Below are 144179 nucleotides of genomic sequence, written 5' to 3'. Positions count from 1 at the left end.
CTGTCCTCGACTACTTTCCCAGGCCACAAGCAGGGAGCTGGATGGGAAGTGGAACTGCCGGGATTAGAACCGGCGCCCCTATGGGATGCTGGCGGGTTCAAGGCGAGGACTTTAGCTGCTAGGCCATACCGCCGGGTCCGCCTATTCTTACTTTTTAAAAACATCTCCATGCTGTTTTCCATAGTGGCTACATTCATTTGCCTACCCACCAACACGTAACATGTTAGAGATGCCCCTTTTCCACTTCCTCATCAGCAATTGTAACGCTGTGTTTTGGTTCACAACCATTCTGAAAAGGGTGAGATGTTATTTCATTGTGCTTTTGGTTTGCATTTCTCTGATGGTTAGTGATGGGGAACACTTTTTCATATCTTTGCCGGCCGTTTATATTTCTTCTTTTGAAAACTGTGTATTCAGGTCTTTTACCCATTTCTTAACTGGATTGTTTTGTTGTCAGTTTTTTTTTTTTTGTTTAGTGATACATTTTGCATGTTAATCCTTTGTTAGACGTGTAGATCGCAAAGATTTCTCCCACTCTATTGGCTTTTTATTGATTGTTTCCTTTGATGTGCTGAGGCTTCCGAGTTTGTTATAATCCCATTTGTCTAATTTTGCTTTTTTTTCCTGTGCATTATGGAGCTTATCCAAGAAGTCACCACTGATGCCAATATCTTGAAATGTTTCCCCTATATTTTCTTCAAGTGCCTTCACAGTCTTGCATCTTAAATTTAGGTATTTGAGTCATCTTTGCTGATTGTTGTATGTAGTGAAAGATAAGGATCTAATTTCATTCTTTTACATATATACATCCAATTTGATATTACTATTTATTGGAGAGATTTTCCTTCCCTATTTTTTTTTTCTGAATGGAAAAAATGGCAGCTAAAGGAACTTGCCCAGATTTAGTCATTTGAGCTTTAATTCTTTTGTAAGAAAACTAACTCCTAATCAGTCGTTTGTTCTAGGTGTTATGCTGGCCACTAAAGAAAATGGCAGGCTTGGTCCATGCCTTTATGGGGCTTATAATATAATTGTGAGCATAGATTAAAAATTGCTAAACCAAAAAATAAAACAGCAAAAATTAGGTAGTTGATAAAACCCTCCAAAGAGAATACATAGATGTTGGGGTATAGCATAATTAGGGGTACAGGGTGGGAGAGTCTCATTTGATCTGGGATGCTGTATTGTATGTTGGGAAAGGAGTCTTTTTTCTTGAAGACTGTAATTATGTGATTTTCTTTTACACTAGGTGAGCACAAAGTAATCCTCCTTAATAAAGTTGATAATTAGCTTCACTCAGAGCATTTTTAATAATGCATATTAAATATAATCCTCTTGCAAATTATTCTGCCATCCAATATATCATATAGCTTGGAAAACAGCATGTAGAAAACGAATGCCAATGTAAAAAGTCAGATTAAAACAGATAGGCTATCACAGCTATCGTATGGCTTGGATTTTGTAGTTTTCTTGCTGTATCGCCCGTATCAGAAATCCGTGCCTCAGCTGGCTCCACTGCTCTGGATCTGAAGAAAAGTTGTTTCTTTCTGGGTTCATTTCACCTTCTAGATCCACCCAGTATTTTGATTATCAGTTAGAACTTTCCCTTTAAAGTTGTTTTCCCAATCTGAAACTTTCTCACCCTGCCACTGCTGCTCTGTTTGAAGAGGGGACTGCTCTGGAAGTCTCACCATTCTTGTGCTTTTTCACTAACTTTTCTAAAGTATCTTGCTGTTTCCTCTTTAACTTTTTTTTTTAAAGACTTATTTTATTTTGATTAGAAAGTCACATATACAGAGAGGAGAGACAGAGAGGAAGCTCTATCATTCATTGACTCACCCCCGCAGTGGCCACAAGAGGTGGTGCTGAGCCAATCTGAAAGCAGGAGCCCAGAGCCTCTTTGGGGTCTCCCACACGGGTGCAGAGTCCCAAGACGTTGGGCCATCCTCGACTGCTTTCTGAGGTCATAAGCAGGGAGCTGGATGGGAAGTGAGGCTGCTGGGATTAGAACTAGCACACATATAGGATCCTGGCCACATGTAAGGTGAGGACCGTAGTGGCTAGGCAACTGTACTGAGCCCTCCTCTTTAACTTTTTTTTGGTCAACTTCACTTGAAGTTGACAGATTATGCTTGAAGAAACTAGTCCCTTTGACTTGATCATTGCTCTGTCCCTGTGCAGACCTGGCTGGCAACTGCCCTGGAAAGCAGTTTTTTTAAAAATTATTTTTATTTTTGATGATTTTTACATAGTTGATTAGGTTGATAAGGGTCAAGGGCTACAGGAAGGTGGGTGAGATCACCATTTCCATGTTCTTTTTTTTTTTTCCCTATCCTGTATCTGGGGGAAGGAGGGAGAAAATGGGAAAAGCCACACCCAGCCTCCCAGCCACTCCAGGGTCCCCGACGTGGGGCATGCGCTGAGGGTCCTGCTCAGGAGGTTCTGATAGTTCAGCAGTTCTGAATTACTGCCAATCTCACCACTCCAAGCAAAATGAAATCTCTCCAGAATGCACTGGCTGATACAGCCCACCTTAGAGTCTCTGTTTGCCCAGATATTCACTGCCAACACTTGGCTGGGGTAGGTGATCAATTTGTTCTGTCCTCTGTCCTCTGTTGTGGTACCAGGTGTCCTCTGCAGACTCCAATGTACTGCTGTATCCTCCATGTGCACTCACACGTGCCGTCTACTGCTCCATCTAAGCCACCAAGGAGGCCCAGCTCTGACACATGCATGCCACGATCAGACCATGGAACCTGTAATTCTCTCCATGGTCGGGGTTCTGAGTCCAGCAATTCAGTTGGGGGGAATCACTGCAGAAAGTTCATCTGAGGTGATCCCAGGTTTGACTCCTGTGTGTGCTTGTCAATACAGGGTCCAGCACAGTCCATCGCCCCAGTTAACTTATGCATATGCTGGTAGTTGCAATTGCTGGGTCAGTTCTGTCTCCAGCCTTGTGTTTTATGCAAACCAATGGGTATAGCAGCCCAGCCCAATCCTGCCCACACAGATTTGGCCTTCACGTACACCAGTGGAAGCTGCAGCCTAGTTGGAATGACCCGCAATAACCCCCATCAGCCTGTCCCCTGCCCTGGCTCCTGTGCTTGCCAGTTGTGCATTGCCAATTGGTCCAGTCCGTCCCACAATGCATTCAGCTCTCATATATGTCAATGGGTCTTGAAGCCTAGTTCAACCCAACCAGCCTCGCTATCCAGCCCACACACATGCCAAACAGATGGTGCCACTATCTGTCTAGCCATGCCTGCCCCAGTCTTGCTTCTCATGCTCACCAGGTGGAGTGGCAATTCAAGAGGGAGGTGGAGCTAAGTTTTGATTCAAATGCAAGGTAGTATGGTCCCAAAGCCGTTTCTCCCATTACATGTCTGACAACTGGGCAACTTTGTGTTGGGTTTTGGACATAACTCTGATTCCTAATATTTCCTAAGGATTCACCAGGTGCTGGGCTCTATTCAATTTTCTGTTGCTGCCTTTTCCCCCACTTTGCAAATGAGAAAACTAGGAAGTAAGAGAAAGTTGCAACTTGCCCAAAATGACACACTACCACTTTTTTTTTAAGTCCCAATGTTCATGTCCACAGGAGTTAGACTTTACAGCCTATGCATACCTCCTGCACTTCATTCCCAGAGAACAAGGGGTTTTGTTGTGCTCCTTAGAAATTACTTAAACTAAGGTAGTATGGCTGGATGGGGAGACATGCTCTCCTCCTTTATGTATCTGCAGCTATAGTTTTTGTTAATTTTTTAAATCACTTTTCAGCTTCTTGTTTAAGATCAAATGCATATGTTCTTATCAGTTCATATCTGTAGTTGTTTAAAACTATATCATCTGTATCTATATATGGATACAAAAAGACTCAGCCTTGACTCCATAAGTCAAGGATAAAATAGATGTGAATAGAACTTTACTTTGAAAATATTGTTTGTTTTTTAGATCCCAAAAGTGCTTTTAGGTAATTTTGAAATATAAAAGATAAAAAGACAGGAATAAAAATTGTAGTAATAGCAAAGAGAATTAACCCAATAGCCCCTAATAAAGTGCCGAGTATAATTACATACACACACCCATACGTATGTATGTTTATTGATGAAGTCACATAGGTAATGCTATGGGGAAACTTCTAATACTGTCCCATTTTACAGATGAGGAAAACGAGGTAAAGAGTAGATAGGGGAAGTTCTTAAGGTCACAGGTTGTCCTGCCTGAGATGTACGTTCCCTGTCCTGCCACCTCACACCTACTGAAAAAGAGATTTAGAGTTTTCTCTAAATACTTGGGATTCTACTTAGCCTATAATTTTTAGATTCTGATTTTAATGCAACATTTTTTTCATGGACTTTTCTTTCCATGTCTGCAAATGTGCTTCAAAATAATTTTGTAAGATTTACTTATGTATTTAGTTGTGTGGCAGAGAGGAGAGGGAGGGAGGTGCAAAAGCAGAGCACAGATGCATCTTCTGTGTTCCTGGTAGTTAATCCACCAGCAACAGGCGTGAGCGGAGGAGCAAACATTAGGATGGGATCTACTTCTTAAAGAGTTACAGTGCTTCTTCAGGGGCTGGGAGAGATGAGCGGGCTGGTGGGGGCATCTTTTTTGACAGCTCCGACTGCTCGTTTCCAAGCAGATGGGTCACTCTGTGCTTTTTTCCAGGCGATTATTTTCAGGATGATTGGAGATTTCAATCAACCAATCAAGCTTTTATAGAAGCCATTTTCCTTGATTATGTCTCCAATTCTTAACTCAGGGCAAGATTTTCCTTAGTCTGGCTTGACAGCCTCAAGTTTTCAATTAATTTTTCTCTTTCCACCTTTTGCCTCTTGCTGTAGCATTCACTCGGGAGGAGGCGGGGGGAGCTGATGTGTTCATTTGCTCTTAGAAACTCCCAGAGTGTGTGCATGTGTGTGTGTGTGTAAGTTAGAGAGTTTCAAAGGCATTTGAAAGTTCCCTCTTGCCTTCTGTCAGTGGAAAGCATGCCGCAAAAGAGCACAGGGCCTAAAAGAGTCACAGTCTCCTGGCTTCAATACACATACCCAAAACATACCCCTTCCTCTGCTCTGCTTGTATTGGTATGCAGTAAGATTCCCCATGCCCAGAGCAATGAGAACAGTATTTCATGGCTGAAACAATGAATGAATGTTAGTAAAGCCAAGAGCAATGCCGAAAGGTAGGTTTTTAGCCACGAAAGAGAAGGGCCAAAGGGAGGCTGGACAGAGGCACTGTTGGGTGCAGTACAGTCAGGGACCCTTGTACCCAGGATCAATGCAGAGGTGTGGAGAAGGCCATATGCATCAAGGGTTTCAAAGGCAAAAGTCATGTCCCTGTTTGAAAATAAACTGATGATTTTTAAAATTATCATGGATACATCTCTATTTCAATGTGATTTAGTCCATGTAAATGATTGCTTTTCTTTCAAATAAGATTTTGTGCATAATATGTAAATAAGATTTTGTGCATAAAAATGTTAGGTAAATTGGTTTAGAGACTATGGAGGTAGCCAAGCTCTTGATGGTAACATGTAACTGTCTTAGGATTGAGAGACATTAGTGTTGTGGAAAGAATTTCGGAATCCAGTCAAAGGAGTAAAATGCATGCTCTGTCTCTGACCACATTAGTGTGTGTGAGGAATCTACTACATATCACCAGCTCTCAGTATTATCATCTGCATTCTCATCTGTATAATGGGCATGCAAAACCTATTTTTCAGGCATTGCTGTTGGGTTTACCAACATTCATTCATTCTTTCAGCCATGAAATACTGTTCTCATTGCTCTGGGCATGGGGAATCTTACTGCATACCAATACAAGCAGAGCAGAGGAAGGGGTATGATTTGGGTATGTGTATTGAAGCCAGGAGACTAGAATTTCTTCTGAGTCTCTCACATGGGTGCGGAGGCCCTAGTGCTTGGGTCATCTTATGTTGATTTCCCAGGAATGTTACCAGGGACTTGAATCAGTAGTGGGGCAGTCAGAATTTAAGCTGGTGCCCAAATGGAATGCCAGCATTGGAGGTAGCAGTTCAACCCCCTGAACAACTTCACTAACCAGTGACACAGAGGGAGCATCAACTGCCACATTATAGACAATCTTAGTCTGCTAGAGCTGTCCTCACAATGCACCACAGGCCGGGTGGCTAACGCAAGATGCATGTGCTGGTCAGAGTTGTGAAAACTAGAAATCCAAGACCAAGGTGTTGGCACAGTTGATTCTCATGAATTGTTTGTCCTAAACTGACAGATGGCCACTTTCTTGCTGTGTCCTCACATGATGATTTCTTGGTCAGTGTGTCCTCTTCTTAAATGGACACTAGTCCGATTGGGTTAGGGTTCAGCTGTGTGAGGAGTCACTTGAATATCGACCCCAAAGATTGACGAGACCCTGCCGTTTTGGGCCAGGCACCGTATCGAATACCTTCTCCTGGGTCTCATCGTCCTTCCAGCGGTTTGCATCTGCAAACTTTGTGCCCTTTTGGTTGTCTACCAATCCGCTGTAACCTCTTAACCCTGTTCTCACCAACCCACCGTAACCTCATAGCACCACACCTGACAGTCCTATCCACCAATCCCTCACGGTTCTACCTTACCCGCCCTGGCCGTAAAGGCACACGCCCGTGTGCGTGCCACCCCTTTTCTCCTTTGCCTTCCCCCTTTCGTGTTGCCCTCCCCCTCTCTCCCTCTTCCCTTGGACCCCACTACTGCCATTATGGCAGGAGATGTCTCTCTCCTTCTCTCTGCCTCTGCTCTCGTACCTACGGCTGCCATCCCTGCTAGAATCAAACCTCCTGCGTGGCTCGGGTTTGTGGTGTTTCGGGTTTGTGGTGGCAGACAGAAATGGGCTTATATTGAAAAGCCAAAAAGGAGCTAACAACCTGTGTGACCACATTTTACCTTAAATATCTCTTTCCAGTAGTCACGTTCCGAGGTGCGGAGAATAAGGACTTTGGCAAATGGATTTTGGGGGACGTTCTTCAGTCTGAAAGAGACAGAAAATGTTTGATCCTTGCAGTGTTAAGAGCGCCTAGGACTCGTGCTTGACATGGCTAGCAGTAATAGGAGGAGATTGCAACTGTCTCAGTGGTTTGCTTGTACACACGCAAAGTCGAGTGAGGGTGGGTGGAGCAAGGCGCTGGGGAGGAGGGGATATTTCCGAGGTGGAAGCCACGGTCCTCGGAGCCTGTTCTCTCCACTTCTCCGGAACGATACACAAATACACTCAGAAGCAAGAGAAATCCAAATTTGTCCATTTTGGCCTCTTTCTGCGTCCTCTGGGGACGAGTTTGCTTAGAATGCCTTAGTTTTCCCACCTGTTAAGTGGAAAGAACAAAACTGACCTCCTGGCTCCCCACGGCGTGTGGTCATATGTTACTTTAGCAGACTGGTGCAGTTGTAGCCTTATTCCATTCCTCCAACTCACCGAAAAACACATCTCCCCCCCAGAACACAGTACCAACAAGCTTGCATTCTGAGTATCAGAAAGCGCTGGTTTGGGTTGGAGCTATTCGCTCACTTATGATCTGAGATTATTCTAAAAAGCCTGTGCAGCTTAGTCTAATTGGGTAATTGGGATGTTTCCAGATGAAATTCGACTTGTATTTCTAAAAAATGCTTTGAAGAACTGGTTGCCATGGTGCTGCTCTGCTGACAAGATCCTCCACTGGCTCCCGCTAAGCGGCAATAATGGGCTTCTGTTTATTCTAAGTTTCGGGTTACCCCACCTGAACACGGTTCTGGGAGGAAACAGGGTGTGAACCCGGAGGAATTAGTGAAGTCCTTCCCAGGCTGTCCTCCACTAGGGGAGGGGGTCTCAGGAAGTGCATTTTTCATCCCAGAGGAGCTGGAAAAGTTGAACACAGCAGGGGCCCAGATGGCAAGAAGGGACTTCCCAGACCGCTTCCCTCCTGGGCAGCTGGGGTTGGGGAAACACACCATGGCGCATTTGCGACACTCTATGCTGGATGATTCCTTTCAGGTTAATGCTACTAATCCCCTCATATTTGTAGGCAAATAGGTGTCTGGCAGAGAGAATTGCCTTTATTGAAAGAAATAACATGGTATTAGAAATTCATATGAATGTTTTCATAGTATTAATGTGTTAAAATTTGAGAAGGTCTTCGCTCAAAGTCAATTTTTCAGCCCAATGGACGTGATTCTTACCCATGGTCCTTAGATTTCTTGTACTCAAGTGTTTATTATAAGAATGTGAAACATCTTCCCCAGATGCAGTATTTTTGGCTTCATCAGAAGTTTTTCTAGTTCCTCTTCATTCAAGTCAATATTTACCTTGGACAATGCTTTCTACCCTTTTGTTTATAGTTCCAGAATTCTCCAAGACAAACTGATTATTCGTGACTTTCTGGCCTGGATTACAATTTAAACATACCTTATGTTAACGTTTTTAAGAATATGACCCACCACCACCAGCCCCCCCCCCCCCAGACTGTTTCCTCTACTGCTTTTGAAAGATTCATAATTCCAAATCTTCTGTACTCACTTCACGCCTTGCATTTCCTCTCCTATCGGGTATGGGTGAAGCGCGGCTGTTTTGTAGTTTTGTAGTCCTGGCATATCAGCATGTGGGCTTTCTCTTCCTTTCTCTTTAATATTCGTGGACCCCTCTTTCTTGCCAAGGATGCTTCCATCACAAGGCATGGTGCCCTCAACCTTTGACCACTCCCGTGGCTTTGCCAGAGAGAGCACTGCTCCACACTACTTATTCCCTCTTCTGGAATTTCAGAACATTGATACAACGGGCACATGACCCCTGCGTCTATCATTTAATGACTCTAGCTGAGCCCCTCCCAACGTGGATAAGGTCACCCCTCTGGCTAAACACACACCAAAACAACAACGTGCTTTTATTTTCTTCTTCTCCTCCTCCTCCTCCTCCTTGCCTGAAGACACATGCAGGGAATGAGTATGTTCTGTCCATTGGCTTACTCCCCATTGCCTGCAACACGTGCATCAATAGCAGGAACCTCAACTCTCTCCTGTGTGGGGCAAGGGCCCAAGCACTTCAGCTGATATCTGTTTTAGCCCAGGACGCTTAGCAGCCATCTGGATAGGAAGCAGGGTAGCCAATGCGCAAGCATTCTGATACAGGATGCAAGCATCCCAATTAGTGGCTTAACTTACAGTGCCACAATGCCTGTTGCTAAAGCATACAGCTCTTGAGAGACCCATGTACACTGAGCTAATCCCTTCATCAGTCAGGATTTTATGAATCTACATTTCTCTATACATGCCTTGTAGTTGTAGCTGACTTGAGGTTTATTGAGCATTCACTTCTTATATTTGGTCCTTTAAAAAAAATTATGAAGGAGATCCAAAAGGCTCAAATGACCCGTCTGAGGTCACACAGTGAGTAGAGTAAGACAAATGACCCGTCTGAGGTCATGTAGTGAGTAGGGTAAGACAAATGTTTGTCTTAGTAATAGACTCTTTAAGTTCACACTCATTTTTCTGTTTCTTTAAAATATTGTACTCATTTTTGATTTGGGGACATGGCTTGTGTAGTTTCCTTACTTGAGATACCCCAACTTTTCTTTTAGGTATGTTGAATTCTTGCCCATTTTTTAGACCTCAGTTTGATTTCACTTTCACTGGAAAAAGTCCATTGGTTCCCAAATCAGGGCTGGAATTTCTTTATGTATACTCTGTGTCATCTTTAAAAACACATCAGTTAGTTTTTTCACGGTGTCTGTCATATAATGAACAGTTAAATTATTCACCATCGTATCTATTACCCTTTTATAAGTATCTTGCTGTCCATTGTATCCCCATTGTGGAATAAATGAATGAAGGACATTATTTTCTGGTTGATATGGTCTTGGGTAAAAGAGCAAATGCCAAAAAGAGAGTCCAGAGGACTTTAGACATGCTCAAACCCAAACTCGTTTTCCTGTGTGCAGTGCATGTGGCCATCTTTTGTTTGTCTGCCAAGTGTCCTTCTCCTCTTTGCCTCTACTTCCTCATTTCTCCTACGTAGAACTGCCCTCTTCCCCCACTTGACTAGTGTTACTTAGGTTGTGTCACATACCCTTCTGTGCAAGGAGGAAGTCTAATAGGTGTATTTCATCTCCTGGGTGCAGTGAAACACTGAAGAGTGAGTTTTAACCCAAGCTGGACATATAAAGGGAGCCAAGGGAGTTTTACTCCAAGTCTTTGGACAGAGGTTCTTTTATTTTGAGGATTGCAAGCAACAGAAGTGAGCGTGGAGCTGTGGTTCTTGAGAAAGTTGTTCAATCATCAGTGAAGTCAACAGCAAAGCTAAGTGCAGCCAGAGCTAAGCGATGATGACATACTGAATGCACAGTAGAGATGCCACTTGAGAACTCAGGCTCAGCAGTCCTGTATCACACCGCTCTTGAGTTCCCAAGTTTATGACATGATAGATTTCTTTTTGAGTAACAACTCACTTGAGTTGCATTTATGTCAATCACTAACAACTGGCAACCTGACTAATTCACTGTGAGACAAAATACCATGCATTTTCATTGCTGAAATTAATACTTTTCCTTCCTTTACAGTTTTGCTTTATGATTGTGCGTCTTCACATGTGCTTTTGTGATCATGTTATTTGTCTTGGGTGGTTGATCATGAACAGCATTAGTAACAATAAATTTGAATTTGGCGTTTTTTTTCTTTAAGTTCAATGCCATGTTCAGGCACCCTGTTTGTGTAAAGCTTGTATTTGAGGCAAATATACATATAGGATTCTTCTTCAGGGAATGGTGAGGATTTTACACCAACTTTTCACCCTCACTCCTGACACCTGTTGGCTGATCTCCTGAGGCAAATCACAGCAAGGGTGGAGGTACAGGGATTGCAGTGGGTAGCCTGTGATTTCTGAGTAATGTATGTAAAAAATTTCTGGGAAAATCGGAGCCAATGGATTGAACCTGAGTTGCTTCCTATATCAGCGCAGATGAGCCCTTCAAACTCTTTTAGGAGCTTTCTTCTTAGGTTTTAAAGGAATCATCAAGACTGGAAGTTTATCTGGTTGCCAAGGCTGATGGACACGGGTCTCCCCAGTGCTCTAGTGCTCCAATGCCTGGGTCCTTTGGTCCTGAGGATGGAGAGTTGGGGACATGCCCATTTTCTGGGCCCCCAGCCCCACTCAAGGAGCACCAGCAAAGCTTCCTTGGTATTATTTGCCATCATCAGTGCACTCACCAGTGGCTTCCTGTACCCAATTAACAAAGTCATGTTACTGATTAAAGCAAGGAGGACGAATTTTCATTCACAGAGATTCAGTCTGCTTGTTACCAAAATGTACTATAGGCTTTAGAACTGTCCCCAGGAAATGGAATTAAGTTCATTTTAATGTGAAAAAATGTTTTGAGAGTTCGATGTGTGGTGACCCAGTTAAGCCACTGCTTTCAATGTGGACATTCCATATCGGAATGATGGTGTCAGTCCCAGCTGCTCTGCTGCCAGACAGGCTTCCTGCTGATGCTCCTGGGAAAGCAGCAGAAGGTTACCCGTGGCTTAGGGCTCCTGTCACAACTGTGCATAGTGTTCAAGATGGCATTTCACGAGCCTGGCTTCCCAACCTGGCCTTTGAGTTCATTGTGAGAGTAAACTCATGGGTAGAAAATATCTTACTCTCTTTGTCTCTCCCTCTCTTTGTCACCCTGCCTCCTAAATGAATAAATAAATAAATGCAGCTTTAAATTTTTTTTTGAAATCCGCACCTAATTTTTTTCATAGTGTGCATTCATGAATTTTTTGAAGACTCCTTTTTTTCTTTCCCCTCTGGAAGGCATCATTACTTGTGGTTACTGTTTCACAGACAATAGTTCCCTGTCAAATGGTGTTATTTGGGAGTAACATTCCTTAATAAGGTCACAATGTCAAATACATCAGGCAGTGTCACCAAATCCAAGAGACAAACTGTAACATCTGAAGTTAATGAAATTAGAATCTAACTAACATCAACTTGCAAAAAAGTAAAATGACATGTTTGAAACAGAATATTTCATACTCACTGTTTATACAAGTGCCTCAATTATACACGAGGGTGTCACATAAGAATGCATGAATGCTACAATTCAAACAAAGAGCAATATGCTTTCTATAAGATGATTTCTTACTTTGTAATGAAACAACTTTTGTTTAATTTCCTAGAAGTTTGAAGGAATTTTAGGAAAAGTTTTTTGGTGGTTCAGTGAGTTATTTTTATTATTTGAAAGGCAGAGCTGATCTGCTTTTTTCTTTACAGTTGCTTGTAGTGAGCACCATGTGCTGGGCAACTGCACACCCAGCTGTACTGGAGCCTCTTATGGTGGTGATGCTCCATGCCATGAATCTAGTAAAACAAGAGGTGACATGTAAATATCTGTAGACAGAAAGTTTGCAATTAGCAAAGGCGTAACATTTTTTTTTAAAGATTTATTTATTTTTTATTACAAAGTCAGATATACAGAGAGGAGGAGAGACAGAGAGGAAGATCTTCCATCTGGTGATTCACTCCCCAAGTGAGCACAACGGCCGGTGCTGCGCCGATCCAAAGCCGGGAACCAGGAACCTCCTCCAGGTCTCCCACACGGGTGAGGGTCCCAAAGCTTTAGGCCTTCCTCGACTACTTTCCCAGGACACAAGCAGGGAGTTGGATGGGAAGTGGAGCTGCGGGGATTAGGACTGGTGTGCCCATATGGGATGCTGGCGGGTTCAAGACGAGGACTTTAGCTGCTAGGCCACACTGCCGGGCCCACAAAGGCGTACCATTGCCTGTACGTGCAATGCATTCTTGCTGTGAACTGTATTCCTAAGAACTAAAATCTCCTTTCCTCCTTCATGTGGTTGGCTTAGACAAAGTTTAGCCCATGCTTCAAACTGGCATGCTGAATATATGCTGTAGGTTTTTTGTTCATTTGTCTGCTAGAAAGAGTGGGAGAGAGAGAGTCTACCTGCTGGTTCACTTTCCAATAGCCTACAGTGGCCAAGGCTGGCCTAGGCCAAAGCCAGGGACCAAGACCTGAATCTGAGTTTCTTTTGTGGGTAATAGGGATGCAATACTTGAGCCACCCCTGGGTGTGCATCAGTAGGAAGCTGCAATGGAGATTAGAACTGGAACATGAACCCAGCACTTCTATAAGGGATGGAAGCTTCTCAAGCAACAGCTGAACTGTTTCTCAGCAAGGTTATTTGCCATCTCTTCTCATTGGAAATGTTTTTTCCCGGCCCTTGTGCCCTCTGATGCCGTATTAGTTTTTTTATTATTTTTTTATTGGAAAGGCGGATATACAGAGAGGAGAGACAGAGAGGAAGGTCTTCCGTCCGATGATTCACTCCCCAAGTGAGCGCAACGGGCCGATACTATGCCGATCCGAAGCCAGGAGCCTCTTCTGGGTCTCCCACGCGGGTGCAGGTTCCCAAAGCTTTGGGCCGTCCTCGACTGCTTTCCCAGGCCACAGGCAGGGAGCTGGAAGGGAAGCGGGGTTGCCGGGATTAGAACCGGCGCCCATATGGGATCCCGGGCGTGCAAGGCGAGGACCTTTAACCACTTGCGCCACCGCGTCGGGCCCCTGATGCCGTATTAGTAAGACTTGGATTTAAGTGGAAGGACAATGAGAGAATCCCGGAGTCCTAAACTCCGGCTCCCCTCTTCACACGCTCTCCCTAAGTGCTTGCAACACAAGTCTTCTGATGATGAAGCCGTACTTGCTTTCTTCTGTCTCAGTGTCATGTGCATGTGACTTCCCTAGATAGTACCTAGATTCCTGGGGCACTAGGACAACTTCACCTTAATTACATCGATATTGTGTTTTATTTTTTACTATTATGATTTTAGTTTAGTTTTTAAAAGATGTACTTATTTTTATTGGAAAGGCAGATATATAGAAAGAAGGAGAGACACGGAGAAAGGTCTTTCACCTGCTGCTTCACTCCTTCAGTTGTTGCAACGGCCGGAGCTGAGCTGATCTGAAGCCAGAAGCCAGGAACCTCTTCCGGGTCTCACATGTGGTTGCAGGGTTCCAAGGCTTTGGAACATCCTCTACTGCTTTCCCAGGCCACAAGCAGGGAGCTGGATAGGAAGCAGGGCTGCCTGGAGCATGAACTGACACCCATATGGGATCCTGGCAAGAGGAAGGTAAGGATTTATCCACTAGGCTATCACACTGGGTCCACATGAATATCTTATATTGAGTCCAACCTGAAACAAAAAAGAATAGTGTTTTATTATTATTATTATTATTTTTGGCTAGTCCCCAGTTAACCTGAACATTCAATTAGGCCGCATCTTCCAGACACTACAGTTCATTGATGTTTAACTATGCACATTCTTGGAAAGGCCAAAGCAGATGAAACTGACATTTGAGAGCTGTAACTTCTGCCAGAATAGAAATAAGAATGCATTTCTGATCACTCATTTTGTTAGAATTTTTCTGATAGAAATTTTAGGGATATGTCTTGGGATGAAGTTGAATTTTTGATACAGTGTTAGTGGATATTTTCCCCCAAATGTAGCTCGCTACATTTACAAATAATAAACTAAATACATGTATATGTTTATTATTAATATCAATATATTATATAAATAGTACATATTATATATGTATAAATAGCATACATAAATTATATATATATAGCTTTGGAATTTCATTGCTGATTGCTTTCTTGATTCCCTAGAAGAACTTTGAATGTTTGGTTGTAATCACTAACATCCAAATGACTTTTGCATTGGAGAATTTTTTCCTAACTTTATTCTGTTATTCATGAATCCAACAAACGATTGTGCTGGTAGACCCATTCTGCTTGGTGACACACTCTTGCCAGAACAGTTGGCAGATGGCCTGTCTTGCAGGGGATGGCGGTGGAATGGAGAGATGCAGTGGGAAGAGTGAGTCCCACTGATACGAAGCCAGATTCTTTTGTTTCCCAAGGTTGAGCATCCTGTCTCGTAATGTTTTCTCGGTCATGAGGTAGGCAGTCTCTCTCTGCCATTTTGTATTTCTTTCCCATTTAAAACTGTTTTATCCTTGACATTGATAACTTGGTCTAAAGTATTGTCGGAGGAGTGTCCAAGGTGTTGCTGTTCCCTGAGAGGGGTACAGCTTGATTCAATCACTGATAAAATTACAACTGGAAAACAACCAGTGGAGGGAAGGAGACAGGTGCTACCCGAGTGACGTGAGTAACCTTGTCACCATGGTGTTACTAAAGCTGATGCTGGCTGGGACACAGAGCATCTGCCTCTTCTGAGATGTGTGTGGTGCTGTTTCGCTTGTGGTTTTTATAACCACGTGTTGCTTGACTTTACTCTTGCACACTGTACATTTTTCTCAGAACATACTTCCTTATGCTCTGGGTCTTAAAATATAGCAACCCCATGAACAACTGATTTGTATCTAGAAATCCAGACGTTACTTTTTATTTATTTATTTGTTTATTTATCTTGGTAATATTTGTTTTAAAATGCTATTGAAAGGCCCAGCGCAATAGCCTAGCGGCCAAAGTCCTTGCCTTGAACGAGCCGGGATCCCACATGGGCCCTGGTTCTAATCCTGGCAGCCACGTTTCCCCTCCAGCTCCCTGTTTGTGGCCTGGGAAAGCAGTCGAGGATGGTCCAAAGTCTTGGGACCCTGCACCCGCGTGGGAGACATGGAAGAAGCTCATGGTTCCTGGCTTCAGATCAGCTCAGCTCTGGCCATTGTGGTCACTAGGGGAGTGAACCATTGGATGGAAGATTTTTCTCTCTGTCTCTCCTCCTTTCTGTACATCTGCATTTCTAATAAAAATCAAGAGTCTTTAAAAAATGCTATTGAAAGAAGAGAAACTTCTGCTGTTTCTAAGGGAAAAAAATAGTCCCTTCACAGAAGTTCTTACTGGAGAGCTAATGGCCTTTAGACAGGAAAAGGCATGTCCGTGCATATTTAGTCGTCCAAGCTCTCAGAATTTTATCCTTGAGTTACTTGACATATTTTTTATAAAGTTCTTTGCAGGATCCTTAACTACCAATGATTCTTTGTGCAGTTATGAATGGCTCACCCCCTCTTAGAAGCGTCTTTTTCTATTGGAGTTGCTTTTGATGGCTGCAAGATGGAAAATGACAACGTCACCCAAAAGGTTTCATGATATTGGAACCACCTTTGTCTCTGACGCCTAACGAATATTCCTGGAATCCTGACATCAAAAGGGTCTGTTTGTGAGCAGAGCAGCAAGTTCCAAAAGGTTGTCAGCAGTTTCTTACCCACTGGGGACACCTGGACAATGTGACACTGAGTTCCAATATCACACAGGAATGTGGGAGTCCTTTCCTTGACAACTTCTCTTTCAAGAAGAGGATGCCCGGCACTTGCTGGACTGACTCCCACAGCAGGGAAGTCGCTCTCAGCATGGTGTGTTACTTGAGGGTTCTATGATTATGTGAATAATCACCCTCAAACTGAAGCCTGCCTCTCCGACTCCCTGGAGCTCCACGGATTCTTTTTCTGTCTGCTGCACAGAAGGGGCCATATCCTACCCATTTGCACCTGACAGAACGTCCATGCTCTGCCAAGCCTTTTTTTTTTTTTTCCTTTGGAGTGATCATCTCTAGAGTACTCATAACTGGGAAGACATCGTTTGGGTCACTGTTATTTGTAGAAATTACAACCAGTGACCATCTATATTAAAAAGATCACAAAAAGCCAACAGTCTTCAGGTGAACAGAAATGTGTTGTCCAAACTGTGCGTGGCTGTGGTACCCAAGGCATGTTCTAGACAGAGTAGAGCATGCCCAGCCTAACCAAGTCCTTTCTGGAACCTTTTCATGTTCTTGTTTGCGGAAGAAATGGACATCTTCAAGTGCCAAAGTGATTCAGGCTCTTTGAGCCTCAGATCTGATACTTCTTGGGATATTGAAAGAACCATGGAATATCAAATTTATCTAGACTCCAATTGACACAATGCTTGGTTCCTCTTTATGAATTTGTTATGTCTGAGAACAAGATCCCAGTCTTACATGCCTCTCTACTTCTTCCTTTCCACTTACAGCTTCCTTACAGCTGAGGACCGTGCCTCCCCTACAGGCACTGTGCCCCTGGTGCCACAGTCTCTCTGCTCCAGCCTTTATCTGAAACAGGGAGGAGCCAAAGATCCAAAGATAATGTGTTTCTGCAACACTTCGTACAATCAAGTCTTCTTAGAAGTTCACACCGGGGGAAGGGTTGCTGAAAAACACTCTGCTTTTTAGTGATGCTAATCTGCAGTTTCCTGAAATACAAACCCAAAAGGAAAAAAAAAAAAATTGCCTCGCATGAAGCAAATGGAGAATGAAGTTTCCCAACTTCTCACAGGGCTACCTAATGTTGACCCAGCCAAAGGAGGAACGCATTCTCTTACTGAGTCATCGGCCACAACTTGTTCAAGTTCCTCCAGCCGTAGCTGCACCCGGAGGAGTGGGACAGAAATTCTGAGGGAGAACTTTGATTTCCCACAGATTGTTTGAGTCTTAAATGAAATTTGGAAAGGTTCCCTGACATCAAAGGCTGTTCTTTTGGCTAATCGATAGAGTCTGTTATGCCCATCCCTCACTGGGTCCCCCCACGACTGGGAACACATGTCAGACTCTCCTCTTGCCAGTAATTTGGAGACCCATGACAATAAACTATTTTTTTTTTCTAAATAAAAGAAGGGGTGGGACTGAGGAATGTTAATGCAACCAAGAACAGCAACAATTTACTCTCTCCTGAAAAAAAAAACATACAAAAGTCTGATCAATCTGTATTTGAATATCATCTGCATAATTTGAAAATTGTGAATTAAAAGGAGTAGGTTCAACTTGCTATCCTGCTCATATTTCCATCTGGAACAGCTGCCAGGGTCTCTCGGAGTTGATTTTGTTCAGTTCTGCAGGGCCGATTTGAAACCCAGGCAGAAAATGAAAGTGAGCAAATTTACCTCTGGCATTCAAAGAAACGCTTTTGGTCAAAGTGAGTATTTCCGACCATGACTCATTTTCAAAAGAAGCATTGAATTCGCTTTGTCATCTTTGCCTGGATCGGGCTCAATCGGCTCTTTTATGATTTTTAAAATAGCCTATATGGCTGGGATGGCATTTATTAGACTTTAGCTATTCAATATTGCATTTCAATGTATAAAAGTCACTGTTCAATTGAATATGGAGTTTTCTAAAGAAGTAAACCTACAGAAAAGAAATTTGCAAGAATCTAAAATAAATGAGTTTGAGGAAGATCAAACTGCCCCTTTGGCTGTTTCAAAGATCAAAAGATCTTTCTTTTGTAGAAACCAGAAGCAGTGTGAATAGCTTCTCTCCTCTACTGCAAAGCCCCATTTTCCCACTATCATTGATAGCTTGGGACTACATCATAATGATGGCAAAGTCCTTGGGGAAGAGAGTAGAGTCTTATTCTGGAAAAGCACCCTGGACTTCAGCTTCTGAGATAGTGGCTTTTTCATTAAATTGAGTTTGGGGCTCAGTAGAATGAGCTGATGTACATCTGTCCTCAGCTGCTTCAGGAGAGGTGGTGGCCTTGAAGGGCATGACGGTGTGTCCTGCTCATTGCTTCTAAAGATGGTCCCAGCTTCGTTTCCACCTCAAGGGGAGGCTGCATTAAATGTAAGAATGCTTTCTCTGGCTTCCTTCTACTCTAGCTGCAGCATGGCCCGAGCAAGTCTTTGTCTTTCTAGATCTCAACAAATTCATGTGTAAGGTGCAGTAGCAATGTGTTTCTCAACGGTATAACCTACTTCTAACTCAGGGTCTTTGTTTACATCATTCCTTCTGCTGGGCTAGCTTGTGCTCAGTCCCAGCACTTAGTTGTATTGGCCTTTTGTTCTGGGAAAAAAATGTCATAGTGGAGAGCATTTTGTGTGAGTGCTGTTGTCACATTTGGCTTCCTTTATAAAGAATTAGGAAACATAGCTTATTCACACATATTTGTAAATGAAAACAAAATGCTTGTTCAGTGAATGAAATTAATAGAGCCCAGCACATAGTGGTTAAGAAGTGGCAGTTTTGGAGAGAGTGTTGTAGCAAAGTGCATTAAGCTGCAGTTTGGGATACCTGCATCCCATACCAGAACCAATTTAAGTCCTGGTTGTTCTGCTTCTAATCAGCTCCCTGCTAGTGTGCCTGGAAAACAGAAGACAATGACTTAAGTACTTGGGTTCCTGTGCCCATGTGGGGGACCCAAACAAAGGTCCTAGTTCCTTGCTTTATCCTGGCCCAATCTTGGTTGTTGCAGGCATCTGTGGAGTAAGGCAGCGTGTGTAGGCCCTCTCTGTCACTCTTCCTTTTCAAATCAATAAATAAGATATATATACATATCTGTATACATACATTTAAAGAAGGAAATGGCAATTCCTGTTTTTTCCCCTGTACTATGAGCTTCTGGTAGCTGGGAGGAAACTGGTTCCTCCATGAGCATCGGAGATGCAGCCTCAGCAGAAGAGCTGAGCCAGGAACACGTGTGTGGATGCGCAGGTGGCATTTTCAATCAGCTCTGTCCATCTGTTTACTTTCTTCCGCTGTCTGCTACTGTCTTTTTTTCAGATAGTACATTATTGACCTGAAGGAAGATGCTGGAGCCCCTGTTCATCACCTTCTATCGCAGCTTCAGGCTTGGCATGGTCTTTCTAGTTTTGCAGAGTTCCACTGGATCTGTCTGAAGTCCAACACAAGGACCCAAATGATGGTTGCACAAAGGGGAAGTGTTAGAGGCGTCAGCTTGCTGAGTCTTAGATAGTAGGCTTACCTCACCAACCCTTGCAATCAGCAGCAGCATTGACAACTATCAACAACTTCCTCAAGATTTAAAGACATCTTTGCCTCCCTGTCTACTGAAAAGCAAATCCTCACCAACATTCCAAGTTATTCATGCATGGATAATCACCACTAGAATTTGTGTGTGTGTGGGGGGGGAGTATTTGGCTAAGGCAGTTGTCCACTATAATCTACTCTATTAATTATTACCTATTTATTATGAATTAATTCATCAACTCATTTCACTTGAAAAGATGGAGGGCTGAATAAGACACTTAGGTGCTTTTGTCTCTGCAGCATTTCTGTTCCAAGTTTCGTTGCGGAACCAAATCCAGCTTCTGCTTTTGTTTCTAACAGAGATGGATTTCACACATAGTATGAGGAGCTTACAAAAGCCACCAGCTGAACTTCCAGGAGTCCACCTCAGAACAATACCTTGGGACTGGCCCAGTGGCACAGCTGCTGCCTCAGGTGATCATGTGGTGGAACAGGTCATCTTGCATGTCTTTTTTTTTTTAACCTGTAAAAATAGATGCCCTTAACTTGCTGCTCAATAGACACAGGCTAGGCTCTGCATCTGGAGACTGTGTTACAGCTCCCAACCACCTCCACGATGTGCTGGTTGGAAGAACTAGCAGAGTGCAGCCTCCACTTCCATGTGTGCCTACCCCTCCTAAATCTCATGGTGCCTTCAGTGCCCGCTTTCCTGATGCTGGGTTTCATATAGAACTGAAGCTGCAGGAGACTCTGGGAAGTGAGCCCTTCAGCTTTCCAGCTTCTTCAGAGCCTTGTAGAAACCATGAAGATTGAGTGGAATAATCTACAGAATCCCACACCTGGGCTCCAGGCTGACCGTGGCAAGAGAGTATTTGTGAGAGAAACAAATAGAGAAAGGGCAAGTTCATCACATTGCCAAAGGTTGATCTTGGTTATTAAGATTAGGGGTTTTTGAAGATCAGGCCAGTGATACATTATTGTTTTGGGGGGCAGATGCTTTTGGGATCTGCATGTACACTTAAATATTTGAACAAATAGCCTTGTCTCCTTGTCTCCTATATCACACCCTCCTTCCCCCGCCCCAGCATTTAGGATAAGTATGCTATAGTTCCCTCCTTGGTGGAGGAAGAAAGATAAAAGTTCTCCTGTGCCCAGACTAAACCACCAGAAAGTAGTCACTCTTTAGGCTACTGTCCAATTTGGCTTAGAAATCACTTCCATGGCAGTGAGTGAAGAGAGAAGCATTTGACGCTGCCCTGAAATGTGCAACACTTTCACCTTGCTAGTATGTCACCGTTTCCTAGTGGGAAGGCCTGAGTGGAGCCTCAATGTCACACATTTAGAGGGATGTCACGGAAGCACCTCTGGGCCTCGGAAGCAGGCAGTTGGTGTTGCTGTCCTGACATTATCTTTTTAACGTTCAATCCAGAAAACACTTTAAGCCTTAATAAACATCTTTTTCCTTTAATAGTGTTGATTCCAAGCTAATAAGGCAACCAGCAAATCCAGCAAGGTAAATTTCTCATTAACAATTTATTTAACTTTGTTAAAGAGAGCAATTCCAACTTCTGCTAATTGAGTTTGTAACAAAAACATGGATCCATTTTATGGCCACCCTCAGGACCTTAATCAAACTCCAGGAAAGGTAAGGCCAATCTTATTACCAGACTAAAGGTAAAAAAATCCAGGGTGGCATGAAGGGTGTTGTACACTATTCAGTTGCAAAAACTTCCACTGGATTATAAAGCTAAGACACAGTCTGGCATTTCAGAGTGTTTTCAATTTCATTTGCTGGAGGGAGTACCCTTTTGACATGCAGCTAAGGTTGGACATGTGTAAGACTTTGAAGACGCTGTCTTTGGTTATGTCGGTGATGTGTTCAGTTTCTCCTGTATTTAAGCTCTCTCTGTGGAATATGGAAGAGTGAGCTGGGGAGACCTGTGAGAGGACGTGCCCTTTTCAGCTGATCTGAAACCTTTCCATGTGGCTCCTGGAGGTGGCTGTAATTCAGCAGTCTCATAATGAAGGATCGAACAACATTGTCTAAATTGACAGCCCTGTGGGCAGAGAGACATGCGGCTTGTCTGTGATCGGCCAGTGATTGCGTGGAGGTGGTTTCATAATTCTTCTTGAGATTCTGTTGCTTTTTCTTCAGACTTGCCTCTGGAAGCCTGATTAAATGCGTATTATTTCTTCTTAAGTGATTTTACAGGTCGTTCATTTTGGATTTATGAGCATCAATATGTTTTAAGAGGTATTAGCAAGTTGTACTGCTGCATACTTGTTCTCTAAATCATTAACTTTACTCTCGATCAGCATCAGATAAGAAATCATTCACATGTTACTTTTTTCTACTGTGCTTTTATTCTGGCAAAACATATTTTTAGGAACACTTTATTAACGTGCCAAGCACTGTGCTGGGTTCTAAAAATCTTCCACTGAGTAAGACAGATACAGTCCTTGTTCCAACCACATTATAGAAATTGAGAAATAAATATTTTGTAATGTTTGTATTACTGTGAAATTATAGGGAATAAAACAGAATCTGAATATTTCCTATTGAACACTCCATTCATCATCATATGGGCATTCCGGTGTCTATACGCAATGACATGAACCGTATCTTGTTCCTTTGCATCTTTTACACATATGGTTGTATGGAATCACTTAAAGTTGGAACACTAAGGGGAATAAAGGAAATTACTCTCTGTCACCTTCTCCTGGGGCACCTGTTCTGCAGCATTAGAAATTGTCCAATCATTTTTAAGTCTGTAGCATCAAAAGAGAGAATGAATCAGCAGTTGCTGACAGAAATCCTTACATTCTATGTTTCCAGAGGTACATCACAGCAATTACACCTGCTTACTAAGATTTCCATTTATGCATGTCCCTGTCACAGGGGTGAGGTATAAGGGGCTGGGATCAGCTGAACTGGATGATGGGAGTATGCTAAAATGAGTCAACTGAATGATGACAATGAACAGAATCAAAAAGTCCAAACTAGATAACTGGAACTACCTATGCAACTGGAGATCCTGAGACCAATGGGAACAAAAAGAAACCAGTCACAACAAGGTCAAGGGTGAGAAGAATGAGGTGGCAGGATCAGAAGGAGACTATGGGGCCAGTGTTGAGGCATGGCAGGTTGAACCTCCACCTACGTGCTGAATTCCTTATGGGCACCAGTTTGAGTCTCATCAGTTCCAATTCCTATCTAGTTCCCTGCTTGTGGCCTGGGAAAGTGGTAGAAGATGGCTTAAATCCTTTGGGCCCCTGCACTCTCATGGGAGATCTAGATGTTTCTGGTTCCTGGTTTCATATCAGCTCAGCAACAGCCGTTGTGGCCATTTGGAGAGTGAACCAGCTCATGGAAGTTCTCTCTCTTTCTGCCTCTCCTGCTCACTGTAACGCTGCCTCTCAAATAAAAATAACAAATACATGTTTAACATTTTTAAGAATATAAAAATTTCCTTTAAAAAAGGAGACTGTGAGAAGCGATGAGGGCTATATTTGTCTGAACCCATATTTGTAAATATTTCAGGTAGAGAGTGGTAAGATGAAAGGCTTCTGAGACAGCCACATGCACAGTGCCTGCTGCGGGAAGCCAACAGCATTGAATCTGAGAGTGTCTTGTCTTTTGACAACTTGTTCAATTCACCTACAAGTTTGGGAAACATGCATGAAAATGGATGTTGGAGAAGAGCGAAGAATGTCATCATTTTCTTAAGAGAAAGCAGTGGCTTGCTCAAAACAGAGAAGACCTGAGCATGGTAAGTAAAGACTTGACCAAACCCATGCCGACCGCTCTCATTTCGCCCTCCCTATAGCTCAGGCGCAGAGCGGTATCTTCAGAGATGATGGTTGTCTTTACTTGACAAGGTCGTCTAACTATGTAAGGTAGACCTCGAACTTGAGTCAAAATCACCTTGATCTAGTTGCAGTTCTTTTTCCACGATGATATCTAGTATTCAAAAGATAGCTAAAAGTAAGTAGATGATGAAACAGAGCATAGTAAACGTCTTAATCCACAGAGACATGAGTCTAAGCGTGCAGCCAAGCCTTTGGGGGTTTTGGCAATTGCCCGTGGCCACCTCCATCGTGGCCCTTCTGATTCTGATTGAGCATGGGAGACACGCGGCTCCACACCCTCTGCATGCCTGCTCCCCATCACGTGGGCTGCAGTCTCTGTGTTCCTCGGGATGGTTACAATCGGGGAGAGCCAGGAGACATTTTATTCAATATACACTCCACTCGTTTGCTGAATTATCTTCCAAGAACAAATCAGAAGTTTTCTGCTGTTCTATTTGTTTTGCTTTAGTTGGGAAATCTAAGAGAAATGTGTTTAACTCACCATTCATACTTCTAATTAAAACTTATTACATTTAAAGGTTTCTGTCATGAAAAAAAAAAGACAAGAAATATCCTGTGGAAGACAGCTTTGAGAAGGCCCAGTACACGCAGGATTGCTTGAGAACAAGGAGGGTTAAAAAAGGCAACAACAAAAAGCCTGTTCTTTCTTTCTTTTCTTTTCTTTTTTTTTTTTTTTTTGCTTATTTAAAAAAACACAAAGAACAAGTCCAACCATCTCCAAATGTAGCTTAATCCATTTTCAGACTCTATACATAATGCATCGAGATTTTGTACAAAAGGAATTTGAGAAGAGTGCTTGCATGAAATCATTTTTGTGGATTAAATTTGCAGTTCAGCACATTAGACTCAAAAAAATACCCAAGACATGTCGAGAGCTCCATGCCTTTCCTTATCAGGTAAATACTTTTTAAGAATGAGCTGAGGGCCCGGCGCAGTAGCTTAGCGGCTAAAATCCTTGTCTTACACACACCTGGATCCCATATGGGCACCAGTTCTCATCCCAGCGGCCTCACTTTCCATCCAGCTCCCTGCCTGTGGCCTGGGAAAGCAGGTGAGGATGGTCCAAAGCCTTGGGACCCTGCACCCGTGTGGGAGATCTAGAAGAAGCTCCTGGTGCTGGCTTCGGATGGGTTCAGCACTGGCCATTGTGGCCACTTGGGGACTGAATCAATAGATGAAAGATCTTCCTCTCTGTCTCTCCTCCTCTCTGTAGATCTGACTTTCCGATATAAAAATAAAATAAATCTTAAAAAAAAAAAAGAATGAGTTGATTCCAGAATCTTTGTATGAGAAAAAAAAAAGGAAGAAGGGATATGGTCTATTTCCTGTTTAGCTTAAAAATGACTAGGACCCATTAAAAAGCAGAAAGTGTGGTTGAGAGAATGAATCTAAGCAGGCTGCAGAACCTGAGGTTATTTCTCACAAAGCCCACCAATCCAACGTGGAAAAGCGAATGTGGGGAGACATTTCTGATGAAACAAGCTCCCACAGGTAACTCGGCCATGACGACACAGCCCAGTCAGCTTTGGTTGCGAGCTGAGTTGCCGCTATGGAAGAACTTCTGGATGCAAAGCTGAGAATCAATCATCCAGATGTCTTCACCCAGTGGGTGCCAAACAACATTAAGACCACATCTGGATGTCTGCAGCGCTAAAGGCAGTCTTATTTCCTGCTGTGTAAAGAACTGGTTTTGGGGATCTTGGCAGCACACTGTCTATTTTCTCCTACCCCAGAGACTTGACGCCACTGGAGGAATACGCACTTTATGACAATCAGGTTAGTTGGAAACACCCAAAGAGCAACCCACTTCTGGGCTGTTCATGGTGGGAGGCTGTAAATTGACTAGCAGAGTCTGACCCTTAGACACCGTTACTGTTATAAACTATGGGCTATCCAAACAACCAAGAGAGCATCTAAAATTTTCTATAATAACTTTCATTTTTTTTTCCAAGTGTTGAAAAGTTCCCAGCGGTGTGGCTGGTTGCCTGGGCTACAGCGTTGTGTTGACAGCTCTGGTCCTTTGCCTGGCAGCTGAAGGTCTGGACAGTGACCAATGAGAAGGGAGCTTTCTCCTCTGAAGTTTCCATTAGGCTGGTGATTCATTTTGAAACCCACATTTTATGAAAGTTGTGAATTCAATGCAATGTAGCTGTTGAGGTGTCCACATTCAAATTGGATTTCATTAAGTTTCTGGTATGATTAAATGTCTGAATCATAAGTGCTCCACATTGGAGTTGTGTGCCTTCGGAAGACTGACGGCTTCGATGAGTGTAATTTGATGCATGGGATTGAGAGAACAAACCTAAAGGGATGTCACCTAAAATGTAACAAAAACCTGGGAATTTAAATTTGAGAGGCGAGATGGGTGGTCACTCCCAAATATACAAAATAGACCTGCTGTACAGCAGATATATTTTTCCCCTTCAGAATACTTGATTTTGATGTTAGAAGAAGTTTAAAAGTATGTCATTACGGTAGTTTGAGGTACCCAAACATTCGTTGAGTTACTTGCTGAAATGAAATTTCTGGGTTTTATTTTCTGAATCTGAAGGGCTGGAGTGAGATGTTAGAATTCTGTACCTCCCTGGGAATAAGACTGACTTAATTGCTTCACCTGTGTAAAGGTTTTGTACCTCACCCACAACTCGCCTTACAGCTTGAGGTAAAGAAAGTCGAGACCTGGAAGTAGGTTTCTTCATGCTTCCTCAGTGCTGACTAACTCAGTCCATATGCTAGCAGTTGGTATTTATGATCTGGAAGTCACCAGTATTGTCAAAGTCACATGGGTCATGCCAGGAAAGAAAGCCTTAAGAGTAGCAAAAAGAGTGCATCAAAAATGACTTCTTTCCAGGGAGAGAATTGAAGGATCTGTGGTTTGATCATGGAGTGCGTGTGTCAGAATGGACTTCCTCAGTTGCTGAAGATGGAGCAATGAATGGCATGACCAGATGCACTTGAGGGACATGACAACCATTCCATGGAGGCCTGCAGAGGATTTCTAGCACCATGGAGGGCAAAACCAATTGGAAGCTTTCCCAGCCAAGTGTTGACAGCAAGTATCTGGGCAAATGGAGACTCTAAGGTATACTATGTCAGACAATAGACCTTGGAAGGATTTCATTATCCTTGCAGCGATGAAATCAGCAGAATTTCAGAACTATCTAAAGCACTTGAGCAGAACCCTCAGAGTATGCTCCACATCGGGGATCCTAGGATGACAGTGGGTGGCTGTCCCCCATTCCTGGGTCTGATGCACTTAGGATGCTGAATGCGGCATCTTCCCTGCTCTCTCTATTTCCCCTAGATAAAGAAGAACAAGAAAATTGAAAACAATGGTCTCATCCGTTCCTCCCGCTTCCCCACTTTCCTTGATCCTTCCTCCACTAATCTGTGGTCCTCATGGATGTACATCCTGTGGAAACATCATCAAAAATATAATATTCTGACATGATGTTTGAAAAGTTGAGGTATGGCTTATGGCTTAACACACTAGGGTTAAATGAGAACTAAATATTTGAGTCCATTATAGGCAGTTCCTAATAAGTATACAAGACATTTTTATTTTTGTAGTTCCATTTATGGATATTTTGGCTTTAAATATACCAAAAATTAACTGTTCGTGCATTTAAATCCCAGAATTGAAAAAGATTCCAGAATTGATGAAACTAAACACTTTGACATCCTTGATGACAATTTGTACTTACTCTTTCTTTTTCTTTGTTTAAGAGGCAAAGACTTGGAGCCAGACAGGCAGACAAAGCTCTCTTCTGCTGATTCAAATGCCTGCAAAGACGAGAACTGAGCCAGACCAAAGCTGAGTGTCGGCTACTCACCATAGATCTCCTATGTGGATAACCCGGAACCAACTAGGTGGGTTAAATTAGAGTCAAATTCAGACACTCTGGTTGCAGGTAACCAAGCTGGAGTTCTTATTAGCTTAAGCAATGTCACTTAATTTTTAAATTTGCAAGTTGTATTTTCTTTCAAAGCTTTTCTGTTGAATTATCAGCATTTTGTATTGATTTTGAGGAACTGTTTGTATATTAAAATTGTGAACTCCGTATTGGTCATACCTCTCTTTCTGACAGAATTTTTTCCCTTTATTCTTATTTATAGTGAATTTTCGTCCACATGGCACAGATCAAAATTACCTACAGAAACATTTAACTTTCTTTTTTTGTCTATTCTTTGTGAAAATTTCAATTTTATTTGCTCAAGCTCTATCTTAATTTCAGAAAAATAATCATTTATATGTTTTTATATCTATCTTGTAGTTGTTGCTAGCTTTTGTGTTTACTGTCTTTACCTGTTTGGTATATTTTTTTAAAAATACATAACATGTAAGTACCCACAATAAACATTTTTCCCGAAAGAGCTAATTGTTCAATCACTGTTATTAACACAGTTTTTGCTTTCTCATTGATTTGTAAGAATAAAGTATGGTATACTTAGGTATAATAGTAAATCCTTTTCAATTTTAATGGATACACTAGCATACTACTATAGTTATTTTAATCTCCATTTTTAGAGGAGAAAGCAGACTTGGATAACTTAAGCTGCTTATCTATTGCAATACACAATTGAGAAGGGAGTTTCGATTGGACAGCAAAATTGATATACCGAGCCACTCAAATATTTTCCCATGACAAAAATTCTGTTTCATTAACTTGGCTTCTATTCTTTAAAGCTGTTTAACTTCAAAATGTTTAAAAAATCTGCAACTCCTTTCCTGGTATTACTTTTGTTTTCATTGGTCTTCTCACCAGATCACATATTATGTTGATCTCAGATGCAAATGTATAAATATCCATGGAATTATATTAAATCTTTTTGCATATTGTTGCGAATATACAACTTTCCATTATATTTTTCACTCTGATTAATATTTGGATTATGTTTTAGCATTTATATTTTTGACTTCTTACTCATACTTCAGCTTGTCTTATGAATTTTCAGTATAAATAATAGTATAATCTAGAAATGATAGTGATTTTAGTCTTACACGTACATAGTTATCATATCATGTAATTGGTAGAAGTGGGGAAGTAAAATATTACTGGTAAAAATACGTCAACCAGCCAGTATGCTTTCAAACCTTCTGATCTTTCTTCCATGAGGTCCGTCTGGTACCCAGTCAATGTGAGCATCATGCTAGAAACCAGAGCTGAGCACTGAGCAAAGCTGGAGTAAGCAGCTCTTGTTCCTCCAGAGGTGTGGCCTCGGCTGGAGACAGGCAAGAACAGGGGCACAAACCATTTATTCAAATAAATATCTTTAATTGATTTTCACTCTAATGGGGATGCATCTGTTTCCATTTTAAACCAATTTGAAATATTCTTTAAAATGTATTGTCCTAAGACAATTTTCTAGGTTTTTAAATTTTTTTTTTTAAAGTCAGGAATATTACTAGAACTTTAAAAGCTTTCTCAACATTGCCTTCTTTGAATTATTTTCTACTCATCTATTTTATAAGAAGTAAACATAGAGCTTTAGTGGAATAAAGTGCCACGACACTGATCTCAACCAAACGCTGACTGGCATCTTGCTCTAGAAGCCAGCTCTGTACTGCAAGGATGATGTGTCTATTTACCCGTTGCCGGGGGCCTGGCAATATATCTACTCTAGACTGGAAGCTTCTTCAGAACAAGAACCATTTCTGGGAAGTCTTTTCTGGTTCCCTGGATCAAAATCTACCTGCTGTGTCCCAAGGACTACTGTGCCGTAGAGACTCACAAACCTCCCAAAGAGGCCAGGAAATTCCCTGGGCTTCCAGGGGGTTAGTCCAGAAACTGGATATGCAATGAAAGTCAGACTGCAACCTAAACTTGCCAGAAGTAGTGTTGTTTCTTATTGGCACACAAAGTGGAAATCAGAATGTATGGAAAACACATTAAAAAAAAACCTCATCTGTGATTTCACTATAAAGAGAAAATCCCCATTTTGTTTGAATGTTTTATTTTTGCTTACTATTGTCTCTCACCAACACCTATTCTATTCAGTAATAGCCATTGCCTTTTAAATTTCTAGAACAATTTCCCAAAGTTGCACTGCCTCCATTTTGCATGTTTTATTTTTTCAATTTAACTCTAGCTTGTGAGTTTTGCTTGGGTAATTCATCTGGCCATGCATTGTGAAATAGTTTTAACAAACAAAGGAACCTAGAAAGACACCATGAATAAAGACACTTAACTAAATCTGAAATGGCCACACTTGGTTAAATGAGTGATGACCATGTTATCAGAATTTCAGCAGGAAGGAAACGGTAATAATACAATATGAAGCTAGAACCTGAAGAACTGAATAGAGTTGGTTCCCAAAATGCATATCTGTTTTTCACAGACATGTTGGAGTGCAGTAACTTATTCTAAGACAAATACTTTTATACCACACCCACACAGATAATAATCACCTAAGTTGTACAACCGTTGAAAAAGAGAACAAATCTATCAAGGGTCTATCATTTATCTGTGTAAATTTAGAAATGAAGAATGCTGAGACTGTTAGGACTTCTCAAGGTACTCTATGTCATTAAGATCACATGATGAAGTAGAAATGGCAGCTGCCAATCCAACAGCCAGTCTGTTTTTCAATATATTTTTTCCATAATGGAATCTCACTTGTGTTCAGCTATTGACTGCCCATCTTTTTAAAAGACTATTCTGTAGCTCTATGTAGTTGGGTGACAAATCCTAACTAACCTAAACCTTTTATGACAATTCTGCTTCCCTTCCTAATGTCTAGTTTACAGTTGTTCATGTGACACAGATTTGGTCTTTTCCTGTGAGAATTTGGGGGAAAAGTTCCTTGTTTTTGGGGAACTAAAGGGGGACAATTCTGAATAAAAGCCCAGGCACTCAGGAGAGCAGCACAGCGGCAGTGAGCATGTCGTTGAGGTGCTCCAACTCCAGCCTTCCTTTTGGGTTAGACAATAGAGTACATTTTTGTAATTGTTTGAGCCATTTTGAAGTTCAGATTGTGTTTCCTTGCAGCCAAAAGTGCTTTAGCTGAATCCAGTGGTCACCCATCATCACAACCAATGCCCGAGCATATATGTGGGAGGGAAAAGCTAAATTCTATGCCTGTTTCTAACTACATGATCTGGCTGTGTGTTATATTTAAATCCACAAACCTACTATCTAAAGCGGAATAATATATCAGACATTCTTATTAGTCTATAAAATTGGTTTACAGTTCATATTCATGGCAGCCAATATATTGGCATTTGCTCTAGGGAGGGATTTAGCTAGGTAGTAAATAAATAATTTTTAGTGAGTTAGAGTATATTAACCTGAAGAAAAGACCTTGACCTAAGGAAAAATATTATATTAATAATGTAGGCCATTGTTTATATGTCTATTGTTTTAGCGACTCAAAAGCCTATCACACATATTTTAAAAAGCGATTGGTGTCACTTAAAAGAGAAAATATTTAAGATGTCCCCTGTAAGAAGCTCCTGAGTGTGAAATTCATTATAGGCTCAGTGGATTATTCACAGAATGTTAGTTTGGAAGGGATTTGGGCTTACATAAACTAAGAAGTAATTACTTTATAAAGTAAAACTAGAAGCGAGCCCCAGCCAATGAATTTTCCAGTTGTTTCCCCAGTTTTTAGATATTTGTCCAGAAGAGACATGCTGCATATGCATAAACACTGAGGGCACATCCACTGAGTTCATGAGGGCAGGCTAACTTGCTGTGATGGATAGAACCACGAACGAGGCAGTGTTAAGAACTGGGAAGTCTGTCTCTGGCTCATGAGACAGTCTGGCCTTGTGCTCCTGGTGGGGGTGAATCTAGGCCTTGCGGTCATTCAGAAGCTCAGGTTGGTAGATACTTTGTGACTTTGTAGTTTTTACCATCCCCACTCCATATAGCCAGGGAAATGAGACATTGTCTAGTGTTGAGCAGTGCCCTTAAAGGAGCACATATCATTTTGATCTATCTTCCGGGGATTGGGACTTAGGCACACAGTCCCACTTAGCTGCAAAAGGACCTGGGAAATGAATCCAGCCATGAGCTTTGAAGGAACGGAAGAAGAGATTTTGTTGTACAGCGATCAACATGTCATGCGGTGTAATAGCAGGAGCCCTGGGCTGCTAAATGTCCCACCGGGGAGACAGCCCCATCTTAGCTTGCCTCTTTTCCAGCCCCCTTCCCAACTATGATTAGAGTCATCTTTGCAAGGAAAGCATGCCTACTCTTACCATCTGCCTCCAAATCTCTACTTCAAATCCTCCAGTAACATCTTAATGTCTTTAGGAAAAAAGCAACAATCTATCTCGACTTTACTTACCCGAGAACTTTCACTTTTGAAAACGCTCTCTCATTTACAAGGCTTCTTTTTCACTGGCATCCTGTTATATTTGTGTTGTTTTCACAAGGATTTTGCACTTGGTTATTTCTTTTTCTGAAAACTCCTTCCCTCCATTTTTTTTTTGTTTGCCAAATGACCAATTAATTAATCTTTTTAATCCTTGAAGAGTGAATCTCCTAGTGGGAAACTTTCTTGAGTTGGTCAGTCTCCTCTGAGTAAATTCTCATCACATCAGTGCAGGGCACACCTTTTAAAATAGCATCTGTTGTGGATCTTTTTCTTTTTCTTTTTTTTTAATAGTTGTGTCATTGCTTAAAATCCATCTTTCTTCCGGGACTACAAGTTCCACGAGAGCGGTGGTTCCATGTCTTTTTGCTGGTGTGTGCTTGGCAAAGCTGCTAGTACATGAATGGCAACTGAAAAACAGCATCAAATATGAGCATGTTTAACGAATGAGCAAAGAGCTGGATTCTAATATGGACCTATTTTTCTGGGTTCCAGTTGCTTCATAAGAGTTAGAAAGATAAAGCTCAGGTTTTTCAGCACTACAGTCTAATGGTCCTGCTATTTTAAAATTGAATCCCATGGATCATTACTTCTGTTTAATCACTCAGACATACTGCCTAAGCAGGGATAACAAGCTATGAATATGGAAAAGTGTAGTGCGAACAATTTTCATTCTCTCATTTTGTATCTTCAGACATTACTAATTCGTTATAAACTTTATCCTAATTCACAAGTTCTAATAGCAATACGAAATATAATTTTTAATGAAAAATAGTAACATCAATTATACTGAAATAAATAAGGAATGAAAATCCGCACAAATCCTGTTGGACATTGCAAGAGCTTGACTCCTGTGTGGGGTTGGAAGATTAATGTCCCTTCCTGCATGTTACAAGTAGAAAGTGCTAGTACATGTGAAAAACTCCACACCTGCCCTCATGGGACTAGCTGCAGTCAAAATGCAATCACACTGGAGATGTGGTGTAAAATTATCTTTAGGCATGTGAGTAAGGAGTATGTGAAACTTAAGTAAACTTTGTTTAGATATGTGTAGTTGCATATATCTGATATATATCAGATATCTTAGATATATATTTAATATGTATTAGATATATTTGCATATGTCAGATATATACGTCAGACACAATATATTAGATATGTGAAAAATTATCTTTAGGCATGTGAGTAAGGAGTATGTGAAACTTAAATGAACTTTGTTTAGATATATATGCTTGCATATATCTGATGTGTATCAGATATATTATATTATATTATATTATATTATATTATATTATATTATATTATATTATATTTATGCATATATCTGAAAAATCCCCAAAGCCCTGAAGTGATTGTAATCCCTAGGATTGGGATAAGAGATGATAAAATGTGCTAAGGTAATTTTATTTTTATTGAATGTGGACCTTGGTTTTATGAAGGTCATTGACAGTGCCAAGCATAATATGTCGTTTGGTATAAGAAAATAGATGCCTTTTTCCTCTTTTGATTTTTGTTTTTCTTCTTAAAAAATTCGCTAAAAAAGAATTCAACAAGTAGTAAGTAGAAAGGCTGCTGTTCCTTCAGAGTACAGACACTGGATATAAACAAGAATCAACACTCAAAATGTCAAGGTCACTCCTATACAATATGGATTTTGTTCTCAGTGTATTAGCGTAATAGTTGCCATAAATTAATATTCAACAAGGATGATAATACTCAGTTTGTTTTAACCTTATTTTTAGTGATATTAGGTAATATAGTTATTATGAAGTCTCTTGATTTTAAGAGGCCGGGTAGCATTCACAAATTCATTGCGGTTTCTATGATATAAATATAGGGCAAGGAATAATCATTTATGGAAGACTGACCCAACTCCAGACTTCTCTCTTTGTGAAAGATGGGTCATTCTACAAATGGTTAGTCCCTTTATTCAGTATGAGATGATGAACTGCATTATGATGTGCTGTAGAGAGTCAGGTACTAAAGCAAATCAGTCACTCTGAGTTTATGGAGCATGAACAGGCTTAGAAAGTTTCACATTCCACGCTGGAACTGGAAGAGGTCTAGGGAGGTCGAGACCGGCAGAGTTTGCAATCACCTCTTTACAGCAGGCTTTGTTATAACTCGCTCCTTTTGTACGAGCATTTCCCCCATCTCTAGTTTACAAGTGGACTATATTCCATTCTCTATGTGCCATGGAGGCAGGGTTGTCATTCCGTCACTCGCTGCTTCCCGGGATGTACATTGGAAAGAAGCTAGAATTAGGAGCAGAGCTGGGAATTGAACCCAGACACTCCTGCATTATGGGAGATGAGCATTTTAAGCACTAAATTTTGTTCTTAATGTTAAGTACATAGGATTCTTTGGGTTTAGGCATTCCCCTGATAATACATCTTGTGGCATAGTTCTGCATGTTCTCCTGAAAAACTCAGGTTACATGCGCTGACCAATGTGGGGAGCAGGAAGAGCCCTAGCTTGGGAATCAGGGCTCTGAACTAGCAAGCCAGCCTGATCACTTTCCAGGAGTGTGACCCTGAGTGCTCCTCTTGCCTGGGGCTCACTTAGGGTGATGAGAAGTTGTGCTTGACAACACAACACAGAGCCTTCCTGGCACCAAGGGATTTCAGTCCAGCTCCCTAAGTCACCCTTCCAAGGAGAATTCTGAGATCATCCCAGGTAAAGTGGCTGCATAAACTTTTTGTTCCACTTTTTGGATTATTCATTCCTGTCATCTTACCTGAAATCAACCTATTTACTCACCTGTTTGTAATGTGCCACTAGATTATAAACATGATTCATTCTATGCAACCAGGAATTTTGCCATACTTATTTCATTCCAGTAACTACAAAGTACCCAGAATAAATTAGAAGGTAAATGAAAAAGAAGAGACAAATACCATTGTGTTTGGAGTGACCACTGGAGACATCTTCACTGAACATTCTCTGAAGTTAAAAATCAAATTGAATAACAAAGAGAAATCTCTTTAGCAGCTGTGACAAATAAAATATGATGAACTGACCTTCTTAGCAAGGGGTACTTTTATGAAAAGGAAATAGGCTTTTGATATTCTGTTTGGGAATTTGTAAATTCCAACATCATGGTGCTGTTTTGATCTAGATTCATTTCGCTTAGAAAATTTAAAATAATAAGGATTGTGGCTGTCACCAAGGGGCCCTGACTTCTTTTACTTAATAACTAATGTCCAGGAAAAAATGACTTTGATGTCCAAATGGGGGAGGTCTACCTGGGACTCTGAAATTTGACATGCCAGAAGAATTGCACCTCTATAATTGTTGGGAAAAGGACCATATTTATTTTCTGGGGGAACAGAAGCATAATGAAATATAATCTAAGAACATGCAAACTTATTATCTACCAGGATGGTTGAATGGTTATAATCAAATGAAGGCTAGCAATAGGGCTTTGTATTCGGATTTTAGAAGAACGACCTTACATTGCATTTTGGTGCAACAGTATTGGCAAATATATGAAGTGGTGGCAGACTCTCGTTTGTTTATACCATAATGAATGTATTTACTCTTTGAAACTTATTAGGTGGGCTAGGAAAAATGTCTTCCAAATTATTTCTGGAAATGGAAGCCGCACATTTTCATACAAGTGCTATGGGAAAACTGGCTTCTTGTCTAGCTGATAGTTTGATATTTTTTAATGAGCTCTTTCAGAGAATGCCTTTGTGACAAAGACTACACAGAGTGGGTGGATCCTGTGACTTGGCAAAAGTTGTTTCTTTTTTCTGGGAAGTGATGCATCAGTATCATTTGCGGTAGGAATCTTTTTATGAGAACACTTGCTAGAAGTTGCGCTATCAGGATGTGAACTTTTCCCAAACACTACTCCATTTTTTTCCTTCCTCTTAAAATTTATCAGTAGTCTCCTATTTTCTTTAGATGAAGAATACCACCTGTGGTACAGGCTGTGATCCTGTGACATCTCTGGTCCTGGCCAATTGCTCAGTCCCAATCGTGCCCTAGGCTTCCCTCTTCACCTGACACATGACTTCCTTCACCTTCACTTGCCTAGTAACATTCTACCTGTGTTTCAGATCCCAGCTCACATGTCTTCACAATATGAGACCAGGCTCCTTTATTCCACAGTCTCAGAACTCTCTGGAGTGTGTCCTCAATATTGCCAGTATTAGCTCTTTGTAAGATTGTGAACACAAAGAACAAGTCTGCCTGGCTCACCACTAAATGCCCAGGCACTTATGAGGGACTTGTTGAATACAAACTATATGAAAGAGTGAATGGATGCAGAAGGGTTACGTATCCTATTCTTATACATCTTCTATTTCATGTGCTGATGATATATCAAAGCTGTTCCTTTTCGCTGCTAATAGGGGATGAACATAAAAGTCCTGTATGTGGGTTTTACTTATTTTTTTAAAGTTATTTATTTGAAAAAAGAGAGAGAATAAATTCCCATACACTGGTTCACATTACAGATGCCTGCAATGTCTGCACGAGTGCAGAGTAAAACCAGGAGCTGGAAACTCAGTCTCCATCTCCCATGTGCATGACAAGAATCCATACATAAGCCATCACTGTGGCTGCCCGAGTCTTTGCTGGCAGGAACTAGATCAGGTGCGGGAGCCCAGAATCCAACTCAGTGAAGGGGGTTCAGGATACAGGTGATTTGCCCCCTAGGTTAAACATCCACTCCAAGTATGTGGACTTTGTAATTATTGCACTTACTAGCTGTATGATCATGGGAAAATCGCTTCAGAGTTTTCTGTATTCTAGTTTCAACATCTTCAAAATAGGGCAGACCTGGGTTTGAAGCACTGAGCCTCAAATGTATAATTTGGTTCAAGTTAACAATCTTTCTGAGCTTCAGGCTCTATAATCATAAAATAAGGTTAATCATATCTCTCTCCTTATCTCTCTATATCATCATCATCATCTCTTAGGGTTGATCAAAGTATTAATGAATATGGATTAAATGTCTTATGTATTTGCTTATCAGTATATGAGCAAGTGCTTAATCCATGTGCAGAACAGTGCCAGCAAATTATAACAATGATATGTTATTTTTTTCCATAACAGCAGCAAAGATAAAAAAATTGGCTAGTGTCTGCTCCTGATAACTACGTAGAGAAGAGAGGCATTCTCGTGTACCGTTGGGAGACACACCAAACGATGTCTTTGTTAATGTCTATCAAAATGGAAAATCCACATGCAAGCTGATCTAAAAATTCCCTCTCTGAAATTTGTTTTAAGGTTTTTATTTTAAAAAGTTAAAAAATATATTTGAAATGCTGAATGGCGCACACTTGCATGTGCACATACAGATTGAGAGAGAGAGAGAGAGATCTTCTACTCGCTGGTTCACTCCCCAAATGGTTCCAATTGCTCAGGGCAGGCCAGGTTAAAATAAGAAGCTCCTAACTCCATCTGGGTCTCCCACAGGAGGCTGAGACCTAAGTACTTCAGTTATTATCAGCTGCCTCCCAGGAGACTTACTAGCAGGACACTGAATCAGATGTGGAGGTGGAACTAGGTCCCGGACACTCTGGCATGGGCGCTCCAAGTGGTGGATTAACCCAATGCACTACAACACGCACTCATGTCGCCAGAACGTCATCCTGTAAGTGTAATCATGCATACTTCCAAAGAAGTACAAGGATAGCAATGAACATTGCGATTTAAAAAAAAAAACAAAATCTCTAGAAACAATAAAAACTTCATAGTAGGATGGGTTTAAAAATCACAGAACTGACAAAATGAAATAGGGTCATCAAAATAAGACTATAGGATTAACTTCTCTGTGTAACACACATTCCATGAAAAAAGGAAGATAAATTACAGAGCAAATCATGTGGCAATAAAATCTCATTTATGCAATACACAACCGTCTAAATGGGTGAGAAAACAAAAAAAAAAAGTCTTTAAATTTTACTGCAAGATATAGTTGCCAATGGAGAAGAGCAGGGAGAGTACCCAGGAGTGAGATCTATTTTTCATTGCCTATACTTTCTTTCCATGGTTAAAAATATTTCTTTATTTTTAAAGGTTTACTTATTTTTATTGAAAGGTAGATATACAGAGAGAAGGAGAGGCAGATAGGAAGATCTTCCATCAAATGGTTCACTCCCGAAGCAGCCGCAATGGCTGGAGCTGAGCTGATCCAATGCCAGGAGCCTGGAGTCTCTTCCTGGTTTCCCACGCGGGTGCAGGGTCGGTCGCAAGGCTTTGGGTCATCCTCGGCTGCTTTCCCTGGCCACAGGCAGGAAACTGGAAATGGAATATCTAGGACATGAACCGGTGCCCTTAGGAATCCTGGCACATGCAAAGCGAGGATTTACCCACTACACTATTGTGCCCGATCCACCTTCTTTGCTTCCTTCTTTGCTTCCTTCTTTGCTTCCTTCTTTCCTGCTTTCCTTCCTTCCTTCCTTTCTTTCTTTCTTTCTTTCTTTCTTTCTTTCTTTCTTTCTTTCTTTCTTTCTTTCTTTCTTTCAAAGACAACTGTCACAGTCTTTTATAAATTGGAATTAAGAGAATGGATTGTAGCTTACAGTGTGTGGCTGCTGCTGTCTTGATTGCTTCCTATTTTTTTATTTTATTATTTTCTTTAATATTAAGATTGGGCTGTCACAGTTGCTTCAGCATGAAAGATATGATACAACAGAGTAGCCACCACGGGAAGACTTCCACTAATGGGAGCACACACAGCAACCCACAGCTGCTGGTGCAGGCACAGAGCAGGCTGACTGAACAACTGGATAAGGAATATTAAGAATGGACAGTGGAATCTTGCCAAATCTTAGAACCAAAGTCTTCTCCTGAGAATTTAGTGAATTATCATCTCTGCCTTGAAAATGAGTAGTCTCTGCATTTAATAGATGAGCAGACGAAGTTGAGTAGCCTCACTATCCACTGGTCACACACCAGCCAATGGTGAAGAGTGTCAGACCCCAAGGAATTTAGTCTCAAGGCTACAGTTTCAGGTGTGTTTATAGAATATCTCAATGTTGTGTGCAGGGATCCCTGGGCTGTTTTTGATTTACTTTTATGTTTCTGATGTCTTTCCTTCTATTGCCTGCTTGCTTCCCCTCCCCAAACCCCACTTTTTTTGTTGTTTTTCTTGGAGAATAGATCCCATGATGGAATCCAGCCTTGGAACGCTCTTCGTGATCTCCAGTGGCCATCAGTGTTTTCATTAGAAGTGGCAGCAAAGCAGGGAAAAGTCTTAGAAGGGCCTGAGCAGCAAATGTGGTCTGCCTTAAGGGAGACCCCTACTTCATTGCTTAGTGTAGTTAGAAAATTATCCTGTGCTCCAGAGTCTGTCTCTGTCCCCAAGTGAATATGTTTTGGACAATTTAAAGTTTCTAATCTATTTTCATAGCAGCTGACCCAAAGATGCAAATATTGCATACCCTGGAAAAGTCTTGTGGAGAGTTGCTTTGTCTTAACAATTCTCTACTTCCTTTCTGGAATATTGCAAGTCTGAGAATGTTGGAAAGCTCTTTCAGGAGTAAATGACCAGTTCGTCTAACCAGAGACCATCAGTTGGCAAATGACTATTTTTCTTTTGAAACTGTGTTTTAATAAAGGTATTGAAAGGCTTCAGATATTTGCAATCATTTCATTGCAGTATAATGGTTAATTTCATCAGCTCTGTGAGCTTGATTTGTATGTAAGATTTTACAATCCATACATAGTTTGGTCTTTAATAACCACTTTATACTTCTTTTTATATAGGTCATGTATTCTCCTGGGAGAGTAACAAGATTAGAAATAACAGATACAGTACAGAATAAATTAAAATGCTCCAAACTGCATTATATAATTTCAGAAAATTGGCTTCACACTGCAATGTTTAAGTAAGAAAACCAAATGATTTAAGTTTAAAAAAAAAAACCTCCACATTATATGCATTTAGATTGCTATTGTTTAGCAAATTTTAGCCTTAGCATAGTGGTACCAGTATCTTGCTCCAGTGCTCCAGTAATGTGACAGTTCGTTTGGGTCAATATGGAAAAAATGATTATTTTTTCTTTATTTCTCATTATTTAAAAAGTTGGCTTATTTCACACTGAAGATGAATAGTGTTTATTAGTCAAACCATCAAGGGACTATCATAAAAGTAATTATATTATTATCTATAGTTCTGCAAACTCTTGTATACACAATGTTCCTATTACATTTAGTGCAATAAATTCAGAGGCTGTTAAAGGACAAGAGATAACAAAATTGGGACCAATACTTTCCTAATTACCAAGGATAATAAAAATTGGGGGCCTGGTTTTTCTTTCACAGCTAAATGAAGGCGATAGGCCGATTTAGAGAGTCTATTATTCTGGACGGTTTTGTTGGTTTCTGCGTCAAGTTTAGCATCACTCTCCTTGTACTGAGTCCTCAGGCCTTTTTCAATTTTTCTATGCGTGCATTAAAGGCCTCTTCCTGTATTTGCAGCTTTTCGTTTATCTCAGTCTGTGAAGACAATCATAAAAAAAGTGGTTATGATGGAGCTATCTTTGGCTGCACATTGTCTTTGTGGTTTTGACATACTATAGTGCCTAAAGACAGACATTATCCCTCACACACCTTCCTGTTTGGAGACATAGCTGTGCTTCAGCCTGTAGTGATGCGATAACACTTTATCATATTTCTCTGCACATTCCCAATGTATAGCATGTCTACTCTGAACAGGAAGTGGTATTTGGACAGCCATTTTTCACATCGCCTTGTGTTGGAAGATAGGATAATTTATCTGTATTTTCAGACAGACTTTACCAATAAGCACCGAATCAGAATAACTGCTCTGGGCTCAGTTATTGCAGTTGGTCCCTCCGCCCCTGCGGGATGGATGTTTTTGTCTCCTGCGCAACACATTCTAAACGAGATCCTGGAAAGCTGCTGTTTTGACATATCAACACAAATAATCTCACAATTAGAACAATTCTCATAATTAAGAGTATTCCTCAGACATTGTAACTCTTACACTCATGCCACTTTGCCATATCTTTTTGGTAGCAAGGAGCAAGCGATGACTGACAGGTTTTACTGATTGCTGTGGCTGTGGTGGCACTTAGCCTCTGGCACCGATGCTCTGTGAACTAACGCCGCTGCCTGCACCATTCCAGAAATGCTGTCATATTATCTGAACATTAGTAGCTCTGGAAATGTCTGTCCTTTGTCATGATGGACAATAAAAATATGTACAGAGAAGCCAGCAGTTGTACATGAGGCAAAACGAGGCTCTGTCGGTATTTTTAGGTGATGTAAAACACATTCACAAAGGCGTGAAGAACAGTCACCACACATACAGGAATCCAAAATTTAGAATGTTAAAATGTTTATATGTGTGTGTGTGTAATTTGAGGTCTTAATAATAACTGTATTTTAAGAAACCGTTCTTGTTTTCTTTTAGGTAGAAGAAAAAATTTTAAGTGAAATAATTTTAAATCCAGATAAAATTTTTTCAGGTTTATTCACTTAAGAGTATAACTAAAATAGATAGAGTTCAAAAAGTCCACCCTAGTTTGCTTATCTCATGATATTTTGCTTACGTTCATGGTAGGCACTGATATTTCTGAAAATATCCCACTGAAGTCAGTAATTTTGAAATTCAGGGTCTGACATGTGGTGTAGTGGATTAAGCACCTGACTGAAATGTAGGAATCCCTATATAGAGCACTGATTTGAATCCTCACCTCTCTACTTCCAATCTGCATGTTGCTAATGAGCTAAGATAATAGATGGTGACACAAGTACTTAGGCTCCTGTCACCCACGTAAAGACTCGGGTGGAGTTCTGGGCTCCTGGCTTTAACTTGGCCCAGCCCCACTTGTTATGCCCATTCGAGAATGAGCCAATAGTAGATCTCTCTCTTCTTTAGCATTCTGCCTTTTGGACTACTAAAATACATCTTTCAAAAATTCTGGATTTAGAACTCACCAGCATATCAGTCTCTCTGATCAGATTTTTTAAACTTCAGGATTAAGTTCTGATTTCCAATTTCTAAACTGTTCATTTCTTGGTAACTGAGTGTAAGAGGCAGGCAGAGAGAAAATGGTTCTCCAAGTTACAGAACACTGGCCACCTTCCACAATGCTTTAATCTGCTCATGTATGATTCAGTACCGTTCAAAGGAACACTGAGTTAAGAATGTGGACATCTAGGGACCAGTTTAGCTATGTAGCCCTGGGTAAGTTGCTTAATCACCCTGTTAATTCATTTATGGAAAATTACACAAACAGGATTATGCTAGCATTATGCTCTAGTTTATCAATTTGTAATCTCAAATTCCAGTCTCATGATGTGTTTCTCCAATGATACATTTCCTTAAGGTGTAGTCATGAGATTTTTTTTTTAATTGCCACTCTTGCGTTCAGCAAATAGATGACATACAACACACTGGATCATTCGAAAGCGGAAAGGGTTTGAAGAAATACTCTTGTCACAATTACAAAGAGCAACCATGGTCTTCTCCAGCTACAAACTGGAGTCCTGTCATCTACCAGTTTGTTTCACCAGCTTGCCAAGGTTTTCACATCAACCTGTGATGTTTATGGCATTTCCCTGAGACAGACATTACTTTTTTTTAAAGATTCATTTACTTACATGAGAGGTGGACAGGAAGGAAGTGATGTTCTACCCATTGGTTCATTTCCCTAATGGTTACAATGGCTAGAGCTGTATCAGACCAAAGTCAGAAGCTAGGAATGCCAACTGGGTCTGCTACCTAGGTCTCAGGGGCTCAAGGGCTTGGGTCAGCACCTGCTACCTTCCGAGGTGTATTGGCAGGAAGTTGTGTTTGAAGCAGGGCAGCTGTGACTGCAACCTGCATTCTGATAAGGGATGCCGGAGAAGGCTTGCCCTACTGTGCCATAATGCCAACCTCCAGACAAAATAGAATGACCTAGGCACAGCCCTTGGAGATAATGTTCAGGAATGTAAGGCAGGCCTGGTAAGGCACTGCTGACAGAGGTGACATTTCAGATCCTTGGACCTCAGTGATCAGACAACCAGCAGCAACTAGATCCCAAGATATCAAGTGTCAAGAACAGGCTCTCAATAGTCTTCCACATTGACTTGCTATTACTCAGAACAGTGCTGAATAGACAAGCTAGCCTAGCACCACTAGGGCCGAGACAGATTCTATTTTACTCAGAAAAGAATGGAAAACCCATGTTCAACACTCTTGTTGACCACTGCCTGAAGGTGATTTTTCTCTCAGCACTTCTAATCTGAAAAATTCAAATTGGCGTAAAAACACCTAGGGTCCCAAGATACCAAACTTCCCTCAAGGTTTTCATATTATTTTACCTGATCGCTTAGATGGGGCCAATAGCCAACATTCAGTGCCATAATGTAATGTTAGCATTCATATTTCTCTGAAATGTAATCCTTCAAATATATTAAAGTTTGCTCTATTGGACATAATTTTTATCATACAACAGGGCCAAAATAATTTCATTTTGAATGTGTCTTTTAAAATTAAATACCTAAACTATATAGGCTTAAAATGTTTGCTCTATTCATTGTAATTTTAATTAGTATCTCAGGGCCAAGATAATTTCATTATTAATAAATCACTAAGACTATAAAGTGAGTCAATGGGAAAATAAGTGGATTAACATTAAAAAATTCAGGATTCACACTATGTTTTCTGAAATTACTCTATTACGGAAGATGAAAGATCTGTAACGCTGCTAGAAAAGGAGCTGTGAGAAAACTGTACTTGAAGGCGCATGTGCACTGCCCACCAGGTGCAGCTACCTCTGAAAGGTACTGGACAGTGTGTGGTTTCAACAGGAACCACTGGCAGAGTCCAGGCCACAGCTCCCAGGCAGAGCCTCTCAGCAGTTGTCCGCCTTGAAAACCTTGGCCACAGGACTCAGTCTTTCTGTGTCCATTTTTAAATTTATCCTTGGAAGTGCCTGCTTACTAGGATTATTGAAGAAAATACAGAAAGGAGCTTGCTGTCTTTAAGACATTGTGCAAATCCATTGAAAACTTCATTTACAAAGAGCGTTACTTTGGCTCAGGTTGATGACCACAGATTCACTAGATGTGGCAGGTAAAGGGCCTGCATCTCTTTCTTGTGGCCAGAGTTCTCTCTGTGCCTAACTACCTCTGGGTGACAGGCAATGAACTTCCAGGATGGCTTCAGGCCAATGGGAAGATAATGCGCAGATACAGCAATCACATCCCTTTTGTGACTGAGGACAAGGACCAATGCTACAGACTCAGATGATTAAAACAATTCAATGAATTGCTAAAGACATACTGCTCAGTACGTGGAACACAGCCTTGATAAAAATGCCTTTTTTTTTTTGGAGGGGGAGGGGTCCTGCAAACAATTCTATTACTGTCCAGTAGTTCCTCAGTAATCATTTCAGGGCTGCAGGACTGCAAAGAAGCCGAGGGCTATGATTAAACATAAACTATATTTAGATGAAACGTTATCAAATCTGGAAAGGAGATATGTTCTGAACTCAGCCTGATTCCACTGCACTCTGCCCTTCCACACAGCAACTAGTTATTACATTCATGGAGTTGTTAACAATGAAGCTTTGTATGAAACATGTTCCTCCACTATTTCTGGTAAACACTAAACACCCCTCATTAAGCTGAAGACTGGTTGATTCTGTTGGCACCAAATCGTTAAATGTTCATGTAAATAGTGCAATGACGTTTGATGATTAAACAAGCAACAAGGTGGGCTTATGCCAAGCTAATCTCTTGTCCCTTTCTCTTACGTAGTCTTATGCTCACATAACAACTAAATCTTCCTTTGGAGACAACATTTTAAAATACACAATGTGTTGTCCATGGATTTATGGTCATGTTCACAAGCAAGTGCAAATTCACTTAAAATAGAGATTGATTTAATCATTCAGCCTAGCAAATCATGTGAATTTCCGTAAGTCTTTGTGGTGAGATAGACCTAGTGTTGTTGAGTTGTATCTTGGATAGAATTAGAAAATTTAAAAAAAGGTCATCAAGATGTCAGCTGATTGGCCTGTGCTGGCTGTTGCAAAGATGGCGTTTGCCATCACTTCTTTCATGAAGCCATTGGTGTGAACTATTGAGCTGTTAGTGGAGAAAGGAACAAACACTTCAAGAAGAGTTCAGAACCTTAAGAGCCTCCCAAAAGGCATTTGGTGAGAAAAGTCAGTCAAGAATTATGGCTTGATTTACAGGGTGTACTGTTTGGAAATGTACGGCTATTACTCCTGTGCAAGCCATGCTTACTTGTGACAAGTCATGGAAGTATTTGCCATCCTATTTTCTAAAGTTTTACTGCTAAAAAGACTTTGCAAACTGATAGCACACCACACTGGATCCTGTGGATCCCCAAGCTCTTGTGTGACTCAACTGAAAATTAAGCAGCAATGTGAACTTGAATTGCATTCGTAGTGTCGCTCTCGCTGCCAGAATGTGGCGAGTGTCCAGATTCACAAAGGGGGAGGTTGGCTAGTCAACAAATCACAAAGTATCCAAACTTGGTACCTGAATGCTGAGTAACACATCATCTGTGACTTGACCCAACACTGATTTTACATCTTCGATGGTGAAACCAGCCAGAAGATCTACTTCCGAAGTGGCACTTTCTAGCTGGGAATCCTCGGGGCCTTGCTCTTGATCCACAATCTAGAGTATGGAAAGGAAATAAGACTTGGATGATTTCTGAGACATTTACAGACTTACCAGCAGCCTCAATTTTCCGTTGCATCTTTTCTACCAGAAACTATGTCAACCTGGAGGGAGATTTTCCTCTTCTATTATCATATACATATATTTATTGTCTGTGAAAATTATGACAGATCAAGTCAATGTGGTCTAGGCAGTGCCTACTTTTAGGAAAATGTAGGTGGAGGTTAGGGAGGCGGACCTGGAAGAGAAGACAATTGCTGAACCACCGTCAAGCTGGCCCATTTTTGAATCAACATTAACATACATGTTTCTACTTGCTCGGGGAATAATGGAGGCAGAAAGAAAACAGAAGAATATTTGGTTCTTTCTCTCCCAGATAATGGAAGGATCATATTGAAGTGGAGTGGAGTGGTAAGAGAAAAATAAAGGAGACACACCTTTGTTTCTGCATCCAGTGCTGGGGGTGACTCTATGAACGTTGAGTAGATATCATATGAGATCCCTTCTTCCAGAGGATCTGGGAAAGGGCGATCTACAGGCTTGACAACTTCTACCACTTGCTGTAAGGAAGAGAAGAGCTTTTTCATGACACAGCTTTCAATGGGAAACCACACTTTCTGTCCATTTCTTGGTATAGATATCATGGTTCCATGTCAGTTCTCTTAAGCAGCATTTACCCTGAATTCTTAGTTGTCCTGCTCTCTTAGTTTCCTTGAGCATTTTGAACTCCAGACTTACAACTGGTTTTTCCTTCTTCCACTGCCTCATTCCTTCCTGCAACCAGTGGTTTACAATACGATTTTGGATTGGCTTGCTCTTTATTGAATATGCTAGGATATCCTTCTACCTGTGTACAAGCTCCCTGTGGATGCAAAACCCCAAGTTTTAGGCCCTGCAAGTGTATCTTACCCAGCTGTAGCAGAGGGTCAAGTTCTTCTAAAACTCAATACCAGCCTGCTTATGATTAGGACCACTAAGTAAAGTATGGGTGGTGTGTGTGTGTGTTGGGGGAAGGGATGACCACAGTGAAGCAGCCATCAAGAATTCAGTTGTGAGGACAATAAATGCTCTGAAACTTCAGTAAAGCCAGGACAGAGGAGATCTGAGAGAAGAACTTGCCAAAAACATAGAGGGCAGGGCAAGAGTTTACCTTAAGTATTTAACAACTCTTTAATAAGAATGTGCTAATCAGAGGATAGTGACAGCTGGTCGATACTGCAAGTGGATGAGAGTCAAGGAGCCAACTTCAGCAGTGCCCTTCCCACCAAAACTTGAGGGAGGGAAGGAGAGATGAGAGTACCAATGGAATTAAACATTCAAATCATTTAATGAGTTCTTCTTGTTTTAATTCTACATTTAACAAGCAACATTTTGGTCATAATTTGATCCCCCATCTCAGTTGATCTGTAAGAATGTGCTCACTCTGGTTTTTGTTCTTGTGGTATCACTTATTTAAATCAATAAAATGTTCCAGTTGCATAGTCAATTCACATGAGTGTGCTATTGTGGCCTTAAACTGAAGTGACTCTGTGTTGACAAAGTCAGACTCTTAGCTTCTGAGCATGTGCAAGTTATAAAACAAACTGCGAAAACATAAATTCATCAAGTGAGTATGAAGCCTAGATAAAATCATGAAATAATCTTATAATCATTTCTTACTTCTTCACAATATTTCAAATAAATGTACACATCATGTTTCATCATTTAAATATTAATATTTTATCTAGAGGGACTTTAGAAAGGATGCTAAATTATTTCTTGCTCTGACAAATGTAGATATAGTTTGCACTGAATTCATAGTATTAATGTTGGTTTGATAGAAAGTATAAATCAACAAAAGCAGTCAAGAAATTTGATAACCAAGAAGCTAAGTGACTGACATAGGTCAAATAATGACTTAGTTACAGAGCAGAGAGCTAAACTCTGGTATGCTGATTTCCTGGCATTTTGCAGATTTCAGTAAAGTGAAGTAAATCACCAAGTATCTATTTTTGGAAATTATTGATATGTTTAGTTCTTAATTTTTATGTAACATCATTGTAGATTGTTTATCTTCAATAGGCTATGTGTTAATCAAGATGGAGTATTTTGAAAACCTATCAGAACAACTCTTTCTCTTATAACATTGACAAATTAATTCTTTCCCCCTCATGGGGCATGCAAGTGTTTTCATCTTCCTTCCTACGGTTATTATGTATCTTTTTCCATACCACTCTTGGTTTTTATTCTCCTTTAATTGTTATTTTACCAATCTAGGAAACGGAGGCAGCTAAATATAAGGGCACTTTAAAAATCACGGAAAGGGCCTGGCATGGTAGCCTAGCAGCTGAAGTCCTCGCTGGGATCCCATATAAGCGCCGGTTCTAATCCCAGTGGCCCTGCTTCTCATCCGGCTCCCTGCTGGTGGCCCGGGAAAGCAGTCCAAGACAGATCAAAGCCTTGGGACCCTGTACTCACGTGGGACACATGAAAAGGGCTCATAGCTCTTGGCTTCGGATGGGCCCAGCTCCAGTCACAGCTCCAGCTGTTGTGGCCGCTTGGGGAGTGAATCATTGGATGGAAGATCTTCCTCTCTGTCTCTCCTCCTCTCTGTATATCTGACTTTCCAACAAAAAATAAAACAAATCTTTTTTTAAAAAGTTCATGGAAACCTGGAATTCAGGTCGGGCTTGGCCTTAGGTGCATCAATTCAGATGTGATTTCGGGTGCCCCATCCTATAAAGGAGTGCCGACATTGGCATGCCAGCTCTGCTCCCAACTCAAGCTTCTTGCTCGTGCGTATCTAGTTAGGCAGCAGTAATGGTTTAAGCATGTGAAATCACATCACCCACTGGGAGACCCGGAGCTCCTGGTTCCTGAGCAACTGGGGACAAAACCTGCCTCGCTCTTAAAAAAAAAAAATTAGTTTTGGTGCTAGTTCTTCGTGTCATTTTCCCCTACTTCCTGGCAAAAGTTCTTAGCAGAGAGCCTCTGCATTTTGGTAGGAGCAGATTCTACCATCCTGATCCTGCGTGTGCTTCCTCATGCAATTGTACACTTAAACGCAAGCAGCAGTTTGTGTTCCAGTAGCTCACTTCATCCCCACACCTCTGGGATCCAGGCTGCTTCACACAGCTCATCTGAATGACTTGCAACGTACTGGCTTCCTAGTCTTTGGCCCCGTGCATGTACGTATGTGCGTGCATGTGTCTACTGAAACTTAGAACTCTTACGTATCCTCAGTCAAGGACTTATGTGGAAAGAAGCTCCCACAGAACCCAAGAAAACTCTTGACGAAGAACCGGACTTTTCCTCTCCTTGGTTTTTATATGTAGCTGATAGAATGGATCATTTTGATTTAATTTATTTAATTTGATTGAATGAGTACACAAAAGTAGGGAGCGAGAATTCTTCCAGGTGTTTTGGATTCTCTTAATGAAGCAAATCATAACTATGGTTTTCTCTTTCAGGAGTACTGCGTGTGTCTGTGCTAGGGAGATACTGTAAGGGAATGAACGAGCCCAATTCCCCATGAGAGTCAACAGAAAGCCTTTCATTGATAAGCAGAAGGTACGCAGTAAAACACAGTTTGAAAGACACACACTGCCCAGAAACATCACAGTGATTTTCCCCATTAAAAGTGATAGCCTTTTTAAGAGGCAAGTTGAAGGAAAATTAGAATCAATAATTGCAGTGAGAGAGCACAGCCAGCGAATGTGTTTAAATGAAACCGTCTGATGCAATACTTTCTTTAAACACACATACACACACACACACAATTAGACCTTTGTATTTTTTTTTAACAAAACCTCATGTTTTACAACATCACTGGTTCTGTAATAAAATCTATTTAAAACAGAGAGACATGGTCAGCTTTATTAAGTTAGATTTTCTGAAGGAACGTTATAATTTCCTCAAGTCTATGAATAGTTGAAGCAAATTAAATAACACTAGCCTTATAACTATTTTTATACATTCTTGTAGAATTGTAATTGTCTCATACTTTTTTCCTCAAAAGTCTAAGACATTACCTCTTAAATCTAAAAAAAAAAAAAAAAAAGCAGAAAGGGGCTCAAGCATGTTTATTAAAAAAAACTTGGAATTGGTGCCCTGATGCAAGCCCCCCTCTTTCTTCTAGACGAGCATAGCACCCATAATCTTCAGATCAGGAATAAAGGGAAGGAATTTCAGTGACTTGCCTGAGGCCTAATGCTGAGATTAAAAATCAAGAGTTTCTGATTAGACACATACATCCATTTGCCAAAATGATTGGTTTTGCTTGACTTTCAAATACCCCCTAAATATTACTTTGAATGTAAAGCAATAAATGTGTTTCTCTTGCCATTTTTGAATGCCTGCACACAAATGGATATAATAAAAAACAATCATGTTGTTCCATGCGAGTGCCATTTATATTTTTTCTGATAATGAGCAGATCATTTGAACCAAGGTGAGTACATTAAAAGCTTTAATAGAGAATAGATTTCTAAACAGAATAATGGACTGTTAAGCGAATCTACAATAAATAACATCTACAGATGTGGTTGCTACAAAATTAGTTTTACATAACTTACCAATATATATTTCCCCCAGATGTTATCTGTTACATGAAAATTAAGTTAGTTACATTATTCATTATGTGCACACTGCATTAGTGTTACTCAATCTGGCTTATAATCTGTGTTTTACTTGAATTGTGTTATGGTATTTGCAGAATCTCAAGTCAATGAAGTTTTGGCATAATTTAATACATGTAAGTACAAAATTTCATTGTCAAACATTACGTAGCATTAAAAAAATCCAAGATCTTTATTTACAAGTTAAGTTAAATCACAGGAGATCGTGAGAAGTTCCTCTATTAAATATTAGGTGGAGGAGTGCCATGGAAATAAATCTGAAGAATTTTGAGCACTTTTGGAAGCAGCACAAGTTCCACTTGCTCGGTCTCAAATCACGCTTATTAGAATTATAATCTGCTTTTAGATCTTGTGTCTGGAAAGTAGCACAGAGATTTTTATCTCAGAATTGTACTATCTATTTTTCTAATTTATGAGTACACATTGTTAATAGTATCAACTCAGATTTGTTTTTTTTTCTTTAGTTATGATTCTTTACAGAAAGTGTATTCGATTGTATGTCATGTTTATATGAGTAACATCTACCATTGAGATGGCAATTATTAAATTATTAAAATAAATCATTGCATTATTCAAAATCCCCAAAATGCCAGTGAGATTACAACTCTTCACGGCTGTGAGTGGCAGAAACCAAGATAAATCTGTTCAACCCTTTTTGAGCCACAGGCACACAGACAAAAAAAAAAAAAACCAAAAAAAAAAAATGGGTGTGCTTTAAAAAGACATTTGTTTGGAATTGTCAGATGATGACTTCATATGTAAATCAGGACTTACTAAAAAAATGTCACAAAAAGCAAACTTTCTTCACTTTTATGTGAGGGAAAACAGGCAAAAAAATTCCTGTTAACGTTTTAACTGCTTTTCCCCCTTAAAGAAAGGCATTACTCATTTGCAAGTGTAATTAAGAAGTACTCCTGTAGTTCTGGAAATTTTTAACGAAAAATTGTAACCCATTGCCCACGATATACTGCACATGAAGTAACAGCATATGAATGCCACCTGCAAAATGCAATAAACTCTGGTAATGTCAGACTGAGGCCATAAATTTAAAATGAAAAGAAAGGAAATTCAAAAGCTAAGATGATCAGAAAACTAATTAATCCATTTCTAAATTCTTTGTGTGTGCGTGTGTGTGTGAAGGCCATTACCAACTTAATAAATCCTGTCAATGTTGAATATCAATTTTTCTGTAAGAGTTCTCATCCCCCTTTGCATTTCTGACTTGGAAATAAATTTGCAAATGCAGCACATTAATTTTCTTTCCTATGCTTAATATGCAGTATTTACATTTTGAAAAGGTTCAAAATGTTGCCAGGCTTCTGCTGGGTACGAATAGACATCTAATAGCAACTTCTATTTTTACCCACAGCACGCTGGTACTTTGAACATTTATAACTTAATAGAGTTTGAAGATCATCGGATCCACACAGGCTAATCGCCTCAGCAGCGAAAGGTAACAAGAGTCCAACAAGTTAGGACAGGAAATGCAGACTCTCCATTCCAGCTGAGGCTGCAAGGAGGCCTCCAGTTGGCAGGCCTCAGAAAACCAATTTGCAATCTGGCTAGGACTCTCTAGTTAACACCTTTTGCCTATTTTTATTTATATAATCTTGATATGATCTTGTTTAACTTGGGCTTCAAATGATCATTTTTAAAAAGTTCGATCATTAAAAAAAAAAAAAAACTCATTGCAGGGTATTTTACATATCTCCTCTGTTTCTAAGGATACTTTTGCTTCATGCCCATACTAAAATCCAGGGAAAAGAAATCCGAGCCCTCCTGTCTTAATGACCTCAGACAATAAAATCTTCTCTAATGAATCTAAAAAGGAGCACCTTCTTGGAGTGCAAATGCAATTTAAAAGGAAAAGATGTTTTGATCTGGCTCCAGTGCAAACATTTCCTGAGGGATAGAACCGTTCCGTAGATATCCAGATATTTTCTAAAGATACAATAATCTGTAAGATAGATCACTGAATTAGAGGCTTCAGACTTGGCATTATTCCTAATTGTGCGATGCCAAGAAGAAAAAAAAAACATAGGCCTCAGTTTATTTATCTGCAAAAGGAGCATCGCGATAATTGCTACCTGGCTACTTCCCTGAATTGTTGCAAGCACAAATTAGATAATGTGGATAAAAACGCTGGGAATTCTTCAAAGGGAAGGTATCATTAAACCTCAAGGTGCATTATTATTATTTATAATCACTAGTTATTATTGAAAGAATTATCCTCCCAACACCATCATTGAGAGACAGATTGGAGTAGCCATACTGGGGACATTGGTCTGTGCTATTTCTATATGTAATTGTTTGCATTGCTCAAGCAGCCCAATTAACACAGAATTTGTTAAAGAGGACCTGCCATCATCACCCTGCTTCCACAGAGTGACAAGTCTTTAAAATATCGAACATATATCCAGAGCCATCTAATTGGAAGAGTTCTTTAGACCCAAACTACTTCTCTTTCGGGATGCAGATAACATGACAGGATTAGGTGGCTATGGGGCATGGTCAAGACCAAGGCAAATGACCTTCAGGAAACAACACTGTTTACAACGAACTTTCCAGATCAGAAGATGGGCCTGTCCCTGTCCCACGCCCCGTGTATCACTCTCTTTATCATGTGTTTTCTCAGTATTAAGTATGGTTGCCCAGATTACATTCATTTTTTTTTTTTTAAAGAGATTCCTTTCAACACAGTTTGTCAGAACTGAAGTCATACAGGGCTCACATCTTTCGTGTGAATATGAGAAATGAGAGCTCTTATAACTACCAAGTTCAGCACTGTTCTCTTGACTCTGAGATCGACATTGACCTTGTAGCATCCTGTGGGTGAGAGATAGAAAGTATGATACCATTGCACATCGCTGGAAAATACCTAATGTTTTCCAAAGTATTTTCCAGAAGCCATGTGCAGTCAGTTTGTTTACCTTACAAGCTAATACTCTCACAGGCAAGCCTTTGAACTTGGCATAAAATATTCCAAATAAGTTCTATCGTAAAGTGTAGTTAGGTTTCATCTAAGATGTTCTATTTAAATGTGAAATTCTTAATACTTAAAATTGAAAAAGCATTCTAAATTAGTTGGTTTTTAAGGGTTTGAGATTAAACAGTAGCATCCCTCAGTGAGTCAGTAGAAGAAAAATGAGATAAGCACTTATTTTTGTGAAAAGCCTGTTTTGAATTACCAAATATAAATGCAAAAATTTGATTTTACATATGTTGCATTTTTCTCACACCTTAACATGAAGTTTTTTTCTTGGCTTTCGTATATGAAAAAAAGTATCTCTCTCACACTCCTTTTTTTAACAAGCACCTGTAACTCATAGGAATTATATACAACAGTAAATTAGAACAGAACAGAAATTTCAATGGAAGAACACTAGGTCCTTGGCTCTAGTCTTTCTTTGTTCATGAGCTTCTGTTATTTTGACAGTTTAAACAACCTGAGTAAGAGGAGGCTGAAGCTATTTGAATAAAGCGATCCATGTAATTTATTTAACTTCAAAGCATACTGATTGAGCTACACCTCACTGTTGAAGCTTTCAGTTGAGAGTAGGGGCGGAAAAAAAAGCAACCTTCTTAAAATTGTATTGAAATTAGCTTCATTTAGAAAAAATAAATCGTTTGGCCTAAATAAGAATACTTGTAAAATGCTATGAAATCCTTAGGAAAGTCAATGCAACATTATTATTCCTGACCTCTCAGACTCATGATGCCTATTTTAAGTAATCTGACATTAAAAATGTGCTGACAAATATAGATTTTAAAAACAACACAGGAAGTTGTAGATCAGTTGGTAACCCAGAGCATCAAGGAAATGAGAGACCACGAAAATGTAGTCATTTACTTTAGTCAACCTCGGCTTTAATTTTCCACTAAAGAAAATCTGCACCAGGCATGATGTTTACATTCTGGATATTTTATTCATAGTTTGTGTGTTTCCTTTTTCTCCAGCAGGCTCATAAATTGTTACCAGGAAACATGTTGTCACAGTTATAATTATTACTTTCCCTGCTTTAGCACCTCCCCCAGCCTCCACTTTTTATGAACCAAGAACCCCCCGCTAACTGATCCTATAATTGTATTAGACGCTCTTTTGTGATCAGCAGAGAAAGGTTTTCTTGCCTTGGAGGAGGCTCTGCCCCGTTTTCTCTGTGCCTTGGCAATCTAGAAACAAGCTTCTTTGGGGAAGTGTCTGGGACCCCTTGCACACACAGGCAATGTCATCCCTTCGGGGATAAAAAGGGCCGTTTCTTCCCTAGTCCTGGGTCTAGGTCCTCGAAGCTTCTGGGGGGTTTCTCAAGCAATCTGAGAACTTTGAAATTAGCTACAAGACTCATCTTTATAGACAACGGTGTATAGAGTACTAGATTTTGTGGGGAAAAAAATTCTTTCACTTTGAACCTACAAAGCATGCTAGATTAGTTAGCAAACTGAAAGGATGGTACCTCTGAAAAATGTAGGTGCTATCTTTATTTCACATTTGAGTGTCCCAGGAATCTGAACTTTCTGTTTTTCCTAAACGTGTAGTCAGAGTCCTGGATTGGCTCTAGCATTCCATAAGGAGTAGGGCTGATACGTGGTTTCTTTGTTTGTGAAATCAAGGGTTGTATTAGGTCATCTCAAGCCCAGTTACAGATGTTACAGCCCATGTTACTAAATTTTAAGTGTTTTTTCTTTTCTTTATTTATACAAGACTCAAAGGCCGCCCCGCCTGTGTAGATCCCAGGATTCATGATGTAGATGGCTATTTGGATGACATGCTCGGTGTTTCCTTGAATCTCAGACAGGCTGAAACGTGCCCGTTTATTTTGACTTAATTATCTTCCCCAGATCTGCTCCTCCTCCACCTTCTTTGTCTCCCAATGGCATCACCAGCTGCTCAATTGTGGCTGTCAAGACTCAAGGCCTAAGGGATGTCTTCATCGTTAGCCCTAATATTACATCAGGCACAAAATGCATTGGCAGCATCCGTATGAGGTCTGTCACTCCTGCCCCCTTCTTTATCAAGAGGATGCCAACCCTTCAGGTCCAAGTTCTTGCCTGTAGAGTTCCAGCCAGATTGGTGTACTCGCTCTTGTCCAGTATGCATGGCTCCTAGGATATAGCGTTATGCTCTATAAATATTTGCTATGGAAAGGAAAGAACAGGCAAATCAAAGCTGGCTGCTGGCCCAGCCCTGTCTTGCCTGTGCTGCTCACTGTGCTGGAAGGGCTTTCCTCCCTTCCTGCTGCAGTATTCCCTCTGGTCTCCCACATGAGTTCTGTCCCCTTAGTCAAGTCCTTCCTGACCTCCCTTCCTGGTGGGCTCAGTGTTTTGTCGATTTCTCTGACACAGCACTTGCCACAGTGATCTTGAGTTCCAGCCTTCTCTGAGCAACAGCCCCACAGTTTTGGCCACAGCTTGAAGGCAGGGCACAGGGCTAATTCAATTGTCTAGTCTGAGCTCAGGCCTTTGTACATGGTGGGTGCTCATTTGATGTGGTGTACTCCATCTGTGCATTCACTCACTTTAATGTATTCACGGCTCCCTGGCTTGTTCGGTCAGTTACAATTCAGTTTCAAAAATTATGTTTTGAAGAAGGATATCATTTGGAAGCAAATGTAGTGGTTGGGTTGCTGCATCATTACCCCCTAGGTTATAGTTGAGAGTTAGAGTATTTGATAAGCACAGGCCAAAGAATCAGATTGTCACTGACTTGACTGCGTTGATAGTTGTTTTTAAGTAGTAATTAAGCCAACATATAAACTGATGGACAGTTGTTTTAGACACAGTGCGGTTTACAGTTCTACACAATTCTCATGGAGATCACTTCCTCTACCTACCTTCTAATGAAAGGAGGCTTCCAAATTGCTCAGCTCCAGAGGCCATGATTCACTCTGTCTTCCACGTGCTGCTCTTAGAACCCCCACTCATCCCTATCGTGAAAATATCCACCGAAATTGAGTAATAAGGAAACCCCGGGGCACTGCTGGCTACCATCAAGGGAAACAAAAGGTGGTGAAAGAAAGCATCTCTCATTTATTGATAACTTGCTCTGTTGGGCATTGGGTTAGGTAGAAACTACATAATGAATACTAGATCCGTTAAGTCACATTACCTTGTTGGGGGAGGTTTATTGACCTCAGGTTTTTTTAAAGACTTATCTTATTTTTGTTTGATAGAGTCACAGAGAGAAGAAAAGACACAGAGATAGTGAACTTCCATTTGCTAGTTCATTTGCCAAATGACCAGAAGGGCCAGAGCTGAGCCTATCTGAAGTCAGGAGGCAGGAACTGCTTCCTGGTCTCCAAAATGAGAGCGGGGGGGGGGGTGGGCATGGGCTTGTGCCAGCCTCTGCCATTTTTCTAGGCCACAAGCACTGAGCTGGATCAGAAGTGGAGGAATCAGGACACGAACCAGCTCCCATATAGGATGCCAGCATCACAGGCTGAGGCTTAGCATGCTACTCCAGGGTGCCTGCCTTTTGACTTCAGTTTTCAAGGGAAGAAGGTAAGGCTGGAAGCCAATGTCATACAACAAAATAATGATGGATTCTGCCCAGCACATGAATGCAGATCCATCTGACACCAAAGCCCAGGCACCTGAGCCTTGTGTGTAAGTGGAACCCTATTGGTTCTTTACAGGGTCTTAAAAATACTCATCATCATCAGTAAATAAGTGAGGACACAGAGGCTGAAAATATAATAAAAATGAGAGATGCACAATATAGGATCTGAAAGCCCATGTTCTTAGATAATTTCAGAGAAAGAATTTGCTCACAGCACTACAGTGCAGTGCTCCAAAATGAGTCAACAAAATAAGGTATGGACTTCTACTTTTTAAGAAAGATGACAAGACATGAAAACTGGACTTATAAAGAAATTGGAGGACACGTTAGTTCATTTATGTGAACAGTGAAGTACAGGAACATCTATTTGCTTTCAATGACTGAAACTGCATGTTCCTGCTCAAATAGTAATTTGTCCTATTTGTTGTAATTACTGTTTTCATTAGAATCACAGTTGTCTCTAGGAACAGGCATGCAGAAAAACAGCCAGTAACTTAGACAGTTAAAAAACACATTGAGAAATGGGTATGGTTTTGTGAGCCAATCTCTTTCTTTGTGTGCTGTAATGTGCTTAAAATCATTTCCATATTTTTAATTAACACTTAGTTCCAAAAAACTTTCTGGAGGCTATTTAAATCACAAATGAAGGAAAAACAAATTTACTTTATCAGAAAATTGACTATAGACTATTTTAGTGGCTTTTATTATTTTTACATACTAATGATTAAAACTAAATATAGCCTGATTACTTGTGACAGAAGACAGTGACATAATTTGCATGACTGATATAATTTTAAAGTCAAACCTGGGAGAATTAGAGATTAGCTTTCTGCTGACCGAGTTTCATTGTCCATTCTGTGTCTCTGATTTCTGATCTGATCCAGCTGCTCCGTCAAAGGGGTTGCAGGGCTAAGCTTGCTGCAGAGCTCCCGTGATGCCCTGGCTCTCTGACAGGTACTCAACTACTGCTCCTGTTCTGTAGATCTCAGTTTCTTGGTTCAAACCATCCATCTCTTTGAGTGGGAGACAGCATGGCATGCTACTGCAGAAAAACTATTTAAAATCTCTAGCACCAGAAAAAGATACATCATCTGCTATGTCGAAACACTATCATTGTCACAATAAGCATCACTGTGTAGAGAACGCTGTTCTCCATGATCCCACACCCAAGGTTACTGCGCCCCAGTATAGAAGATGGATAGAACGATGACTGTTTCTGCCCTGGTCCCTGCCATGCGCTTTGGTGATGAGATCACTGTGCACAAAGTATGTGCTCGACAGGAAGAGTTAAAGAGTGTGAGGTTTTGATCTTCAAAAAATATTTTCCCATGTCACACATTTTACATCTTCGCTAACGCTAAGCACCATTCTCTGAAGACAAGGACTTGATCTGTTTTGTTTTTCACTTTGCTGCCAGCAGACAGCTGATAAATGGTGGGAAAGTTATGCATATTTATTGAATAATTAAATGTGGGGAAATGATGGCGTGTCTACATCTGGCCATATAATTCACTATATCGTAGTATTCCTCTAATGTAATCTATTAATGTTCAGGAGGCCAAAATTAAACAATTTTCTAACTTTCTTTTTTTTTTTTTTACAATTTATTTTATTTTTATTGTAAAGGCAGATTTATAAAGAGAAGGAAAGACAGAAAGATCTTCTATCCGCTGATTTACTCCCCACATGGCTGAATCAGCCAGAGCTGAGTCAATCCAAAGCCAGAAGCCAGGAGCTTCTTCTGGGACTCCCGTGCAGGTCTGCCGTGTGGGTTCAGGCTTCCAAGGCTTTGGGTTAACCTCTACTGCTGCTTTCCTAGGTCACAAGCAGGGAGCTAGATGGGAAGTGGGGCAGCCAGGACACAAATTGGTGCCCATTTGGTATCTGGGTGTATGCAAGGTAAGGATTTAGCCACTGAGCCATTGTGCCAAACCCTTCAATTTCATTTTCATTTTCAAACCCTAACAATTTCATTTTCCACATTTCTTTCCTACCTACTTACAGGGTCCACAAGTTGAGCTACTTCTCATCTGTGTCTCCCACCCTGCTCCTGGACTTTTTCATAATTGTTTTAATGGCTAATGGTTAGAATCTTCCAAGTAGTGTCCATATTAGATGGAGATATTGAAAATGAATATAGGGCCTGGTGCAGTGGCCTAGCAGCTAAAGTCCTTGCCTTGAACAATCCAGGATCCCACATGGGCACCGGTTCTAGTCCCGGCAGTTCTACTTCCCATCCAGCTCCCTGCTTGTGGCCTAGGAAAGCAGTTGAAGACAGCCCAAAGCTTTGGGATCCTGCACCCATGTGGGATACCCGGAGGAAGTTCCTGGCTCCTGGCTTCGGATCGGTGCAGCATCTGCCATGTGGTCACTTGGGGAGTGAATCATCGGATGGAAGATCTTCCTCTCTATCTCTCCTCCTCTCTGTATATCTGACTTTGTGATAAAAATAAATAAATCTTTTTTAAAAAAGCAAGAAAATGAACATATTGGGGACTGTAAGCCTGGCTTACCAGTTTGAGGGTGGCCTGTTCTCTGAAGGGGGAATTTATTTAGGCCAGGAAAACCCTGAAAGGATCGTTCTGGTTTTCACACTTGTATGAACACTGCCTTGGCATGAGGGGCTGTTAATGAAGTCGATGAATTCGGCTCAGCATGCTAATTTATCCAATTTAGGGAACCTTCGGTATTTATAAATGAAATCTGTAGATTAGACAAACAATATTCAGATAAGAGAAGCAGAAAGCAACACATCCTGCAAAGCAGTGCCTCAACAGATTCTGTCAACCGACTCCAGCAAAACTAACATCAACTCAGTCATCAAAAAGGAGCAGGGACGATGTGCTTCTGTTTCAAACTTCTTCTGCTAGAAATGAAAAATCAGAGCCTGAAACATTCACATAACAAAAGTACATGGTAAACTGAAGCCATAGAATTAACTGAGTTAATCTAATTACACAGTCCACAATCAAATCCAGCATATTTCAGATCGCTGGGTACGACTGGAAACATCAACCATCTGATAACCGTAACTGCCGCAGGAGAAGAGCTTGCATCCTGAAGAGTTTGGTGTTCAAGGCATGTTTTGAAGAGGAGAGTATCTGAACGTTATGAAAGGCACGTTCGATTCCTTTCGTTTTCCTTTGTGTTAGAAGGATTTCATTCTCATTCTACTCAACAGTGAGTATGGAAGTACTACAAAATGATTGCAAAGATATTGTAACACCAAGTCTGTATTCTAAAAAATATTAGCTTCCTTGCACTTTTTTGTTATATATTTACGTATTGATAAATAATTTGATTTTAGACACAGAAATACAACACATGTAACTGATTTATCCTTTCATCAGCTCCGTTTTTCTATGGAAACATCAAAGGCATTTTATTATTTTAACAAGAATCTTTTTTTAAAGGATTTGCTGTTACATCTCTGAACTTCTCCGTCTCACGAGCATCTGTCAGATTTAATCACCTACCGAACTACCTTATAAAGATTACCTTATCAGAAAAAGTGTCATCTTGTGAGCTTAGGTGTGAGAATTGCAAAATAAAGCTGTGCTACACTAACAACTGCTGTGCTAATTTATTGTAAATTATGTTTTTTTTTTGTTTGCAGAGATAAGACACTGAGAAGTGTTTCTATTTAAATTCATTTCCTATTATTTCAAAATACATACCAAACAGCACAACAAGAAAAAAAAAAGTGAGAACATAGAATGTTCTTTAAATAGGTTCTAGTGGCAGTAAAATTCATCTTCTAAAATATGGTATGAGTCATGCCATCCTGTTCTAAGAGGTGCAGAATCAGGCAGCACAGTTAAGACAGGGCCTGGATGCTTAGCAGTCTACATGGAAATTTCTGATGGTCATGTGACAAGTAATGATTTATAGGATATGAACTGGAAATAATTGCCTAGCAAGCTGGTTTACAACAAAGCTTTAATTCACTGGGCTGACACTGTAAACTCATAATCTGTCGACCCAGCGCCAGTCATGATAGATGACAGCAGTTTAGGACACATAAAACATGTCCTTTTCATGCACATTCTGGGAACTGTAGTACGGATGACCCTAGTAAAACCAACTGCACTGGTTTGTAACCAAGCTAGTTCTTTCAGAAATGTAAAAATCATGAGTCATTATATTATTAAAATTCAGAACTGGGTGGCAATGAATCACTTGAAGTTACCACCTTTAAATCACCAGAGCGAGCGTAAATTGTGTTTTATACAGCACCGAGAGTCTCAATGCATTTTTAACAAGACAGAGCACTTATATAAATACAATTTTATTATTATATTTATTGTTATTATTATTAAAACTAGAGTGAGATTTAGGCTCATAAAAGCGAAGGGATGTTGCTGGCTTGAGCCAGAAAGAGTGCAGCCCTGTCTTCTGCATGCGCTTTTATGTAGTCCTGCCAATGTATTTTGATATGTGTTTTTTCTTACGAGTCAATGCCAAATATAGGAATTTGGTTGATTCTTTTAAAAAATGCAGTAGGGGATAGGGCATATGATAAGAGGCCCTCAGATCTATCTTGGTTTTTAATCTAAGTGAGGATTTGAGAATCATTTGTAGGTCAACCCAAATGTTTCATCCTTTCCTTTTAAAACACGCTTTGAGTCTTTCAAAGAAAATGAAGTTGAAATACTATTTAAGGAAAAAGTGAAAAAAAAAAGATTTTTTTTTCTGGTTTACCTCTGACTGTCTGTTAGTAAGCTCTGTGCTATACTAGAAAGGCTCTTTTGCATGCAATTTTAGCTTCCTTTCAGCCCAATTGAACTGGGTTCATTCTGTGTGCTTGAAGATACTAGAATTTCTGCTCTCACGGGCATTACAGTCTGCAGGGGACACAAACATGCATGTGACCCATTATACTATTTCGTAAAAATGGCTACAATTGGGTTAGAAGACTTGAGTTAGTTGCTTCATATATTTAGCTGTCAAATGAATTAATCTGCCAACTAGAGATCATCAGACAAGAGAAGAACAAGGAAGGGACGGCATGGTGGCTTGTGCAGAGAGATGCCATCACCAGCCACTCCTCAAAATACTTTCCTAAAGCCAGAGGAATAAGTGGCACTAAAGGAATTGGTATATTAAAATATGTCAAAATATATTTGGCTCTTGAAAATGTGTTGACTTCTGATAAATATTACTTATAATCAGAGAAACAATACTGTTGTTAGCCAATGGTTACTTTTACTTAAAATGTTTATAGCTAGAGGGATACAAATAGACTTTTGGTGATAGATTATAGAAACACATTTGATAGCTGAATATAAAAGCCAAGATATTAATAACTACTGGCATTTATAGAGTCCTTTCTTCCCAAAGCTCTTGACAAACATTGCTAATTATATATACACAGGAATAGCAATGAAACGCTGCCACAATTTCAAATGACTACACATTAATTAATGTTAGAAAAAAAGTGGCAAATAAATGAGCTTCTTAAAATACAGGTCTGCAGAATACGGATTTGCATGTAGAAATGGAAACTTTACTTTCTCTAAAGCTGTTGGCCATAGCTTATTTTATTTTATTTTATTCAGTGACTGTTTTTCTTTGGCCCTGTTCTACCTGGCAGTATTTCCATGTTTTTCTGAGATGGGACCTGAGCTATGGGGCTCAGCCCTGGGCTATTTCCTAGGAACAGTCGCCTCACTCTCCAGCACTTCCTAGTATAGGAGGTCTGATTTGCTGGCATAGCATGGGGTTCTGTCTACTGAATGGGTACTCCAGTTCATCCCTAACCAAGATTGGTCTTAGCTATCTGTGAAATACCATCTGGCTCAAACAAATTTATGAAATGCTTGGTCAAATGAGTTGTTGCTAGGCTGCTTGCTTCCTGACAGTGATGAAAAAGATGCAGGTTTGTTGATATTTTCTTGGGCAAAGGATAAATTACACAGCATTCATTAATTTTTAAAGGCCAAAAAAATGTACAAAATTGTTACAGTATATTATTAGGGCTCTTACTTCAAAATATTAACCATTTTACTGCATTCTCAAAGTATGACAGTTGATGGCAGAAACACAAATTGTTCAATGATGTTACAATTTAAAGACTTCAATCTAAGTTTATTCCAGATCACTTGCTCCAAATTTTAACATTCCCTCTGTCATCCTCTATACATCTTATGTATCTTCACTAAAAAAAGCTAAGCTAAACTTGCAGCAATTCATTAAAGCCTTCATATATGTATATATACACACACACACATATATATACATGTACATATATTTAGCAAACAAGGGACTGCATAGTTTTAGAGTTCTTACTTACATTATAATTTTCCAGGATCTTCTCTTGAGCATGCACTAGAAGCCAAGTACTGTTCTAGGTCATGGGAATTCAGAGACACAGACTAAATAGTCCCTGGGTTTCAAGGTCACAATCGAGCGTATGTGTGCAGGACTCTAGACGGACAACATATGAAGTATTTTTTCAGAGTGAAATAATTACCACAAGTATATGTAGAGCATCCCAGAAGAGACAATGAATTCACTCTGATGGGAGGGTAGAAAGGAATGGATACAGGGCAAACAAATGGTAAATTTTGTCTGAGTTGAAAGTTGCAGGATTAAGAAGTGTAACTTGAAGAAAATCCCCCACAAATGGACAGATACACAAAGGAAGTAGTATGTACAGAAGGACAGAGACTGCTCAAGAAGAGCATTCCAGAGTAAAGGATGCACAGGGTATTGGGGAGTAGCTGAAAGGAAACCGGCTTGGAACCAGTTCTTGCTTTGGTATTTAATAGCCAAGAGATCTTTGGGTAAATAACTTAATCTCCTGTAAGCTTTAGATTTCTCACCTGTTAAATGGGACAAGCAAAATGCTGATGGAAATAGCATCCAACTGGTAGAGCCAATTTTCTGGAACACAAACAAGAGGGCTTCAAGAGGCTCTTAGAAAAAATGGAATGCAAAGGTGTTCATTTTGGTGTGAAAATTCTTGAAATCCATGTATACAAGGAATCTTCAAAAAGCTCCTGGGAAATGTGGCCTGCTAAACACTGTGTCTAGATTCCAACAATTTGTGCTCCCAAATATGCTTATCTTTTATTTCCATTTCAAAAACCTTTATAAGCACCCCTGTATGTAAAAAGTTGAAAAAACCAGAGCCATGTAAATAAATATGATGATGCTAAAATCTAACAAAAGCAGAATGACATTTGGTTAAGGAATGTTAGCACTTTAAATAATGAAATGTAAGTGTTTTACATTTGAAATGTGGCTCAGAATCTTTTAGAGTAAATCATTGTTCAGAAGTAAGTGTTTGGCTTTTGTTACACATTTTGAAAACAGAGGGGAAAAAAAAGAAATCAAGAGGTTTGTTTTCCATATGTCGAAATAATATTCAGCAATAAAAAAAAACATATTTAGCAAAAGTTAGAACCATGTATTTCCTTCATCACTGCTGGGAGGAGGCCTGCTTGATTAATGTAATTAAAGAGCTGCTTGTAACTCAAGACGCAATTAAAAAAAATAAATTTGGCCTTATTACTTTACTTCCAACTGGTAGTTTTCCTAGTGTGATTTTTGAGCTAAAATCTGTGGCTGCTTTGTTCATGACACATGAATTGTTTTAGCACATCTTTTCCCCTGCTGTGCATATGATTAAGAAAGCAGAGGTTAAACAGTGCAGTAAAGAATTGAGTAAATCCATTCTATTTTTGCTAACAATGCCTTTTAATCCCCCCTACCCCTTCCCTTTAGGACTGGAAGAGTGTAGAAACCTATTATCACTTTCTGAAATTATTTCAGGTATGTTCTTATACTGAAAACATAACTTCTCCATCTTAACATTTTCTAGTACACTAATTTTGGGATGTCTTTGCTATAGATATCATCTGTGTTGGCAAGAAAACCAATGACAAGTACATTCTACCAACTATTGAGTGCTAATATATGCTGCGCGCTGTAGTAAGCATTTTCCCTACCTTGTCTTATTTTTATCTTGTGATAGCTTTATGGGACAAGAAAGATCATTCTCTCTTCTAAAGATGTGTAGTAAGAGGCTCTGAAAGATGACTGCTGCTCTTCCAAGACCCCACGATTAGCAGGTGACATGACACAAGTGCTCACTGGTATTTCATTCCAGATATTGGCTGTTACCCACTGGCATTTTGCTTTTGTAGTTTAGAGTTTGATTTAAGGATCTTGTTTCTTAACAGCATTGTGAATACAGTGTGAGCAACACAGGTTAGATTTTTGTGTGAATAAAAATTTGTTCAGGATGCCTCGATCCTGTATCAGGCCCAGCTCTTCTCTTGATGCTAATTTTTGGTTCAAGTGCAGACTGAGAGGCACCAGGAGATGGCACAAGTGCTTGGGACTTGGTTGTCATATAGGACCTGACCCTTGGTGTAGGCCTGACCCAGCCTCAGCTGTTACAGGCATTTGGGAAGCAAATATGAAGGATCTCGCTTTGCCTGTCTTTAAAAACAAAAGTTAAAATTAATAAAAAATCTTCTGCTAGTGAGGACAAAGAATAGCCAGTTTTACTATCCTTTGACTTTATAGTCTAATGGGTGGAATTATAAAATATTTGGTGAGATCTTTGCATTTCTGATTCCACATCTGTGGATTTAAACAGCTGTGGATGTTGGGGCAGTGTTGGGGCAGGGGAAGGGTGGCAACTGTTGTCTGTGATTCCAGCATCCTACATAGATCAAGCCCTAGCTGCTCCACTTTTAATCCACTTCTCTGCCAATGGCCTAGAAAAAGAAGCAGAAGATAGTGTGGGTGTTTGGGTAGCTGCCACCCACCTGGGAAACCCAGTTGAAGTTCCTGGCTTCAGCTTGGCCCAGCCCTGGCCAATGTAACCATCTATAGAGTGAATCAGCAGATGAAAGATCTCTCTCTCTGTAACCCTGACATTCAAATCAATAAATTTTAAATAAGAAAGAGCTGTAGGAGAAACAATTGAAAAAAAAGAGATGCATTTGTACTGAACATATACCGACTTTTCTTGTTATTTCCTGAACAATATAGTACAGTGTTGATTAACATAGCATTTCCATTCTACTAGTATTTTAAGTAACCTAGAGATAATTTCAAGTATATTACAGGATGTGCACAGATTATACCATGCCATTTGACATAGGTATCTGTTGTCTTGGTATCTATAAGAGGGTAGTATCTAGGATCAATTCCTTGTGGATGCTCAGAAATGAGTGTAATATGATAAGCAGCATGAAAGTCTATGGAACCCAGTGCTAAGGACATGGCACACTTCCAGGTCCCAAGCAAAGGCGGTCTCTTTTACCATTCTTCCACGTTAGTGTGGCAATATCTACCAACATGTTCAAAACAGATCCTGGGAGGAGGTCTTGATTTCTCCTTTGCTCTCTCCAATTTCTTATCAGATTCTCAGCAAGTCTCATCAGGTATGCTCTGGAGACCATCTGAAGTTGGCTGCCCCTCTAATTTCTGTTCCAAACCACCAAACCACAACCAGAATCTTCCCCTTGCTCTCCTTTACGATGACTATTCAACAACAGCCCTGCCTAATTAAAAGCCTTGCATATTTTATGAAGCCTGAAGCTAAATCATGATATAAAATTAGATGCAAAAGTGAATAAACAGAATCCACAAGAATGAGAATGTAAGAAGGGGATCTTTGAAAAACACAGGATAATACTTGTAAAAACATTATAAATGGATTTCGGGATTTTGGGGGGACACCAAAATAGTCTTATCTTTTCGTTTAATTTTTAAGTTTTGAAGTATCCTTGTGTCTAATAATTAAAGAATAAACAACAAATTATATTTGTCAAACTGCTAACAAATCCTATAAATTGAATTTTTAAAATATTAACTGCTTATTCCACATCTATAGTTAACTTTACCCTTCGTTTTGTGGCTTCATCCTTTAATCAGCTTTTCAGGTACAACAGGATTGCAATTTTATTCGCCGAAGGAAAAAGGATTACTCAATCTTTTCTCCAGCTTGGTGAATAGAAATGTTTTTATTATTGATGGTTTAGGAAGTCTCAGCTTTACAACTTATTCTTGGTAACATCATGTGTATTTCAGGATTGATGTGAAATGTCAGAAATCCTTTAGCAGGAATTGCAAGATTTAAGATTCTTTTCAGGTTCTCTTACGCTGAGAACAATTTAAAATACTCTTTACTCTTGAACAGGTGACACTCATTAGCTGATTTGTGTTGGTATTCTCATTGTAAACATATTATACTTTTTATGTTATCTTAACTGATACTAGCTTTCTTTTAAAGTGCATTATTTGACATTAAATTTCCCTTTAGCTTGCTAGCTTCTACTGAGAAAAAGAGAAAAAGGCAGACAGATCCCATGCTGGTTCATTTCCCGAAGATAAACAGTAGTTGAGCTGGACAGGACTAGTCTAAAGCCTGAGCCAGCAGTGAGGAATCTAGCCCAGACCCAGAACATAGACTGAAGGAGTCCAGTTACTTGAGCTAATACTACTGCCTTCCACCCAGTGTCTCATTAGCAGGGGGAAAAAAAAATCAAGAAATCTAAATTCATTGATTTACTTTTAAAGATTTTATTTATTTGAAAGGCAGAGTTATAGTGTGGGGGATGGTGGCAGGAGAGAAGCGAGAGAGAGGTTGACTATCTGGTGGATCATTTCCCAAATGACCACAATGGCTAGGCTGAAACCAGGAGCCAGGTGTTTCTTTCAGGTCTACCATGTGGGTAGCAGATGCCCAAACACTTTGGCCATCTTCCACTGCTCTCCCAGACCATTAGCAGGGAGCTGGATTGGAAGCAGAGCTGCTGGGATTTGGACTGCAGCCCATATACTATGTTGGCACCATAGGCAGTGGCTGAATCAGTTATGCCATAGTGCTGGCCCCTACATTTACTTTTCAGTGTACTTATAATACTTTCTCTGCACTAATTGAATTATCCAGCAATCTAGAATTCTAACCATTATTTCTAATTAAAATGTATTTCTTCCCTTTATTGGATTATCACTTTCATTATGATCTAAGTTTAGGGGGTTGTAATTTACTTCCTATGTCTGAATAATTTCTACTGATTTCACTGTTCATTGTATTTGCTCACTTCAAATTCCATTATATTCTCAACTTTTCTCAGTTCCCTAATAAATCAATTTAAAGCTGACAAAAGAAGATTCCTGCATATAAATCCAAATTACAAGTTGTAATTTTTCATGTTTTGAACTGAAACTTTCCCAAAAGCTGCCTAAGTTATGGTTAAAATGGTATATTCAAAATCTATTGAATAAGATGTTTGCATTTCATTTGCACTTTGATTCTTATTCCAAGTCCTCAAAAATATATTTTAGAGTTCTTAAAATGTCATTTAAAACATGGCAAGATTTGAATAGCTTTTTACAGAGCTAATGTTTGGAAGAATTTTCCATAGACTAGCTCTACCACTCACACTTGCCCAGTGCCTGGCATCAAAGTACTTGCTCACACAGGAGTGCAACTTTGGACCTGGCACCGCCGTATCATGATGTCACAATGGATTTCTACATGTAAATTATTTAGACCAAGATTATTACATAAGAATTCCGTTTCTCATGTCAGGCAGTGACGTTTCTAATATACTCATCCGGTCCTATAGCTTCAAACAGTCGCAGAAAGTTTGTAACTTGTCATTCCAATATCACATTAAGTTTAACATATTTAGCAATAAGCTTTGACAAAGTGTTGAGGTGATATGGGTGAGGCTACTGCCTGCAATGTCTGTATCCTATATGGATATCAGTTCATGTCCCTGCTTCTCTACTTCCAACATATCTTCCTGCTATTGGCCTGGGAAAGCGAAGAAAATGGTCCAAGCATTTAGGACCTTGCCAACCAAGTGGGAGACCACGATGAAGCTCTGGCTCCTGTTTCTGTCCCAGTCCAACCATAGTTGTAATGCCACCTTGGGAGTGAACCAAGGATGGAAGAGCTCTCTCTCCTCTGTCACTCTTTTAAGTATATATTTTTTTAAAGCATGAAAACTAGCTCACTATTACAACTATTATTTTGTAAAATGATTTTATGTTAATGGCACAATTATTTTTTCAGATCCTCTTGCTCTAATCTATCCTAGTATTGGTTCATCTTAACAGCTTAGTCTTTCATGACAACCAGTTCCTATGTTGAATTTCCTGGGAATAATCTCATGCCCATTTCTTTTTATTCGCATTTCTGTGTCCGATATCAATTTTTAAAATAACTTCTCAAGTTTCCTAACTTCTTAATTAGCTTCTCTGCCCCTAATCGCTTTTCATCACTTTCATTTCAAAATGTTACAAGATTGCCAGGTTATATAGTTGAAAATACTTTTATCATAGCAATGTTATGCTGAAAATTGTTGTTTGGACATTTAGATGAGAATGGTTACCAAAGGTGTAATTTTAAAAACGAGCTAAAATTTCTGAAGAATTAAAGCTTTTATTCATAGCAAATATTATGAATTTGAACGAAGAGGGCTCTGGAAACTGGTTTGAGTTTGGGAGTAGTCTGGCTGTAGGACATTTTCTAAGTTGAAGTTCACATCCAAACAGTGTGATTCTCAATCTCTCAAACAATGTTTTCTGGGAATTTAATCCTCAAGTCCAAGACATTCTCCATCTGTAATGAATCAATTTTATGCATCTCTTTCATGCATCTAAAATCTTAGTGTCCATGGGCTATCCTTGAGAAAATTAATAGACACATAATCATTTTATGTAGAATTTTGTTCTCTGGAAGAACCTGTGGTTAAAAGGACTGATATAGTAATTATAACTGTAATAAAATCTTATTGAGAGAAACTCTAGATCTACTGTTGTGACTTAGAAAACAGAACAAGACAAACCTCATACAGTGAATACTGCTAAAATTAAACTCTGCTCTATCTATGAAAGCAAGAACTAGTATAAAATGCACCCAGGTTAAACAGATCTCGAAGTATACATGAATTGACTACATACACATGAGCGTGTACGTGTCTGTACGTGTGTCACACAGATGAAGTGCTTAATTCTTAACTCTGAAATGAGGCTGCCTACACATAATAGTGTGTAAATTGTAAGTGTCTTTCTTCTTTTTAGGCCAGAGTTTACTACTGGTACAGATACAATTGATGCAGTTGAAATTGCTATATTTATTATTCAATGCAGCCATTGTATGTGATTTATACTGCAGTGACTTACGTGTCAGAATTATACGATACAATTCTGAGAGGAGACAATACAATATTTGACTCCAAAGGTATCATTAAAATGCTCTGAATTTAGATATCTAAAAGTTACAGGTAGGTAATATTTGCATTTGTACGGCATTTCACAATTAAAGCGACATATAATCTCAAATTGCAGCAGGTTTAAGAAGCACATTAGTGAAGTAGTATTGAAGTTGTTGCTGTGGTTCTGATGTTTACAATATCTTGTTGGGATCTTGTATCCTTTAATTTGCTAGTCTACTATCGTTCTGACAATTGCAAGGCTACCTTTTGGTCCGAACTGGTTGCTTGTTTTAAGCCATTCCTTTTTCCCCTTTGTATTTCAGCCGGCAAAATAGGAGACAGTAAAAGAAACAAATAAAATATTCTGAATGACTGAAAAAAAAAGATGTTTCTTTCCTTTAAACATTTTTTAGTAAGTTCTACACTTTACTTCTGCTTATATCTCATCAACCAAAACTTAATTTTGGCTGTTTACTGACTTACTATAAGGGAGATTAGGACTTTTTTTTTAAAAAAAAATTCGCTCAACTATTCATTGAAGTGATATATCTTCTTTTACAGTAAAAGGGACAAGTGGATTGTTGAGAAACAATGTACAAGCCACACCACAAATGCTGCCTTCCTTGGGATGTGTCTCCAAACGCTTGTAAATCATGTCTGTTCCATTGCTGTGTCATTGGAGGAGAAGGACTCATGCCCACTAGCAGCAACAGTTTCATCTGATGGTGTCTAGCTGGATCTATGTATCAGACTCACTATGGAGCTTTAAAAAACTGAACAGGACAAGCCCTATCCCAGATCTATTGAACTAGATTCATGATGAGGGAGGTGTTCAAATAACCCCAGCCAAGTGTTGACAGCAAAGACTTGGGCAAATGGAGATTCTAAGGTGGACTATGTCAGCCAATGGACCTTGGAAGGATTTCCTCATCCTTGGATTGGCGAGATCGACAGCATTTCAGAACTATCGGAACTACTTGAACAGAACTCTTGGAGCATGCTCTACTTCAGGGACCCTGGGATGACATCCGGTTCCTCATCTTCAGGTACTAAGGCAGCTGGGAGGTTGTGTGCAGCTTCTCCCCTTTTCTCCCTCTTTCTGCAGGATACAGGAAGAAGAAATAATTGGAAGCAATGGCCTACCCACTTTCCCCCAATCCTTGACTCTTCCAACACTAATCAAACATGTAAACATTACTTTTTAAAAAAAAAAAAAAAAGTTGTTTTTTTCAAAATTAAAGCAACCATAGGAGATTCATGTGCTTGGGAAGTGGAGAAGCCAGGACATGAATTGGCACCCATACGTGTTGCCCATATGGGATTCCAGTGCATGCAAAGTGAGGATTTAGCCACTGAGCCATCGCACTGGGCCCAGGAGCTAATTCTGTTCCTTCAGGCACTATTGGTGGAAACTAGCACTCCAAACTTAAACATTATGGTTATCTAATCATAGATGATTTTACTTGATAGCTTTAATTTTAGTGATAGAAAGAAGTTCTCACACTGGTTTGGGGTCTAGGAAAAGAGCAGATCCAGTTTCTTGCTGATGATCAATTAGTTTTCTGAAGAGGACCTATTCTAATTCACATAGGATTCCCTTGCTCTATGGGCCATATGATATGGATTTCACACATGGCTTTGTGGGATTCATCTTAAGTTCCATTGAAGCCACCAACTTTCTCCACCTCATCCTAGGTCGGATTTTAGAAACAGACACACTGTGGATTTTGTCTTCATTTATAAAATGGAACTCAATATATGAGTATACTTCAAAAAGTTAGTAGAAGGATTTATTACAACATGTTTATTTTGGTGTTAAGATCTTTTTAAAAATCCATTCACACTTTTTTTGATAGACATTTTCTATAAACTTTTTTGGAGACTTCATATTGTAGACCTTGGAAAAATCTCATCCTTTGGATTCTGTTTAGAATACAGAAGAATAAGAGTACTATAAGTATACTTTATGTAAAATCTTAAGGTTAATTTTGAGTTAGGCTGAGTTTCCCAATTATGTCTCTCCTCTAACCTAGTGCCACTAATTAAGGCATTTTCACTAGAGGCAATTAACACCATTCTATACTTTGTTCTACATTTTCTCATCTTATTTTTGTTTCTACTGTTTTGTCCAATTCTTCTGGTTTGGGTGACTAATCATAATCTCTTCAATCAGGATTAGGGTTTCAAAAAGAGCTCCATTTATTTCTCTGGTTTAAAAAAGTTGCCAGTTATCTAACAATCTGTAATTACAGACATTTAAACATTGAAAAACCAGTATTTTTCCCATTTGCCGAAGACAGATTTAAGAGGTTTATGCAAAGAGAAAAAAAATCCATTGTGTTTGTTATTGACCAAAAAAATGCTACAGATAGTTTTTTGGGTTTTCTTTTAACCCTTTTTAGTGTCAGATCCCCCTTTCACGGCTTCACCCATCTCACAACATTTCTGAGAAAGAAATCTTAATTAAGTGCTAGTGATTCTTAACACCTGTTTAATTCCCCATTTTAGCAGGAAGTGGGCTTTAGGATTTGATTACTTGGCAGGATATCTTTCCCGTCAGCAAATTAGAAAAGGTTGAATAGTGAAGCTGTTGCCTAGGAGAGTAAATACTATAGAAATATTGGACACCTAAGTCCAGCAATTCAAGTATTTTGTAGACACTGAAATCTAGTTATAAACATGCACAAGCCATAAATAAACCTAAGGGTAAATAGAAACATTGATGCTTTTGTGAGTGTTTGTGTGTCACAGATGACGAAGCATCGTACTCTCACAGTCCTAGAACCATGTGGAGGAGGAGGTGGAAGACTGGGAAGAAAAAGTAACGAGTCAAATTATTTTTTAAATAAATACCTAATAGAGAACATTGATTTATCCTTGGACAAAGATTAACTTCAATTGCGGGAGAAAAGCTTGATGGCTTGCCAAAAAGTCACCTTTGTATATGTTTACCTATAAATGAGAATATATTCTGAACTAAATGTTTGTTCTTTTTTTACTTGCTTTAGTATTTAAAAATCAGAATCTTGATGCATCTATCTTGCGAATTCTGCTTTATCTTTTTAGCTCAAGATTGAATTTATGTTCTTTCCTTTTCATAATAAAAAACTAGGGAAAAATCCATTTCAATAAAACAATTAAGGCATGTAGATGCAAAGCTGACATATGTATTCTGAACTGTAAATCTTCTGAAGATTTTAGAGTATCTTAAAAGTAATTTAACATCTAGTTGTAAATGAAGAAAAAAAAAATCCCTCCATGCAACTTTAGTCATTCTGAATGTGATAACCTTGCCACTTCATCTGAAACTCATTCTCAGGGCTCCAAAATGAAGTTTTAACCAAACCTCCACAGGAGGGCACCATAGTGTGACTCTGGTATAAGATGCCACTGCAGCAACTACACTCGGGAGTAAATGCTTAAAATACTGAGTCCTTCTGCACTCAAAAATTATAGTTTTCAAAACTCAAGAGAGATGGTTTTCATATGCGGTAAATATTTTTTTTGTAAAGAAAAATCATTAACATAATCTAATCTTTCTTTGAAGCACATATTCAAGATAAAATAACATCTCAAAATATGGCAAAATTGGTAGGATGAATGGTGTGAATGAAACTAAGATGTACAAAGGTTAAGACTACCTAATGCTTTGAAAAAGAATGGAAGTGTGTGAGAACTATCAGGCTAAGACCTCAGAACCCAAATATATAAAAACGGATAAATGCATTGACTACTTATAAAGGGTTTATATCTATACAGAGTATTATAAATGTTACTTACAAATGGTTTACACTATTTACAATGGTATGATATCTACTAAAACAGATGTTATGTAAGTCCATTAATCTTAGTGAAAATAGAATCAAAGCATAAATACAAATAGGACTGCCAAACTCATTCGTCTCATTAAAATAAAGTTTCCAAAAACATTACTATCATTAAAGAGATGTGATCTAAATTAAGATTTTAAAACTGTTCCTTGTCCTAACTCTCAATTTCATTCATATTTATTGTGCTCCAAGAGAAAAATATACGAATACTTTACTAGCTCAGTTGCTATGAACGCAATTGTGACTATACTATTGTGATAACAGAGGGCAAGTTGGGGAGAGAAGGAGCGGGAAGGGTGAGGGGAGAAAAAGTTAATTGTAACCCTGGCATTTGCCGTATGTCTTTCTGAGCCTTGTTTATTATTTTGAGGACTAATGGAGCCAAGCAAGTCCAAGAAATATTGTATATTGAATAGACAGTTTCATTAAATTGAAAAGTAGCAGGAGCAGGGGTTATAGATATAGATTATATAGTTCCAATAACTGTTTATATAACAAATCTATTCTCAGTTAAAAAATATTCATTTTACTATAGAAATCTATTATCAGTAAAAAAAAAATACTCATTCCATTATAGTTTTTCTAAAAAATAAAATGCCAGTTGGGTAAATCCTAACAATGGTGGGGAGGTCTGGTGCAAAGTTCAAGTAGACTGCAGCAACAAGGCTGCAATTTGCTATGGCACACACTGTCTCTACAGTAAAATACTCAGAGCTCTAATGAGCTAGGAATTTGTGGCTGAAACACAACAATATAATAACAGTACAAGTCTGACAGATTTCTGAACCTGATTTCCATATTAGAAATTGATGGGAGGCCTGGCACAGTAGCTTAGTGGCTAAAGTCCTCGCCTTACATGCACCAGGATCCCATATAGGCACCGGTTCTAATCCCGGCATCCCTGCTTCCCATACAGCTCGCTGCTTGTGGCCTGGGAAAACCAGAGGATGGCACAAAACCTTGGGACTATGCACACACATGGGAGAATCAGAAGAGGCTCCTGGCTCCTGGCTTTCGATTGGCACAGAACCGGCTGTTGCGGCCACTTGGGGAGTGAGACATCAAATGGAAGATCTTCCTTTCTGTCTCTTTCTCTCTGTATATCTGACTTTCCAATAAGAATAAATAAATCTTTTTTTTTTAAATAAGTTGATGGCATCAGATTTTCACAGAAACACAAAGTGCTTGCTTACAGCAGAGGAGTTCTTGAAACTTTGATGGTTCACACCTGGATTGAATAATTAAATTTGTTAGTAATTAAAATGCTAGTTCATCATTCCCTGGGGAATCAAGAGAGACGGTTTTAATTTAAATAATTTTTCTGTTAGCTCATACTTACAGATTGGTAGGTCAATAATGAATTTTTTAAAAGCAGTTTTAAAAATGAAGAATAAAGAATGAAAGATTTGTATAATCTGCTAACACATAATAGAAATTATTTTAAAATGTCACATCATGTAAATTTAGCAAATTTCATATAATCAGTTATTTAGATAGCAGAGCCATACATAATCAATGTCTTATTTCTCAATTTGATTTAAGTTAAACCCCCAAAATGAAGTTCTTTTTGATTCATATTTTAGAAGAGACAACTTGCAATCTCATTAACTGATATTAGTAATTTTAAAAGCATGCGACTTCTGGCAACTGTATTAAGGATGGGACAATTTGTTTTGGATTTTATATTATTATGAGGTCACTCTAAAAAAATTAACTCAAGAAACAAATCCCTCCCTCCCTCCCTTCTCCCAATTTCTTCTCTCTTCTTAATTTTTGGTGGTAGCAGAGGGCAGTGGGGAGGGCCTGGTGTGATATCTCAATTGGTTCATCCTCACCTTGCAAGCATGAGGATCTCCTGTGAACACTGGTCCATGCTACCACTGCCCCACTCCCCGTCCAGCTCCCTGCTTGTGGCCTGGGAAGGCTGAAGCATGGCCCAAAGCTTTGGGACTCTGCACCCACATGGGAGATCCAGAAGAAGCTCCTGGCTTCGAATGGGCTGAGCTCCAACTGTTGCAGTTATTTGGGGAATGAATCAGCGGATGCAAGATTTTTCTCTCTCCTTGTCTCCATAAACTTGATCTGCCATTGCAATAAAAAATAAGCCTTCAAAAAAAAAAGTTTTTTTTTTCTGACATCAAAATCGTCACAAAATAGAACATAGCAAAATAAAAGCCAGTTTGAGTGGGTAGAATGTTCTATTTCTTAACCACTAATCCAAAATACACGGCAGAATTTTTTTTTCAGATTCTAAGTGTTACTCCTCTAAAATGAACCGGTATTTTGAGGGACAACTGTTATGCCTGTGTTAATATGAGGGGTTTCAGAAGATCTATGGAAAATGTATTGCTGTGAAAAAAAAACATTATTCATGAGTTTAGAAAGTTTGGGTCACCAAAAATAAACCAATCTTTTAATTTCATTTCCCAATGATTCCTTGAAGTATCTCAGCACAAGAAAAACGACATGCTGAAATATGACATCAGGTGAGTGCTAATAATCTCCACAGCACCATGGGATACAACAGATTTTATCTGGGTTCATCTTTATGTGAAGAAAGTGCCAGAACTGTGTAACAAAGGGCAGCTTCTTCCTTCACACACAGAAACTTGTGTTTTAATGAATGCAACCTTTATATGCTTAAAATAGTGGATCAAATTTTAGTCAGAGGTTTTATTTTACTATTTTCTTTCAAAATGGCCTCAAATGTACATATAAGCTGCAGAAATCCTAGCATAATGCTACTGTGCAGCCATTGAGAATGAACTGCAGGTTAATACTTCATTCTTGATTACATACTAGTGTGCCTTTCTTATGTATGCTGATATCCTCCTGTACAACCAAAGAAAACCTATCAAAATATACTTTCATATTGTAATGCAACCCCAGACTCCAATAGAATTTTCTAAATAATCCAATAATGCTGTTTATAAGTGCTGGATCTAATTTAGGAGCATCAGTTCCTAAAATTTTTCTTTAATCTCTTTCAGTTTATCAGAATTCCTAAGCCTTACATTTCTTGACCTTGCCACTAAGTGCGGGAATAGTTCTAGAATACCATTCATTGGGTTTCTCTGATATTTCCTCGTAGCTTGAACATTATTTTACGAAGAATACCGCCAAGGTGATGTTATATTCTCCTCATTATAGTATATCAGTATAGCAGGATGCAAAAATGGTAATTTGCATCATTTCTTGAATTATCAATGTTTATTATGTTTGAAGTTAACTATTCAGTATACTGTACTCATTAATTAATAAGAAATTAATAATTCTATAAGAAGATACATTAAGACTATATAACTAATTACTTATCAAATTTGTATTTATGTTGAACACTGATCATTCATTCCTAAGTTAATTACTATGATGGTTACCATTGTATAGCTCAGTGATGTTCTATATCCATTGTTTCTTGTGGATGTATTAGTAGCCATTCCACTGACATGTTTTCCAAATATCCATTTTTTTAAAAAAAAATTTGAGTATTTAGAGCAGTAGTTTCTCATGGATATGTATTTTACTCAGTTAGTTACAATCTGTTACTATTGAAATTTATTTTGGTTTTCAAATTGGCTAGCAGGAGATGCTTCAAGCTAGCTCCTCCGTCTTTGGACAAGATCCCATGATTCTTCACATGCCTCTTTATTTTCTGGTACAGCGTATTCTAGACCTGTATAATTGTTTTCTTTTTCCAGATCAAAAAACAGCTATCCATTAAGGGGCCCTAGTTTCTTTTATTGGCCAATGTTATTTAGAAACCCAGAAATGGATACGAAGTGTACCTATTGTTTTGATGGAATTTATTGATTTATTTTATTATGGTAAGAACACCAAAGAAATCTTTAACTAGTATTGTACCAGATAGCTCAAGAACATATTTATCTTACTTGGCTAGAACTTTAGGCTCATGTGTCACTAACTCCCTATTTTCCCTTCTTGCCAACTCCTGGTAATTACCATTCTATTCCTTAACTCTCTGAATTCCATGTTCCAGATATCTCATACAGAAAGAATCATGCAGTATCTTTAGGGCAGAGTTACAAAGGTGTGTGCATGGCAGGGGAAAAGATAAGAGAGAGACAGAGAGGGAAGGAGAGAGGAAGGGGGAGGGAGAGAGAGAGAGAAAGAGAGAGACAGAGACAGAGAGACAGAGAGCCCTCCATTTTCTAGTTCACCCTCTTAATACCACAGAAGCGGGGACTGGAGAGGCTGAATCCAGGAGTCAGAAGCTTCGTCTGGGTTTCCCAGTTGCGTAGCAGGGACCAAAGGATTTGGGTGAACTTCTACTACTTTCTCAGGGAAATTAGCAGGGAGCTGATAGCAAGTGGAGCAGTTGGGACTTGAATTCACAGGCTGTGGCTTAACCCACTGCACCACAACAGTGGCACCAGGAAAGACACTGTTGTGAAATATCTCTGGAAAACAAGTCAAGTATTAAAGGCCTCGTATATAAACACAGGTGAGATTACACTTGATATATTGAGAAGAAAACAAAGAGCAAAAAAAAAAAAGAAGAAGAAGAAGAAGAAAAGCCAAAAATACCTATGAATATTTGCTGCACTGACGGAACAAAAGAAATGATAAAGATTTCTAAGAGTTCGGGAAGATACAATAGCTGCGTGTTTAGATGCGTATGACATAAAACAACGGACAGCTCCAAGTGGGCTTTAGTCCTGTGACACCAGAGTGTAGAAATACTGATGTGTGTGACCCACACTTTTTAAGGCTTCTCTAGAAATAAAAGCTAAAACCAATTCAGTAACAGATGCTAATGTAAATGATGCTTACAGGCATTGATAAAACACACTCTGCCTTCCTTCTACTAACATATTCCATAATTATACTGTGACTTAAATAGTTTATAGAGAGAGATGAATGCAGAACACAAGACAAGTGCTCCTACATTAGTATTCAGAGTAAGCAATTTAAACATCTAATTGTTGCAACCCAAGGAACATTTTTAAATGTTACCAGTTAGGTGTCCAAATTATTTTTTTTTCTTATTGAGTCATGTTAATCACTTTCAAAATTAGAAAATATTCCTGATCAATTATGAATGCACACTACAAAAAATACAGAAAAGAAGTAAGCAATATCAGGAAAACATTTCTACTTTTGTTCTAAATGAATGCAAAAGAATGCTTTTTAAATCAAGCTTAGCTATTTGAAGAGAGTTACAGATAAGAACGAACATTGCTAGTTTTAAATTTTTTATTCTTTTTACTTTTTTTTTACTAGAGAGAAATGCTGTATGTAAGGGGTCTGACTATACATTCTTCAGTTGCTGAAGCTCGTTTGGATGCATTTTAATGGACTTGAAATCATTTAAATCTTTCTTTAATATGTTCTGAGAAAAAGCTTACTGTTCTCAGAATTACTCCTGAGATTTTAAGTGGTCATCCAGCCGGGCATTATGTCCTGTGTCCCGCATGAGACTGCTTGGGGTCAATTTCTAGCTCCTCCCGCCTTTACTCCAGTTTACCCTGACAGCTAGCAATGTTGACTCAGGGAACTGGGTTCCTATCATGCACGTGGAAGGCCTGGAATAAGTTCACTGCCTCAGTTTCACCCCCCGTCCAGTCCTAGCCGGACACTGTGGGCATTTTGGGAGTGAGCCAGTGAAAAGCTGTTTTTCCTCTTCCTATCTCTATTACTGTCTCTCAAACACACTTTTTTTTTTAAGTCCAGAGTTTTGCAAGACACAAATTATGAACATTTCCTTCTGTAACTAAAATGATTTTAAAATGTAAGATATTTGAAGATTTCTCATTTTATCAGTAGGGTACAAAGAATATGATAGTTTTTGCTGGCCAGGATACGACTGAATCAATTGGATATGGATTTACTGACTTCTTTAAATTAAGATCTGTAGGAGAATCAGATAAGGAACAGTCTTACTCAAAAATTTCATAGAATTTTAGAGTCTGTGATAGCTCAAGGTTGCCTTTTGTTCCTCATAATTACACAGATGTCATAAAAGAAAGGTGTGGGAGTAAAAAGGAGGCCACCTAGTTCTGGGAAATCACCCATGAGTCCATGAACAAGGGTATTTTTAACTCTTCTGTGTGTAGACTGCTTTTTTAAACCTCATAGGTTTTGTTTGGGTTTACTCTTGGCAAAGGATTCTTCAGTGATTTGAAAAAAAAAAAAACTTGCAACCAGCTTTTATTGTGTTATTTCTTTAAACACATATTTTTCATTCCTAATTTTACTGCATTATTGTCAGCTTATTACATATTGTTTCCAATACAGAAATATACCAATGTTTATTTTGTGTACTAAAATATTATAATAAAAATTCTGATTGCTGCTTAAAATAGTTTTTGCCACTCCTGTGGGAAATAGGTGAAATACAACGTGCGTGTGTGTGTGTGCATCACATGTTAATGTCCATCAATGACCATTCATCAACGAAGAATTAAACCACCACATAGACAAATGACTCAGTCCATTGACATGAGCTATCTTCTGTCAATGGCCTTCTTCTGTCAACTGGCCAATTTACGCTCTTATTGAAATGTTCTTATGGCTGATTTTTTTATCTGAGCTCCCCATGGGTTCGTTGAAATTTTGTAGTCTCCTGTTTGAATTATTATGTTCAATATCTTTGTTTGCCCAATTTTGTTTTTCTTGCTTCCCCTCACACATATTGATCCCTAACAGAGATTTTGCACTCAAACTTCGTCTTAGCATCTGGTTATGGGAAAACAAACTTGTAACATTGAACACTATGGAACACTGCATTGTTTAGTCCTCTACTTCTAACTGGATTTAGACACAGAGAGCCCAGAACAGAGGTAAAAGAAAGGACAAGATGAAACAAATATCAAGTTGTCTATTACCCCATTTCCTCTGACACTTCAGTTCCTGTTTCATGGCTCTTCTTTCATGATTTCACCAGGTATTTATCAGACTCTAGTAATAGCTCACTCCTTCCTTTGTTCTTAAGGATTAGGTTAATATGCTAGAGAAAAATAGTTAGATTTGCTACTATCAAAACTACTCTCAAACATCAGGTATTTGTAATCATTTATTTGCTGTTCATGATATACATCCATGGTAGACTGGGTTGGTCCTGCTTCCTGATATGCAGCCTAGGACCCAGGCAACGGGGATGCACAGATTTTAAAAGGCTCTCCCCATGCATGTAGTGACATTTCAACGCACAGACTGTTGGCCCAGACACTAAATGTTCAAGTTTGGAGGTTGTTGAACCTGTACGCTGCCATCACATATGGGTGTGGGTTTGAGTCCCAGTTGCTTTACTTGTGATCCAGCTCTCCACTAATAGCCTTGGAACACACTGTAGGATGGCCCACGTGTTTGGGATCCTGATCCTATGTGGGAGACCCAGAAGTTGTTCCTGGCTCATGGTTTCAGATCAGCCTAAGCTCCAGCAATTACAGTCACCTGGGGGGAATAAGCTAGCAAATGGTAGATCCCTGTCTCTCCTTCTCTCTCTCTCTGATTTTCAAATAAAAATAAATTAAACTTTATAAAAAATGTTCAAGGTAAGTTTCTAACATGGAGAATTGGTCTCTAGTGTAGGAATTTAGATCTTTTCCCCCCAGAAAAACAGAGAAGGGAGACTCTCATATTGTATAGCTTAATGTTTGCCCCAAGAGAACCTTGACTGTGTTCTAAGATAACTGACATGAAATGACAGGGTGCTGCTCGGAGAAGCATTCCTCCAGCCACTGGCCAACAATTCTCACCAGCCCTGGAACAGCAGACTCCAGGCTGAATATTTTTAGACTTTTTCAAAGACAATAAACAAACAAACAAACAAAAACCCAAAAATCGATGGCAAGCTTGTGGGTTTTCTATCCAGTGTCACCTGTAGACTGTACTGTATTCATAAATTGGGGAAACTTCAAGCTTGGCCCTAGTGTCCTCTTTCAATATCATGAAATAGTATTATGTCTAGTAGTTTTCTTTGGCATTTACAGCATAGACCTAATCATTCTTAATTTAAGTTGGAAATCAAAGAAGGTACTTTTGTAAACATGCCCTTATGTCACTACCTTTCCAAGAAGTTAATTATAAATTTTGTAATTTGTTTTAAGACTCAGAAAAGCAATGATCAGACTTAATCTTTGGTTCAGCCTACAGGAAGTCAGGGCCTTATTAATACTTCCTGAAAGGCTGAAGCATTTAGAAGTAAATTATTTTACTCCATTTGTAAATGTACCCAAAAGGTGATTTATTTAACCTAATGGCTTTCTGTAAAAATTAATGAAGTGTTTTCAAAGCATATTTATGAAATGAAAAGTAATTGATGAAAGTTTCCCGTTTAGTAATCTTGCTAGATGCTGTATTATTAATTGGAAGATTGTTTCAGGTACCTAGAAAATACAGGCACAGGGGACAAATGGACACTTTTTTGGTGAGAAATACATTCCAGCAATTTAATAATTTGTTTCTGTTAAAGAGTAACAAATAGTTTGAAATGTTAAGACAATATATTTATTAATACCCTTCATTAGGTGAACCTGGGTTTGACTTTTCCCAATTAACTGCTGAAATTTTTATTTGAAACCTGCCTGTTCAAACATTGGACAGTGAATTGTCTACTTTGTGGGCTGAAATGACAACCTGGTTGGTTGGCTTGTACTGATGTTGTCCAATTTCTGCCTTGTGACGCTGTCTTTGGAAATTAAAACACAGAAAAGTGCTCACACACATACACATGGTCACACACACACACAGGCTCTGACCTTTGCCACACGTTCAAATAATAACATCTTCATGGAAATATATGCTTATTTTTAATTCCTTTTTAAAAAACAAACTGTGATTGCTTTTCACAAATAGTTCATAACTATTTAAATCTAAGCTTAGTTGATTGAGCATTCTCCAGTAAATTGACTCTGTTTGGACTGAAATGAACAGCTTGATTGGTTGCCATGACACTGTGCAGCTCTAATCCTGTCTTGTGACCCTGACTTTGGAAATTAAAACACCTACACAAATCATCATGTTTATGAACACAAATACACACCCAAACCCTGACCTTTGCTGCATGTCAAAACTAATAATCTCTTTTTGGAAAATCATGCTGTTTCATTCCAACTACACTGTAGGAAGAACTTTCCCATGTTTAAACTCGGTAAAATTCTCTTTAACATAGCGAAATGCTCTCACAGGCAAATCTGAAAATGTCTTCAGGTTTTTAATTATACCAATTTTGAATAAACTGCAGTGAGTAGCATCTATTCAGAGTTTGTCACCATCTGGTCTGTCCTACCCATTAGATTATTTTCCAGTGATCACCAATGCAACGCGTAGGTTGTTCACTATTGCTAGGTGAACATGTTGTAATTGCTTTCTCTCTGTCTTCTTACTTGGGTTGTTAGTAATTTCTGCCTTACCCATTTGGGATGTTCTTTGTTAACTTTTCTAAATGCTACCTCTTGGAAGCCTCACCTCAATCTCTAAGCCTTCCAACAAAAACTGATTTTGCTTTTCTATTCTACAGTGACTCCTACGTTTCATGATACTGTTTTTTTAAACCAAAGCTTTCTGTTAATTGCTTAACTATTCAACTTTATTTTTCAGTATGTTGTATAATTTTCCGACATAAGGAAAAATATTACACTCCTTTCAAAAACAGTCATTAAAACATGCACAAAATACATTCTCTATTTCTGCTCTCAAGCAAAAGTTTTATCAAAACTGCTTTATTACTTCTAAGTAGAAAACAACTTTAAAAAAACTAAAGTAACATGGGGCTTTCTTTTCATGTATGGTCAGTTAAAATTTTAACATTACAGTTAAAAGTAAATTAAATTAATTTGAGGCCTTTGATGTTTTAGAAAAAACGATGTATTTATTTTAAAAATAAGAATTAATGAAATGGACAGTACTTGGTATTAACATGGAAAGACTAAGTTTTAGCACAGAGGAAAGATGCCATCTTTCCAAAGAATTTTGCTGGGTACATGCCTGGGGCTTGACTCTCCCGTCACCAGTCAACATATGCTAGAATTTCAGACACTTCAGAGCTGATCAGAGTTCTACGGGGTAATTTTTTCTGGCTCTTTTACTTTGTTCATTAGTCCTGGGTTACTTTTTCTCCATTTCTTCAATAACCTTGAGGATATTCTAAGGATGCATTGCCTAGGGCTGTGCCCGACACGTGGTTAATATCACAGTAAATGTCAGAGATGGTATTATTTTCCTGTTACTTTCCTTTCTTCTCCTATGATTGTCCCACCTCTCTGCCCCTCTCAATTTAAGCCCAGGAAGTACACACACACACACACACACACACACACACACACACACACACACACGTCATTTGGCCTATTTCTAGAAATGTATAATAAAGTTTAAGACAGAAAGTAGCAAGCTGAACAACCTTAGAATCATCTCCAATGAACCTAATAGAAAAGTCTGATTTTTTTTTTCAGATCTTCACTCAATAGATGTTTATTCAGCTTCTCATTTTCAATGCTATGTGATGGAGGCACATATCATTCAGAAATAAATCGTACTAATTTTCTGTAGCTTGAATTGCTTATTTCAGTAACTGGGAATAAAAGTAATTTAAAATGTAGAAGAGATAAGATGCATGTAAATAATTCAAGATTGAAAGTTAAAAGTGCCCTAAGTAAGGTAAAGACAAAACGAGAGTTCACAGGGGGAAACAGAAGAGCTATTTTCAGTTTAGGGGGTTAATAATTCATAAAAGAAAGAGAATTTGAAATGGACTTTGATGACAGAGCTGGTTTTGAACAAGCATAACTGAGGGAGCTTCGAGAATATGTGGATTATGGATGACTGCAAAATTCTCTGTTACCTTTGGCAACGAGAAGCCCAGTTTCTTTCTTTAAAGGTTTATTTATTTTTATCTTAAGGGTAGAGTTACAAAGAAAAGGAGAGCAGAGGGGGAGAGACATCTTCCATCTACTGCTTCACTCCCCAAATGGTCACCAACTGCCAGAACTGGGCTGGTCCAAAGCCAGGAGCCCAGCCTTAGATTTAACATTGTTCACATTACACTCTTAATGTCTGTATGATCTTCAGAGAGATGTCTCGATGTATTATTGACATTAGCTTTTCGACCATTTTAATTTTTTTTATTTTTAAAAGTCTCGCAGGGAGAACATCATTTTATTTTCTAAAGAATTACCTTATTACTTTATTAGTTTTCTCTGTGCAACTTATATTATTACATTATCTTCTGCTCTTTTATGCTCCTTATCTTTTGGAGTTCAATTTTACATATTTTCATCTCTAACCTTGTTTATATCTCAGTACTTTTGATCTTTTGCCAGCACCCATGACATAGTGGCACATTAAACTGTACAGCAGATAAAATCTTATACCCTACACAGCTCTGACAATTATTTATTACAATTTGTAGATGTGCAGGAACTTCAATGTTGTCAACTCTCTTGTTACTGACATTGGAAATTTTGTTTCCCGTGTATTTTTTCTGCTCAATTTTGATAGGCATGTCATTTTTATTGCTTCTAGGCTCTATTTATTTATTTTATTGGTTCTTCAATTTTTTTCTGGCTAATTAATTCTGGTTTAATTTTCTCTTCTTTGCTATTTTTTTTTTTGTGGTGGAAGCTGAAGTAGTGAGTAAGAACTCACGTAGAGGCTATAAATTTCCCTCTAAATATTGACTTAGAATTAATTTTCATTATATTCAAAATACTTACCAAATTACTTTCTAAAATTTCTTCTTTTACTCATGGGTTCTTGGGAATTGTGTTATATGGTTTATATTTACTTAAAATTTTCTGTCAGCAACTTGTAACTTAGTCCAATTGTGACACAAAAACATACTTTGTGCTATTATTATTATTACTATTATTATTGATCCAGACTTGTTTTAGGTTTCAGAACATGGATTATCCTGTAAGTAATCTTCATGCACTTGAAATAAACGTGTTTTCTGTTGTTGTACTAGAAATGACAGTTATGCCAAATTATTTGGCAATACTGCCCAAGGTGCTGTATCTTTGCTAATTTTGTCTTTTCAGTCTATCATTTACTGAGAAATGGGTGTTGAAATCTGCTGTTACAATGGTGAATTTATTTATTTCTCCTTGCAGCTTTATTTGATCTGCTACATGTATTTGGAAGCCAGGCTAATTAAGTTATCAACATTTAGTACTTTTAAGTCTTTTTAGTTGGATTGACTTTGAAATGACCTTCTGTTTTACTGGCCATCTTCTCTGCACTGATATCTATTGTGGTGTAATGCACTGAGCCAGAAATGAGTTCACTTGCAACTTAGGGCATACACAGCCCTATGCCATAGCCTTCACCTCCCTGTAACACCACACTGCCTTCTCTGCTTTGCCCTTGTTTCTCCGTCTGCTTAAACGTGTCCTTACCCTATTCCACCATCTTGATTCTGCCTGTCATAGATTTTTGATTATGTTGTCTGAGGATTTACTTTTCCCCATATGTCACATATTTGCAGTTTATTTGGCTTCTTAGATCTGTGAATTTTTAGTTTCCATGAAATTTGGCTAGAAATTGGCAACTGTCTATTCAAACACATTTTATCTCCTCATTCCTTTACCCTGTCTTGTAGTCTCATTATATTTATATTTCACCATTGGAAGGTACAGCTCAGTGTCTGCTCCAGTGCTTCAGGCAGGTGGAAATCAGACCAAATTGCATTATTCCAACCACTCTGAACTGACGTGGGTCTAACTTGCAAATTTTGTAAAGTTAGGCGCACCTTTCATTCATGCCATAGTACTCCAGCTTTTTAAAACACAAGGAGATTTTCCTCTTGCTTACGGATGTTAACGCTCTTATGCTCGCAGTACCACAAGACTGCAGAAGTCTCCGCTCCACTTTCAGATGCCCTCAATAAACTGGACGAATCATTTGCCTGCCACAGCCGATGGATCAGCAAATGCCAGCGGTGGGCAGGTGTCACCTCTGTGCATCTACATTTTTCATGACGTCTTGGTTCTGGCTGCTGTGACACTATCATGTTCAGAGTTTTGTATTCTAATCTCAGAACAAGGCCAAAATTTCTGCTGAGTTCTCTGCTTCTCTCCTAAGTTGCCTTCTGCCTGCTTTTCAACTTCTTGTCTTGTACTTCCTAAAGCACGACAATTTTCCCAAGGGCAAGAGTAGCACACAGATTCTGGGTTCACTTAAAAAAAAATCTTCACCTCTCTTTGGGATTGTGGCCGTTAAAGTCCTAACTGCCATGGAAAATCTCTAAGCCTTCAAATGGACTTTTTCATTTTTCTTGTTTTTCTTTTTCTATCTTCCATTTTTATTAGAGCATGATGTGTTACAAGATACAGAAGCAGGGCAAGTGGCAGATTAACATAATTACTTTTTGAGTGAGATATTTTTCACATTTGAAAGATATGAAATTATTCATGCATTGTATCTTATATCGCTGACATATATTTCCATTACTTTGAAAAGGAAGAACAGTTTCATATTTAATATATATCTATTCAGGGAATATAAAAAGCAACACAACTGCTTTGGAATGTAAACTACATGCAAGAGGAACATGGGGCTTCTTCCATTAATTTTAAGGGCTACTTAAAGAAAGCTATTCTGATGAAATCTTTATCACTTTCTCCATATTTCTGCACAGATACACACAGCCATACACATCCACAAACAAACATGTAGTTATGTATACACACCCTCACTGAACACAGCACCCTATCTCTAATCAGAATATCACCTTGAGACTTGGGAAACTAACAGAGAGAACAAAATGTTTCCATCAAATACACACATAAAAAATATCAATGAAGAGATACTCCTACATGGTAATTAGGCAGATATCTTCTTGCTCCTGGCCAGTAAATGTACTATGTTCTTAAATCACTATGTCTACATTTTGAGATAACAAAATCTTAAATTTATAAAGTACTTAAAATGTTTATTTTATGAAGTCACTCATGCTTAAATCATGTCCTCCTTCTTAAACCATTTTATGATTTTGAAATGGCAAGTGGGGCTTACGTTACCACATTTTTTTAATCTGAAAAATGTGTTTTCTGAGAATTCACTCAACACAAAGAAGCCTATAAATAAGATTCTTTTTCTAAATCAGTTTAAATTTGTTGAGTTTACATAGTCATTTTACATAGTAAATTTGAGTTTACACAATAATATAGGGCTGGAGTTTAAAAAAACAATGAGAGAAATAAAGGGAAAAAACATTGATTTATTGTCAATATGTAGACATTTTTTTTTCCTCTTTGAAGGGAAAAGTTAGGTCCACCATGATTCAAATGGCTTTTTAAAAAGTTGCAGCTTTGTGTCTTTTTAAAGAAGTGACTTAGGGGTTACTGCAGTCTCCTTTAGAATCTAAACTGTATTTGTTTAAAGGTATAGATTTTGTGAATTTGTGTAAAATCACTCTGCATGTACTGTGAAATTTTAACTCAAATTTTATGACTGTGGCATAAAGCTAATAAAACTATCCAAATATTGTAACCATGATTTAATGAAAGGTGACTATCTTAAACTGACTTAATTCCAAATGTCTGGCCTTATTTTAATTTAATGGCTCTGTGTCTAAGCTATAATCTAATTTTAAGCTTTTTGTTTATTCCAAGTAAAGTCAAACAATATGTGCATTTGTTCAGAAAAATCTTTGGGTGACACTTGAGTTGATGTATCCCATTAGAAATGATTCAGGGAGCCTCTTCTGGGTAACCTATCCAAACTGTTTCATTTTAGGATTTGTAGAAATGAAAGGGATAAAATTTACTATATATCTTTCCTATTCAAACTTTTAACTGTTGAATGTGAATATTTTCCATATTTACTCATTTTGGATTTATTACAATCACTTTCAGAAGCAGGATCTCTTCCAAATTTTTGGAGCATTTTAACCATAAAAGGCATAAAAATATTTTGTCATCCCATGGGCAGTAATTTGATATTAGGGAGGGTTTTTTTTTTTGTAAAGGAATGAAAAGAGCATAAACTTTTAAAATTAGAATTCCTTGCATGGTCCACTATGAATATTTATTTCAGTGTTTATGATGTGCTGCGTTCTTGAAATATAAATTGAAAATGACTAAAAGAAACAACATTTATGGAGAAGTTCTACTCTCCTGACCCTGTAGCTGTCACCTAACTTACTTCTCACCTCTTCCCAGATGATGACAGGAGGTGACTGTGATCTGAACATTTGGGTCTCCTCTGAATTCATAAGTTGACATTGACTCCCCATATGTTTGGCATCAAAAGTGGGTTCTGTTTGGGAGATTGTGGAGCCAGAGCTCTGATGAGTAGGGACAGTTTCCTTAATAAACACTTTCGAGGTAGTTTGTCCTTTCCCAAAAGAGTGGAGGTCAAGAAAAAGGTCCCAGCAACAAAGCAGAGTGCATGTCACTGGAAACTGAACGATGCTGTGGACTTTATTATTTTTTTAAATAACAGATTCATCCATTTGAAAGAGTTACAGAAAGAGAGAAAAAGGTCTTCCATCTGCCTGTTCACTCCCCTGATGGCTGTGGTTGAGCCAAGTTGAAGCCAGGAATCAGGAGTTTCCTCCAGGTCTCCTATATGAGTGGCAGGGACCTAAGTGTCTGAACGGTCTTCTGCTGCTTTTTCAGACACATCAGCAAGAAACTGAATCTTAAGTTGAGCAGCTGGGATCATAGAGACACCAATGTGAAACTGGGGTCTAATGCTTTGCACTACCAACACTGGTTTCAAGAGTGTTCTGATCTTGAACTTTCCAGCCTCCAATTTTTTTTTTTTAAATGGTGTCTTCTGTTTATAAGCCACCCATTTTATTGTATTTTGGTTACAACAACCTGAATGGAGCAAGAGGGAAATGTCATTGCAGCTTTGCAGGGAGAAGCCTACAGTTTAGTGAAGTTGAGTGATTTTTCCATGTTCTAAACACAATTTAAGCAGAAATAGTAGGCAAATCCAGAAGTGACTACGTCCCTTGTATTGTCATGGCAACACGGTCACTCCTTCAATCAGTCATTTACTCTAAGTTATCTAGTCTATGTCTGCTGATGGTAGGCCTAAGTGTGTAAAACAAGCAGACACAGATCCTGTGTATAGTTCACAGTATGACAGGTTGAGGTGCTAGGCTCAAGTATCCTGAGAGAGACAATGCCCAAACAAGTCTAATTGGTCTTGTTAGTTGAATCACTCTTCCGTGTCAGGTCTCATGTTTGTTTACCCCACAACAATGGAAAGAAGGTATTATTCCATTTACTGTGCTGATGAAGAAATCAAGTTTCATAGAGATTCAGAAAATTGCCCACGCTAATCCAAGAATTAAGTGGGCAGGGCTTATCTTTGCACCAAGCTCTTGTATCAGCTTGTTTTGAACCTTGTTGCCAACCTTGAAATCTTAGTATCCACCTTTCCATTAAATAAATTCATTAAAACATGTCAAGTTTACCAGACATTTCCTTCAAATACGTCCCCTTTACGGTACGTTTTCCTCAGCAATGTTACTAGAGAATCATTCCATGATTAAGCCAGTCTAACTCTTCAATGGAATCACTGAGTAGACTGCTTCCAGTGCAGACTCTAACATCAGCATTGTCCAAACCTCTCGTTGCCCTGCTCAGAAGTCAGCCCATAGCAAGCAGCCCTTACCATGGTGACCAATGATGGTGGTGACACGCTCACCCAGGCACTGCATCACGCCTTCCCGGGAGGAGGGTGACTTCTGCAAACTGCCAGGGTTATTTCTAGATAGTTCTCATATACATTGGCTCTCTTGTGCATAAAACAGGGTAAAAAAAAAAGATGGAAATGGAGCTGAAGGATCAAACAGAAGTTATGAAAAGCAACTGGCCAATTTTTTTTTTTAAGGCAGACTATTTAACTATATGAAGTGCAAATCTGAAAAATGGTTATATTCAATTACAATTGCTTTTTTCTAGATAACTAATGATATTGAATAGGTGATTACATTCACTTTGAGAAAACAGAACAATTAGACATTCAGAACTTCAGCCAAAGAGTTTATCCTAGGGTTTGTTCCAAGTTTGGAAAAATTTACATTTATATCAGCTATGCTCATTTGCATTTAATGATCATATTATTTCAAAAACATTCATATTTAATAAAGAGTAATGAACTACTCTGTTTTCTCTTTCTTTAATTTTGGCTGTAATTTAATATGTAGTAAAGTCTCCGTTTTCATAAACTTTACATAAACTGGAACATATATTTGTCTATCAGTATTTATTACATAAAAAAACTACATCATGAAGTTCTTGGATAAAAAAACAAAGAAATTGAAAGGGTTGTAAAAGTGATGAATAATTTAACATAACTTTATTACAATATTATTTATATTACACTTTATTCTTTTAGAGTGCATGTTTGGAAGGTAATAAAATTAAACTATGTCCTATCTTGTTTGTGCTTTAACTGTTGAATCTTTTTGTAAATAATCAATATTGCTCCATGTTGCTTTACCTGGAAGTAAGAAGTTGTCTACACACCCTCATCCCAAGCCTCTCAATCTTTGCAGAGGGACGTCGGGACAGTAGTCAAGGATATTGATCTTAGTCCCTTGTTTCGTAATTTTTTTAAAATAATCTATTTATTTTTATTTCAAAGTCAGATATATACAGAGAAGGAAAGACACAGAGGAAGCTCTTCCGTCTGATGATTCACTCCCCAAGTGAGCGCAACAGCAGATGCTGAGCCGATCTGAAGCTAGGAGCCAGAAACTCCCTCCAGGTCTCCCACTTGGGTGCAGAATCCCAAGGCTTTGGGCCATCCTTGACTGCTCCAACTCTCCCATGTGGATGCAGGATCCCAAGGCTTTGGCCGTTCTCAACTGCTTTCTCAGGCCACAAGCAGGGAGCCGGATGGGAAGCGGGGCTGCTGGGATCGGAACTGGCGCCCATATGGTATCCCGGCCCATTCAAGGCGAGGACTTTAGCCGCTAGGCCACTGCACTGAACCCATGTTTCATATTTTTAAACCATAACTGAAAGTGGTGCTTACCTCCTACACTGGGGAAGATCACATGTGTTAATATTTAAAGTGCCTAGACAGCGCCTGACAAAGATAGTCAACTGAACTTCCATCTCTCCAGCACTTCTGCCTAGTTAAAATATCATTTGCAGATCTCTACTCAAAATTTCTAGTCCAGAAGAGACATCTTTAATTCAGTGACCCCTTGGATCACAGAAACCTAGCATCTCTCTTTACAATAATCTTTAAATTTTCTCTTTAAAGTTTGATTTCCAATTATATATCAATGAGCTCACTAAATTAATGCCAGTTGCTTCTGCTGGATTTTTGGCCTTATGGGTGGCAGTGCTTCTTTGGCTAAGCACTGTCACCTGATAGTAGTAAAAGTAATATTAGTATATGAACTTGCTGACTGCATAGCAGTCAGGTCCCAGATTACCTGCAATGTTGGCGGGCATCACGCATTTTCTCGGTCAGTATCTTGATAGTCAGGTGACAGCTGACACTGATCTGGAGAATTACAGGCAACAGCTAGCACTGGAAATGCATTTAGAAAACAGAGATCTGGATCCTGGATTGGTTCCTCGGGATAAAGCACTTGCTGAGCTTCAACTGTGCTGTGGCTTTGTCCATTTGGAATTGAAATACATGCTCATTCCTGTTTCAGAAGCCAAGGTATCCAATAAGGCCGGTATCTGTCTGGTTCAGGGCCCAGCTGCAGTGTTATAACTATCAAGAGCAAGTCTTTCTTTATAAAAGGTTTAGCTTCTACCCTTCTCTCTACAACTTTAGTCTGAGTTATCAAGAAAATGTTTTCCAGTGGACAACTTTCTTCCTTGCACAAGTCACAAGAAACTGAAATATGGTTTTTCTTTGAAGAAACATTTCCTAAGTACCTGTTACATGCAATTGCTGGCAGAGAAAACATTCATAGCGAGGAATAGGAGGGCTTTTTGTTTGTTTGTTTTTACCAGAATTTGAGAGGGTTCATCTGAGTGTAAGGGGCAATCAGGGTGGGTCAAGCGGGATGTGTGGGGGCAGCAATACATAGTACAAGAGAGAATGAAGGACTATTAAGAAAAGAGAAGCATTTAGAGGCTGATTGAGAGAGAGAGGGAGAGATGTTTGCTTTAGTTGAGCCTAGGCAATGTAATAACTATCCATCTATAAATTACCAGATGCCTGGCAGCTGACAACAACATTTGGAAACAATCAAGTCTATGGCTTAGGAACCTGCTCATAGTTTACCTGGGAGGTTCTGGCTCGGGGACTCCTGTTGAAATTGCAATCTAGCTGTCAGTGAGGCCTGAAACCATGTCTAGGCTTCACCTCAGAAAGGTGCACTTGTTCTTCATACATGAGACTCTGAAGGGGTGGTGGTCAGGCTCCCTCCAGCGTCCCCTCCAGACGGCTACCGGAACCATCTTCCCCTCTCCTACCCCTGCCCCGAGTCAAATGATTCAAGGAAGACAGCAAGACAACCACCAAGGGGCAGTCGGGGACAAGTGCATCCTGTACTGGAGTGTCTAATTCCAATTCGGATGCCTAAGCTTCTGCTCCAGCTTTCAGATAATCCACAGCCTGGGAAGCAACAGGTGATGGCTCAAGGACTTGCGGAGGCTTGGGTGGAGTTCCAGGCTCACAGCTTCAGCTTGGCCCGACTCTGGTTGCTGTGGGCATTGAAGCAGTGACCCAATAGACAGAAAATCTCTTTGTCCCTCTGCCTTTCAAAAAATGAAAAACAGGTAAATACAATACTCTAAAATGTTTATTTTTATTGTAAAGGCAGATTTTTACAGAGAGAGGAGAGACAGAGAGAAAGATTTTCCTTCTGCTGGTGCATTCCTCAAATGATTGTGACAGCAGAGCTGAGCCCTTTTGAAGCCAGGAGCCATGGGTGCAGGGGCCCAGGAACTTGAATCACCCTCTGCTGCTCTCCTAGTCCAAAATCAGGGAGCTGTATCACAAGTGGAGCTGTTGGGACAAGAATCAGTACCCACATCGGATGCCAACATCGCAGGCAGAGAATTAGCCTTTTATGCCACAGTGTCAACTCCAAATAAATAGATTTTTAAAAAAAGACCATGGCCACAGTGGAAGCCACTTTAAAAAATGGCTTAATCTTGGAAGGGACATGACATCTGTTCTACCATATCCTATTTACCAGAAACAAGATACTAATTTCTTGCCTCTTGATTGAAGCCCATCCTCAAGGTAAGGGAACCTAAACTAATCCTCTTGAGGGAAGTACTAATGGATTTGTGTACACATTCAATACATGCTAAAAAAAAAAAAAAAGATACCACTTGGGATGCTTGCATCCCATAACACAGTGCCTGATTTCAACTTCCAGTTGTTTCTCTGATTCTAGTTCACCTTGAGAAGCAGCAATTGATGGGCCAAATACTTGGCTGCCCACCACCCAAGTGAGAAACTGGGATTGATGTACGGGACCCCGTCTACAATGCTGAATATGTCAGTTTTTGAGGCATGAACTAGGAGATGACAGATCTCCCTCTGCCTGTCTGATGAAGTCTGTCTCTCTCAGTCTGCCTTTCAAATAAAGAGAATTTAAGAAACAGGTAAAGGCAGGTCTCAAAAGAAACCTGTAGTTAAATTATGTATACATGGACACTGTAAGGTACAATGCCTGAGTTGAAATCTGAGCAGTGCTCTCCATGAGGAAGGCTCTGGCACAGTTCAAGAAAAATGAGCTTCTACAGATTGAGTGTATTAACCGATATGTGAAATGTATTTACTATATCTTTGTTTTTAATTGATAAAAATGATAATTCAAGTCACATTTTCTTTGAGTGAAGCAGTATTTTTGTATTTGTTAGCTGCATGTTATCTTCTATTTCTCACTTAAAATTCTTGCTCTGTTTAGATTCTAATCTTTAATTCTTTAAGTAATTATGTATTGAACAAAACAGAAAAATTCTTTAAGCTTTTTTTTTTGTTCTGAGAAAAGAGAAGAACATCTCACCATCACTATTGGTGCAATTATATGATACTGTGTGTACCAGGCATGGAAATATTGAAATAAGAGAAAGTAGGTTGCAGCTCCCATCTAAATTCTTATTAACCCAAAAGCTGTGCTCTGGGAGCTATGAAACTCCATATTCATCAGTTAAATTTGCCACTTCTGCCATGGTCATTTGTACTTCAGGCAAATAGGAAAACAAAAAAAGGCAACTTATAAAAAAGCAAACTGAAAACCGTCTATCTCACATACCCTTCCTTACATTATTTCTTTGATCAAGCACAGAGTTATTTTGCATCAGAGAACTTTGTGTGGGTTTTTTTTTTTTCTCTTCACTCCTATAGTGTCGGTGGTGCTGATGCAGCTGCATCATTTGCATAGAAAGTTGCCAGATTCTGTAGTCAGAATACCAATAAGGTGGTCTTTTTCTAAGCATGTTTATTCTCTCTTGATTGACTCTTCACTTGCATGCTTTTCTGCACAACGCATACTTACTTGCATATTCTCAGCCATCTGTCACTCACTCAACAGGCTGTAAGGGTGGCCCAGTAATCAAACTTGATCACTATGGAAACATGGGGATGTGGTCCAGTACTCAAGCACTGTGACCAAAATCGTTTTTAAAGAGGATAATCAATAAAAAAACTTGATTACTATGGAAACATTGGTATGTGGTCCAATAGTAGAGAACTGTGATCAAAATCGTTTTTAAAGTGGGTAATCAATAAAATATATTATCTTCAGGTCTTGCTTGACTTACATTTAATTACATTTATTAACTTGTAAGTCTACATTTACCAACACAGAGCTAGCTGTATCTTTTTGTAAAAGATTTCCTAACTATAAACAAGTACGTGTCTCCATCCACTGCAACTACAGCAGTCCTTCATAGATTCCAGGCTGTAGAAAGGAAAATATTTGGCCCACCTCTTAGTTATGTTACTCACATGAGGACTGGCTTCTCACAAATTTTGGTTTTCACTAATGAGAAAATCACTTGCAAGTACCGTTATGGGAAGAACAGGACAAAATAATTCAAATTGTCCTAGAAAATGCTAAAAAAAAATGTCTGGAATATTTTCATACCAACTTAATCTCCCGACCAATGTGTTAAACAGCTTTATAAAACACTATCAAAAATCACATTGCTAAACTTGAAATATGTTCAATGAATAAACAACTTATTTCATTTCATTGCGTTCAATGGAATGTGTTAAATGACACATGTTTTCCGGAACCTGTGCTGAGTCAGTGTAGGTAGCACAAATGTGAGGACGTCGTGAGCCTCTGCCTGGCCACATCACATCCCTCCCATTTCTGTACCAATTTATTATTTAGAAAGCAATCATGTTTATTTCATCAAAAGATCTCTCTCCAAGAAGATTCATTGGTTTTTGGTCTGCCATCTGGGGGCTATATAAGACAACATAAATCTCTCTCTCTCTTTCCTCTTTCAAGTCTTGCAAGTGTCTTAAATTTGAAGAGTTATCATTTCTACTCTGAATATTTTCTTCTTTGCTCCTAAAATATTCAGTGAAGGACTCTCTGAATATAATTTGATATGGAAATGTCCCCCTTTCAAACGTAGGTTGCTGAATCTGACCCAGTCGTACTTAGGCAAATCTGGACATCCCAGAAAGGACAGAAAAAATCATGTTGTGTTTGAACCAGGAGCTTGGATTATTATGGGATTCTGTGGGTGTGGAGTCATAGAGGGGAGGCACATTGTTTATCTAAGGCTGCCTGCATTGCTTCATTTCCTGCCTTCTTTGGGCATGGCAGTATCTCACACAGCACTGCAAATCCTTGTTTTCTCTGTCTTACTGTGAACATTCTGGATATTTTTTTATGACTTGTACAATTTATAAATAATATGATCTTCATCCTCAAGTAACAATTAAATCTTCGTTTGCAATAGAATCCTTTGCTTTAGGGAAAAAAATACTGTCTAATCACATAAACATGAAATGCATCACTTCAAAATAAGACATTTTCATAATCTTATGCAATCTTTTAAAGTTAAGTAAGCAGGAAAAAAGATAAATACTGCTGAACAAGAAAAAAATAAAAGAGAATGAATTAAAAGTTTCATAGTTTAACCCTTCAAAAAATAGCAACATGCTGTAATACACATTGATTGTAAAAATTAATTTCAGGACATATATAGAAGTGTAAATGAAAGTAAAGATTATCCGGCATACTATTTTCATGAAGGACTGCTGTTATTAATTTGATGTGTGTCCTTTAGGACTTACTCTATGTAATTCCATCAAACAGACTAGTTTATTCTTATAAGTAACACAGAGTGAATAACTTTCCATCACTAGTGCAACAAGCATTTGAGTATTAAGAAGCATGATAGAACACAGAGAGGCACCACTAACTTTTTTTTAACTTCTTTATAGTGATATGATCTAGGAATTTCAGATTTTTTAAAATTAAAAACAAATTCATACGCCTGTATTTCTGAACATTATTTGATTCGCTAGTCGGGATTTAATCAGTGAAATACAATTGATGACTCAAAAGGTAACACATTTAAAACATGTTATTAATCTTGGCGAACTACTGCCTTGTTTCCAATAGTAGGTGAGAGTGCCTTCTTGCCACACTCTCACAAGTGGTTGCTATCATTTGAAGGTTTGAGAATCCAATTTTACTGCAGATTGTATTTTTCAGTCATACAAAGGATGAAAAAAAAAAACATTTTCACAAGTTCATTGTTTAGATATCTTCTCTTGTAAGTATGTTTCATTACCTTTTTCATTAGAATGATAATCTTACTGACGTACGCAACCACTGCATACAATAATAGCACTTTTATGCTTTTCCTGTCTTAGATACTATAAATATCATTTTTAGAGCTTTATTTCCTTCTTTTTTAAAAAAGATTTTATTGGGCCCGGCGCGATGGCACAGTGGTTAAGGTCCTCGCCTTGCACGCCTGGGATCCCATATGGGCGCTGGTTCTAATCCTGGCAGCCCCGCTTCCCATCCAGCTCCCTGCCTGTGGCCTGGGAAAACAGTCGAGGACAGCCCAAAGCTTTGGGACCCTGCACCCGCGTGGGAGACCCGGAAGAGGCTCCTGGCTTCAGATCGGCATAGCGTCAGCCGTTGCGCTCACTTGGGGAGTGAATTAAGGGACAGAAGATCTTCCTGTCTGTCTCTCCTCCTCTCTGTATAGCCGCCTTTCCAATAAAAATAAAATAAAATCTTCCATCCAGTGGTTCACTTGGCTGATGCTGAGCCAATAATTTAACAGGTTGATTTAGGTTTGTCAATATAGTCACCAAAGAGTGTTCAATAAAATTTTGCTATTTTTATATCAATTAGCTTAATCAGCAATTATTAAATATTGGGTAAATGTGTTATCGTTCCTATACTGAGAAATACAAGAGAGACACTAATGTGAATTACCTAATTCCATGAAACAATATATAATAATTTCTGAAAGAATAAATGATAACAATATCCCTTATCAACATATTTAATGCTACAGAAATTAAAACAGTAGTATCACAGAAAAGACACTCTTCCTCCTTTCTTTCTTTTAGAGAAATGAAATGTGAATAAACTGAGCTGTGACAAAATTATGGGTGTGGGTTGGCCAAAAGGTTGAAGAGTGTTTCAAGAAGCAGGGGCACCCTAGGACTGCCAGGCCGAAGTAAGCAGGGGCACTGTGATGACAAAAGACCTACTGAGTTCAATGAGCAAGCTGGTCCCGGAAGAGCTGGGCTGGAGGCTAGAACGCCAGGGGTGCCGGAGGCTTGAGTGGCAGGCTCAGGAGTTGAAGTGCCATGTGGTCTGTGATGGAGACCATCTTTAAATTATACTCCTGCCATTTATCAATTATTTTCCCGTAGACAGATTCCTTGAAATTCTCTTAAAAGATGTATATTTAGGGAAGGATAATTACTTTTCTGTGCATTGGAGAAAAAGGAGGTAGAGTGAAGTTTGATAAATTGTATAGCCAAGCGTCAACCATTTTCTTTAAATGATAGATTCTGAAGTCAGTTAGTCACACATGCCAGGCAGAGCAGATAGAGTTACTTTAACACAACAATTTCTGATTGATTTTCTTTAGCAACACCCAATGTGAGCAGGTCAAACTACAAATTATGCCCTCTATGATTTTTCCCTTCCAGCAGTTTGCTAATAGGATCATCCAACAAGAAAAGAGCCTTTTTCAAGATTAAAAACATCATCTGTGTAAGTTTAGGTTATTTGGTTAGGCACATCTCAAGGGTAAACTGAAGAGAAAAAAAAATATCTTTGTAGCTATGCTTCAGTTGCCTTCTTCCTTTCCAAAATACGATCAGACACGCAGTGTTGTTTTTGCAGCTCTCTTTTCCTTAAAAGGTTGAATGTTTACCTAAGATTCCTATTTTGTTTATTCAGGACACTATAATTACAGTTTCAAGAAAGAAAATTTATGTTTCTATCTGGTATTTTTTTCCCCAAAAAAGTTAAGAATATTTAAGCACAGTGTCAATAACATCCATGATCTGTGTAGGTTTTGAAGTAAGCAAGAAAAAGATATTTTGTTTTATTACACCTTAAGAATAAGTTCTCAGGATATGAAATTATGTTCAGTTGACATTCACCTATTTTAGGGAGGTTTAAAATTTCTATATTTGTTAGCCTTAAGTGGTATTATTCTGGGTTATGAAAGGCTGCCAAAATATGACTCTAGGCAAGGTAGCCACTTAGGTTTATTTATGATTTTCTGTAAATATCTTTCTAACTATATCTTACTTATAAGAACCAAATCCTGCTACAGTACCACTTGTGAAACATGATTTCCATGAATGGCTCCACAGGAAGTGCAAGGTGCAGCGCAGTGAGCCATACCGACTGTGATGGAGGACCCCAGAACTGTGCAAAAAAAGGACCTGCGTGAGGAATGCTGACCTTCTGGGATAAAATTCTGGAACTGTCCTAAATTCAGCTGTACAAATGTTATGTTTTGCATAATACTTTGGATTTTTCCCAAAGTGCAGTGTATTGATGGTTTGGACCTCAATTTTTCTTTTATAATTTATTAATATAAAGAGAACAGATTTCACATATTTATAGATACAATATTAAGATGATACTGTATTAATATTAAGAAGGTACTGTAGGCCAGGCATGGTAGTCTAGTGGCTAAATCCTCATCTTGCACACGCAGGATCATATATGGGTGCCGGTTCATGTCCTGACGGGCCCACCTCCCACCCAGCTCTCTGTAGTAGAGAACAGTCCAAAGCCTTGGGCCCTTGCACTCATGTGTGGGACCTAGAAGACACTCCGGGTTCCTGGCTTCTGATTGGTGCAGCTCTGGCCATTGTGGTCACTTGGGGAGTGAATCAGAGGATGGAGTATCTTCCTCTCTGTCTCTTCGCCTGTCTATCTGACTTTCCAATAAAAATTTTAAAATAAATGAAAAAAATAAGACGAAGATAACCTACACTTCTCTCTCCTTCTTCCTTCCACTCTTTTATTTTTGCAAACACTTAATCTCAATGTGTTTTATAACTGCAGGCTGTTTTGACGTTAAGGATTGAGGGAAAAGATTTGATTGAATTAGATGTGAATTAGGTGAGTCCAGTCAAACATCTTTAGGTCTCTGAGGCCTGTCCAGTGACAGGCCTGCGTGTGAAATGATCCCTGCGTGTGAGATGTAGATTGTGTCAACCAACTTTGATTTGCTTCTTCTTTGCTTCTAGGTTTGCTATGTGGCTTTTCTTCCACACACACTCTGCCATCCTCAGATACCAGATGAGGTCACCAAATATAGGACTGGGAACCTCCAAATTATGCAGTGAAACATCTTCCCTCTTCAGCAGCTTCTCCTCGCTCAGGTATTTTAGCTGTAGTTATGGAAAGCTGACTAACAACCTAGCTATCATTTTTTAGAAATTGAGAAAATTATTAAAGCAGACCAACTCTTCTCAGGTTTATATTTCAGTGCATATGTATATGTACACATATATACATATAAGTATATATATGGCTGTGCATGTTTTTAATTTATACAATATAACCTCTGAAATGACAAATTATCCAAGATTTGATGTAATGTTACTTTGGTGAAATTAAACTGAATAAATATTTTTAAAATGTAGCATGTATGCATAATTCATGATATCAATTTTATTTTCTTGGGGAAAATTTTAGATGTTATAGCACAACACCAGATTTTTACTCTATAAATGACTTTTCAGCTAAACCTCATTTATACATAAAATTAAAATGTGATAGCAACACATTTGTAAAGTGCTTAATTTTATGGATTGAGAGTTTCATCTACTTTTCTCCCATCTGACCTCTCCTTGTAAATTGCTAGATAATATCTTTCTGTCTGTCAGCATGTTAGTATAGAAATAAGTTTATATACTTGCCCTTAATTTACAAAACGTGCCTCAGTGCTTCTTGGGAATGAAACAGTGAACACTTCTGCTCTTGTACAAATAATACATGAAGACATGTTGTAAAAAAACCAATATAAATCTGAAGTATACAGAATAAAATGTCCTTTTTCATATCCTATCCAATCCTACTTCTACTCTACCACCTGAAGCTAAGGCATATGAATAGTTTATATTATTCCAGTCTTTTGCTATATCTTACATGAATGTACATGTAAGATTTATTTACATGTCCAGCTACTTTAAAAAAATAAATAGGAAGCTACTCATATTGTTCAATTTATATACTATGTAAATGGCTCGATATGGTGGCCTAGTGGCTAACGTCCTCACCTTGAACACACCAGGGTCCTATATGTGTACTGGCTCTAATCCCAGCAGCTCCACTTCCCATCCAGCTCCCTGCTTGTGGCCTGGGAAAGCAGTCAAGGATGGCCCAAGGCCTTGGGATCCTGCGCCTGTGTGGGAGACTCTAAAGAGGATCTGGGCTCCTGACTTCAGATCGGCACACCACCAGCTGTTGCAGTCACTTGGGAGTGAATCATCAGATGGAAGATCTTCCTCTCTGTCTATCTGACTTTGCAATAAAAATAAAATAAATCTTCTAAAAAAGTAAGAATGTATTTTAGAGAATTTAACCCATGCATGAGTATCTACAACCTTCTTCTAAAATCTCAGTTTTCTATAGCAAATCTGTACTAAGCATTTCCTCTCTCTATTGTAACTTTGGCTGTTACATCGCTGCTTTGATGAATGTTCAGGTTTAGATAGTATTATATAAAAGCAATAGGTAAGCATTTCTATAGAGATGGTTCAGAATGTAGGGAAAACAGATATTCACGTTCATTGATTATGACTTTTCCAAGCTGCTATCACACGAGGCTTTAAAAGTTTCATCCCACCACTTACATGTAGAATGTTATTTTTTGGCATCCTTACTATTAAAAGTGTTCACCTTTTTATTATTAGACAGTCTTACAAGTAAAAATATCAATTTTTGTAGTTGCTTGATATCTTAGAAGGTTGGATACTCTCATAGTTATTTAAGGTCTATTGTCTGTTCAGATTCTTTGCTCATGTCTGTCTTGTCCTGTTTGTCTTCATTTCATATGTATTTTTTTTCCTCTGACTTGTCCTCCAGTTAACCTTTTTTCTCTTTAACCATGACCAAACTGCTGTTAAGCACACTTATTTGCTTTTTTATTTCAATGATTGTATTTTCCCAACCCAGAAAATCCAACTATTATTTTTAATAATTTTTAGTGTTCTACTGAAACACTCTTGTTCCTCACTTTTAAATCATTTTTTCTTTAGAAAAAATGTTTTTAAAATAGATGACTGATTATCATCTGGAAAATATGTACCATATTTCTGTTTTCTCTGTGTTGGGTTATTTTTACTGTGATAGATATTGGTTATTTAAAAAAAAGCCTGTTGACTTAATCTGGATTGTTGCATGACTTATTTTACCGTAGAAAGTATTTTTAACAGCATTGCACACAGATAATTCAAGTCCACCAAAACAGGAGATAATCTGAATATGAAATTCTGTCCATGTAAAGGATGGTCTCTTTTAACATGCAACTCCTTGGAGCCCCGACACACATGGGCAGGATTTATCATGTTCTCTTTTGCTTCCAATATTTGCTCTCTTTGCTCTCTGTATCTAACAAAGCTTCTCTTACCACCTTTTCCAAACTACCTGCCTGCTACAGGCAGACAACATTTCCAAACTATGCCTCTTGGATCCACAGAATTTCAAACTCGGAAGCTTTTTAAAGAAATGCTCAAGCTTTTCTAGTTGTTATTAAGGGAAATGGCAGGTCAGATGCAAGTGTATCTTTTGATAAAATTAAGACTCATTTTTAAAGAAGGTAACCTAACTTGTCTTTATGAAATACATACTAAATAAATCCCCAATAATTTAAATGTCACTTTACTAAATATTTAATGTCATATAGTAAAAATCCACACGTAAATATAATTCTAAATTTCCTACTTACAAAAGTGTGCAATAACCAACTACTAAAAAGAATAAGAAAAACATAAGAGATTTCCATGTGCCTGGTGCAGTAGCCCAGTGCCTTAAGTCTTTGCCCTGCACGCACTGGGATCCCATATGGGCACCGGTTCGTGCCCCCAGCAGCCTCACTTCCTTTCCTGCTCCCTGCTTGTGGTCTGGGAGAAGCAGCTGAAAATGGCCCAAAGCCTTGGGATCCTGCACCTGCATAGGAGACCTGGAGAAGCACCTGGCTTCTGGTTTGAGGTGGGCTGAGCTCTGGCCATTGTGACCACTTGGGGAGTGAACCAGTGGACCAAAATTTTTCTCTCTGTCTTTTCTGTAAATCTGACTTTCCAATGAAAAACAATAAATCTTTAAAAAATTTTTAAAAAGAGATATTCACATCAGACACAAAAGCAATTAATAAAGTAATAGCATCATTCTCCATCTTCAAAATTCTAACTCTCCTAGCTTGTTCTTTTTTTTAAAAAAAGATTAATTCTTTTATTTTTATTGGAAAGTCAGATATACAGAGAGGAGGAGAGACAGACAGGAAGATCTTCTGTCCCTTAATTCACCCCCCAAGTGACCACAACGGCAGGTGTTGAGCCAATCCGAAGCCAGGAGCTAGGAATTTCCTCCAGGTCTCCAACGTGGGTGTAGGATCCCAAAGCTTTGAGCCATCCTCGACTGCTTTCCCAGGCCACAAGCAGGGAGCTGGATGGGAAGCGGGGCCACCAGGATTAGAACTGGCACCCATATTGGATCCAGGCACATTCAAGGCGAGGACTTTAGTCACTAGGCCACCACACCAGGCCCCCACCTTGTTCTTGTATAAGGAAATATATGATTATATTGGGCTCACCTGGATAACCCAAACTATCCTCCCCATTTCAAATCTGATTTAATTCAAATTTAATCACATTCCCTTTTGCCACAAAAGAATCACATTTACAAGTTCCAGAAATTAATATGCAGTTATTATCACATATGTAGCTGATGTTCAGTTCTTGATAATCCCATGACTGTCTTCTGTTTTATCTGTTCCTTGGAGAGCACAAGTAAAACATCTAGACTGAACTGAATGTAAGCTATTCAATTTCATCTGCAGGTTCATTTTTTATCTGCTTTTTCATTTCCTTGCAATTTGTTTGCTGAATAGTCTACATCTTTTGTCCTGTAGATTCTCCACCTCCACAACTTGTTTGGTTAATTGCATTCCTCTCATATCATTAACTTTTCCATCTGTCTTCAGTATTTCCAGTAAATGAGTAGTATTAGAAGAATGATCTGATGATTGGCCAGTTCAAATGTCTAGCAAAAGCAATTCATGTGTGGTTTTATATAATTTTATTTGGAGTCCAGTAATATCTGTTTTTTCCCTCTTTTTGTGATGCTAGCCAGCCACTGACCATAGTTGACCGGATCCATTATTTAATTAAGGATTGAATAGTAATTATGTTCCATGTCATCATTCTTTTATCATTAACAAACTAGACATTCCCATCAGATTTTCCTTTATTTCTACTCCTCTATTCATAATTAAGAAAGAAAGTAAATTTCATCAGTATTATCTGGCTGCTTGCCTAACAGTTAAATTTAAAACAGTCATATGGTCATCATGTGGTCCTTATTTGGTTTCACAGTGCTAAGATCAGCATGAATAATCATGTTAGTGGGACAGGCCTCTGTATCCACCATCAAAGATCCTTAATTAAAAAGCAGATATTCACCCTGAGCGTCCTCCAACACAACGCCATAAAGTATTGTGTTATAATATCTGCTTTCATTAATCTTTTAAAAGCCCATGATTGCACTAATTCTTGAAAGACCCAAATCTTTTCTCCAAGGATTTTTCATTGCTCTCATCACTTGGGGAAAAGAAAAATGTCACTGCTTTTCTACTTAATTCATTTTATTTTTCCATAAGCATAAATGTCACCTAAATATATCCTTATTATATAGAATAAAGGCACGATTGTTCAGATAACAAAGGCAAGGGACTTTTGCTGAAATTTTTTCTAGATGACTCTAAATGTCCAGTGATTCTACCACTGAAGGCACTGTTATATTCTGAGACTTGCTGGATAGGATTGTGCAACAAGCTGTTAGCTATTACAATATTGCCATGCCATAAGATATAATTATAAAATGGGAACATTTTCAATGAAACTTTTTAAGGGACACTTAATTTTAGCAAAAGTTTGAAGAGATTACAAAGAAATAATTTTAAGGAAATTAAAAACAAAAAAGTTCTTTGCTTTACTGCAGCGAACTTTTTACAAGGTTTGCATTAGACAACGTACTCGAAAAGGAGGATGAATGATGGCAGTAGAGATGGTTTTGAGGTACGCAATTTGTAAATTTTGGAATAACAACATTCAGGAAGACAGAAGAGTTAGCACATTACATTTAGTATGAAGTATCAGGATAATTGTGCAGAAAAATGTGAAGATATGGAACACAACTGAGCACATTCAAAACATTTTTCCTGACAGTTTGTGCCTCCTGCACATTTTTTACTTAGAATTGATTTCTAATGTTTTCAAATATGTGGTTGTATGTTAAGATATCCAAGCATGCATACAGGTAAACTACTGAGGAACTGATGTTCTATGCACTGTGCCCTACATTGTAAGACAGACTATGGTAGGAAAACAAGAGCAGGTGATCCTAGCTTTTGGGACAATTACTGCTGAATTGTATTGACAATATCAATCCACAGGAAACATTTAGAAAACCATGTAACATGGTGCATATTTATGTGATTATTGGTGTAAAGTAGCCACAATTAAGCAAGAAGAGATCAATTGAAATGAAATCATAGACTGTGATTAAAGAGTTTGTCCAAATCCTTTGTCTGAGATAGGAGGTAATTAAGATATGGTTGGTTCATTGAGGAAGTGGAATTTGAATTAGGCCTGAACAATGAATAGACTGAAAATTAATGTGAAATTTGAAAAGATTTAACTGAATTAATTTATCTTATTTTCCTGATTTTATTTGTATGAAGACATACATAAGTCTATTCAGTTGAGCTCAAATAACCCATAAATCCATAAAGTATATGTGATTAACAGTGTTTTTAATGGCAAAAGACAGCTTATATTCTAAATCCAAAGCTCACTTTATGTAATTATTCTTTCTGCAAACTGGTAGTTAGTTATATTAACACTTGAATAATCTTGACAAGAAGTTGCTTGAAGCAGTTAAATATCCAGATGCTGATCAGCATGCATTAAGTGATTCAGCTTAATTGGTTCCATCTAGATAAATTACTTACCTCAGTTCCGATCACAATTTCTTCTCTGGTAAAATAAAACAGAAACTCATACAGCTTGTAGTGCTGAAATAAACTGAAAGACACAATGATTGTGCAGTTTTGATGGATTTGTTTCAGAAAAAAGAAAATGTATTAAGGCATTTATTAAAGGAAAATTTGTATGGATCTGGCTAATGATATTAAATGCAAACATTGAATTTCACATCACTGTTATGCCAAAAGAAACTGTCCTGAAATGCTAAGAAGTTTAAGATTTATATTTGGAGACAATGATACTATAACACAGAACTAGAATGAAATCATTAAATCCTTCTGTGAAAATTGGATAAGTTTGGGATAAGGGAACAATTAAATTGAATCTTGACTTTCCCTATCTTAAAACCAAGGAATATATTATCCCTAAGAAACATTAGATATCACCTTGTTTATTAAGTTTTGTTTCAAAATGAAGTCAATTTTTTTTCTGCTACCAATGACAGTAAATTCTACAATCTGTTTCCATATCAATTGCTTCTCACATTCCTGAATTGTTTCAAGATTAAATTAAGTTCCAACAGCACCTGGAAAATGATGTGACATGAATGGAAATCCATTTAGAAGCCTTCTGATTTTTCCTGGAAAATATTGTCTGCATATCAAAGAGTGGAATTAATTTAAGGAGAAGCAAGTGTTCCTCTTCTACCTAAAATCTACAAAGACCTGAAGGACAGAAGGCGGTGGAAACAAGCATTTTCCAGAGCTTGGCAACATATTATTGAAAGTTAAAATTTTACTGATGGTCTGACTTGTAACATTCTGTTTGTGATAATATTTGAATTTTTCTAATTCCCTTCCTGCTGCTTGGGAAAATTAATAGACTCATAATACAGCAAAATGCCCAACTAAAAGAAATTGTCTTAGTGGTTTCTCTTTCACTCTGCTGCCTTTTGCTATTTAAGAAAATTGATTTTAATATAACTGAGAAATTAACATTTGCAAAACGTAGCTACAGAGCATGTATAATAATGGCTCCTCCTCAATGCTGTAACGGATCAAAGTTTCAATTCATTTGAAATCAATGAAGAAATCCTCAGGCAGCTGGGTCTCTCTGAGTTGTATTAGCAGGTGATCCTACCACTAACAGAATCCATTAAAAAGCAATGGGTGTGTGAACTCAAGTCGGGGTATTTTTTTTTAAAGGAGAACCTTTGTACATTCAAATCATCCATCAAGATTCAGAAAACTAAGTTAGCTTTTGACATCACTTTGATTTGTTGGCTAGGAAAAATAAATTAAGATTAGTAGGTTTGATAATTCTAATGAAGCCAAATAAATTCCAATTCTCTCCCCCTTTATACTGGTGACCAAAGAAAAGCTTTAGGGTCAAAAACGCCGTACAATTTTAGGAATCAAGATGGTGGAATAGAATGAAGACATGATTAAGCAGTCAGAGAAACATTAGCCAGGGTAAAACAGGCAGGGCACATTCCAGGAAATGGTAGAGGACAGACTGATGGCAAAGGGGAACATGGAGTCTGATGCACATGGGAAAGCAGCAGAGACAATGGTGTGGTGATGCAATGACCTGATATGCCAGCAGCATTCAGCAAGTGACGATCTGAACTCCACCAGCAACCAGGTGGGAAAGGTAGTTCACCGCAAGCTCAGGAGGTGAACCCAGACAAAGAACTGCCTGTCCTGCTGGTTTGTTTGATTTAACCAGGAGCAGAGACAGAACAGCAGATCCCAAACAGGCAGTGTGGTAACAGGATAGATTTCACAGCCCAGACCCCAGTAGAGCTGAATCAGGCATCGTCTTGTGTAGCAAGGCAACGGCTGTGGGACAAGTCTGCACGCGCACTAAGTGGGAGCAAACTCTTTTCTGGCTCAGTGAATTGCAACGACATGGCATCCTTCAGGTTCCACCCAAAATTAGTCCAGGTAGCTCCCAGACCTAACAGCAGGCAGATCAAGAACTCGAATAGTGGCACATTGTGCACCATTTTGTACAGTGTGGCAAAGGCTTTGATACTGCAGGGACAGCAGTGAGCTGTGTATATGCTATCATCCTGGGAACTGCGTGAACTGGAACTAAGAGAAAAGTTGTACAAACAGCATGCAAAATTAGCACAGGATCACAGGAGGTGGAGTGCTGAGCCGGGAGCTGGGCTACGCAGACCATGGTGGAAATGTAACATAAGAGCCCTGATCTGAAACTCATGGGAGGGAGTGGCACCCGTGATTACAAACCAACTAAGATAAGTAAGATCAAATTGCAGACCTGTGGGTGACACAGTTTAGAAACCTGTCTCAAGGAGAAGAATCTGCTGAACACAAGTACAATGACCAAGAGCAAAAGAAAAGAGACAGGCACAAGTAAACATTACCTAAGAATTCCCTGCAAAGGAGCAAAAGCCTTTGCTAATCTCAGAGTTAACTGAGGAATATATTTTAAAAAATGGCAATATACAATTCAAAACACTTGTGATAAAACTTCTTATCAACAATGAGAAGCACGTAACACTGGAGTTCAAGGAATTTAAGCAATATGTCACACAGGAAATGAGTCAAATGAAAGCTGATACACCAGAAATTAAGAATACAGTGGAGCAAAATTAAAAGTACAGTGGAAAGTCTCAAAAGTAGAATGAACAAAGCAGAAGAAAGAATCTCAGAATTGGAAGATAGTTTCTATCACCAGGGAGAAACAAACAAAAACCTGGAAGCAGAGCTAGGTCATGCTAAAAAAAAGTATTCAAGAACTGAAAGACACTATTAAAAGGCCAAATATAAGAGTTATGGGGGTTCCAGAAGGTGAAGAAAGAGAAGGTGGGTTTAAAAATGTATTTAATGAGATAATAAAAGAAAATTTCCTTAATCTGGAGAAAAAAATTGGGAAACAACATCCAGGAGGGGCACAGAACTCACCACAGGTCTGACCAAAAGCAATCTTCACCATGACACATGATCATCAAGCTCTCTTCAATCAAACACAAGGAAAATACCTTAAATGTGTTTGTGAAAAAAATCAATTGACACGTAGAGGAATGTCAATTAAATTCATACCTGATCTCTCACAGGAAACTCTACAGGCCAAAAGAGAACAGATATAGTCCAGATTTTAAAAGCAAAAATTGTCAGCCCAGGATAATGTACCCAGCAAAGCTTTTCTTTGTCTTTGAAAATGAAATAAAATTCTTCCACAGTAAAAAAAAATTTTAAAGAATTTGCCTCTTCTAAACCTGCCCTGAAAATGGTACTTAAAGATATCCTCTTGACAGAGAAAAAGAATAGCACCCATCAAAACCAAAGGCAAATGTGAAGAACATCCCAGCAAAATAACAAGAGAAGACTAAATCAATGAACAACTCAGTGCTAAATAACTGGAACAAATTACCACCTATTTATATTAACCCTGAAAGTAAGTGGCATAATCTCATCAGTCAAATGTCATAGATTAGTAGACTGAATAAAAACACACAACCTACAGGAGATACATCTCACCAACAAAGATCATCGGAAACTGTATCTCATGGATTTTGATGTTTTTAGCTTCATTTCTTCAAAACACATTTTTTTTCTCATTAAATTCTTTAATGACTCAGATCACACAGAAGCATCATTTTCTTTAAGAAGGTTCTTGATTTCCTTTTCATTTCTTCAGCGACACATTAATCAATCAGTAGCATGTTATTTAACTTCATGGTGTTGTAAATTTCTATTTTTTTCTTCCTGTTGTTGATTTTGTTTTGTGGCTTTTCATTTAAGGGGATGTATAGTGACTGTGTAGCGGAGACTGACATGTCCAAATAGGAGGATATGGTGCAGTGTGCATCTCTACTTCTGGATCGAGGATGGACTCCCAGTGAAACAGCTGAATGTGTCTCAACAATGGGATTCTGGGCTGTGCCGGCGAGCATGCCTACAATGATGGACTTAGGACTGTCTATGAGGAAATATGCTGTTGTAATGATATGGGAGAACTCAGCGGGGGAGGGGAGGAGTAGTCAGGGAGGGAAGAAGGAAAATCCCAGGGCCTATGGAACCGTATCTTAACATGATAATAATATGAGAATGATAATTTTTTGTAAAGCTGCACTGACAGTAACCTTTTAATGAAAATTTGGAAAACGGATTTTTTGAGCTACATAGCTCACAAAGCTTATAATCTATCCATTTCAAGCATACAATTAAATGGTTTTAGTATATTCACAGTGTGCAACTACTGTCACTGTTTTATTTTTCAGAAGAGAAACAGAGTTTTCCAAGAAGAGCTTGGCTTCCTCTCAATGAGGAACATTTCCCTTTTTTCATCTTGTGTCACACAAAGAAGTTAATCAATCCAGAAATTTAACTTTTGACAATTTCATAGTCTTTTCATCTTTTTCTCTTTGCTGAGTTTGGGAATGACAGTGTCCTATGAAATAATGGAAATTCTCTTCTCACAGTGACAATGAAATGCATGACTTGGATGAGGGGATCAAACTTGCATGGTTGGAGACAAAGGCAGGACTAGGATTAGATATCCAAGGGAGGTGTCGGAGGCGGCGCACCTTCCCAGAGGCAGGCTTTGGTGCCTCTCTTCCTTCATCCTGCCTTCCGCCTCCAGCTTTATCTGGAAACCATTAGATGGTCACGCACGGGAGCAAAGCGACACTTCAATCAAAGAACTGCATTTCTCCCTGTTGAATTTGGGTTGAGGCGCCAATGTTACTTTGTCAAACATCTTGTCTTAGTCTTAAATCAGAGGAAGATGGAATAGAAATGCATCCAGAAGTCTGGATCCAAGCCTGGAAGTGTAATGTGCTGCTGTACTGCAAGGACCAGGATTGCTTTGCTTACATTGGAGCAGGTGCATGTGTATTTTATGTTCACTTCATTCCCAGGGAATGGGGGAAGTAGACTAAGACACATGCATACTTGGACAAGCTGTGCATGTTAAAGGATGACTTATGCTACAATGCTGTGGTTGTGCATGTGTTCTTGTACACTGTAAAATACATTATAGAGTACATAAAAATACGTATTCCTCATTGTGTATGTATCATCTAGTTACCAATACAGATGTACTATATTAATGTTGGGGAAAAACATCAGTATTAGCTCTTTCAAATTGCAGACATGTAGTAGAATACACAGTTTAGACAGTATCAAGACTACTGAATGACATTTTTGTTTTATTGTCTGTTAGGCTTCATGTGCTATGGGTTCTCCCTAAACTGATTAGAGACTTTAATGTTCGAGTGAGTCTAACATCAAGTTAAGTTGAAGTAGCTATATTTTTGATAATTAAGTTATCTTCCTATGTAAAAAAGTTATGTACTCATTAAAATGCAAATATTGTATAATTTGATTGCCATTGAATCTCCATTTGGGTATATATGAGGGATTCTAAGCAGGTATAGAAAATCAGATTTTGCTTTACGTAACTTCAGTATCAATTCCAGATATCCCACCAACTAATATTTAATTTTTCTGTAACAGAGCTATTTACAATGCAGATTTCTTTATAATCCTACTAAAAGATTTAACATCATTGAAATAGTGCAAATCTACTTTTTCACTGACACCTTAAATATTATTTTTTTCATAGATGTAGGGTTGGAGATTTTTGGTGTGTGAAGTAATTTTAGTTGGGATGAAAAGGTGACTAATGCTGACAACTGCTCATAATTTAACGATCTTCTCAAAGACACTATCATGAAATACATCAAGAAACACTCGTTCAGAGAGATGGGATGAAGGGGAGAAGAGACAGCGTTCTTCACCATCTACAAGGTGTTGTGGCGTCTGCAATGCTTTCACAGCTGCAGTTGGCTATCAGTTCCCACGCCCGTAACAAAACTCCCAGGCACAGGGCTCAACGGTAAAACTGCGTCTTGTAAGAGAAAGCAAGCTCCAATAGAGGCAGAAGGGAAAGATGCTGCTGCTAGAAATGTGCAGAGTCAGACTTCCTTTTGCACACTGATTTCTCAGAGAAACCTTGAGGAATATGGTTCTGAGCTTGCTTCATCTCTCCTCCGCACGCACAGCAACGTTGCCTTACTCCAACAGATGAGAAAACTACCATAGCTGTTACTGAAACATACCCACTAGGAGCTGTTTTTGTAATTTGAAATTATTATATCAAATGTGATTATACAAAACATGCTATCATATGCCACTATTAATTCATGCCAGAAAACAGTATATAAACTTTATCGTATTAAACACACTAATATTTATAAGCCTTCAAAGCTACAACCAGGACCCTTGCCAAGCAAACCATGGGCATGTCTAGGAACTCATTTAGCACTCTGAATAAGAATTTAAATTTACAAGTTGGAAAATGTTAGAATATATGGCATAGGAGGAGTGTATAGAGTAAACATATTCTACAGATGATTTTCTCTAAGCAAACGAAAGGTTCTTTTTTTTTTAACCTTCTCTTTTCGAATATTTGCAAATTCCAAAAAATATTCTTTTGGAGAGATACATGGTTCTAATGTAGACCTTGTGACGGATTATATAAAAAGACAGATTTGTTCCATCGCCATGAAGAATCACTGTAATAAAAATGCTTTGCCTTCACAGACCATCATTCTCTAAGCAGAAAGACTTACTAATGAATTTAATTGTTCAGTATCACAAAAGTTTTCAAGGCACATAATACATTTGAGGAAGCATATACATTAGTCTCTTTGATTTCTAACACAAATCATTTAAAAAAAACTGAAATAAGTGGAAATGAGTTTTACTCTTTAAATGTAAAACTAAATCATCGAACAAATCAACTACCTAAATTCTATTGTAATAGAATCTGAAAGAATCATTGTATAAATGCAACAGTATATTAATTAGAAATATCAAGAAAAATTCTTAGATAATTCTTAAGTAATTCATCATAAGTCTAAATGGAATCATATTTATCAAATCTAATCCATTTTGTCACAGCACATGCTTAGTCAAAATGTTTGGTGATCTGGTTTTTAGTTATTAGATTGAATATTTGAATGTTATGTATTTATTGGTTGGGTGAATTACAGCATAAATTCCATAAGGTTTCTTAATTTGCTTATCAGTGAATTGGTTTCATTGAATAACTACTTCCTGGAAGTTATGAAATTAAAGATAAACGCTATTGGAAAGCCATACCTGATGTGTAAGTAGTCAACAATGGCATTGGCTTGCTTTACATCAAATAGATTCCATTCGTCATCTCTGTGTGAGTGGTTTGGTCCTATTTCAGCCAAAACTTCCCCAAGCCATTTTATACTTTCTTCCAATGACACATGTAGCGCTGGAATGAATAAATAAATAAATATATATATATATATATCCCTAAAATTTTCATCTTGATACATGTTTTGGGGAGCAAAATAACTCATAATATCCTAAATGGGCCAAAATTTGCTTTGTTCTGCATTTGTGAGGACAAGTGGTCAAACTCTCACTGTTTCTTCATACTAACTTTCTGTGAAAGATTAGCAGCTGACAAACTCTACAGCTACAGATTACCATGATGCTCTATCTAACTGGGAGCTTATTTCTGCTGTAAGATCTAATAGACATGTAAATGCGCTTTACATTTATATCTGTGTAGAATACACACACGTACACACACAAACATATAAAGACTTGTTTAAACACTTTTTTTTTCTGACTCTACCATTCGTGCCTGAAGATTTTTTATAGGTCGGGAATACAGATTTTCATTAAAATATCAAATATTTCTTTCGCAGACTTAGATCTCAGGGAGGGTGCTTCTCACAAGCCCAGTGATGTTAACGAGATCCAGAGGAGAGTTCACAAAGCATGACACCGTTTTGCCATGATTAACAAAACCCACAATTCGATTATTCTAGTCTCTTAGGGTTACAAACACACAAACTGTCTTTTGTAGCACTCTTCAGTGTGAAAGAAATGAATATGAATCAAAAATCTCAGACTTAAGTTTTAGCGTGTACACAATAAAAAAGTCTATATATTTGGTAATTACATTTTTCCTTGAGGCAGGAAAAGCATGACTTGTTTTCCACATAGACTCTGCTGCCACCTCTCTCCCTGTAGGATGCATTCAGGTAGTAGGGAGACAGTCCTTTGCTTGCCAATCAGTGCTAGGTGTGCGGACCTAGAACTGTGGCATCTGGAGGTGGAGAGTTCAAAGATTCTGGAGAAACTGAGGCTGTGCAACTGACAGCGGAATACGCGCAAAGGTCCTGAACGAGGAGGCCTCTGGGAGACCAAGCTGCTCACTGAGAACGCTCTCCACCAAGTATCTGTCCCTCCTAGGGAATTATCAGTAACTTTCCACTTCCTTTTATGATTGGACTTTTTAGGGGTGGGGTGGCTGTGCAGACTAAAGCAAGTTGTGAGAACATCTGCTGACTGACGGACCCAGTAGCTTCTGGAATAAAACACTTTTCCTCTGGGATGTAAATGTTGGATATCCTAAAAACCACATGTACTAATAAAATGATCACAGTTTGAAATTTGGGAAAGATAGAGTGAACCCAAAACTGTCCTTTTCACAGTCTGGATTCAAATCCACTTGTAGGAGTTAGTAAAAAGTATAAGACCGTTATATTGCAGAAAGATATAGATAACTAGAGAAAGAGCTACAGAATTAGTAACATTTGGTTTCTTAAAGTCCAGTTGGTCCATCTCTCATAGTATTCTGGTCTAATGCAACACACTGAATTGCTGCTGAATAGCCAGGCTTTCCTGTGTCATTCTAAATGGAACTGCATTCGATTTACATTTCTCTTTCCATGACAAATTTCTTCTGAAAACAGTGGAAGTAGCTTCAGAAATCAAAGTCTGCTGGGTAAAATCAATTCAAAAATGAATGGCAACTCTAAATCATTTAATTAATAAAATGATATTAATTAGAGACATACAAGGAAAAAAGAAATTTTTCAGATGAAATTAACACTTATCAAACACAAAATTACATTTGCATGACTACTTCCTTATGCTTAAGAAAAAGCTTCTTAACACTGTTTTTCTTAGGTCTAATGCCTTTCTGTAGCTAATTTCTTCTAAAAATTAGGGAAGTTATCATTTCACTTATCTAACTGAAATATTTGCCCTTTGGAAAACCACTTTTACTGACGTGATTAAAATACAAAATATTAAACCACTTAAGTATTGAGGGCTGTTAAAAATAATTTTGATTCTGAAAAATTGAGAATGAGGAAAGAACGTACCATACTTAGCCTTAATTGGAAGACTTTGGAAGCTGCCTCATAACTGACGCTTACCTGCTAGGTGACCCAATTCTTATTTTCCTCACATGTAGAATAAGAATAATATCTATTTTCAAAATTAGAGTCTCGTGAGGAGCAAATAAGAATGCATGTGAGACTCGTGGTAACTGAGACGGAATCCAGTGTAAGGCTGAACAAGCACCTTGGACGTTGAGGTCAAGAGGGTGGCTTCTCCCTTGCTGTGAGCTTACAGAGATACCGAGTCTCTCTGAGTTTTACCTTTTGTCTTCATAAAATTAAACGTGAACTTTAAAAAGCGATACTTGTGAAACACTGTGGCTTGTAGAAGACGATCCTACATGCGTGCTGTTTGTATTATTCCTATGTAAGGCAAAGACCATGTACTATCACAGGCGTTAAGTGTTCTGGAGCTTCTAATGTCTGCTAAAGGAAAATCATTCTAGCCCCCTGGATCTGGATGAGAGGCTAAACAGCAAGTGGATCAAGCACTCTACAGCTTGTGCTTGCCCAGACCCTAGAACAAACTGCAAACTGTATGCAGTAGTCCTTTGGTATTCGCACATGATAGTCTCTAGGCCCTCCCAGAAATGCCCAACTCCCAATATTCAAATCTCTCCTACAGCATGGAGTGATATTGGCATATAACCACAATCTGTAGAATATTTCCATCCACTTTAAATTGCCTCTAAATGACTGTTACTGTCTAACATCACGTACATGTTATGTAAATACTTATGATACTGTATTGTTTAGAAAATAATGACAAGAGAGATGTCGAGACAGGCATTTTTTTTTTCTCCAAGTGTTATCAGACTGTGGTTGACTGACGCACCTACGGAACTCACATATGTGGAGAACAGCCTAACTGCATAGCTTTGCAGTTCCCATGTTCCACAATCTATTAGCTTGATCCAGCTTGACTCGGTGTGGATTGTCTCAAAGCTCTTTTTTTGCTATGCAGCACAGGTTTCACACAAGGATCAGATCAAAATTCTGTGCAGTTCCCACAGGGAACTGACTGTTCCTACCACCAGCAGACTCGCCTGTGCCCTCCAGTCATTGGCTTATTAAGTTGTTGCCTAAGTGGGAAGACTGGCTGTACTCAGGACTCTATTTCCGCGGAGTTTAAGGGTAAGCACACTGCACCTCATTCTTTGGCACACTTGCCTACAAGTACATTCTTTCCTGATGATGACCATGGTTTCTTAACTTGAAAGGTTTAAAGGGGATTATATTTTTTTTTCCTACCAGAAAAAAAAAAAAGAATCAGAACTCCTGTTTTTATTTATTTCTGTTTAGGTTTTACAAATGTGCTTTCATTCTCCCAATAGATCCTGTTCCAGTTTCAGAAATTCACTTTTGGATTATCAACAATATAAAGTTTCCATTCAAAAGAAATATCCTTGATTCAGTTATAAATTATGGAAAAAAAATCTTAAAATGGAAATAGCATCTCTTTTGGAATGAGAGAGCCGGTGTGTTTCAGCTTTCTTTATTCTGTTTCTTTGAGTTTATGAATACTCAAAGAAAATAAGCTGAGGACTCTCCAGCTCTGTAGTCTTTCAAAATTCAACTTTCTCCATAGGTGATTCATGGGAATCTACATTCTCTCTCTTTCTCTCTCTATTCCCTCCTCTCTCTCCATCATGTTTCCATTTTTCATCATTATCTCTCTACCATCTAAAGACCTCCTCAGGGTCGCATGTCTGTTGTCCAATGGCCACTTTATTTTCTCCCACTATTTCTTGTGCATACACACATAAAATAAATAATTTTCTACTTTTTTGTTTTTAGCAAACAAAAGCACACAACTTGGAACCTTGCTATCATCAATAACGACGTACAATCTCTGATACAATGCATTGGAAGATCTCTCGTTCATTTCTGTTCACGGTTGTATTGTATTTCATTATAGGAGCTATAGCAGATGGTAAGCTTGTAATTTCAGAGTAGTTTTAGATTGACAGTGAGTTACAAGAACATCAGAATCCCTAAATTTTTGTAGCTTGAATTGTACTAAGATGTTTAAATGAAATTAGTATTCCCAGGGAAAATTATGGGAACTTTAGTCTTATTAAATATTACTTGCGGGTTTTACAATTCAGTCATGTACTATATCTCTGCAGTAACCAGGAAAACCCTATAATTCCCATCAAAGGAGTTACAATAAAATCAGAGACTTCTACATAAGACTATTAATTTAGATGGGCGACAGAGCTTCCCCTTCTTAAACAAGAGGCAACTAGTATACTTACTTTTAAGATTTTGAAGTAACATATCTAGTAAAGTCATAAATTTTGAATGTTGGATGGCAGAAAACTCCATTCCTTTGGCCCACAAAAATCCAGACACATAATAATCCAGTACAATGGCATCCTTTAAAGATGTCTGAATGTTTTTGAATTTCAAAAACATTCCCAGCTTTCTGTAACAAAAAGGATTCAGATAAGTGAGGTTAAATATTTAGTAAGTCTTTTTCTAAGTTTTGGAAACAGATATCTTTTTCTCAAGTTAAAATAACATAATACCTGTAATGTAAAAAATACTCAGTTACACATCTCATTTCTTAAACACAAAATGGCAGTGTGAGAGAAATCTTCAAAAATATAAGTTCGTATTCATAATATTGAAATAGATTGACTATATAATAAACATAGAAGTATTAAAAACAATTTGAGAATGAAGCTGTTGCGTCTATGGTTTAAAGAACCCTTCAACATCCATTGCATCTACTGTGATAAATCGCAAACTCAAGAGAAAATTCCAGGGCTGCTGTGGCAAGCGGATTCAGATGTTGCCTGTGGAGCTAGATGGCATCCTAAATGGGTGCCAGAGGAGTCCTGGTGCTCCATTTCAATTCAACTCCCTGATAACGCACCCAGGAAACCAGTGGAGATGGTTCAAGTCCTTGGGCCCCTGCATCTACATGAAAGACCTGGAAGAATCTTCTGTTTCTTGGATTTGGAGGGCTCAGCTCCAGCTATTACAGCCATTTATTTGGGGGGTGAAGTAGTGGATGGAAGATTGGAAGATTGTGTGTGTGTGTGTGTGTGTGGCTTCTTCTCTCTCCCTTTCAAATAATTAATAAATTTTGAAACATTGAGTTCTGATTATTATAAGCCAGTCATTCTAATTTCACTCCCTTCACATAATGCTATTTAATGACAGTCAGTATTTGATATTGCCCTATAATAACGTTTTTCCTAAAATTGGCATTCTACTAAATTGTTCCTATTAATGCATAACTAAGAATAAGGATTCTTTTATTCTTTTATTCTATTGAATAGAAATGTTAAAAGTAAATGAGAGCTACTGGAAGCCATCACCAGAAAAATCAGACCTAAGACTAAGCCTCAGTTCTTGATAATGCTGTTCAGACTGGTTAAACTAACTCTGAAGTCAACCTACCTCCAAATTCCCTGTTTGTGGTATTCTGTGCATTACATACGTGCAAGCAAGATTTTCTCAAACAGTTCACAACAAAAATGAGAAATCAAATTATGAGAAAACTATGGATGGATTTAAATTTTTATGTACCAAAATAAATGAATGCTTTAATTTCATTTTCAAAGAGATTTTTGAAGTATCCTCATAGACATGGGTGTGTGCATACTTATTTTTTAAATCAACATGACTGGTTTCTTATGTAATGCATGATTTTCCATTTTGGTACAACCTGTCAAGCATAGGACTCAACTGGTAGTAGGCACTATATATATGTACATGTATATATATGCATATGTGTATAGTATATGTATATAATAAACATATATACAATGCTTGGTATATGACAATTATAGTACTTCAAATCAGTGAAGGATCCATAGACTAAAAAAAAAACGGTGTTAGACACATAAAATAAAATACTACCCACCCATCTTCAAATGTATTCAAATCTAAATATCAATAAAAAGCATTACATACTTTTAATAGAATAATGTATACATTTGTGTTGGCCAAAATTTCTGAAGCATGATATCAAAAATACAAATCATGAAGAAAATAAAAGTATGTTGTTCTATCTTGAGGACAAACTTCTGAATCACTGAGGACAATTTTTTCCAGATTGAAAAAAAAAATAAAGCTACAGAATAAGAAAAAGTTTGCAATGAATATAACTTTAAAAATATTCAGCAGGGTTGTGGGAAACCTTTATGCAGTACTAGTCTCATCAGGAAGAGGGAGCTCTAAGTAACGGTGAGAAAATATTGGGAGTATCTACCTCCCGAAATGAGCTTCGACACCTTCAACAGAAAATGACGAAGAGCTTAACAAACCACTAACACATTTTTGAAACAAGCTTGTAAAATGGCATCCCTTGGTTATGTTTGATAATGTTAAGAAACATATTGTTAAACTTCCCTCATCTTCCATCAGCCTCACATGATCTTATACCCTCATTTAATTTGAATTTTATCTTATAATTTTAATAGCTATTAATCTAATAGAAACACTGTCATCCTATTTCTTTCTTATTTGCTAAATTGAATTTCACTTTTTAGAAAATGTAATTTTTTTTTTTTTTGGTCTTAGCCTGAGAGGTAAAGGTCTCGTAACCCAGGCAGCAGGAAGCCGGCTACCTGGGCCGTCATCAACCTACTTGGTCTGTGTTAGCTGAAGTCAGGAGCTGGAGCCAGGCCTCAAACCCAGGTACTCAGAGATGGGATGGGATATATTAACTGCAGTGCTGAATGGCCATTCTCCAGCTTTAAAAAGATATATTTCAAGAAAGGGTGAGGGGTCAAGGTTGGAGCTAAGTAAGGACCAGAGAAGGCCCCTCCCCCGATTCCGAAAGGAAGTTGAATGTCTTCTCTTGCAATGACCATCAGGGTCACTCTGGAGCTCCCCACATTAGATCAGATAGACAGAGAGAGACCAATAAGGAAACCTTAGGACAGACAAGAAAAAGTCAGCTTGGACTCCTATATACCTTACTAGGTAGGATAAAAAGACCAGTTACTCCTCACTAAGATGTTGAAGATTTCTCTGCACACCCCTTCTAAAACTGTTTTGCTCCTCAATTGTTAACATATGGCTTGCTAGAGTTATGGGCCTGTTTGGACTATCCTAAAATTCACAAAGCTCAGTAAAAATCACGCCTGAATACTATAAGCAGCTAAATATAAATATGAAGAAAAAAGGGGGGAAAAAGACAGAGACAGCTGAATAGTACACTGTAACCATTTTAAGGTTTATAGCAGTTGGTTATGTATAAACTAAAATTGAGATGTCAATGAAGTAGTTACAGGATGTGATTAAGAACTTGCCTTTTCTAACACATTGGTCACTCAGTACCATGTCAATTGATTTCATGATGTGTTTTTTCCTGTTGTTGAATTTGTGTTGTGGCTTTTTATTGGAGGGGATGATATTCTGTCAGCTCTGCTTTCAGATCAAGGATGGTCTCCCAATGAAACTGTTGAATTTATCTGGACAATAATATGCTGGACTCCCTGCATGGTCCAGGCTCACAATGATGGAATTATGACTGGTTATGATCTATACTGCTGTAATAATATGGAGCAAATCAATATGGGAAAGGGGTTTTGGGAATCCCAGAGCCTATGGAACTGTGTCATCAAATGAAATTTTAAAAAAATAGATATGTTTCGGACACTTTTCTTCTTCATGCATTTGTCAGAGGTTTCTTGGTAAACTTAGGAATACTGACTTTGGTGACACTTTTGGAAAACTTTGCTAACTGAAGCTCAGTTTAAATTAGATAATTAGAGAAAACTAGGTTACTTTTTTTTTCTCATCTTCACACCTATTTTTTTGTTGACAAGTACTGGAATAACTGTTTCTGTCTATTATTATTATCCTATTAGCCTTTATTTTAATTTTAAATGAGTCCCAAGATAAACTCCCAGCTTTTTATATCACAATTTCACATTGGCAGTTTTGTTGTTCTAAACGCATGAATGAATTAACTGATTCATCTTTTAACCATTATTATGAGGAAGATAACAGACTTTCTGACTTGTTGTATTTATAAGGGTACCTCAAAAAATTCAAGGACATGATTAAAAGGTAAGTATATTTTGGTGCAAAAGGTTGAAATCCATGCCTACTATTACCATATGCATTTTACATAAAGGTTCCATATGTGCACAAATTTCAAAACTTTCTGCACCAAAGACAAATGCAGCATTTGACTGCATTTTTCTACTAACATTTTTAATGTAATCTCATATTCCGTGATCTTCTTGCCATTATAGCTAAACCATAAAACAGATCTGCCTTTTACTTTGGAATCAGTCTTTTGACCTTTGTGGACCTGTCATTCTATGATTCCTGCTTTCCACACTGCTAAGGGAGAGTCAGGCTTTCCACCTTTGTCCTCACTAGAGTGACTTGCTTTATCCTAGAGATAAGACAATACATGTAGTTTTACTTCACTAAAATATTAAAAAAAACAAGCCTTTATTTTGTGAAAATTGTGTTCTCTGATTAATAATGCCAGACTTATGTCCTAACATATTCTAATTATTTTAATCTACATTTTCTAAGTTTTTTAAAATTATCTTCCACATTACTGACTTGATAGTTGTGTTTTTCACCCTTACTTCTCTCTTTACTTCTAAAAGCTTCTTAATTACGTATTTTTCATCTCTTCCTTACTCTCTTGTATTGTGGAACTGATGTCCTCTTTAATGACCAGATTTTGTGTCATATTTTGTTAATTTCTAACAACTAATTTTCTTTCTAAGTGTACTCTCCATCTGCCATCTGCATGGTATTTCTTTGCAGTTAAATATTTGACCTGCATATTTGCATATATTCTTTGCTTTTAATATCCATTTTTCAGTGCTTAGTTGTGTTTAAAAAAAGGCAACTACTTACGTGCCTTGGAATATTTTGGGGAAATCATTCTGACCTTCACCAACCTTTGCTCTCCTCTGAGCCCCCTCCACCACTCTTCCCAGGCCCATTTGAATTTTCCCCTTTAATTTGAACTACAGGCTAAGTATTTACCATTTCTACCCTTTGTTTAGTCATTTCATTCCAATGAGGATTATGCAAGAAGGCATTTGGAGAAAGACGCTGCTGCAGTTTGAATGCAAAGTTTTTTTTGTTTTTTTAATGGCAACTAGAACAAGGATGGACAGATGAGTGCAGCTGCAGTGTGAGAGAAAGAAGCAAGAAGAAAGCTTCGTTACGTTTTTAGGAGTTTTGCTACATGATAGCTGATGTAACTCCTGTGTCTCAATAAGAATTCCTGTAAAAATAGAGTATTCTTGCATGGTTTTGAAATTTGAGTGCATTCTACTTCTCAAATGTGATGACATGCAGAAATATGCCTTAAGGCAAAAGTTAAACAGCTCATGGAGGCCCGGTTATGGAAAATTTATTAAAAGATGTCCCAGTATTATTTCTGTGTTTATGTAGTTACTTTCAATTTAGTTCCCATCCTTTTAAAAACAGTATTTAGGTTGGATCTGTTAATAAAATCAGGGTCACATTAAAACACTTATGATTGATAGCAGTTGGGAGATCACAAGGAATGTACCCAGACATTTAACTGTGTTTAAAGTGTATTCCAGAAAAATGCTTTAATGTTAATTTAATGTTTCATGTGGTTGGCTGCTTTCATGGAGGCCAGTTTTAATTTTTAAAAGCAGGGAAATGTATTGATTTATGTCATTTGGTGACAGGACAAGTAAATTACATTTCTGTTGTTTGGAAAAGTATATATTTCTTATTTATAATAATGCTATTTTAAAACTCAAAGTGAATCACTGATCACAAATATTTCAGTATTAGTATTACAAATATTAAACAAAGAACCTCCAGAAAACTATTACTCCCAACATAACATTGACATTTATTGAGAAATAACTTTCTAATATTTGGGGTTATTTTATGTGATTTTTATACTAATAAGACAGTCTCAAAATTCCACCTGCTGTAGAAACTAGTTGCCTTTATATTGCTAATGTCTGTATCATGTTTTGTGTAATATGCTTTGTTCTAGACCTAACATCTAAAAATTAAAAATATTCTCAGAATTCAAGTATTTAACAACAAAAGAGACCTAGTAATTAAAAAAAAATCAAAGTTTGACACACAGCACAACACACTGCAATATACACAAATGCAAATGCCATTTGTACGTAATGATACATTTTAGTTAAGGCATCATGCTAAATACATATATAGTACAAATAAGTTATAAAGTGTATCATATACCTGTTACTTGCATTGTATTATTTTGTTTAATACTCAGCACCTGCAATTTTGCATTGTAATAATGTGTAACATTGCGTATGAGCTGGAAGTGGAAAATTGTATTTTAATTAAACATATCTGTTATCAATGCAAGGATTGCATTTTACTTATCAACTTTCACATCAACAGTCAGAATTATTAAAAAAACACTGATTACTACACAATGTTAAAAATGACCAGATGATACTTGTTTCAATATCCACACCTTGGAACACTTGGGAAATGCAGCCAGTAGTACCTGCACAAACGCAGACAGTGGGCAGTGTGGCTCACGGATCATCAATTTATAGCAGAGTGTGCAAGTGCCGGGGTGAAGTGCATCTTGGGAAAGATCTTTCAGAGTTATTTGGCTGCTCATGATAAGCTTTCCCTTCTCAAATTTCTCTTGCAGCCAATACATCTGTCATATTGCCTTTTCAGTAGTAAATTGCCTCTATTCCATAATACTCGTAAGATTTGCCGGTGATAACCACTGATAGAGTAGCATTCTATTTATCCATTATGCCCTGAGGACCGGCTTGCAGAAAGCAGACACGAAGATGTCATGGCGCAGCACTCTGCATCAGCCCCTGCACATGAGGTCCAATTAGGTTTTCATTTTAAAGTGAGATAAGTTTTCAGAAGAGTAATTACTAAAAGCATCCTTTAGAAAACTATGTTGGTTTGTCCGACTATCGTGTTCTACATAAATGACCTGTGGAAATAAGAGGCCTCAAGAGTAATTTGACTTGCACATGTGTTAGAATGATTGTCTAAGCATTCAGTTATATTTGCATTTTTAAGCAATGGATATGCACAGCCTAGCTAGATCTCTGATAAAAATCACAGAAGAACAACAAATATTCATAATTTACAAGAAAATAAAAATTTGTTCACTATCTGTTTCATCAGAAACTATTGCTTACACATTTTAGGAAAGGATGGAGGCCCCACATAAGAAGGTTCTTGTATGTACATTGATAGGTTTATTAAGGAAACGAAGATGAAACAGAAGATAGCATTTGCTAGAAGTTGCTTTTAACAGGAAGTTCCTCTTTTGGTTGGTATCAACAAGCTGATGTGCACTGTATTTCTCCCACAAAGAAGACTTAATCAGTATAAATAGCATAAATTTGAGAACGTTGGTGTTTTCTATTCTTGACCTATCATGCACAACACAATATTAGAAATTATATAAAAAGGCTTAAAGTATGTTATCAATATATCACATTAATCTATAGGTGCAGAGCTATAAATGTTCTATAGTTGACTGTAATATTGAATGCTTACGTTTGAACTCCAACTTCATCCTCATTTAGCAAATCAGTGATCTGAGCAATTGAAAGAAAATCCGGAGACAGTATCTTTTCCTGCTCCTGAACTTCATCATCTCTCTAAAAAAAAAAGTGGCACAGGGTATTTTAGGAAAATGCTTTACATATTAAATACAAAGATTAATGTTTGCTTCTTTAGATTTATTTTTATCTATTTAAAAGGTAAAGGCTGGGTGAGATGGTCTATTGGCTAACTCCTTACTTTGCAAGTGCTACGATCCCACATGGGCACCAGTTTGTGTCCCAGCTGCTCCAGTGGGAAAGCAGTCGAGGATGGCCCAAAGCCTTGGGACCCTGCACCTGGGTAGGAGACCCAGAAGAAGCTCTTAGCTTCAGATAAGCTCAGCTCCAGCCGTTGTGACCATTTGGGGAGTGAACCAGTGGATGGAAGATCTTTCTGTATCTTCTCTTATCTGTATATCTGACTTTCCAATAAAAAAAAACAACATGGTAAGTGAGCCAAGAGCCACATTCAATGTGGCATTTAGTCTAAAAGGAGAAACAAGGGCAGGGACAGGACAAAGAAAATCTACAAAAAGGAGGTCCAGGAGGTCATTCCACGTAAATGGATTAGTAACACTAAGATAATCAAGAGAGAACCTGCTGGGACATTTGGAAATGTCAAGCTGTTCAGAATAGTCACCTCTGATATGACTACAGGAGTAACTGGGAATGCGTTGGGAAGTGGGCATTATAAATACATTGTAGAAGAACTCAGATTTAATGATCCTACATTACTTGCTGAATAGTCACAGAGTGCACAGCATTGTGCAGTCACTTTTGAGAGCACAAGCTGCACAGTTGAGTATGATGCCTCTGCTACACCAATAGAAACAGAGACAGAGACAATGGTAGTTCTGCAAAGGCAAGACGATGGGTTTTCATTTAGTGGTTCAGTTTAAGGTGAACTGCACACAGCAGAGACGCTTTAGAGCTAAATTGGAAAGGCTGGTGCTAGGAAAGTCAAGCTTAAAGATGCTGATTTAGAAACCAACTGCGAGTGTGACAATCTATGAGGCTAGCCAAATACAGAGCATGCAGAGAAGAGCTGTGAATGGAACATGAAAGAGGCCACTAAGAAACTGAAGTAAGAAAACAGTAACTAACCAAAGTCAAGAACTGTGGGGTTTTGAAGCTTAAGCAATCAAATGGCTTTCAATTTAGCAAATAACTTTTGCATCTTCCAGGTGAATGGGTGGCAGTAAACAAGATCAAGGAAATGGTTTGTGAGAGTTGACCACATCATGCCTCACATTTCCCTTACTCTTGTTTCAAGAGCACAAAAACACAAACCCTAATACTTTATTGACTTAATCTCATATTATACTTTTATTTTTAGAAACATGGCTTATAAATAAAACATGCTACATCAATAGCCATGTTTTTGTAATCTAGGATGATTAATTTAACCTAAGTAAGGATATTGCAACTAGTAGGCATTGAGATACCTATAAATTGGATTAAATGCACTCAGTCTTTCTATAAGGTAGTATTTTGTTCTATAATACATAGGTTATATATTCGCTAAGTGGTTTTTGGTTACACACACTTTTATTAGCAGTAAGGTATGATTATTCCTATATTGTCATTTCCATTAGATTGTAAATTCCTCAGGGACAATAATTTAATCTTTTACTTCTTTCTGGAATTCTGAAGATCCTGATGTGTCAACAAAGATTTTTTTAAAGAATGAATTCATCTTCATCACATGGTGACATTTTTTTTAGATGGTGAATCATGATGAAAGAAGAACTGAAAGAAGATTGGGAATCTCACAGTGGTTTGACTACTGATTAATTTTATGACTTAAGGCAAGTCATTTGAACCTAAATTTGGATTCATATTAAAATCATTTTATATGTTTTAATACATATAAGTTCACTGTCATTATTAATAATGAATAAAGATATACATGAAAAGTGAATTACAAAGACATTCACATCAATTTATTTGGTCTGAAAAATCTCTGGACAGGGAAAAGTAGGTCACACAAAAATTATAGAAGAGAGAATCCAATTATCAACCTCCTGGATAAGAATTAATTCTAGTTAACATGCCTAATATTAGTGCCTCATTTTTTACCTAGGTGTGGCAAACTTTAGAGACTCATCTAAGTGGGTTTTGTTGTATTTTATATTGTATCACTGGATTCATTTTTAACTAGACCTTTTTGTGATTTTGCTGCTGTGCATTAGAAAGAATACTAGGTGGCTAAAAATCTTTACTCTTTCAAACACATATATTCTGGATTTATAAAAAGAGCAATAGAAAATTCATCAGTGAAATGAAAAAGTGGATGTGTAATTATGGCTTTCTGTGTAAAATTACATCTCCAACCAGGAAAATATGTAAGCTGAACTACACTGCAAATTCATTTTATTCTACCACCTGCTGGATTTAAGCAGCTATTCCAAGAGCAACACATTGTAAACCTGGTATTATTTATTAGATAACCTTACCTTTAATTTTCTCCCCTCCAAAGCCACATAAACTTCCACATTTATCCAAAGGACCTTCAGAAAGATCATGGAAAATGTGCATCATCTTTTAACTTCATTTTTACACAAATCTTTAAAGTAACCCACGATATTTCCTCTTTCTGGAATGCTAGATTCCAAAGGCAACTTTGTACCTACAGTGTCTTACACAAAAATGATTCTTCATAGATACTTGTTTGAAAAATAACAGATTTCACCAAAGATTAAAATGAGCAATTTCCTAATTACAGAGACATTCAGTCTGGTCTGGTTTAGAAATTCTAGAGTTAGAAGGGCTTTCATCAAACCTGCGAAGACATTAATTAAGGAGCAGTAATGCTGATCCTGGCTTCATTTAAATTTTTTACCATTCATGGACTTTTTAAAATTAATGTTATGGTATTGTATTAAAGCGTGTTTTGCCTGGATTACTGAGGTTTTAGAGATTCCCCCTAAACTTTGTGTCCAAAGTGACTGCCTCACCCAGCTCATCATAATTTTTTTATAGATCAATTAAGAAAATAGAAACAAAATAAATCAATGGAAGAATAGTAAGAAAGAAGTTGCTAAGTAAACTTTGGCTGATATGATTAAAGAAAGAAAATAAGCATATGACATGTTAAGTGTAAATGTATTTTAAAATTCTAAAGAAATCAATGATTTCCCAGGAAAATGTAAGTTATCAAAACGGAGGAACCAAACTTCACCAAAATGAACTCAACTAGAACCTTACCTTTCACAAATCCAATATGCCCCAATGAAATTCTACCTAATAAACACCACAAAAATTCTCTGCCTAATAATTACTATAGAGTTCATTAAAAAAAGAATTTATTTATTTTACTTTAAAAAACTACAGAAAAGGGGCGACACAGAGAGAGAAAGTTCTTCCACCCACTGGTTCACTCCCTATATGGCTGCTATGGGCAAAGCTGGGCTAATCTGAAACTAGGAGCTTAGCATTTCCTTCAGGTCTCCCACATGAGTCTAGGGGTCCAAGCACTTAGGCCATCCTTTGCTGCTTGCCAAGGCTTAGGAGGGAGCAGGCACACAAATGGAGCAGCTGGGACATGACCCAGTGACTGTGTTGGACGCTAGCGCCACATCAGTGGATGAGCTTGCTACGCCACTGTGCTCACCCACCTAATCTACACACAAATTCCTAAACTAGCCAAATTTACCACTAATGACTAATAAATTCGGGTGCAAATTTGTAATTAAAACTTATCTTGGAAAACTGAATTCAGCAAGGTACTAAAAGAATAATAAGCTTATGACTAATAAGATTAATTTGAGAGATCCAAAGCTGGATCATCATTAACAGCTACAACAGATTTTTTGCCAAATCTAAGTATACAGATCATGATGATATAAATAGATAATAAACAAGCACTTTGTGAATCCAGCCATAAAACTCTCTGTGAAATACAAATGGAAAATATGTTAAACATTGGGAAGAAACAGTACTTGCCAAAATTAACAGCAAACATCATAATGAAAGGTAAAATATTAAAGTCATTCTTACGAAAACCAGGAACTTAAAGGGATTACGTCTAGTAATGCTGGTGTAATTCAGTCCACCACAGAGGTTCTAACTAACAGAGCAACAAAATTAAATATTTGACTTACATATTAAAAATGAGGAAATAAAAAACCTGTATTTAAAGCTTACCTAAGAAACCTGAGAGAGTACTAACACTGGTTGAGTTAATAATAAAAAGGTTGGTAAGATGATTTTATGAGTACAACATATATGTAAAGGCCAATTACTGAGCCTGGCATTATGATAGAGACGGAGCTGTGGCCTGTGACATCTGCCCTCCATACGGGCATTGGTTGAGTCTCCATTGCTGCACTTCTAATCTTGCTCCTTGCTAACGCACCTGAGAGAGCAGCAGAGGCTGGCCCCAGTCCTTGAGACCCAGGGGAAGCTCTGGCTTTGGCCATTGTGACCACCGAAGGAATGAACAAACAGATAGATCTCGCTCCCTCTCTTTGTTTCTCTTTCTCTGGAACTTTGCCTTTCAAACAAATAAATACACTTTTTTGGTAAGGGGGGAGGAAAGGTAATTGTTTTTCTTTAACTATAATATTAATTAGAAATGAAAATGTGAAAACTGATTTGGTTATAGACAACAGGAAATGTATGAGATCTATATAAAGAAATCACAAGGCTTCACGATGTTTTAAAAATAAAACTTGACAAAAGAGATTTGTATGAATTCTTCAAATTTCAAAAGTAAATCAGATTTGCTTTTTTTGAAAATTATCAGATCAGCATTTCGAATTAATTCCACCTTGATTAAGATTTTAGGTAAATAAAACTTTAAATATTAGCCAAAGATTGAAGATGATTTGTGCTGTATTACTTGAGAGACAGTACAAAAGATGGAGGAAGGCACAGATTTTAATAACAAGGCAGCCATAAAACCAGTGGTGAGAAGCAGGACAAGCCCACATATTTGTTACTGCCATGACCACAGCTAGTATTTGCCAGGGGTTATCAGTGTTTGCTCAGTTCTACGACTGAGTGCTAACCTTCTGAGATGTATTAGCACAGTCTTCTCAAACATATTTTAACAGACTCTCCTCTGCATCGACCCACCGTCTGCAGGCTGACTGCACTAGGTAGTCACCATGTGCTCATTCACACCAATAAAGAATAATTTCAACAGATATTCCTTGAATGACATTGAAATTGCAGAAACCTAATCATTTTGTTCCTGAGCCCAAGTTTTCTCTCGAATCAGCCAGTGGTGGAGTAGGGGCAGCTTCCTAAGCTCCAAAGGCACCAGTTATTCCACAGAAAATTATCTGCCGCCTGCAGGATACATCGGCTATCTCTGTACCAAGTAACACGAGCTTTCTACTCGAGATGATCTAAATGTGCTCTTGAGTTGAATGAGCAAATGTCAAATATTAAAAGATGTAGGGACAATTTAAGTGGTACCATTCAGAAGAAATAATTGGGAAATAATCGTTCACAATTTCCATTAAGACTAATGTGAACTGAAGTATATTTTAAAATTTGTTATTTATTTACCTTTTATTTCAAAGACAAAGGAGAGAGAAGAGACAGTTCTGTTTTTCTCTTCAGTTCATTCCCTAAGCGCCCACAATGGCTAGACCAGCTTAGGCCATAGTTAGGAGCCTGGAATTTAACCTGTATCTTTCACCTGAACAGCAAAGACTCAAGTAACGAAGCCTTCATTTGCTTTCTGCGGGAGGTGTATTAGCAGGAAATTGATCAGAATGTAAACAGTGGGACTTGAATTAGGCACTCAAACACGCTACTTTAAGTGATGTTATTTCCCAATTAAGGTTGAGTATACTAAGAAGGCTAATATCTGAACCACCAATCAAAAGAAGGTTGATTATTGAATTTAAGCATCACTTTCACATTCTATTCATCTATAAATCTACAGATAATAAATGTTTTTAGATTTGTGTCCTTCTCTCTGTTCTTCAGCGTTCATACAAATGTCTTCTGTAAGTTGGCTTTAACTTTTAAAGGAAGACATTTAGTCCAATATTACAAAAGACTCTAGAAGACTGAATTCATAGCTGGCAAGCCGAGCTAATGCAATGTCACAGAGAAAATTATTTCTCTGGGGCTGCATCTCCTTTCTACTTATTCACAGTGTCTCAAGAATAGATGTTAGTCTATGATAACTACCTTTCCTGGCATACATCAGACCACCCATGATTATAATTACGGCAGTTATCATAATTTATTGAGTGCCTACTATATGACTGGGGGGGGGGTAATTGTTTTTGGCCTAGATGTTGGCCACAAGCAACAAATAGGAAACCTCTGACTACTGGAAGCCTATGCTTTGTTTCTGATAGACTTGGCAAGAAAAGAAATATTTCAATACTGCTTGGCTCAGCTGCCTAGTGGTCTACTGGCTAAGTCAATTTGGGAACAGAGTTTATTAGAATTGACCCCATAAAGGACTAGGTCCCAGGAGATCGACTTTGCAAAGAAATGAATCCGAGAAAAAGCATTCAGTATCTAACGGAAAAGCTGCAGCCTTGAGGACGACAAGGAAGGGTCTTGCTATCTCTCCCTTCAAATGTTTGAAATCCCCAGTCAGCACAAATGGGTGGCAGATGGGACTCATCATTATCATAAGTAGCAGAGCTCTATGGAGCAACTGTCTTCTCCACGGATTATAGGAAGTTGACTTTCACAAGGATCGAAAACAGAGTTTTAACCACACAACATTATCAATATATTATCCCCAGCAAACAGGCACTGAAAAATGAGTCTGAGTGTCAACTGAATTTCTCCATTTTATTAAATGAAATTCAGGATACTGAGAAAATTTTGAAATTGTGTGTCATAGAAGATAGCAAGCATATAAGCTGACAGTCCCGATGGCGGATCAGTACCTGTTGTCTACAGCCAGCCCATTTGCTGGATTCACCCAAAGTAAAAAGTGATGCTTTTGTGAACAAGAGACTTCGTACCTGTTTAAACCCACCCACCCACACACATATATATATTTATATACATAGATTGCTTTTTGCTTTTTAAACAAATGTTCATTTCAAAAGGCTCAGTGAGAGTCTCCAAGCCTTAGTGGCCTGCACATAGCTGAGGGGGGTAGCTGTACTACTGGTCTATCATTGAGCCAGGTGCAGAACTATTGGATCCGTGAGTTTCTTCATTTATAAAATTGAAGTGAATACATACTTTTGCACACAGAATTCAGCTTAGACTGACTAATAAGAGAGTCAAGCAAAGCAGTGTTAATTAAAGCATTACTTACCTTTAGAGCTATAAACAAAGCTTTTTAGGAACTGTTTGATAGATTCAGTGGTAACAATCTAAACATTTGTTTCCTAATATCTAGCATGCAGATGTTCTCTTTATTAAAAAGATCTGGATATTAAGCTTATAAGTAAGGTCACCTAAAACCCATTTATCATTTAAAGTTGGTTTTGGGAGGCAGCTACAGAGAACACATCTTTACTTGGAGATTATTCAGGAGATTACTTGGGTCTAAGGAGGTTAAACGACTTATCAACTTAAACATAAGACCGGTTTTTGTGGCTTCGTCTTGTCTTCTATCAATGTATTGTCTGTTTAGAGAAAATGATACACTAACAGGAACACAGCCAGCCTCCCAACATTAATCAATCCATCAGCAAGGAGCTACTGGCATTCCACGGCAACTCCCATCTGTGATCTTTACAGAATTACCAGCGATTCCCAAACAGGGGCCGGTGTCCATTTTAAAGTCTGAGAACATTTAATTTTTAATTTTTTTTTTCATTTGGGTAAAAGCATGTGCTGTTCTTTGAACACAGAATTGTTGGGGGGAGAGAACTAATACTATTTACAATCTCAAGGCACAAGGTACGCCTTAGCTGGCCAGGGTGGTAGATGGCCCCAGCGGCGGATCTCAGGGTGGACTTCCACGCTGCCCCGGCTCCCAACCAGCGGCCCACGCAGGCAGTGCACCTGCCGGTCCCGCCTGGGGACTCCGCCGCGGATCCCGCGGGAAGCGCGTGCGGGAGCTCGGACGTCTTGGGACCCACACAGTGATAGCAAAGGGGCGGCGTACCTCCGACTCGGGCGATGTTCCCGCTGGGGTCACCCCCAAGGGGGTCAACCCCCCAGGAGTCAACCCCGTCGACGTCGCCATGTTGTCGCCAAAGGGAAGCGGCTCCAGGTCGCCTAGGCAACCGGGGTGGGGCCAGCGTCCCAGGGCAGGGGAACGGATGCCACTGGAAAGCAGCTGTGGGGCCCTTGAGTCTCGGCCTTACTCCGGGGAAGTGGCTGGGGATCAGGCAGTGGGAGCTGGGGGCCTGGAGGGAGTGGGGTGGAGGCTGTGGTGACAGACTTGAGCCTCTTAAAACGTGTGAAAAGTGTGTGTATGTGTATTGGGGAGGAGGATGGTGAGAGTTAAATGACAGCAATTTATGTGTGGTGTCAAGTCAAAACCCGGCATTTGGCTCTCCCACCTGGGTAACAGAAACTCCGTGCCATCAGGCCCTGCTCCCCCCGCCCCCGGGTCCACATGAGCAGGAAGTAGGAGTCAGATCCTGAAGCCACCAGCAAGCATGTCCTGCTCCTTACCTAATACTAGCCATTTCAAAACCAGTATACCTGCAAGTGTCCAGCGCTAGCTGACTGCAAGTACTCAGTAAATTGAGAAGCATTGAACCAGCACATTGGTTACAGATTGATACCTGATGCTAAGCAATTCTAGTAATTTTTAAGATCTTAACGATTGTCACCTACTGAACAGCGTGGCAATAATAAAGTTTTAAGTCTGAGGGTACCACAAATGAGGTAGAAATAGGAATCCAGACTGCATGCCTGGGGGCTGTGGTACCCGTCAGTGCTGCTCTAACTACTTTTGCTATGTTTGATCATTGCCATAAGGAAATCATTCAAGATTGAGTATGTTTTGTGTAAGAAGCGTAATCTTGACATTTCTGGAAGATCACTGCCAGCATTGTGAATGAAATCTACCTGCCATGCAATTAACGCCTGTAAAGAGCTTGCTACGCAGGATGCTTACTGTCAGAATCACACATGACTTAAGCGGTTTAGGTTCCCAGTCTGGAAAGTCAGGTAACAATATTGTCTTCAAAGCATCACTCTGAGAATGTAACAGGTTAATGTATCTGGAAATCTCTAGAATAATCCAGACACCTCATAGTGTAACTGTTAGATATTGTTAGTTTTTATTATTATGGTGTGTCTTCTGACTCCCATCAATTCTGTACATAGCTGGAAGGATAATATTGTATCACATAATCACAAACCTGCCTTTTATGTGCATCTATTTTCTTTTAGACAAAATCTTAATCTTAGTTTTCTATGACCCCATTGATTGTGCCTTTCTTTCCAAATGACTCATAATGCAAATTAGGCATCTGGTTTGTGCCATCCACCTCTGTTTATAAGTTATCTCCAGTCTTGTGTATGTATGATGTATCTTTTCCAGTAGCCTTCCCACTTGATGCAGCATTCTTGATGTTTTCATTGGCAAAGGGCCTAGTTCAGTTCTCAGGATAAAGCATGTTTATGACTTCCAACTCCATTTTACAAGGACTACACTAGAACTTTTCCAATCAGTGACAACATGGTCAATTTTCAGTGATTGCTAGAGCTAACACTGAACCCAGTACCTTACAAATGTGTCACAATACATCATGCTTTGTTCTTACCTCTATCCAGGAAACAAAATAACCAGGTACCTTCCGAGAAGCAAGACTGCTTCACAAGCTGACAATTTATTGTTTGGTAAAGCATTCATGTATTTATTTCTTTAAATTGTAGTTCCAGTTTCCTCAAAGACCTAATTTGTTTTGGGGGAGGTTTTAATTGTTCTACCATCTCTTTGATAGTTTTTAGGTTTCTTGGACTCCTCAGTTTTTAGACCCCCGAACGAGATGGAGCAGCCCCATTAAGGATGAAATCAATCCTCACAAGAATAAGAATGTTACCCTGGGGAGCAAGACGTTGTTCTGTACAAATTCCAATTTTACTTCAACATATCTAATGTTGTAATGCATTGTAATGCATTAGAGAAGTCCGTTTTGAGGAGGTAATTTAATTTTATGGGGCACGAAGTTTTTGCTCAGTAAAGAGTGGAGTTGAAAACCTATTAGCCCAAAGGTTACTTTTAATTTCCGTAGGTTGAAGCTCATTTTAGACTGCTACTTCTTTTACAGGGAGTTGGCAAGGAAGGAAACAAACTTGCGGAAAGGTCAGTTTAGTATTCCTTCTCAGACTTCTTTTGAAGAGAAAAGCTTCCAACTAAAGCCTGGAAAATCTACTTTTATTATTTTAGTTTATTGTGTTAGATCTGAAAGAGAAAAGAATATGGAGCTTGAAGTTTACAGTTTCCAAAAAACACCTCTGGCTTGGCCCCTATCCCAATAACAGGTGGAATTGCTTGATATTTTTATTACTTGATGAATCAGATTGACCCTGTTCTAATGAAAGTACTCTAACAGCTATGACACTGTAGACAGAACATTTTACCAATGGAATGAGCTTTTCCTGAAGAGGGGCATGTGTTAGCTTTACCGATTCAATTACTGCATGGATGTTTAAAACAATATGGACTTTTAAAGACCAGAGAAAAACACAGGACAGGGCTAGATGATTTAAGAAATTTTTGTTTGAGAGAAGAAAGAGATTGAGAGAGGGTGAATGAGAGTGAGAGAGGGGAATGGTTAGAGCTGCTGTTTCCTGTTACACTCCCCAAAAGGGCACATTTCAAGGCTGTGGCAATGAGCCAAGCCAAACTGAAACCATCACTGCTGCCTATCAAGATCTGCAGTAAAAGGACGTTTGAGTCAGGGGCTGGGGCCAGAGTCAGACCCAAGTATGCCAGCGCAGCAAATAGGCAATGAACAGCAAATGGCTGAACACCCACCCCCAGGAAAGGGCTAACCAATGTCACGAAGGATATCGGTGACCTGGAGTGACAACACACGGCCAATAGCACGGAAAGGAAGAGCCGGCCTCACGTGGGGATCACACTTGTGGATTCTGTTCTTCATCGCTCCTTTGCCACTGGCTCATTTTAAGTATACATGAGAGTCTTCAACAATACAATGTCCCCAATGAGATGAATGACATGTTAGCAGTTTAAACACCGATCTTTGAGGTCTGAAATCCTGTACTGATATCTATGTCTTCTTATGATCACACTAGAATATCAATTGGTTCTTTTAATGGTAGTGAGAGGCCACATAACCATGGAAGTGTGATTTAGCACATTGTATGGTACCATTCAAATATATTAGTGTTTTTGGATGTGAGAAGAAAAAATATGTGCATGTATTTGTATTTATAATTTGTAATTGCCTTCGTTTGTGGCTATAGATTTAATTTTTAGCAAACAAATTATTCCCGTAATTAACTAATTGTTAAAAACATTTAACCTTTTCTTTAGCTTTACCTAATCCTCAAATCAAGTCTCATTCCAATCAAGTGCCTTAATCTGTTCCCGTCACACACAAGAACATTGTAAAGTGTTACTTCAGCCACACATTTAGGCCTTGCTATAATAAACCTACTATGATAGTGTAAACACATTCTCAGAGTGACTGTTATTGGGCCTCAGGTAAGGATTTGCAATACACAATAACATTATTCACACTGTTTATGTAATTTTCTTGACTCTTTCATTTTGGATTCATTTGTTAGCTCCGTTTTCTGCAGCATTCCCTTTACAGTGGATCCTCTGGTTCTTTCAAAGGAAGAATCCTTTTGATAAGCCATGAAACACTATCTTTTTCTAATCCAGAGATCTTCCTAAGTTAAATATGCAACTTTTTGGTCAACTTATTGAAAAGGTAGTCCTACTCAACACCTCTCTTTGTTGTTCTCAAGCTGGTCTCGGAGGATTTGTTACTGGTTCCTGCTTTCCTGGGTAGATGGAATCCTCTGTCCATCATATCTATTTTCTGCCCCTCTCTATTTGACCTTGTTCCTTGGAAGGCCATGTTCTCCAAACTCCATCAGCTGCATCTGCTACATTTCCTGCCCTGACGAAGAGTAGTAGAATAAGGTCAAGTCATTTATTTTTTCTAATTCCTTACTTACAAGATACTAGTAATAGTAGCTGGATTCCTATTCAGCAGGCCTTCAAGGCCACAGACTATTACTCAGTTTCTTCCCGATTGCAGTTTGGACAATCATGTTTCTGCTTAGCCTTTTGCACCTGAGGATGATAAGGAATGGTTTCTCCTGCTCTCCCTGGGGTGACGGACAATCCAGTGTTAATTTCTGCTGTGGTTACTCCAAGAATGGAGACTCACACTGAGAAGGGAAGATACAGTGCAGTGTTCTACTCCTGAAGAAAAGATAGATCCCCGATGAAACAGTTAAATATACCTTGACAATAGGATGCTGGCTGCTCTATCATTGTCTACACTTACAATGCCATTATGCACTTAAATACAAGAATAATGAATTTGTGACTACTGCTGAAGGATTATACTGTTGTAATAATATAGGGGGAACAGTGGGGAGAGGGCAAATGGGGATGGTGGAAGGGGAAATTCCTGATCCTATGAAACTGCATCATAAAAATAAAAATTATATATAAATTTAAAAAATAAATAAAATCTAGACAAAAAAGAAGTGGGAACCACCTTTCTTCAACTGCTATACCAATGCCATCAGTTTCTGACTGGAATATTGACTGATAACAGTAAATACCACCTCCAAAACTTACTGAAAGGAAGATTATGCTTGGCTTCTTCAACACCATTGTCATCATCTACCATTTAGGTGTTGCGCAATGAGTATTATCCGTAAGGTATCTTAAGTGCTGATTGAGGACCTCCTAAGCAAGTTTCCAGGTAGGCTGCCTGCCAGCCATCCCGTACTCCAGCTGTGGAGATGCAACCATGCTCTAATGTCACCAGGATTGATGGAGGATGGGGGGTGGGGATGAACTACCCATTGGCCTGTGCTATCTGTGGCCTAGTCAGTTGACTGCCTCAGACAACCTGTGTAAATTTCCAGTTCCCCAAATCCTCCCCTTACCATGCCATGCCCCTGTTGACAAACCTTTTTAAACTCTTGCCATATAAAATGATAAAAGAACGGATGACCAGGCCCTTCTGTGCATCTCCATGGATGATGGCGATGGGGCAGAAGAGGAACAGTGGCTTCTTGTTTTCCTCTTGTTGATCTTGGCCTTAAGGCCTTCATCTCTCCCAGTAAAACCTCATCCAATGTCATGTGATGTAGTGGAACTTTCCAGAAACCAGGCAGGACAGGCACAGCTCCTTATGAGGATGTTTGTGGTTCACAGATTTACTGGTCTCAGCACATTAAGATTTGTAATCTATATTTGCGCCTAGTTATGTGAGTTATTTTGATTTCCTAATTACTTTTTATTATAGTATTCATGTTATTATTTTCATCATTTCCTTTATGCTTCAGTGGACCATATTTAATTCATTGATCCATAGTTATGAACTGGTAATTTAATACAAAAAAACCCAAAGTTAACAAATCTGAACATTGACATGCATATGAGTATTATATGAAAATGCTTCAGCTGAGAAAAAAAATTGCACCCTATTTCCAGAATATTAGCTAAGGCAAATTGACCCAAATTCCTAAAGCACAAGCAAAATCTGCAAACACATGATTTGAATGACACATAAAGAATTTTCGTAAAATCAAAATATATTCTATGCTTTAAATTTCTAAAATGTGTACCAGCCAATCAGTTTTCCAGAAGGTCTAACATTTTTAATACTGCCTAAAAGCTACTGTCTGCCACTTCATTAATGGAGGTGGGCTCCACTGCTCTTTGAAGGAGATGTTAAGAAAATCTCACCTGTGACATTCTGGGAAGTGACTCAATGAGCTACTGTCGCCACCTCCTCCAGGTCTGTGCCCCCTTTCTCGCAGGCCTGTCCACGTTAACACATACCAATACGACTTTTTTTTCCCCTGCTTTACCTAATAGATTTTTTGGGAATTTTGTTAGTATGAAGGAGTTTAAATGTAAAAAGTTTGAAAGCCACTAAAAAATCTCTAAGGAAACTTCATTTCTGAAAATTCTATTACAATACAATTTCCCAAAGCATTCATTGCCTGAGACGTTCACTTTGGTAACTATGCAATATTACTGTTATTAAACATTTCTGATACATACTCATGTTTGTGATTCCATGGAAGAGAAATAATATACATTATCTCATGTAGTGATCACAATCACACTGGAGGGAGATGGTATTATTTTTGTTTTGCAGATGAGGGTATAGAAGCTCAGTGGATCCAGGTAACCAACCTAAAACCTCACGATTAAGTGTGCCTCAGGTGGGTATAGTTGAGAATATAGTTCTTGAGATGTCTATCACTTTGCCCACAATGTCATGGCACCCAGCAGCATGGGGCTCACAAAGAACCTGGGTAAGCAGAAGGAATTTCTCTCTGGGGCATTCTATCATCTTCTCAGTGCTTCTATCCTCATGTCCCAGTGCCTTCACAATAATTGTTCATCCATGCTTTATTCTTAGCAGGTTATGAAGCCCGGTATATTAAGTATGAGATCATAATACTTCATACTCTCAGCAGGTATTATATTCTAATGGGAAAGTCCTGGATGAAGATAGAAAATTCTTTTGCATCTCAAATTAATGATGCCTTAATGGAAGGTTACCCAGTTATAGAATTTATGTTATGGAAATGGAAAGTCTTTTCTGCTATCTCCTTAAAGCTCAACGATGTAGAGACAGATTTATTCTACCTACTAATGTTGGAAGCTGCTTGAATGCTGTCTTCTATTTCCATAGCACCTGTAACAGTATTTTGGTAACCATCAAATCAACAGGCAGAGCATGCTGATAAATAAGTGAATTAGTCCATAAAGATGTTCTTGAGGTCAGCACCATGGCATATCAGGTATTTTACATACATACTTTGCCTACAGTGCCAGGATCCCATATATATGCTGATTTGAGTCCCAGCTGCTCCACTTTCAGTCCAGCTCTCTGTTAATGTGCCTGAGGAAACAGAGGAATATGGTCCATATGCTTAAGTCCTGCACAAATGTGGGAGACCTGGAGGAAGCTCCTGGCTGCTGGTTCTGCTGACCCAGCTCTGGTCATCTGAATGAATGAATATCTCTGTCTCGCCTTCTTTCTCTATGATTCTGCCTTTTAAATGAAAAATTCTTATAGCTATGATTATTCCCTCTTTATACACAATACACAATAGGTGACAAAATTTAAAAATTATTTTTGTCATCAAAAGGTTCCTATGTGTTCCTTTCAGATAAAATGAATTTTACGTGCCTCAAAGTAGTTGGATGAGTGAAGTGCTTCAGTACAGACATTCATAGTGCTGTTGTGTAGCTTTCAGAAGACTTCAAACAACTATCATGAGATTTTCTGCTTAATTATATTAGAGTAAGTCATGAGTTTCGTGGGAAGAAGGCTGATTGTCTATGAGTGCTGGAAGGCTAGGTCTGTGAGAGGATGAGCTGATGTTTGATGTCTCTTTTTCAAAGATGCATTTATTTCTTGAATGTCAGAGCTACAGACAGGGGACACGGTGTGTGTGTGTGTGTGTGTGAAAGAGAGAGAGACAGAGCGAGAGAAAGAAAGATCTTCCAACCACTGGTTCACTCTGGGATGGTCGCAGTGACTAGTGTTGGTCAGGCTAAAGCCAGACCTTCCACATCTCCCACATGGCACATGGATGGCTGGGGCACAAGTACTTGGGCCACTTTTCACTGTTTTTTTTTTCCAGGCTGTTAGCAGGGAGCTGGATCTGATTTGTAGCAAGCAGGACAGACTGTTGCCCTTATGGGTTTCCTGCATTGCAGGAAGTGAGTTGACCTGCTATACCACAAGGCAGGACTTTGTGATATTTTTTAAAGTAGGTCATTGCCTATTGGAAGGTAATCATTTGATTCCCACTTGTAAATTAAAAAATTATTTTATTTATTTGAAAGCAGAGTGATAAGGACAAAGCCAGAATGACACAGAGGACAGGAAAGGAGAGGGTAGATACTCGCGCGCGCACACACACACACACACACACACACACAGGGAGAGAGAGAACGAGCGAGTGAGCTGTATTATATTTTCTGGTTTACTCTCCAAATAGACACAACAATCATGGATGAACCAGGCCAAAGCCAGGAGTCATAAACTGCATTTGAAGGCTGATCCAAATATCTGATCTCCTGCCGCGCCCCCCTCCCTGGAGTGTGCACATTAGCAGGAAACCACATCAGAAGCAGAGGGAGGAACAAACCCAGATAATCTCTGCACTGCAACACCTGCTCCCATCAGCTTGTTGTTCTGATAAACACATCATGTCTGTTATTGGTTACCAGTATCCAGGGAGACAAATTTTGACATAGTAGCAAGGTGGCATAGTGAAACCCTTGTCAAATGAAGTTTTTGGCTACTTAGAACAATCTTAGGAAAATGCCTTATTTTTGTGTATCATAGATGAGTCTTAAAAAAAATCTTCAGTTGCTTATGCCAAGAAACTTTTAATCACTGCACAAAAGTAGAACATGGAATAAAAAAAGAAAATGGAAAGTGGATAGCAGACAAAAGTGATGCTCAGATTTAGGGGATAGGAAATGGTGTTGAAAAGGTAGTTAAATTGAAACCCTTGTACCTTTAGATCGTTAGATTGTCATGAAAAGTGAGCCCATCTGAGATTCTGCCTCAACAATGAGATTCAGCCAACAGGTTCTTTTACTCTAGAATTACCTTGATAATCAGTAGGAGAGTTGCTGGCACAATGCTGCCTTTAAAGCTATATCCCCCAAACAAATGCCACTTTTATGCAAGACTTTCTTTTGATTATTAGACTCTTAAAACAATTGATGCCATGGATACAGAATGGATTGGGGCAACTTGATTAGAGCTCAGTAGCTCAATTTGACCCCAGAGAGATGTTGAAAATGTAGCTTTTTTAAAGCTATTATTGCTTACGCATTTCAAAAAACAAAACAAAACAATAACAACAACAACCAAAAAAACCAACAACCAAAACACTCTGGCCATTGTTCCTGTCACATCTTGGTCATGCTCAAGATTCAGATAATTATAACAACTTCATAAGCGGTTGACTAAATGACTGAGGGTGTAAGTCCCCAAAGTAAAACTTTGTAATCACAGGTCCAGGTTTCAAAAGCCTAATTCAAGGAGGATATGCCTCTTACAAAACTGCTGTTCCTCCCTTCAATGGGCAAAGAAGAAGTCATTGTTCTGGAGACATCAAAGCTGTTGGGACAAGTCCACTCACACTCTTCTTCAGCAGTAGCATGTGTTAGACTCTGCCTGGATGGAGGAGACTTTGTAAACTTGACTGCTCTGTGTGTCTAGGGAGTTGTCCCCTTTGCTCTCGTGGAACCCTAAATCAAAGGAAGCGCCAGTGAAGCCTGCATGGGCCATCTGTACATAGAGATAGTAAGTTCACATTGATGCTCTGCATCTAACTCCACTTCTAACGGTAAGTGCTTATTTGTGCAAAGTGTTTTCAAAAGGTTTATGGAAACTGTATATTGTGAAAAAAAATCTATGTGTAGATTTAAACATTCTTTTTTGCACAAAACTTTTCATTTCATTTTCTACAAACTTTTTAAAGTATCCTCTTACTATTATGCTGGTATTAGAAATAGAAAAAAAGAGTATAGGAAACTTTCCCCACAATTTAAGATAGTTTATAATTATTGACAGTGTGTTAGAGGCACTTTCTTATTATCATTGAACCAATAGGTTTTTATGAGTGCCTGTATAAATGTCAGACACTGTGCTAAGTGTTCATGCAACAAAGAGACAAAAACTCTTTGTCCTCTCAGAAATTCCATTCTAGTGAGTTCTAACCAGATTCTATTTCAAGATTTAAGCACTCATTAATTATTATTTTGGAAGGCTTTTTGTCTATGCGAGTCTGAGAAATTAAGACTTACAGAGTGCCTAATATTATGTGTGATTGTTTTTTTAAAGTAGAAATCATACCCTGTTGCCTGATGGTTAAAAGTTTGTTTAGGAATTGATAAGTGCAATGGAAGAAAAAATGAGCTAATTGAGGAGGCTCACAAGTGTGGAGGTGGATTTTTTGCAGTTTCGAAAAGAATGGTTCAGGGTGCAGACAGGATGGTCAGGAGAAGCCTTGGCAAAGAGGCAACTGGACAAAGTCATTATCATAACCAATAGTCTGGTAAATTGCTCTTTGTGCATTAACTTCTTAAACTTTACTACAGATGAGATCACTGTGGGCTGAAGACATAAATTATTCATTCGGTGTTTTGTGTAAGTTTTTGGGACAAACAACATTATTTAAATTTGGGCTTATTTTATGAAAAAATCCAAGTTACAAGATACCATATTGGGTCTCTCAAAGCAATTATTTCCACACTGTATTGGGAGATTACCTTATAATTTGATTTGGCATTAGTTTACTGAAGTGTCCACGCTTAACCATGTTTTCAAACTGCATTTGAAAGCATATATTGACATTTATTATAATCCACCTATTAACACATTGGAGGGCTTCTACCTGTTAAGTTGGGTGTTCTTTTTGGCATGAATGTAGCTTTTTTGGGGGCATCTCTGTGCACTTGAAAAGGTAATAAGTGTTTTATAGGGTAGGGATGCTTTAAGTTTGGATGAATCTCAGGCTTGAGCATATCCACTCACATAAACCTGTAAAATAGCTTAAATGTAGTACAGAATAGATTAGCTACATCTGCTTGTTACATGTTTGCAGTGTGGTGGAAACATCAACACTCCCTAACAAGGGAACCCATGCATATTTATATATATAGTGTCATATCGGTTGTCATCCTAGTGCTGTCTGATAGGTTTGGATGCTGCTTGCTTAATATTTGAGAAAAGTTGAGATGTAGTCAGTGACTAAAGCTCGAGGTTGTTTTAGGCCTTCAATTACCTAGTTGAGGAGGGCCTGACACTATCTGGGAAGGTTGGGATTTTGTTCTTTCTGAATTACCGTTTTCAATGACTTTTGTTGACATTTTTGAATGTTTTGAAGCTGAGTCAGAATATTGCAATAAATTTGATTTGAGATGACATGGAAGAGTCTCGTTATGCTAATACAGTAAGAGATGCATGCTGTAATAAGTAAGTGTGTATAGCATTTTCATTTATTTACCTAT

At 38.5% G+C, this 144179-nt stretch overlaps 1 protein-coding gene across 1 annotated transcript; it reads right to left on the bottom strand.

Annotated features, from left to right (window-relative positions):
• Positions 1–40021: 40021 nt before the first annotated feature.
• Positions 40022–133190, bottom strand: CABCOCO1 (ciliary associated calcium binding coiled-coil 1). The gene is made up of 8 exons (XM_040976068.1): positions 133110–133190; positions 125016–125119; positions 117773–117942; positions 113443–113587; positions 106330–106402; positions 45972–46094; positions 45391–45531; positions 40022–40362 (listed from the first exon to the last, which is right to left on the bottom strand). The coding sequence occupies exons 1-8, from the start codon at positions 133188–133190 to the stop codon at positions 40288–40290; spliced, it is 912 nt and encodes a 303-aa protein (XP_040832002.1). The 3' UTR covers positions 40022–40287.
• Between the last annotated feature and the right edge of the window lie 10989 nt (positions 133191–144179).

This window comes from Ochotona curzoniae, unplaced genomic scaffold (assembly GCF_017591425.1).
Source record: "Ochotona curzoniae isolate NIBS_2020 unplaced genomic scaffold, NIBS_Ocur_1.0 contig_2692, whole genome shotgun sequence".
In the NCBI taxonomy this organism is placed as follows: domain Eukaryota; kingdom Metazoa; phylum Chordata; class Mammalia; order Lagomorpha; family Ochotonidae; genus Ochotona; species Ochotona curzoniae.
This window is presented reverse-complemented; position numbering and strand designations above follow the sequence as displayed.

Excerpts from the sequence above, each read along its gene's own strand:
- CABCOCO1 (XM_040976068.1), bottom strand. The coding sequence starts at position 133,190 with ATGGCGACGTCGACGGGGTTGACTCCTGGGGGGTTGACCCCCTTGGGG. Across the intron at positions 117,943-125,015 it reads GATGAAGTTGGAGTTCAAAC|AAAGCTGGGAATGTTTTTGA; the intron begins GTAAGCATTCAA and ends TTTTTGTTACAG. Across the intron at positions 113,588-117,772 it reads GTTACTTCAAAATCTTAAAA|CGCTACATGTGTCATTGGAA; the intron begins GTAAGTATACTA and ends TATTCATTCCAG.